This window comes from Myotis yumanensis, unplaced genomic scaffold (assembly GCF_028538775.1).
Source record: "Myotis yumanensis isolate MYYU_CA2020_CCGP unplaced genomic scaffold, mMyoYum1.0.hap1 SCAF_5, whole genome shotgun sequence".
NCBI lineage: Eukaryota > Metazoa > Chordata > Mammalia > Chiroptera > Vespertilionidae > Myotis > Myotis yumanensis.
The window spans coordinates 44396438-44540616 of NW_027223756.1; the positions used below are offsets into that span (position 1 = coordinate 44396438).

Genomic DNA, 144179 nt, shown 5'->3' on the forward strand with positions numbered 1-144179 from the left:
TTTCTTGAATTAATCAACCAAAACTTCTTGCCATTTTTTATTTAAAATTAAAGTTGCAGAGAACATTAACCAGTTCATAGTTTCTGGGGGCCCTATATTTAATAAATGTGAGTTCATAAAAGTAAAGGGTCTGAAATCTAGATTATCATATAGGTCCATTCATGCACGCACAACCTAAATAAATGATTTTTCCCTTAGGCCTAGCCAAATACGCAAAATAAGTCAAATGTTCAGGTTAAAACATACTCATTCTTAACTTGCTATTTGACTCAGAAGCTATGTAGGAGAGTAAATTATTCAAAAATAGGGAGGATATAACCTGGGGTTCATTGCATTATTCCAACCCAGAAAGGAGATTTGGGGTTAGTCTCCTATATTAACAGATTTTCATGTCTTCACTTTATTTTTAAAAGGAACTTGGCCCAATACTTTTAGCTAATGGCTTCTTCAGTTTGTACAGGTTTATGCCTGTTTTAAACTCCCAGTGCTTAAGAGTGTTCAGACTTCTGAATGCTGGAGAAATACAACATATCAAAAAACATTTTGTTGTTTTTTGATATGATGTACTTCTCCAGCATTCAGAAAAATGTATTGGAAAGTACTTAAGAAACATTCAAGTTTAGAGAACTAATCTTACTGACCTTGAAAAAGAGCAGAAAAAAAAAATCCAAAGAAATAGTTTCTATCTGAATTTCTTTGTCTGCTTATTTGCTTTTAGAATTAATAATGTTTATATATCAGCTTGAGTGAATCAAATGATCCCAAAAACAATTGGCCAGCATTAATGTGAGCATTTGCAAGCGAGCATATCTATTTGAAAATTATAAGCTACATATGGGCCAAGAATTGCAAAGTAATTGAGTGCATTAAAATGAATAAACAAATTATGGTGGCGAACAGGACAAGGAAAGCAGTCAAATAAAAAACCCACTCTGAAGAAAACAGAAATACAGAGTAAGGACTGCTTACTTAACAGTGATTGTATTCTGTAACGTCAGCCCCACCCTGATAATTATCTACTTGACTCTGGGAGAGTGTCAGTATCTACTCAGTTCTCAATTCTGCTCTACAGATGAAGAATTTGAGTCAGATAAAAGGATTTCCATTTAAAAGTTCAATATATAAAAGAAAGCAACAGGAAGGCTGCAGGGCACCAGAGATGGACCTGCTTGCCTCTTTGACTCTCACTTCCGCTCTCCCTGAACCACCTACCCCTGCTCCCCCATATGTCTCTGAGTAACCTTCAGAAAATCTTTGGATGCACTTTGTATAAGTCTCTGGAAGGAATGGTGTCATTGGACCACCATGATGCCTAATGCTCTTATTCTCCATGAGATGTCACAGTACGGTTATTGATCATCAACTTAAGGTTTATTCAGTTCTCTAGATCATTTATAATCTATTATCATGCATTCACGGTGGATATCAGGCCTAAAGAATAGCAATTTTGTACTTAGCATTCTTTAGGATAGATATCACCCCTCAGGATAGTAAATCAAGAAAGCATTGCATTTTTACCACCAGGCAACCAAAGCACATTTGCTTGTAACTTTTAAAACAGAAAATCTAAACAGACAGAATAAAAAATTCTCTGTCACTGGCTTGAGATGTAATTCTAAATTCCTTTCAGCTTTAAAATTCTGATTTTTATCAGCTGTTTAGTCAATATTATACTCTTTCCAATACATCTTTATTTAATAACATTTAAAAAACCCACTTTCAGAATATACATGATATTCAAAATACTTCCCAAGAGCAAGCTCTTACCTGAGGGAGTTTATTTGATGTTTTTAGTTTAAAAATAAAAAGGAGGGGTAGTTTAGAATGGGGGCTAGAATGACAAAAAGCTTAAATATGAAACTGTTAAACAACTGAAGTATCTTCTTTATACCTGCAATAAAACTTGGAATTCAGCTGTGTACACTGCCACCTATAATTCACTGAAATATAACACATTCTTCTCAGATATAAGAAAACAATTCACAAATATCCCCAAACACAGTAAAAATTCAGCAGAAACTTCACAAGCATCAACAATTTAAAATTGTCATACCATATTAAAAAAATGATCTTAAATTCCATAACCTTATTTTTTTTCTTTATCCATTTTATTTATAATTATTAGAGTTAAAATAAAACTAGAACATCAATAACATTTCTTCCCGTATATAGAAAACTCGGCTTCATGTGTAGGTAAAATGTAAGAGCACCAAAATAAAGAGGGGCTCATGTTACTGTCTCTGTTCTATGAATCAGATCTCATGCTCCCATGCATGTCCTTATTTTAAACATATAAATATTACATAAATTATGAGAGTACTAAGCTAAACCCAAACTACTAACTTTAAGGAGGAGGAAGAGGAGCATTTGCTTTAAAGGGACACTCATTTTAAAATTGCAAACAAATTTTCCCTTTCAACATTGCTTAATTCTGATGTTCTATTAAAAAGAATCATGATAAAGATCAAGAGATTTTTTAAGTAAATAAATTATGTGCTCTAGGCTGATACCTATTCATTCTTTGCCATTCAGAGGTAAACAAATCCTTCTACATTTTAATTGTAAAAAAAAAATGTAGTTAATCGGATAAGGAACAATATGCTAAAACATAAATAAGCGATGAAGCAAAAAACTTAAAAAAATTATACTGTATATTTTTGTAAGACGCAACCATGAAACAACCAGTAAGAGCGTTTTCCAACTATCTGTGCATGTTTGAAACAAATCTCACTGTTCCCAAAATCCCTTTCCAACTGGAATCTGAAAAATGGGTTACTATTTAAGGACTCTCCAACTAAAAGAAGCCTCTTCCTAGGGTTTCTGGGACCTCAACACCAAGAAAATGGATTTTTAAAAAATCCTGTTAGTGAGGAATATGTTGAAAGGCTATGGGTCTTAACTGCACCTCTTTCCACACCAGTGTCAGAGGGGACTCACATGGCAAAAACAGGCAGGTGGGAAACTTTCAGGCCTGCTTCCCCTTCCAGAGTCTCCATCCCATGACCAGCAGTTTCAGTTGCCAGGGGCTACCCAAGGAGCAGTCTCCGGAGCGGTACTTGTCTCATGGGAAGAGCTTCCCGTTTCTGCTGTCCCTCAAATATTTGCTTGGGAGCTGTTGTGGGGGTGGGTTTTTCCCCTTTGCTTTCGGAGTTGTGGTGGTGGTTGTCTTTATCTGCCTTTAGGAGTCGACCTGAACAGCGTGATGTTAAGCCCTTTTAAGAAATATATCTGGAGTGACAACATATTGGATACATGAAAGGATCTCAATCTAAATTGGAACTTGCGGATAGGAAATGAAGGATAGCGTGCATTTGCCCTCAAACAACTGAGAGAACGATTTCCCTCAATTGCCTGATTTAGGGAAAACTGGAAGTTTTCTCCTGTCCAATAAACATCGGCCAAGTACCTCCCTATCCTCAAGCCAATGAGCTTACTGCTAATTCTCTGGCTGGACTCCCCCCTCGTTGCACTCCTTGCCCATAGATATGGCCCACCCCAGGCCCTCAACAGACTCGCCTGAGCTTGCTACAGTTTGTATTCCCAAATTGCAATTCCTCTGCTATTCCCAAATAAACTCAATTTCTGGTCATCTGAGCTTGCCTCAGTTTATCTCTTTATTTAAGTTGCCAGATACTAGTATAGGTGTAGTTATCTTATAGTTTTATGTTTTTAAATAATGCTCAAGTCAGACATCCCACTCACAATCCAGGACCACTGGCTCCTAACCACTCACCTGCTTGCCTGCCTAATACCCCCAACTGCCTTCCCCTGCTGGCCTGGTCACCCGCAACTGCCCTCCCCTGCCAACCTGATTTCGCCCCTAACTGCCCTTCCCTGCCAGCCTGGTTGCCCCCAACAGCCCTCCCCTGCTGTCCTGGTCACCCCCAACTGCCCTCCCCTGCTGACCTGATCTCACCCCCAACTGCCCTCCCCTGCCAGCCTGATCGCCCCTAACCCCCTGCCAGCCTGATCTCACCCCTAACTGACTCTGCCTCGGCCCCCAACACCATGGCTTTGTCCGGAAGGAAGTCGGAGTCTGGAAGATGGCTGGTTGACCCGGTCTAGTAAGCATATTACCCTTTTATTAGTACAGAAGGGAGAGGGAGAGAGAGATAGAAACATCAATGATGAAAGAGAATCTGATCAGCTGCCTCCTGTCCACCCCATACTGGGGACTGAGCCCTCAACCGAGACATGTGCCCTGACCAGAATTGACCATGACCTCCTGGTTCATAGGTTGACATTCAACCACTGAGCCAGACAGGCCAGGCTCTTTTTAACATAACCCTCAAACATGCTTCCAAATTACATCTTCTGATTCTATCTAAGACAGCAGATGTCCTACCATTCGAGCCATATTTACTCATATCATCTAATTTTCTAATCACAGAGAAATTCTTAGCTTGTCACTGTGACCTAATCAATGGAAAAAAAAACAACACCACAATTCAGAATACCTGTCAAGGTGCAGTTGACCCTTGAACAACGTGGGTTTGAACTACAAGGATCCACTTATATTTTTCAATAAATATACAGTCTGCTTTCCGTCTCCCTGGGTTCACACCCATAGATTAAACCAACCTGGCACGTTGGGAATCCTTGGATGTGAAGGGACAACTGTTTGTATTGTTCTACACTAATTTATATGAGGAACTTGAGCATTGTGGATTTTGGTAACTGTGGGGGTCCTGGAACCAATCCCCCATGGATCCCGAGAGACTACTGTAAGCCCATTTTCATATTTATCCAGTCAACATAGTACATATGATATAAAATAAAAGTTAGAAAAAGTCATGAGACGATAGATCACTTTGGAGTACTTGTAGGGAGAAGGAATGCATTTCATTAGTTGTAAGAGAAAAAGTGTTTTTTACACACTTGTAATATACAGTGGATTTTCTATCTTAGGTAAGATTTCTTTGAAATAAGCAACTTTAAAAAAAACCTTTGTCAAATACAGATTACTAAAAATACATCTTCTGGAATTGAGTATAATAGAAATATATTTTAAGATGAATAATAATACCTATAGATATGGGGGGGGGGGAATATTATAACTTATGTAAAAATGCTTGGCGCACATTGGCTGTTTAAAAGACGTTAGTCACTTTTACCTAAAAAACAAACTAGAAATTTCAATAAAACAAATATTTTACAGTATAGCATTTTCAAGATATTTAAGTAAGGGATCATAAAAATCAAGTTTCTTTAATAAAGAGTTATATTAACCAGGCAGTTGAACTTAAAGAAAAACTTTTTTTTTATTGATGCATCTATTTATCTATTCTGTTTACTATTTAATTCTCAAGCTATGTTTGATATTCTTTTCATGATCTGTCTCCAATAACATTGTCAAACTCTTCATAAAATAACACGATGATTTGTAACCCTAATTACAATTTGGGTAATCTCATTCTGTATTTAGAAAGTCAAGGGGCTTCCCTTTAAGAATACAATTAATACTTCCCAGATAAACATTAGTACTATGCTGATACTAATAAGAAATGTACCCACTGTCAATAAAAAACAAACCCACTGAGGATGGAAAAAGAGAGTTCTAGACTCATTTTCTCTTACTCATATAAACTTACTGGGGCTTACAATTAATTTGTGAAGTTGTTCTACATCAACCTTAATGTTTAAAGCTTCATTTCTACCTCATCAGTAAACCTCACACATCACCTCTGTTAACAAAGCAGCTGGCTTTTTAAAGGTGATGTTTCGTAGTTCTTATTTACAATCCTAATCACATCATTGATTTCAGTAAACTTTCAGTAAGAGTGATTATTAATGCTGTCAAAAGCAGAAGCTGGAATTCAATATTTTTTCTTTTTTTTAATAAACCTGTATAATTAAGAGTAAGCCTAATAATGTGACTCCAGAGGCCTCTGGGTAATTAGAACTTTCCTGTGGTTGAGCATTAATATAGTAAAGACACTGTCTTCACTTAAAATTCTACACACACTCCAAAATGCTTAGTTATACAAGCCACAAATGGTTAAATAAAAATGATAGAAGTATTCACTCATCATAACACAGAGGTAACTAGATTTTTAAAAGTTTTTCAGACTGAAAAACAACCATATAAAATTTTATCTGATTGATTTTTCTTCTATAATTTAACAGTCATAAGATGTATTTTGTCTATAAAGGGGAAAAAAACAAACAACTAAGGCTATCACCTTTTTACTAACTCAAGTGTGTCTTTAATACACTATGGAATTGAACAATGTTCTGAAAAACAAAACAAAACAGGATAAAACAAATATGAAAAGGATAAAGACATTTTGGAGAAATGAGATTTTTCAATATCCAAAGCAATAAAAGAAAAGGGTAAGATGAGGTAATGCATTTTGATTTACAGAAAAAAAGGCCATGATGTAATAAAGATTGTCATTCTTAATAAGACCTATTTATTTGATTCTGAAGGAAGAATTGGAACAAAATATAAATCCAAAGGACTATTTATTTATCACTAAGAGAGATAACAGGAATGTTAGTATGTTCGATGTTCATCACTACCACCTACCCATACTCAAGAAAAAAATATATCTATTTGCAAACAGTATCAAACACCATTGCCTAATTTAAAAATATTCTTGGACCTCTTATTGATCAATATCTCTTATAGAAAGGGTGAAAGTATAGCATCTGAACTGAAACAGTACTATTAGAAAATGATACTGTGAGCATTAGGATGTATAATTCATGTTGCTTTCATTTGCTCAGACCATTGTAAAAATCCATAAATCATTTTCTTGTTCATGTATTGCTTAAGTGCAATTTGTCATTTTGCATTAGAGGGCTGCTTCAGCTCATCAGTGCTTTTAATTCACTGTCTAGAGTTTAACAAAATGCTGGCCCTGTCTGATCACTTGGAAAGACACTGAAGCGTGAAGCCACACCAATGTTAACTAGGTTAAACAAAACAGAGAACATTTCTACTTTGAATATCAAATAAAGCTTCATGGAATAGCTAGTATTCTCAGTCCCCCAAAACATGGATTGGTTTATTCTCTGTTGGGTTCAAAGCCTTAGAACACAGTCACTAAAGAATTACCTGAAAGCTTACAATAGCATAGGCTGAATTTTCTCCCCCAAGAATCTCTAGCCCACATTCACTCTTTAGAATAAAAGCTAACATAGTCTGTGGGATTGGCTCCAGAGCTTTGCCTTCCCACCTCTTGTTAGGTTACCCTGCTACAAACACACCTATTGCATGGCTACCCTTAAAGGATGCAATGCAGCCCAGGTCCTTTGCTTTTGCTCTCTGCACCCTCCTTGCTGGAAATGACAAGTGCCCAGAACCATCTGGTTCAATCCTGGGCGTGCCTGGAGTCTGAAATACTCTTTATTGACAATTTTAATTTTTTGTCTTCCATTTCTTAAAAAAAAAAAAAAAAAAAAAAAAAAAGTCTTCTCTCAAGGCTCTGGGCACACTGCAATAACAAGAGGATTTAGAAACAAATTGCTTTCAAGTCAAGTTAAGTCACTGCAAACACTCATTTATCCAAACGCTGGTTAACAAACGTGTCTCCCTCCCGCCTTTTCTAGAAAGGGTAGGGAAGACAGCAACCTGGTTACCTAGTTTCAGAGTTTGTAACTAGGAATGTAAAACGCATGTGTGGGATCCTTACTGCCCCCCTATTTCTGCTGCACTTAGAGCCCAATGAAAGAGAGGAAGGTGCCTTATCACTCTCATACACCAAGACTTTTATGAAAATTGATTTTGATATCCTCCCTCCAAATAATCACCACTTTCCCCTTCTGTTTTAGAACGCAATTTGTTTTGACCCAGATGGTTGGCCCTCCTGGAGGGGCCACGGAGGCCGGGGGCAGGGTTATGTTCGCTAGAGATTGCTTCTCTCTTTGCCGCCCAGGGATGGGGTGTCCAGGCACACAGTATTATATGAGATCCTGCTCTTCAAAGGTCCCCAACCCACCAGGAAGGCTAGTTCTATGCTCATGGCCAATTCTGGGTCCACCGAAGAGAGTGAAAAAGAAAAAGGTTGGGGGGGGGGGGGGGCGGGATCTGCTTGATTGACACAGCAAGGGAGAGAAGAAACCAGTTACATTTAAGAGGTGTTTTCAAAAGGCAAATTTAAAGTGTTGTTTTGTTTGGTGGGTGGCAGGGCGGGGCTGTTCAATGGTTTCGGGTTTCGGAGGTAAAGAAGGCTATCACTGCCCACTCTGTGAATCTTGGTCCCCAGCAAAATGCTCTTGCTATTGCCCTTGGCCGGAGTTACCCAGAGGGAGGCGGGCGACTCTGGCAGAAGACCCCGTCGTCACCCCGCCGGTTCCGAGGGTGCCTCAGAGACTACAGGTCAGAGAGGCTAGGCCCTCGCGGTCACAGGCCTTTGTGGCCCAAGAAATCCTGCAGAGCCCCCAACAGGCGAGCCCTTCGGGGAGAGAGAGAGAGAGAGAGAGAGAGAGAGAGAGAGAGAGCTCCAAGCAAATTTCTCTGGCTTGCCCTATGCTACTTTTGCCGCTAGGAGGCGCTTGTAACCCACGTTTGCAGAGAGAGTCCTGGTTCAAACACATCTGCTACCAGAAAATAAAAAAAATAAAAAGCGGTTCAAGCGTTACAGTGGATGTAGTGGTTATTTACAGGCAAATCTGACCATCTCTCCACATCCTCCTCTCCACCTCAGGAAGCCCTTTGGCTCTCAGCGAACGCCCCAAGTCTGCTCAAACTTCACCTGCATTTTGAAAACAAAAACCTCTTCCTTAAATTCTGGATCTGCATTGTCATTCAGCCGCAGGGCTCTCACACGCAAACACGCACGCACACGCGCGCACACATACAAGCGTTTCCACACGTACATAGGAAAACATGAGAAAATTACCGTCATTTAAAAAAAAAATGCTCCAGGATTCTGATGAGTCAGCTTGAAGAGCTCAAAACCTGTCATTTCAATCCTGCAGTTCTAAAGAAAGCGAAGGGGTGGGGGGGTAAAAGTACAGACGCAATGCCATATTCGTATTCAGATAAACTATAATCCCCTTTTCATTGATCCACAGGTCCTTTTGTAAAGCGCCGCTCCGTTCTCAGTTGCAAGACGTGACGCTAAAATCATTTTAACTGCAGCGGTTTCCACTTGGCTTTGGCCAGTCATCAATTTACTGCAGCTGAAAAAGGATTAGCCATTTTTGCTGGCATCCTTTCCTTCTAACCGCTCAAAGACAGGACCCAACACCACCAAAGAGCTGGGGCCGTGTGGGGGGTGAGGGGGGGGGCAGGGCAGTAGGCACGCACTCGCGGGACTGGTAGGGGCCTGGCTCCATCTGCAAGCAAGTCCATGGACAATCGCCGTCCTTAATTCCCTGCCTGGCGGGAACGGCCACGTAGCTTGAGGTCGGGGAAACGAATCTCCTTTTCTCGCAGGTCGTGGCGGTGTTACTCTAGGGTCATTCATTACGAGGAAGCCACCAGGGACCCTCCTATCTCGTGGCTTATGAAGGAAACGGAACAGGGGCTGCTTTGGTGAATCAAGACCCCCCCCCCCCCCGCGCCCCCACCGCCCCGCCGCCCGTTACTTCACATAGAACTATGTTTTTAAAATATATTTGCTGGAGAATTGGCATGCAGTCCTCTCTCCAGCACGGATGAGTTCGCGCTGTATTCTAACTTCACAGGAGCTGGGCGTGTGGACGCGCCGCTTGGCCCCCGCTCCTGGCGAGCGGGCACTCGGAGCTCGCCAAGCGCATCCTTTGGGACCCGAGAGTGGGGGTGGGGTTCCTCTGGGACTCACACAGAGCTGTGCTGTGCGCCGCGGCTGGGAAGGATGGATTAGAGCACCCGGAATGTGCCAGCGCGTCGGCCGATCCCCGCAGAAGCACACACACGGCCTCGCGTTTCAGCCGGTCTACCCGCCACCCCCACCCACTCCCAAGTTCTCAGCCGCCCCGCTGTCCTCATGCGGCGAGCGTGCAAGGATCGCTGGGCAAGCATTGGCGCCCCTGTCTAGCACGGGGGCGGGGGCGGGGGGCGAGGGAGGGGGGCGGGGGCACCTCCGATTGTCAGAAATAAAGCGGAAAAGAAATAGCCTGTGCGCGCCGCCGCGGCGGAGCAGTCGGCGGGGAGAGGCGCAGGGCTACCGCAGGCTCCTTGCAGCGCCTGATGGTGCTCGGTGCCCGAAGCCGGGAGGCGAGCGTTCGGTGGGCTGGAGGCAGAGCTCAAATGAAACAAGCCCCTTCGTCTTTGCTCAAAGCGCTCGCAGCTCAAACTAGGTCCCCAGACGAGTTCATCTATTTAGTAAGGACATGTGGGTCTGCCATGAAGACGGCAGGAGGCGAGTCTATAGCGTCTGCAGGTCCAGAGTATCGGCCAGCCCTGACCTCCTGGGCTGGATCCCACCTCCGACCCACACGCCTGTTCCAGGCGGCGCCTGCAGACCCTCACGCTCAGTCTGACACAGGCCATGTTATGTGCGGCTTTTAAATGCCCTGCCCGCCTCTGCCAGAGCTCCTTAACTTAGGTAACCCCTGCCGATTAATGGCCACGCTGCAACTTTTCCGCGTTCTCGGTGATTTATTTCCACGATCAGTAGCAAGGAAAATACCTTAAAGGAAAAAGAATGTTAGCGTCATCGGAAACCCCGCTCCTGAGAGAGGAGACCGCTCCTGCGGTTGCTATTATGATCTCGCAGTTGCTGATGCAAACGGGGGAACCTCTCTATTCCCTCTCCGTTACCTGCGGCTGGGGACTGGGAACTTTCCGCGCCAGAGTCCCCAGCCGGCGCCGCGGGACCTGCGGGGCGGTCCTCGCTCTCACACTCACACTCACTGCGACCGCCGGGGCGCGGGTTCTCTCTCGCCCCGCCCGGCTGCCAGGTGACGCGCCTACTTGACGGCCAGTTCCGCCAATTAGCAGTGGCTCGGGGGGAGGTGCTCCTCGGGGATTGGTTGGCAGAATGAGGGCGCTGCGCAAAAACAGAGAAGCGTTGCGCTCCGAGCTCAGAAACTGCCAGCCGAGATCGCAGGCTCTAGGGCTGAGCCGGAGGAGGGAAAGGCTGGAAGGAAGAGAGACAGCTTAGAGGGAAAGAGGCTTGGGAAGGAAACAGCAGGAAAGAAACTGCTCATCACACCTGCAGAGAGTCAAAGGACGGTGGGAATGAGGACGGAGAGAGACAAGACTGTGAAAGCCAAAAAATACAAATAGAGCGAAAGAGGAAGAAGAAAAAAAAATGCCTAGAACATTCATCCGGAGAAATGAAGAGAATGAAAGTTTTATGCTGCAGAGCCGTTATATGCTTTTCCGGCACAACATTCTCTCCCTGCTTTTAAGCCCTTTGGCATTTGCCCGCCGTTGACATTAAGAGGCATGTTCAGCGGTGCCGGCAGCATCTCCTCTTCCTTCTCCTCTTCCTCTTCATCCTCCTCCTCCTCCTCCTCCTTCCCCTCCTCCTTCGCCTCCCATCAGCAGGAAGACAAACCGAGGACAGTCTTGAAATATCGAAATTTCCTCCTTGGGATTTGCCAGCGTCGCGTTGCGCCAAGACTGTCGGAATAAAGGACGCTGACTATTGTATTATTATTTTATTAATTGGTCAGTGGGAAGATTACAGATGAGGAAAGGGGACGCCTGCCACTCTTCCTGCGCTAAGATTGAAAAATGAGGCTGACCTGGGGGAAGCCCTAAAATGAAGCAAAAAGAATAAGATTTTTAAGGACAGAAAGCCACAGGATCCCCCCCACGTAGAACACTTTTATTTGTATTTAATTTTTTTTTTCTCGTGCTGGTGGGGGAGGTGACTGGCGGGCTGCGGGAAGCTGCTTCCTTCCCCTTTGGAGATGATTGTGCTATTATTTTTTGCCTTGCTCTGGATGGTGGAAGGGGTGTTTTCCCAGCTTCACTACACGGTGCAGGAGGAGCAGGAGCATGGCACTTTCGTGGGTAATATCGCGGAAGATCTGGGCCTGGACATTACAAAACTTTCGGCTCGCAGGTTTCAGACGGTGCCCAACTCTCGGACCCCATACTTGGACCTCAACCTGGAGACCGGGGTGCTGTACGTGAACGAGAAGATCGACCGGGAGCAAATCTGCAAGCAGAGCCCCTCCTGCGTCCTGCACCTGGAGGTGTTCCTGGAGAACCCCTTGGAGCTGTTCCGGGTGGAGATCGAAGTGCTGGACATCAATGACAACCCCCCCTCCTTCCCGGAGCCGGACCTGACCGTGGAGATCTCCGAGAGCGCCACGCCGGGCACCCGCTTCCCCTTGGAGAGCGCCTTCGACCCAGACGTGGGCACCAACTCCCTGCGCGACTACGAGATCACCCCCAACAGCTACTTCTCCCTGGACGTGCAGACCCAGGGGGATGGCAACCGGTTCGCCGAGCTGGTGCTGGAGAAGCCGCTGGACCGAGAGCAGCAAGCGGTGCACCGCTACGTGCTGACCGCGGTGGACGGGGGAGGCGGGGGAGGAGGAGGAGGAGGCGGCGGCGAAGGAGGGGGAGGCGGCGGGGGAGGGGGCCTGCCCCCCCAGCAGCAGCGCACCGGCACGGCCCTACTCACCATCCGAGTACTAGACTCCAACGACAACGTGCCCGCCTTCGACCAGCCCGTCTACACGGTATCCCTGCCCGAGAACTCGCCGCCGGGCACGCTGGTGATCCAGCTCAACGCCACCGACCCAGACGAGGGCCAGAACGGCGAGGTCGTGTACTCCTTCAGCAGCCACATCTCCCCCCGGGCGCGGGAGCTCTTCGGGCTGTCCCCGCGCACGGGCCGGCTGGAGGTGAGCGGGGAGCTGGACTACGAGGAGAGCCCGGTGTACCAGGTGTACGTGCAAGCCAAGGACCTGGGCCCCAACGCCGTGCCCGCGCACTGCAAGGTGCTGGTGCGGGTGCTGGACGCGAACGACAACGCGCCGGAGATCAGCTTCAGCACCGTGAAGGAGGCGGTGAGCGAGGGCGCGGCGCCGGGCACCGTGGTGGCCCTGTTCAGCGTGACCGACCGCGACTCGGAGGAGAACGGGCAGGTGCAGTGCGAGCTGCTGGGGGACGTGCCGTTCCGCCTCAAGTCTTCCTTCAAGAATTACTACACCATCGTGACCGAGGCCCCTCTGGACCGCGAGGCGGGGGACTCCTACACCCTGACCGTGGTGGCCCGGGACCGGGGCGAGCCGTCGCTCTCCACCAGCAAGTCGATCCAGGTGCAGGTGTCCGATGTGAACGACAACGCGCCGCGGTTCCACCAGCCGGTCTACGACGTGTATGTGACCGAGAACAACGTGCCGGGCGCCTACATCTACGCCGTGAGCGCCACGGATCGCGACGAGGGCGCCAACGCCCAGCTCGCCTACTCGATCCTCGAGTGCCAGATCCAGGGCATGAGCGTCTTCACCTACGTGTCCATCAACTCCGAGAACGGCTACCTGTACGCCCTGCGCTCCTTCGACTACGAGCAGCTCAAGGACTTCAGCTTCCAGGTGGAAGCGCGGGACGCCGGCAGCCCCCAGGCGCTGGCGGGCAACGCCACCGTCAACATCCTCATCGTGGACCAGAACGACAACGCCCCGGCCATCGTGGCGCCCCTGCCCGGGCGCAACGGGACGCCGGCGCGCGAGGTGCTGCCCCGCTCGGCCGAGCCGGGCTACCTGCTGACTCGAGTGGCCGCGGTGGACGCTGACGACGGGGAGAACGCCCGGCTCACCTACAGCATCGTGCGGGGCAACGAAATGAACCTCTTCCGCATGGACTGGCGCACCGGGGAGCTCCGCACCGCTCGCCGGGTGCCGGCCAAGCGCGACCCCCAGCGGCCTTACGAGCTGGTGATCGAGGTGCGCGACCACGGGCAGCCACCCCTGTCCTCCACCGCCACCCTGGTGGTGCAGCTGGTGGATGGCGCTGTGGAGCCCCAGGGCGGGGGCGGGGGCGGGGGCGGGGGTTCGGGGGAGCACCAGCGCCCCAACCGCTCCGGCGGCGGGGAGACCTCGCTGGACCTCACCCTCATCCTCATCATTGCGCTGGGCTCGGTGTCCTTTATCTTCCTGCTGGCCATGATCGTGCTGGCCGTGCGCTGCCAAAAAGAGAAGAAGCTCAACATCTACACGTGTCTGGCCAGCGATTGCTGCCTGTGCTGCTGCTGTGGCAGCGGGGGCTCGACCTGCTGCGGCCGCCAAGCCCGGGCTCGCAAGAAGAAACTCAGCAAGTCGGACATCATGCTGGTGCAGAGCTCCAACGTGACCAGCACCCCGGCCCAGGTGCCCGTGGAGGAGTCCGGGGGCTTTGGCTCCCATCACCACAACCAGAATTACTGCTACCAGGTCTGCCTGACCCCTGAGTCCGCCAAGACCGACCTGATGTTCCTTAAGCCCTGCAGCCCTTCTAGGAGTACGGACACTGAGCACAACCCCTGCGGGGCCATCGTCACTGGCTACACTGACCAGCAGCCCGACATCATCTCCAACGGAAGCATTTTGTCCAACGAGGTAAGGCTGAAGCGCAAGGACCACCATCTCTCATCTCCTCCATCTGAAAGCCTCCTCTAGCCTGGTCCCTGTTATTCCTGGTGCACTGTGTATTTATTTTTAGGATATTAGCTTATTTGTATCTCTGTGGGAGGGTGACGGGGGGGGGGGGGGGGGGGTCACCCTCTTCCACCCCTTTGTGTGTAATCTAAACTACGTGTTGTCCCTTATTTTTTGCGCTCCACCCCCTCTCCACGTTTATTTTCATTTCCTACCCTCGGTGCATTGCCACCTTGGACTTGCTTTCTTCCCTCTGGCATCTTGGCTTTAACATTCCAACCCCCTCTCAGTCCTTTCCCGTCTTAGAAATCTGGGAGTGAAGGGGCAAGTGGGCGGGGACAGGGGGAAATGGGGTGGAGGAACTTACTGGCACTGGCAAAGGTCCTTTCCCTTTGCGTCTGTCTCAGGCGTTAATAAAGTTCATTGTTTTGCCCTGTTTATCGATGATGCTTTCAGTCGCGTGTAAAAGTAAGCTGTAGATTGTCTAACTTTGCACAGTTGTCTAAACTCGAATGCATGTTGTAGTGAACGAGTTATCAGATTCCTGTCCTCTGAACTCGGGTTGCAGAAAAGCCTTCAGTTCTGTTCTGGACAGCATTTACAGCCGCTCTTGAAGCCGAAGGCCCACACAGTGTGAATTTGAATGAAGTTGCTTTGGCACAAGCCCCTGTAAGCATAAACTAAACGGAAGGCTTAAACAATTGTTGTCTTAAATATATCTCTTAGCTAATAATCACCTTCTTGCCACTGTTTGTTTTTTTTTTTTTTTGATAAATCACTGCTGTTGGCTTTCTTCATCAAAGGATTTGGCTTGTCAATTCTGATTTATTCTTGAAAGATGGAGAAGTGGCAAAGTTAAAGGGAAGGAAGGAAAGAGGGAGGGAGGGAGAGGGAGAACAGAGTTGATTTATATAAAAGAAAGTTTGGACCAGAAGAGGTGTATGGGTGGTGGAGGTGGGAGGAGGATGCAGAGGGCCTTTGGAGGGGGAAAGATTTTGGTTGGGAGGGAAAGTTATGAACTCCTTTCTTGGCAGGTTATTTTATTTATTTGAGTCTTAGATATTATTAATTGACTTTCATGAATATTTGTACAGCTCATTTGTATCTTAAGCACATTTTGAAAATAAACAACAAAATAATTCCATAAAACATCCAAACTTTTGCTTATTGAGCGTGCTGTTTTTCTTGTGTCAACCAGTATACACCTAAACACTTTTTTAGGCCATTGAAAGAAAGACTACAGAGTATAACTAGGTTGACTCTATTGGAGACAATCGTTTATGAGCCCCAGCTATGAGGTCATTTGCATTCTCTCCTTAAAAACACCCACACATTTAACATTGGCCTTTTAGACCTGGATTTTTTTAACCTTTACTGAAAATCTAGACTGAGGTGTCTTTTCATATGTCCTTACCCAGCAATTGGGCTGAGATCTTAGGACAACATAGAAATTCATAAAAGTATCCACAATTACTTAAGTTAGAATTAGTTTTCAACCTCAAAAGCAGACTATTAGTTAACCCTTAGCATTCAAAGGCTCTTGATTTATTTATTTTTTTTCTAGACTAAACATCAGAGAGCAGAGCTCAGCTATCTAGTTGACAGACCTCGCCGAGTTAACAGGTATGGACTCATTTTTTACTTCCTAGCTTGGTGTATGGACAATCTACTACCTATTGCAAGTAAGAACTAGGTATATTATTCAATAATAGAATATAAAACATACAAAGTATTTCCAATTAAGGCAGGACATAAATACTAATTAAGTTGGGTTTCCTACTTAATACATTAAAATATGGGTATCTTATATACAAGTGTCTAAATATTTTTGAATATTTTGTCAATTTTCACCCCTACACTGTTTCTGATAGTCTTCCTAACTGTTCCAGGTATATATACACACCTGCTGTATAAAATGATATAAACATATGCTTAGCCCCAATCGTAGAATTTCTATTGCCTAAGCTTTACATGCCTTAAAGGGCTCAAACTGACTGCTAATGCTCAATTTTAAAGAATTAGGCTTCAGTTTATGAAAACAAGCTTTATGCAGAAATAAAGCCAACTCGGAGGTCTATGAATCTGCAGCGCCACCAGCGACCATGTGGTGGCAGAAGAATGTTTTGTGTGTAACTTCACCTTTTTTATTCTAATGTTCACATTTTTGTACTTCTAGTTCTGCATTCCAGGAAGCCGACATAGTAAGCTCTAAGGACAGTGGTCATGGAGACAGTGAGCAGGGAGATAGTGATCATGATGCCACCAACCGTGGCCAGTCAGCTGGTAAGTGTGATCAAAGAGCAATCTAAATGCTGGCGTTTATAGTTAAAAAAAAAAAAAAATCTAGAAAAGATGATGTCCTAAGTAATTTTTTTTTTTTTTGGTAAATTTAATGTTGCTACCTACCTCTACAGGAAAGGACTGCATCATCCTATGTTGATAACTGTATACTCAAAGAGGATTCTAAAAATGCAATGTTCCTTTGGAGAGTTAAAGTTAGAAATTCATTGTGGAATATATTAGAATTTGAAATATTTCCTCCTTATGTCATGTGCTTTAATGAAATTATAATGCATGCAAAAAAGCCATAGATCTCTCACCTGGGCCAGTCCCCAGTCTTCAGTCAATTAAGATATTATTAGACTTGTTTGTGGATGAGGTAAGTGAAGATGAATGAAATTGATTGACCTGTACAAGGTCACAAGAGGCTAAGTGGATAACTGGGACTCGAATCCACATTTCTTTCCATACAGTGCATTTTGCATGCCACCAAGCAGTGAGTGTGAGAACAGATGGTGATTGAAAGTCATAAATAGGTTGAAAGCAGGATTTCCAACCCTGGGTTCTTAGGCTTCAGGACATTAGCAAACATTTGGTAGTGTGTATTTCCTGACGTGTGTTAGGTTTCCTTGTATTTTCAACAGCGTCCATGACCTGTCAGAAAGGTGGGCGCCATGTATATTTATATGTGGGCTATTTAATGGTAGTCACTGATTGGGTCGCAATGGAATACAAATATTTTATTTTACTTTATTTTATTTTGCTTTAGTTTTTCCATATGAATTTATTCTTGACATTTTATAGGACCCTGATATCTCTAATTACTAATTCATAAAGGAAACACTTAAGAGAAATAACATGTGTACCTTAACATAATGAAAATAGTCTCATAAAGTTTGGATTTTCTTTCCCTTTCATTTGCACTTCATCTAAAAGGGTGCTTGTTAATTTTGTTTTCTTTTATTTTTTATTTTCTGATCAAGTTTTGTGTTTATCTGATACATAAGAAAATGGAAAGGCAAGTCAACTTTTGTAACTTCTAAAAACGTCCACCATTGGACTGTCTCTGGGTTCAACTTCTTTGGCTTGCGATTTGAGCTTTATTTTGATTAATGATGTAAGCATAGAGTGATAGGGTCCTTGTCTTCAAGGCAGCGTTGGTCCTCGAGAGCACCCATTCCTCAACACACTTGGTGGACCTCTGAATGGGGCTGAGGCAGTGTGTCAAAGGGCAGTACACGCCCCGCGGTCGCCTGGCAGCAGTGGCCGCTGCAAGCCTACGACTGGGCTAATGTGTGCTGTGTCTGAGGCTGCCTTAGGCTTGGGAAACACAGGCAGGAGGAGGGGGGAAAGGCTGCTCAAGGGTCTCTTTATTTTGCTGCAAGTCATTAATATGCAGACCTAATGAGACTTGAGAACTGCCAAGAATCCCCGGAGGTCCCTGCCCCTTGCAGGCCTTCACGCTAAGTGAACAGAGCATCTATTTAGTGTCTGGGAACCTGACAACAAACCAGATCTTGCCAGAAGTTTATATTGGAGTACAAAGTCCCTTTCATTTTTGGCCTATATATGGCATATGATTTATTGTTATCTTTAAGAAGCTGTACATTTAGAATCATGCATTCCTATTCTTTTCTCGGAGTGTCTAACTCAACAGTCAGCCTTTTAAAACTTTTAAAACAAAATCTTTAATATAAAAAACTGAGTATCTGCTGAATGCTCCCTGGGATGCATTTTATTCCTTTCCAACTCTACCACTTTGCTTGGTGTGTGTGTGTGTGTGTGTGTGTGTGTGTTTGCTTTTTTTTCCTGTGGCACTCCAACCTCAATAAACATTTCAATTAGTTTAGTCCCTCAGACATAATGAGCTATAATCACCTAACCAAAGAAAGAGAAATGAATAAACATCTGCAAAAAGCACTAAATTTGGAAGGTGGATGGGAATATATTCCTGCCCATGCACCTTCCAGTAGTTATTTTATTTCATAGGCACTCAGTGTTGCCATTTTGGGGATGTTTCTTTCCATTGTTTGAGATGTCAAAGCATTAAAAGGAAACGGAAAATAGTAAACTATGTTCTGAAAAACATTTTTTAAAAGTAAGGCAGTTTTTATTTTTCTTTATCAAAATGGCCAGTTCTCCCCTATTCTTATGTTTTTAAACATGTAAAAGTAGTACTGAATCTACAATCTGTGTATTTCATTAACAGTTTATAGGGCAGCCACTACATACTGGGCACAAGAATAGCTGTTTCAAAATTGGAACTGCACATTTTTATTAAGAAGTAATCGCACCTTTGTGTGCTGAATTGCAGTCCGTTTTAATATGTCTAGTTTCATTATAAGAATGATTTTGAATGTTTTCTTTTTAAGTATACAATCCTAAATGCAGAGAATTAAAATGCATTTACTTAATGCTTTTTTCCAGTCAAACTGATGTTGTGTATTATAAACCCACATGAAAAAGCTAAAATATTTTCTAAAAGTTAAACCCATTTCAGTATATCCATTTCATTTCATTGAAAAGCCAGGTATTAACGATCTTCCAATGTTGCAATATTTAGGAAATATTCAAAGCACATGCATTTTCAGGTTTAGGATATGAAAACATTTTATACTAATAAGCAAATCTCTCTCAGCTGGATTTTAAGGGGAAGAGGTTAGATTATCAAGGGAAAATAACTCTGGAAAGATATAGAAATCTGAATTTTCTCCTTTAGTTTGCACTGCATCCCATACTGCATTTCATACACTATTTGGCTTAGTGCTTCACCTGCTTAAACATCCTAACTTCTTCTTCATTCCCACATTCTTTTTCTATGTTAACGTTATTTATAGGCACTTATTTAGATATGCCTTCTATTTATTCTTCTATGAATAGTTTTCCTTTTTTGTTCTCCCCTCCCCCCACTGCTCCTCTTTCTAAGCCACTTGAAGTCACCAATTTTGTTCATAGAAGGGCTTTAAATACGGAGGCAGCTGCACAGAGAATCACATAAGCTTTTTCAGTTTCCCACTGCACCTGGATCCTGTGTAAAATTCGTCAGATTGACCACTGCTCTGTGGAACTTTTTTTCCTATAGCCTTGTCAAGGTGCTTTCCATGTCTTTTTCGGTGCGCTATTGATGTATTGGTCAGAGATGGCAAAAGTCCAAGGAGATGTGGTAAATGCATGCATAAATCATCACAAGAAGCAAAACTGATTAATCACAGCTGAAATAGCCAAAGAAAGTCAAGGTGGATTTTAAAAGATATATATTTTCAATTTTGTTTATTTTATTATTAGATTAAAAGATAGTTTTTTTTTTCTCATTTAGAATACTGGTACAACATTTTTTGTTGTATATCCTTAGACATTTTCATATTATTGGGAGTACAACTAAGCAGATCTATTAAGTTGTAAGAAGTTGCTTTTTAATTTAAAATACAATGTACATAATACTAGAATTAAGTATGAATTTATTTTTCATAATTGTGGCTTCTGAAAAAATATATTGAAGAGGAGAACCCTAATGAGTGATTCTGTTAATGTTACCTCAAAATGTCAAATTGCTCTTTTCAGTTACAAAGGAACTTAGCATCTAAATGTATTTATTTCTTAACTAATTATTATGAGATTGATACATAATACATGGTCAAATTTTGGCTATACATTTTTAAAAAATGATTTGAATTATCAATATAAACTAGTAGATAAATTATATTATGAACTGTGTTAATATCAATAAGAGAATTCTTGAATTACCATAAATGTAAATTTCCCTTTCCCAAAACTCCAAGAATTTAGAGACTGGCAAAGTTTTTGGCTTTATAAATAAATTGAATTACACCATTGTTTGCAAAAACTCACTAAGGTTTGTGGTGAACTTCTGAGCTACAAAGATTTGTAATTAGAAAAATACAATGCAAAATATTGAGAGAAAGTGGAAAAAAATATAAACATTTTGAAAAAATAGGTAGAGAAAAATTATGATAGACATGTTTTGAATTTTATGTTTGAATTCTGTTGATAAATATCTGCCTCCAAACCACATTATCCTAAAAATTATAGCAATTTTTATGGTTATAATTAATATCTCTCAGTTTCCAGTGTTATGTGGTCAAAGCAATACTAGATATTTCCTCAAAAAATTTAAGTGTTGATTTTCTTTAAAATTAACTTATCATGTTTGAAAATAATAAACATCTTTTATGAAGGTTTGGTGCATGAGAAATGTACACATAGTTTTATATTATTACATTCATCAGGAAACAGTACAAGTTAAATACAAATATAACATCTTTGAAATTATAATTTGTTCTCAGTGGTACTATCACTGTCTCCAACTGTAAAGGACAAATTATTTGCCAGTTATAAAAGACATATTTTAAAATTTGTCTAAATATATCTGTGCATAACAGGCAGTCTATCACATCAGCTGTTATGCCTTGTAGAACAGATTATTCCTGAGAAGTGAAGAAAATAAATAAGTAGGAGAAGATTTGCAAGTAAAAAAAAAAAAAAATATATATATATATATATATATATATATATATGGAAAGAGATTTCTTAGAAATTACCATACCTTCAAAACTGAGGCTTGTTCTGTACTTTTCTGCTATACAAATTCTATAGGTACTACAGTAAGACCATTTGAAGAGGACAAAAACAAAAAAAATCAAGTTAAATTTACTTTCCCATGGGACTTCAATTTGAGCCATTAAAAAATTCCCCAAGCAATGTGAATGTCAATATGTCATTTTACTATGTCACATGGTAAAATACTGGGCATTCCTGTGCATCATGTAGTCATTTATCCCAATAAACTTAAATATACCTCTGCCTGCTTGGTCATTAAAATAATATTTAATAGAGTTAGTGATAAATGAAAAAAGATAAAATAATGTTAGGCTTTCAATGGCTCCCTAAGATGCGGACTGGTTATGAAAAAATGTTGCTTTCAAACTATATATAAGAAATAAAGAAAAAACTCATTTTCAATAAATATTTTTATTCATTATTTTAAATTTATTGATGTACTATTTGTGTTATTAAAATTATGGCATTTTGCTTATAAGAAATGTGTACACTTGCTGTACCAGTAAAATTGGTAAAACATATTCGTGTATAATTTGTGACACCTTATCTTTCCGTCTAGTTATAGAAAGCTGTGTGTTATTACTATGGTAATTCTATTTGAAAGGATTAGTTCACAAATTTCTCAAGAACATTATCCACAAGTGTGTTTTTTTTTTCCTTCAGTCAAGTAAGATTCTTCCAACAAAAAACTTTATCTTATTCCACCACTGTTCTTTTTATTCATATGTTGTATTATCTGTACAGGTTCTCAACTCATGAAAACTTTATTAGATCATCTTAGGGACTTTTAACTAGCCTTTAATATTTACAAGAGGCAGAACAGCATACACTTCAAGAGAACAAAATGGGCACAGTTGAGTATAAACTACCCATAAAAACAAGTTCTACTAAAAGTACCTCCTAATATAATCATCTGCATAATGATGTTGAGAAACCAGTTTATTCAAATTTCTCTGTGTAAGATTATTACTAGTATATGCATAATTATAGGAAAACTTGGGTCCAGGCCCTCAAAATATGTGAAAGATTGTTAATAGTCTCGTCATATATTTAAAATGGTATTTTCAGTCATGTGATGAAAAATTGTATTAATTCTAAATTTTGCATTAGGTATTCATCTTGATCAGGATCCAATAATACAATTCTATCTTATATTTGAATAATTCCATCAACTTCGAATTCCATATACCCTGAATTTATTTTTAAAAATAAATAATTGCTGATAATAATTTTAGTCTTAATGTTAGTTCCATCTATTACAAATAAAGCCCCCCTCACCATGCACATTATTAATAGGGAGCATTTATATAAGTATAGTATGGCAAAATACAAATCTCTCTGCTTCTCTAGCTTCCACCTACCTGGTATATCAATGCATCAGAGACCTTCTTTTCCCTCTTCTCCTTTTTTCTCTACGTAGCTGATTTCAGAAATAGGATAAAAAAACTGACCTCTGATGTCTAGGGAAACACTGACATGCCTTACATGTGGACCTTATCCTGGCTTCAGCTCACGTTTTTGTTCCTCAACAGTTCACTGATCAGTAATTTATTTGCAGGCTTATGCACAATAACTGTCAATGGAATGTTATAATCGAAGTTAGACTTTGCATTATGTTTAATTTAAATTTAAAAGGTCATTGTAAAGTGAGATTCATATGTGATAAGAAGCTTGGTGTTATTTCCTTCAGCATAGTTTATGTAATCAATTAATTTTAATTCATGGATAACCTATAGGGTTAGTAATTTTGCAAAATTAATTCTCTTTATTTTATATATACAGATGTTAACATATACATGCAAACAAATAAATCAGTTTGTGACAGAATCCCATCAGGAATTTAAAACTTAAATTTGCTCAAGAACTCAAATCACTTATGATGTTTATGAAAGAAACAATCAAGTGTGTTCATTAAATAAATATTACTCTGTTGGTTAAACAAACAAGAAAAACCCCTTGCAGACCAGACATCCATTTGAGTTTCTTACATACAGGCCAATCCTACTTCGGTTATTTCAAATTGACCGTGTTTAAAGACATATTCAATAAATGTGTTACTATGTTTAGAAAAACATTAAAATGCTATCTTGGTTTATGACTTGTTTTTCTGCATTAGTGCTAATTATAAAAACGAATATCAAATAGTATTCTATAGTGCTCAAAATCGTTATGCTTTATTTAAGAAACTGAATGAGTTTTCTCGAGCCATAATCAGATAATATGTGATAGTCTTGTCAACCTATGGGAGACAGTGAAACTTGAAATTGACATTTGTAATCTTGATACAGCAAATCCTCACTTAACATCATTGATAGTTTCTGTGAAATGACTTATAATAAACCAGTTATAGCATAGGCCGATTGATAAGAAAAAAGAAAACGCTTAAGTTCCTATGACATCTCTTTGGCATTACAATGAAATGATGAGACATTATTGGAGGACCTGCTGTATTCTAGGATTAGTAAGCAAACTGTGCATTGACAAGGACCAGTTTTTTCCAATATAGAACAAGTAATAAGGTACTTGTCAATAGTATCTGCAGTTGACTCCCATTGCACTTGGTTACCTTGGTTTCACTAATTACAGTCATTTGTTCTGAATTTGTCTAAGTTGGTAAATGATAAGTGGTTTGTAGTAACATGGGCTACTAGGGTGTCATGGAGAATTACCTTTTAGGAAGTAATTTCCTGGGAACCTAGGGAAGCATGTTCTTGGCCACTCGTGAAATCTTATTTCATTCTTGTTATTTACTGCTTTATCAATATGCATGCCAGTTTTCTGTTGAATTTCACTTTTTGTTTCATGTTCAGATTTCAAAAGCTAAATATCAACTTTCGTGCTTTGCATATTTTTTTTTCCAATTTTACTTCTAAGAAAAAAAGTCAGATGATTTATCATCATGAGAGATTGTGGATTATGAAAACTTAACACAATTTTTTTTCTGTTATGAACTTCACCAGAGATTTTTTTAAAGTATTCCTTTTCTTTCTACTCACCATTTCCAAATTATTTTAAAAAATTTAGAGCCACTATATTTCCCCCAATACCGTGAGCAGTTTAGAAACATCTATCCCAGACACCTCTTTGCCCAAAGCTTTATCCTTAACAAAGTAACACAAAGAGATCGTGGGTCGTTCTTAGGTGAAGACAGGGACATTGTGGAGACCGGATATCACTCTGTGTGCTGCCTGTCATCTTTCAGAGCTGTGCCGCGGGCCACGTTGGTGCCGCCTACATCTGCAGTCTCTCTTTTTCCTGCCCCCAGGTATGGATCTCTTCTCCAACTGCACCGAGGAATGTAAAGCCCTGGGCCACTCGGATCGGTGCTGGATGCCTTCTTTCGTCCCTTCGGATGGGCGCCAGGCTGCCGATTACCGCAGCAATCTGCACGTCCCTGGCATGGACTCTGTTCCAGACACCGAGGTGTTTGAAACTCCGGAGGCGCAGCCGGCGGCAGAGCGGTCCTTCTCCACCTTCGGCAAAGAGAAGGCCCTTCACAGCACGCTGGAGAGGAAGGAGCTGGACGGACTGCTGTCTAGTACGCGAGCGCCTTACAAACCACCCTATTTGAGTAAGTATTCCGTAAAAGGCTGTATCAAGTTGTTCCCTTTGCGGGAAGAAAGTTCAACACGTCATGCTTCTTAGTAAACATAGAGGCGTTCAGATGGTCTTCAGAAACAAGGAGAACAGTGACTGCTGGACGCAGGCAGCACTTTACTGTGGAAAAACGAATTCCCGAACAGGCAGACAGGTTTCGGTGCTAGGACATGGTTGTTGACAACAATCAAAGGCAATACTTTGGATGTTGTTGGAAACATTTTTCAACTGCTCTTCGTAGTTCCTGGGACTAGTCCTCTCTTGCTTGCTTGGTTTCCATGCTGTTTGAAGGGCTTAATCCAGGTAGAAAGACATCTCTTAACACTTGAGGCTCTGAGGGATCTCATTTCTATGGATGCCAGCAGTATTGCTTAATCGCCCTTTACCACAGTAGCATCGAACACATCACCCTAAATTCAGAAACCAGTGCAGCCTTTACTTTGACCATTCAGCATGGGTGAGTAAGTAATATGTTGGTGTGGATTCAAGTCTGATTCAAACCAGAGGCACTATGTGATGAGAACATATCAATATAGCAATATTCGTCACTTATTTGAAATAATAGATTCTTCTAACATTGAAACTTAGATAATTTCACTCATCTCTTTCAATTTTGGGACCATATTCCCTAAGTGGGTTATTTTATACAACCACTGTGAAAAATAAAACTGCTTTGAGATTCTCTGTAGTTTATTTCCTTGGAGGATCTAAGAAATGAAATTATACTATTTATTGTCTACTACACAGGAATCTTTTAGTTAGTGGATAATTGCTACTGATAACTCAATATTTTGGTCAAACCATGTGAACTAATATTTCATGAGGATGCAATTCATAACAAGTCAATCAAAAGATGACGTTTATCTTGTATAGCAAATCCATCATACATGATGTTTTCTTACTTTCATTGTCTAGTACAAAAATAAATAAATAAATCCTGGAACCATAAGCTAAAAATGAAAGATGAGATAGGTTGCAGATGTAGCATTACTTTTATTACTTATGAAATGGGAGGAAAAAAGAAAAATTTCTTAAAGGTAGAAGAACACTTATGTTAGTCGTTATGAATATAAATGTGAAAGGCATGGATTGGATGCACCGAGGACCTGGCTATTATTCTGGCCGTTGATAATAAGAATACACAAGTGTCATATAACTAAAGACCTGCCATTGAATACATACATTGTGATTGCAACAAAGATCAAATGTTGTTTAATGAAGGATCATGTTCAGCTTTTCAAATTATTTAGAAATGCAATTACCCTAGTATGATATAGCGATTTATGATTTCAGAACCAAAGAATTGTGGCTCCCTATAAATAATTGATAACTGTTTTGATTTATTTTTTAAAGTTATAAAATACAAAGAAAACACAAATACTTAAATATTGAAACATCTAATCTAATAATGAAGATGCAATTTAAATGATAAAGTACTAAAGTTTAACTCACATATCTACACACACTAGTGATTTAAAGTAGCCTAAAATTAAATTTTAACAAGGGAGGACTATTATGCAGTCTTTGCCCCTCAAACTGAATTCTGGATTTTAAATTTTGTTACCAAAAAACAAGCTTTTCCAAATTTTAAACAATATATTCTCAATTTAAATTAATAATACACATTATAGAGATACATTATCAATGATTTCAACACAAAAGGTCAAAGAGCATATGATTCATAGTAATTCAAATTTGTATTTCTAAATAAATGCATATATTTACTGTTGCTATATATCAATTGGTAAGTCTGCATCAAATATAGTGAAAAAATTGAATCGTCTTCTTTTGTTCTTAGTGAGTACGGATTTTAAAGTTTTACATTCAGAAGTGAAAATTTAAGCATTTACAAATGTCTTTCTCCACTGACTAGTTTTTCTTTTTAAATTCAAGTTTCACAGTAACAATTTTATTAGTGCAAATGTTAATGCTGCTTATATTTTAATGAAAATTTCTCTAATTCCTAAGAATCTAGTGTTTTTGTTTAGAAATCTAATTTTAAGGATTATAAAATATGTTAACTGTTATGTGTGTTGCTAGAAATCAATGAATGTATCTATTATATTATCAAGAAAATTGCATTTGTTTGCTTATTATCCAAATATGTATTAGAATAAATTAGTTTTCAATAACAATTTATTTTTTTCTGTTTAGCCAGCTTACATTATTCAAAATTTAGGGGATAGGATGAATTGTGACCTCGATGAAAAATAAGTAGAACAATAGCTAGTTTGCTCTTACTTATATTGTCCTTAGTTCTTCATATAATTTTAATCATGTCTGAATATTTTTAAAACTTCTAGTGTTTCATGTCATCTTAGACTCACACAATTATCTTTAAAATTACATTATGGCTCTGATTTAACAGGCATAGTCAATTTTAACCTAATAATGCAAACTATAACCCAAAACCATTCCTGATCATTTTGCCCTCCAAATTCACATGATAATAGTTGTTAAAAGACATATCATTTATCATTGGCAATGGAAATACCCTGATCTTCTAAATTGAAAAGCACATCCCTTATGTAATTAAAGAATCTAAAAATTGACTCTAATTATTTGCTTTTAATGAGAATGTTTAAATAATTATTGAGGTAGCAGTTTTTCTTTTGCTAAACTTGCATTTAGTTTTATAATGAACATAATGTACATTTTGATGTTCAGAGCAATAGCTGTATACTTAGTTAAAGCTCTAAAAAAAGCTCAATGAGGCTACCGCTGTCATTTATGAAATGATGACAGGAAAATAGTGACATGCTTAATAATACAAATGAGATAATTGTTTATACCCAAGAACTTTCCATTTCTATACCTCTGATTGCTAAGGTTAAAATTGAAAATGGCAAGAAACCAATTTTTACACAAAGGTACGCGTTAAAAAATTGTATTTTGTGTTTATAACAGCATACCTAAATACAGTCTCATGTTTCCTTTTGTTTAAAGAAAAGATTCATGAGCGTATACACGATGCATTTAATGAAAAAGAATCTATTTTTTTTTAACCAGGAGTAATTTTGAAAACACATCTCTAAATACTTGCTCCTTAGTCATGAGCACTTTATGAACATGCTCTTATTTTTGTTACAATGTCGTCATTTGCTAATACTCTGAAAAGGACCAAAGTGACACACTTAAAAATTAAGAAAAGAAATTTAACCATGTAGAATATATTTATCATGAAATAAAGTCTACACAGTGTTTAGATTTATCTTAAAATGTTAATGAATTTTAGCTTAACCTCACCTTAAATTTTTATTAGGTGATAAAAATACTTAAAATCTTACTTTAGCTTGTTTTCAGAAGATATCTTTTTTTTAGCTTTCTCTTATGATACTTCATGATGTTCCTTCTACTTGACTGTATGCTTTTTTTTTTTTTTTACATCCTCAGCATTTAAAAAAAATTTATATTGTTGAAAGTATTATAGAAGTCCTTCTTTTTCCCCATTGATCCCTAACCAGCACCCATGGTTAGTCTCTGAGGTTTAAAAATAACCTATCTTTATGATGATGAATTGAAGAATTAGAATTATAGGCATCTTTAAAAAAATAACGTAGTCTTTCAAATGACTCAATAAGTTATACATAAAACAATCTGGATTGTCATAGCAAATAAGAACAAAAATAATTTAAGAATTTAATTGGTAAAAGTTATTAATATAACTTAGAAAAACCTAATAGTTAAAACATCTTTAATATTATTTTTCAATCATTCTTGCTTATAATTTTGTCTTCACATTTTGATCAGATCTTGTAAGATTTTTGTCAGTAAATGTCTTGTCTTTCAGTAAATAATCATCTTAAACAATACAGAAGTAATGGTATAAGTATTAGAAAAATTCTTGATTTTTTTGTCAATAAACATAGTCCCTAAGAATTGAAAAATTGAAGACAATCATAAGATAAATAATCAAAGAAATTTTATCTAAAATATATTTGTGAAAATCTTTCATTTATTAAAGTCATACAACAATAGATTATAAAGAATAAAGTGAGAAAAAATACATTGACATACTAATTTTCAAAATTCTAAATCCATGACATTTCCTGCCTTCAAAGCATACCACATTTAGACTAGTCCGTATGTGCTGAAATATCATGCTAGCTGCTTCCTGACCTTACTTTAGTTTTGCCTACTTTTGAGCCTTTTTGAAATTTCAATGCTACTCATCCATGTCATACCATAAGAAAAGATGTTGGAACTTCAAAACATTGCCTTTAAAATATTGCTGACATTTTACCTAGACTTTGTTTTTTTCGTAAACCTCCGATTGGGAAATTTATTTGGGGCATCTATATTAATTCCACAGAGCACTTGAAGTTTTTATTTGATTGGAATTGTAGAGCATGTTTTGTTTAGTCACATCTCTTCCGATCCCTTCATGACTTCAGGCTGCCTTCTGTACATTTTCATGATTTCTTGAACTCAATAGTGTGGCAAGAACATATATAGAATTGAAAATAAAATGTCGTATTGATACACATTATCCTCATATTTACATACTCTTTTGTAGTGTTTTCTCTGAGATTTGTATATTCCTCCAATGTCATAAAGATAATCCACTTCATCAAAAATTAAAGTCGACAAATGCATATTTTTATATATGGCCTTTTCAACATTTCTGTCTCATAGACCCATACATCGCTAAGTGGATGGACACCTTTTTTGGATTTTTGTCCTTTTCCAGCAGATATGTTTATTTCTGTTCACTTTTTTTTCAAGTTGTGATACTTTTTTTTATAATTACCTATTTCTGATATTTTTGTACTCTCTTCTTTATAAGTATATATCTAGATTCATAAACAACTGATTTTCCCACTTTTTTAGTGTATCTCATTGTGACAAATCTTTGGTCTTTGAATAACACCAGTCTTTCTATTCTTCCATTGAATTCCTTTTCTCATGAATTAACAATCTCTCATAATCAAAATCATTTGCTCTCCTCACCTCTGTGAGCAAGAATAAATGATAATTCAAGATAAAAAAGTACCCAATCCCAATTTATATTCTCTATGTATCTACTGTTTAATTTAATGATCACTGAATTTTATGATAGTTTACTTTTTGAAATAGTTCATCTATTCACATTTCATATAATTACTCCAGTTAACTGATTCAGCAGCTGACTGAACCTCCCTATAACTTTAGATAAATGAGATATAATGTTACCTCATTTCTTACTCATTAGGTGTTGGTTAATGGTTTATCTCAACTAGTATGATTTAAAGTGAAAGCTATAAAAGTCTTTTGTAAGGTACAAATGTGAAGCAGAGAACTTTGCCCTTCTGGCAATGTCTGTAGGCAACATGTTTTTTACTTATTCAGACATCAGAGCTTTTGTGACATCACTTCACTAAAAATGTGTACCTTTGGGTACATTAGAACTAGTAGTAACCAATACTCTTGGGGTATTGAGACTGATTACCCAGTTATATATATTATAAGTGCTAAATAATTATTGATGAGAAATGAATGAATGGATAAATAAATGAGTGTTTTTAAAGTACCCCTAATTTCTTTAATGCTGTCCTCACACTTTCCTTGACACACACACTTTTTGATATGTTAAGGGAAACTTTCTTTTTTTCTTCAAATTAAAACATGTTTTAAATTAGTTGTATTTCTCTCTAGCTAATACCTACATTTTTTTGTGAGAGGAAGTAGAATTTGAATTCATTCAAAATATTAAAATGCACCTAACTAGGGTATTTGGTAAAATATGAAGTTAATATGAAGTTTTTTAATACTTTGAGATTTAAAATTTCTTTTGATTGGTTCTGAGAACTTATTTTATATCCTAAGAAAGAGTTAAATTTATTTTGTATTTATTGACATTCTTAGAATTGTAACTAATTCCTTTCTTACAGGGTCTGTGAGACAATCTTTTTTTTTTTTAACATATTTTATTTACTAGGAGCTTTCCTATTTTAGCTCCCATCTTTCATTAAACCAATAATTATATACTTTCCCCTGAATTAGCCACTTGTTTTTTTATTTAATCCCCATGCAGGAGTTATTTATTTGCATATTCCTAGTTACATTATTGAGTTTTCATTGAGATACTTACAGTTAAACTATTGTACATTTTTTTAAGGGAATATAGAGAAGACCATTGATAAAGGTAATTTATATCTTTATTCACTAGTTTACACTCCTTGGTATGTGAGTCTTCACCTATTATTTAATGCAGTTTATTTATGCATACTTTGCATATTTTTGAGTTAACATTTCACATATTAATTATATACCTCATTTTATATTACAGATCATTTCCATCCTCTTTCTTATTTTGCACATTGGAAATAACTTCATTTAAGCATTTGTCCATCATGTGAGCCTAACAAAGGAAGATTAGCAAATATAATATAAATAGAATTATTCACTGAAAAGGAATATTTACTTGGGAATTTTTCCTGCCTCATCAAACTGAAGATTTATGAGTCTAAATTCATTAAGTTATAAAGACATTGTAAATAGTCCGGAATATAAAGATTCAATTGCTTATAAATATCATTAAACATCATTTAATACTCAATGTGCCAGACTTTTTTTGAATGAGTATGCGTCTTCTGAAATTATTTTAATAGAAATTAGGTGGTGTCATTTAGACAAGATAACTTGGAAACTGCTTTGGTCTGCGAGGTTCAAGATTGAATAATACCACTGAATAAAGACTAACCTCCGCATAATGAGTCAATTAAATGTTTCCCAAAGTATAATAAAAACCAGGGTAGTTTTATATGAATGTCCAATAAGAACCTCTAATTGGTGACCCCTAATTATCTACATCAGTTTACATGGGGAGAATAGAGGAAATTTGAAAAAAAAAATCCCCATGTAATTACATACACATGGATAAAGATACAAACAAATGGTAAACTAGAAATTTTGTGAATAAAAATCAGAAGTTTGTTTCTGATTCTATAATTGGTACATTACATTTGACATTATATCACTTTATATTTATATATTATGCCTAGACGCATAACTGTATGTTTTGTCCTAGAAATACATTTTTAAGTCCAAGAATTGAAGAGATTATATATGAACTTCATTTCAATGAAACTTCTATAATCTGTACAACAGACTTATCTAAATTACCAATGACAGCTTTTGAGTCATTGAGTTCAACAAGTGTTTCTAAATGTTTTCTGCATTCTATTTTTATGATTCCATCACATGCACATTTGCACATATTTGCATCCTGTATACAGGCATTCTATTTTTAATTTAATTTAATTATACTTATTCATTACCAGAGAAAGACAATGATTATGTTTACCACAAGAGTGAGTTTATTTAACTAATAGCTATTTAATTATCTGAAGCTGTTAACATGACAATATGGTGCTTGATGATAAACAGATAAGAGACAGAATTTTAGTCTGCTCCTTTAATTTTTAAGGTACTGGTTGAATATTTGAGGACCATTTAATAATGCATAGGTAGCAAAATTAGCCATGACACTTCCGAAGAAATAGAGGTTTAGTGCCAGTGTTTATGTATTATGAGGAAGACATTATTTTTACTACTTGTAAAAATGTTGGAATCATTAGGGCTTCTTTCTCCTTTCAATGTTGGTATTAGCCAAAATTCTGCACTAGATCCCAATATTATAGGTAATATTGTTGGATATATCGTGGTATATTATATACATACTAGAAATATGACTTCAGTTTGTTATCAAGTGTTTCAAGTCTACTAACTATATTGCAGCTGAAAATTAGATAATGACTACATTATTTAATAAAAAGCATATTTGCAAATGTTTTTGTCAAAAATTTTAAGCACATGTTTTAGAAAAGAAAAGACCTAAAAATAGAAGTAATACATTAATCAAATCAATATCAAACATATATTTCCTGGATTAAATTTTGAATCACCCCAATTAAAGAAATAGCCAAAGTTGAGGAGTTCTCATATCATATTAAACATATCATTGGGTTTTGACTCAAAGTGCAGCACATAGTAGAAAGAAAATATTGAGTCAACAATGGCAACAGTAGATAAAGTGAATATAATAGGTTGTTTTGATGATGTATACTTGATGATGTATGTAAGATAAAATATTTCACATGCAGGCTTAATCAAAATGGTGGTAGGAATAGGTAGGAGAGTAAATGTTACAGTTTGACAGTTGCTATTATTTTATTCTTAGAAAATGTATAGAAAACTTGGAGACTGACCTTTAAAATTGGTATAAAATTCTTGCCCTGGCCAGTGTGATTCGGTTAGTTGGGCATGATTCCGGGCACTGAAAGGTGAAAGGTGGCCAGTTGGATTCCAGGTCAGGGCACGTGCCCTGGTTTCAGGCTACATCCCCAGTAGGGAGCATGCATAAGGCAGCTCTCACATTCATCTTTCTCCCTGTCTTTTCCTCTCTCTCTGAAAGTGAATAAAAATATTTTTAAAAATAAAAAACAAAATAAAATTAGTATAAAATTCTTGTACCTTTTTTTCACCATTAATAAACCTAATACCAGAACTAATCCCTTTGGAAGTCACAAATAGTGCTGTTTTAAGGTTTATTTGCCCCAGAATTAATTACTCGTCAGATGATTATATTGACATCATGAAATCTAGATATGTTTTGGTAGATATATCTTGATTTATCTTAACTTTTTTATTAAAACAATGACAATAGAGAACAATATTAGAATGATATTTAGTTCTAAATTATACTTTTTAAAGATTTTGAAAATAATTGAAAAACTTAAGTATGTACAAAACACGGAGAATAAACTCTCCATTTTCTCCAGTTTAAACAATGATCAATTCTTTGCCAAATTTGATTCATCCAAACGCTAACACAACTCCCCCTTCACTGAGATTTTTAAAGTAAATTCAGAGATCCTACTGTTTAATTATTAATATTTCAGCATATGCTTATTAAAGATAAAGTTTATTTTAGCATAACCACAATAACAATACTCTTCTTGATTTTTTCTATCCTTGTTATCCACATTACCACAATTTTCTCATAAATATTATTTATATTTAGTTAAGTTGTTGACTCATGATTAAAATAAGGTTCATAGATAGCAATTAACTTTTATTTTTAAACTTTTTATTAAAGAATACTATATATGTAGAAAAAGACAAAAATCATAGATGCATAACTCAAGAAATTTTCGCAAAATGAGAATGCCTGAATAATCACTGACCAAAATATTAAAAGGCACTATGTTCAGTAGCCCCAACAGTACTAAGTATCTCATTAAGCCCAGAATTTCACCCCCTTCTACTTGGCTACTACTACCCAAGCAATTACCACTATTCTGGCCTCTAACCAGAAATAGTTTTGGGGAGGGGGGTTTAAAATTTATATAATTTGACTAAATGAAATAGTGAGTATATTTGAGTTTCATTAAATTTTATTAGCCATTTATTCTCTCTGGTAATATAAGGAAGCAGTTAGCAGAGCCCATATGTACCAGCATATAAATTAAAAAGACAGTTTAGTTCAGATGAGTTCTCCTTGGATCTAATTTTTCTTATTATCTTTGGAGTTCTCAAGTCTAGTCTTTTAGAAATGTCTGCTCCTCGTCTTTATATCTTTCTTACTGTTTGAAACATAATATGATATTTAGTGCTATTTTATAGAAACAAATATTTCAATATGTTAACTTGAATACCAGATTATAACAAAAGTGTAGAGAAATTCAAATGTCTGTATTTCACATTTCTTTCAGCCTAGATTAGAGGATTGTGAGAAATTGGAGACTATGATGCTTAAAAGAGACGGAATACAGTAAAGAGATTAACATTTTGGGAAAGAGCATATCTGAAGAGAGTTTAAAAGGATTGAGGAAGGGAAAATTGAGAAGAAAAGGGGAGGGGATATAACAAATGTTAAGTTGTTAAACAAATACTACACAAGAGAGAGAGAGATCAATCTGTCTTTATTGAGAGCAAAGAAAAGAGAAAATGGATCTATAGTGCATCCTGAGAGATTGAAAGTACACATTATAGAAAATGTACTGCCCCCAGCGTTGGCATTTGCTACTGAGAGATGAGGAACATACACCTGTGCCCTGTGATGTGGAGAAATAGCACTTATTAGCCCTGCGATGTATTTCCCGTAGGACGCTCTTCCCAAAACTGGGGCTGCTAACGGAGTGAGGCTTAATTTTACCGGAGGACGAAGGAAAGGCAATTAAGAAAGCCTTGTGGGATTTTTTAAATTAATTAATTATTTTAATAGTTTGCAATCAAACATTTTTGTATTAGTTTCAAGGTGTACATCACAGTGGACAGGCATCCATATAGGTTACAAATGATCCCTCCCATAATTTAAGAGCCCATCTGGCACCATAGATAGTTGTTACAGCATTGTTAACTATATTCCCTATGCTGTGGTTCACATTCTGCAAGCCTATTTTGTAACTAACAATTAGTATTTCTTAATCCCACCACCAAGAAAGCCTTGGTTTTTATATATTTCTTTTCCTTCCTGTTTTTTTTTTTTTTTTTTTTTCCTGCCGAAGCGAGCACTCCTTCCTGTTTCTATGTGGATGACTTATCTTTCCTACTTTGGAATTTTGAAAATTAAAAAATTTGGTTTATTAAACCCTTTTTTCCCTTCACACCTTGAATTGCTGAGGATGATAAATGTCCAGGAACAAAAATGAAGAAATCGTAGTTTTAGAAGAAACTTGGGGAAATGTATAGAGTGCAAAAGCTGGGTATGAAATTGCTTATTGCATGTATAAGTAACAGATTTTGTCTATTAAAAGCATAGATTACAACTTGAAGGTGTAAGACTTGTAATCCATGATAACATTTATAAAAGAAAGACAGATGATTATAGATTTAAAAAGTGTAATTTTATTTGTTAAGTATTGCATCGTCCTTTTACTGTGTTGGTTTATTTCTCTTATAACAAGAATTTTCTACTGTTATTATATAATCCTCTGTGGAATTTTAAGAAAAATTTTGGTTTTTCTCAGATACTGTGAAATGGCTCACAATTAAGCAAAAATGAAACAGCCATCATTAATAATTCAAGGTCAATCTGCTTACTCTCCTTAAGCCTAAAAGTAATACATGCTTTCTTAATTATTTTGGAGGATATAATAAGCAGGATATATGATTATTATGTTTTGGTTGAAATTTTGGAGAGTAAATTAAAATGTAGTTAGTGTTAGCTTGGTAATGTGGAACTTTAAATTAATCGCTCAGCTAAAAATATAACAAAAGGGAAAATAATTGTTAGCTGAACATTAATGCTAAATTTAATAATAATAGTATTATACTACTGAGTGCCCATTTTATAGGCATGAGAAGATGAAATAAGACATAACCAATTTCACAAATACATAACCAGTGTTACAAAGTGATAGTTATTCTCATCATTCAAGGACCATGAAATAAGCCCTATGAATTTCAGGCTATAGTAAATAATTTTAGAATTAGATACATTAATATTTTTATTATGTAAATATATCTAATTTTATATAGGCAAAGGGGTTGTTTAGTATTAGACAACATAGTGCATTCTAACTTTTTTGAACCTGAATTAAGCTAAGGGTTTGGAAAATTTATATTTTCAAGTTATGTTTAATTTATATTATGGAATGGTGTGGAGATAATTATTTCTTAAATTATAACAGCAAAATATTGTTTCTTTTTTTATTTTTTTGATTCCTAATTTGCACTCAGGAATGAGGTAGCATATTTTAATTCCACAAAAATCTATCATTATCGTGCATTTACAGTATTAATATAGAAGTATATTTTAAAATGTTTAAGTACAACTATATTGTTTAACGGACTCAAAAAATATGGTCTATGATTGAAATTACTAGGAAAGGTAATTTTTAAGAAATTCAGGCTTACATTAGAATTTTTTTTTTTAGGAAATACGTGACATTGAAAAATTTAATTTTCACCTCTCACTTAAGCTTGCGCTTGAGTTCTGGAACATAATCTTTGGGAGCTTAAATTGTTTGCTTTGTAGGAATTTTTCACGGAAATTATGTTTCTATAATACCTATCAAAGGTGTGCTAATATATCTATTATGAAGGAACATTATTTGGGATTTAAATAAAAACACATAAGGTAGTTTACAAAGGGCATATTTTATTGCTTAAAAGTTAATTTTAAGTTCTTTTTTAATCTTTAAAGGTAACATTTCAGTAACTTTCTAATTTCAGAGGGATATCAATAGGTTCTATTACTCGTAGTACTAATGTTTATTGCAAAGCAGTGACATAGTAATTCAGAACTGAAAGTTTTTAACCAGCTGCCTTCGGTTGTTAAAAACTACTGACAGTGTGATCCGTATTAAAGTATACTCATTGTTGAGCATGCACAGTGGTCTTCAGGGTTGTTTGCCCTAGAACTTGGTTATGTAATTGTTCTCAAGGCTTACTGTATAGGAAAATGATCATGGCTCATGAACTCATCACACAGACTGATGTGAAAATATGATCACTATCCCTCAGGAGCATTAAAAATGCTCCTAGAGATATCCACCAGAAAATGAGAAATACTGGTTGAGCATAAAAAGGGCATGAGATCAACTTCATTATTAGTGATCACAGGTAGCCTCACTCATCCTCATTTAATCGAAGGATATTGCACCTCCTGCACAGATCAAAATACTCATCAGGCCATTTCAGTGTAACCTGCCCTGGTCGTCATAGAAACACGCAAAAGCATTTTAAATTCTTGACATCCCCTGCCTCAAACCTCATGCAAACCACCAGCCCTCCTTTAAGGTAATTTTGAAAAATATGACTAAAGCGACCTCAGGCGTATTACAGTACTAGTGAAAAGTTTTCAACTCCTTTTATGATGTACATGAACCTGCTTCTCAGTTGGACTGTGATGTCCATAGTAAATATTTGGAAAACACTCTCGTCATTATTTTCAGGCTAAGTTTTCCTAAGCATCACTAATTTTACTTATTTTGACTTTATGATATTGGAACTTTTAATTTCAGAAGAAAATGTCATGTACTTCCTTTTGGACTTGTAGCCTACTACAGAAGTACAGGAATGGGCTTTACTACGGCCCTCATGTCAGAGAAGTGATGTGGTGCAGTTAGGACCTCCGGTTACGGGTTCCGTCTACCAGGGTTCCAACAACGATCCACTCAGTTACCAGCTGCGTGACCTCGGTCATTTCTTTAACCTTCCTGTAACTCATTTTCCTCATCGGCGACATACATCCTCAGAAGCTCATTGTGAAGATTAAATTATTTAACGTATTTAATTCCATGAGTATCTGGACCAAAGGAAGCACTCATTAAGTGTTCAAGGCAACCATCTACGTATTCAGTTAAAATTGGAACAATGACATCAGCCTGATATGGAGAAAATTAAAATTCTGGGCTAAAATAGAACTAATCACGCTCTCTTTTATACTCCCAGGGGAAAAAAAAATCATACTCCAAATGCTCTTTTCAAAATATATCACTATTTTACATCTGCAGTATATATTCTTTCACATAATGCATGTTTAAAAGAACAGTATCCATAGTCAGCCCCCTCCTTTTTTTTTTTTTTATCAGTGAAACCAATGGAATAGATAGAATACAACCAAAGGTGTAATGCCTAGAAAGATCGTTTTATTTGTTTTATGATGATGTTAGTCATAAAGCTCGGTGATACATTTTTAATTTTATATTCTCATTATTTTACTTCTGCATTTACAATGAGTGATGACACTTGCTTATGTACAATAAACAGTAAATGCAAGCTGACAAAAAATACTCTTTTTTGGAACAACAGGTTTTTATTTTAGTATTAGAAGCAGCACATTGTATAATGATTGTAGAAAAATTTAAAAAAATTATAACTTCAGATCAAAATTTTTAAAGTGATACAAATGGCCATATTCAATTTGACTTAATCTATATTTGTACAATTTTACTGGCCTATTAGTGGAAATTCTGGTCTATGTGAACAGAAGCTCAGATATCTTCTTCCTCCTTTTTCTTCAATAAAATTATATTATCTGATAAACCTGGTAGTCACAGTCAGCCTTATATTTATATTTTTTAAACTTTGTCTTTCAAAGTCAGATAAAACTAGCAAATGATGTCAAAAGCCCATTTAAGAAATGCCTAAAAAACTGCCCAAATATTACTTTCTGATAAAGTTTATCCACTAGACTCTGTGCAATTCTCATGATGTTTTGATTCTGCGTGTCTTCTATATTCTGCCTTTCATGTCAGTTTCTTCCAACTATGGAAGAAATAAAGTTTTAAATCAAACTTGTTGTTTTTTATTTGACATATCTGTGAATAAAGTGACAATGTCTTTTCTTCTTTTTTAGCTTTTCAAAAAGGTATTTTTACCGAGTGCTTCCCATGTCCCCAGCATATTCTTTACAGGCTCACATTTAATTTTGACAATAATTTCTTCAGGCAGTTATTGGTGTCCCCATTTTAGAAATGAGAAACCTGATTGAGGGAAGTTAGGATAAGCAGCTAGAAAATGGTGAAACTGAGATATAAACCCGTCTCTTATTCTCCGTCCCTGTCAGCCTGCCTATTGCAACATCACTATTAAAGTGGAGAATATGTTACTTTATATTCTGCTATTTTAAATTAACACTGTGTGATAGAATTATCATTTTTAAAAATTTTAATTATTATTACACTTATTGGGGTGACACTGGTTCATAAGATTATATAGGTTTCAAGTGCACATATTGCATTGTGTGCCCACCACCCAAAGTCAAGTCGTCTTCTGTCACCGTATGTCAACTGTATGAAGCATTTTCTCTGTTTATCAAAATATGCTTGTTTTCAATAATTCCATGTACTTTTAAGTTTTTCTATCTCATTCAATGAGTAAAATATTTACTTTACTAGAATAAGATGTCTCTGATTATCTTTGGGAAAGATCTATTAGAGGGCAGTCAAGGTAGAACTTACAAAAGTCTACTTTGAAGCCAAAATTGGAGCACTACCTCATGGTTTTAAGTGATGGAGAAGAAGGACCCTATGGGGTACAGAGTTGCCTGAACAGAAGTGTGGAATTAGAGAGAAAATTAACATGGTAAAGTGAAGATTCTAGATTGCCAAATCTATAAAACAAATATAAGGGGAATAGTAGAACTTAAAGTTTGAAAGTTATGTTTTGGATAGATTAAGACATGTTTTGAATAATAATACCAACAGTAAGTAGTTGGTATTACCAACTGTTAAGAACTTGTTATGAATCTGGCAATATTTAAGAACTTTTCATATACTAATCCATTTCAACCTTACAATAACCAAATGAAATAGGTATTGTTACTATCTGAATTTTACAGATTATTGAATTAAGAAAAGAGAGAAGTTGACCATGGTCTCATGGCCAGTAAGGGAGAGCCAGGCTTTCATTTGAGGCCATCGGATTCTAGAGTAAGCATTTGTAACCAATTCACTACTTGAATCCCAGGCTAAAGAAACTGAACACTATTCAGAAAGAAGTCAGTAAATACTAGTTGTATGGAGTTATATTTTTGTTTTTGTTTTATAGTAGAGTATTGCAGTTGGCAGACTTTGTGGTCATAAAGGCCTGGTACACAATGAAAATGAAAGGATTATTATTAAAGAAATTTTGAAAAAATATCTATAGTATTAGAAATCTAAGCGTAGCAAAAAAAAGGTGAAGAAAGCAGTTATCAAGAATGATTCTCAGACTGGATGATTGGGAGAAGATTGTATTCCCAATGCTATTACTATTACTTCTACTACCAACACTGCTACTACTGTTACTACTACTAACAACAATAATAAAGTTTATGTGCTGGGAAGGAATCAGTTTTGAAAGGAAAAAGTGTACTTTCTTTTTTAAATTAAGAACCTTGGCAGTAAAAGGAGGCATGAAGATAACTGAAAATACTAGTAGATTGACATAGATAATAGATGATAGATAGATAGATAGATTAGATAGATAGATAGATAGATAGCAGGGGTTATTTATTTTGGGATAGGAAAGTCTTGATCAAATATACCTGACCTTTAATCACTAGAAATATGTTATTTTGAATGCCATAATTAAAATCATCACCGTGTCTTAACCATTTCTGTGAGTTGCAGACCAGATGTTTCATAGGGTGAGATTTACTTGTGTGTCTCTCTGTGAAAGAATTAACAGGAAAGCAATATTTTATTTTTTAAGGAGTTTCAGTTTCACAGTTATAAAATGAATTTAACATAAGTTTATGATCAATAGCTGCCTAATTTTTTCTTTGTTAAAATTTTCGGGGAAAATCTTCCATATTTTTCTCTAGGTTTTTGTTTTTGTTTTTAATGCAGTTGTCACTACCCAGGGCTTGAGATAATGGGATAGAATCACTCAGTTCCCCGAGCAGCTCATTTTACCACTTTTTTTCCCCTTCACAATTATCCTTAGAATTGAATTATCAGCCACAAACACCCAGACAGTCATTTTGAGTGCCAAATGTTTTGCTAAATTTGGAAGGTTTAGGGTGTTGAAATGCAAACTATTTCCAGATATGTAAAGTATAAACCCTGGAACCACTTCTGGGCTCTGTGAGAAGACTCACGTATATTATCTCTTGTGTTCCCCTGCCTAGCTTATTACCAAAATCAGCAAGGATCCCAATCCTTTTGCATCGGGCTTTTCTGTCAAATAATTAGAGTATTTTTTTGTATCTATAGACACTTGACTTCCTTATTGCCTTTAAAATTTTCGAGAAGCATTCTCGAAATTATGTGCCACAATACTGTTTCCATTTTTACTTGTTTTAAAAGTTTTAATTTATTTTTAAATTTAAAATCTGCCTACAAGTTTTGCTTTATGTCATTCAGTAATTGTCAGCTTCTTGATACACCCATGTTCCAGGCCCTTGTACTTACACACATTCTAATCTCCCTGGGGAATGCTCCTCACCACTCTGCTTGGCCCTCTCTCACTCATCATTCAAGATTTTACCTTTTACCTTTGAGAATCCTCCCCACACAAAGAGAATATGCGTTCTTCTGGTAACTTCTTTTAGATTTTTTATACAGGATTGCTGTTTTAAAATATCTTGTAAAACAATTGTTTATCTGATGGACTGTTAAATCTTTTAGAGAGAATCCCTGTGTATTCATTTCAGAGTCTCAAGTCCCAGAACGCTGTCTGGAGCAAAATAAACACCCATAAACACTTACAGACAACATCAATGAATCCGTAAATGAAACATCCTGAAACTAAGGAAGCAAGTGCATTTTTTTTCTTTTTAGTAATCTAGGCATCTTCCTGACTTATACAAACTAGTGTAATTATAGTAATCTCTGAATGACACAACAAAACAAACAACACCCAAAACCTAACCATCTCTGCTCCTAACATACTCCACCCTGATTTCATCATCTTTCAACCTTCCGTGATTTCCATGTTCTTTTTATTCTGACCTTGGCCTTAGTTCTTTTATTTTTATTTTTTTGTAATTGATCACTTTCTCTTTAACAACTCCTTAAGCCTCATATTTCACCATCACTGACTGCTAATTTCACCAATCGATGTCTGTTCAATTGTCTGTCACATATAATTTACAAACATATATGTAAACATTAAGTAGGTATATGGTAATCTTAACCATGAACATAAAAGGGATCATTTGTAGATACTGATCATGGGCAGGAAGTTGTTGATAAGGGTAGCTATGGCTAGAGGCAGTTTATCTGATTTCCCTTTAGGTTCTTGGCTTTATATGTAACAGTTTTTAAGTGTAAGGTGTTTTTACTCATCATGATTATCCAATAAGTTATTTCAATGTTTTTTTCTTAGATATGTATGTTTTTTTTAAGGCTTCATGGTATCTAATGAGAATCTAAGATACTTTTCAAAAATAATGATACAAAATGTTGGTTATTTTGGTAATACCTTCATTATAATATATGTAGGTGGGTTTGTATTTTGTCATATTTTGATAATGATATAGATATTTTATATATAAAAAATACATTGCCAATACTATTTAACCAGAATCTTTTACTAGCCCCAACAAAGGTTGATTACTTAAAATTTTAACTTTTTCCTAGATTTATTATATTTTTCATAGATAGTTCATATATAACATAATGAATAATCTTATTTTATTATGTGATTAAATGTTTACAGTAATTAAGATGAAGCCAATCAAACACAAAGTTTAAAGTTCTGGAATGTAATAGAAATATTTAAGGATCTAAATCTCGTCATTTAATTAGAACATAACTAAAGTGATTTTAAACCTTAACAAGCATGATATAATCTTATTTCAACAATTCAGCACTTTTGTGATGGTTTTTAAAACTGAATTTGATTCACTGCCTATCCCTGTTCAAATCTCTAATTATCAGATGTTATGTTAACTTTAAAGCTAAGAAGTTTCTAGGATATTGCTAAAATTGAAATGTACATGTAGGGCTAGAGTTTAGAATAAATGATTTAAAATTATGTTTACTATGCAAAGAAGAGTGAACATTTTATCTAGCATGTTATATTTATCTCACAAAGCAAATAGTTCACTCCACACAAGGTTAAAATTTAAAAATAATTTAAGTAACAGTTAAAAATAAGACACTGGGGGGTAGGGGAGGCTGGAGGATTGTCAAGGGGGGGAGGAGACATATGTAATACTCTTTGTAATACTTTAAGCAATAAAAAAATATATATAAAAACAAAACAAAACAAAAAAACAAAAAAATGTATTCATGTATGATATTTAAGCAATAAGTCATTGAATATAAATTTACATTTTAGATAATTTTATTTCTTTATCTCCTTTCGAACTCTGACATTTTATTTTAAAATAGTTTTGGTAGAAATATGCATGAAATTTATTACAGGAACTATAGTGTTACAAAATAATTAGAAAATATAGTGCAACGTTTTCCTAGAAAACAGGTAACATTCGCCTCAGTGGCAACTAGCATGCCACCTGTGGTGTTGCCTTGAGGACAGGTGGCCAGTTTTAACAAATATTGTACATAACACCAAAATATTGTATGGGGCATACATATACTAACAAATTAGTCCTTATTTACCTGAAATTGAAATGCAACTGGCCACCCTGTATTTTATCTGGCAACCTTTCTCAAGGTGTTATTGAAGCCTGTATGGTCACGGTTTCTAACCTGCTTCAGTGTGGGAGTGTTTTTCTCAATACAGAAAAACAGTGGTCAGCTTTTACTTCTCAGTGTGTCAGCATGTCAGCATCCACTGAGCCAGCAATTCCTGTTTTAAATCTGTTTGTTTTGACATAGAAGTGACTGTAGTATGTTCGGGGAAATCAGATCAAGTATATGAAATAAAGAGCCACGCTTTTGCACACAGTTTCTAAGTCGTTTATGTTGCGTGTGTCTTTTTAGAAAATAAACGTATAAATTACAAGTATTTTATGTGCCAACCAAGAAGATTTTCCATTTGTTTTTGTGGCTTTACTGCCTAAGTTTTTGGTTAAATTATTTTGAAACATTATCCCTGTTTAAAAGGCTATTAGTAGTTAATAAATTAGATACATGGCTATGTCGTTTTCAAAGGAGGGTTTTACATACTTGTTTTTTATGGTTCAATGCTAGAATTCATGCTTGGTTTTCATACTAGTTAGTTAACTCGTAGTTGGTCTGATATTGTAATACAATGATGTCATTTGTTGCAAATAGATCAATATAGGTGCAACATCCCTATACTTATAGGAATAATCAATCCCATTCAGGAATCTTCCTTGCCTCCTGCTTTGAAAATTAATGTTAATTTCAATCTTACAGGAAGTAAATAATTTAATCTCCTTATAATGTTGTTTTGAAGTAAAATACTTGCAATACAAGTATCTAAATGTCAATAAATATTATCAGCTCCATAATTAACAAAGGAAAAAGTTAGGAGCAATTATAAGGAACATATGGCTATCATGTTAGAATCTTAGATACTAACTTAAATAAAAGTATCTTTGTCACTATTAAAGTAACATATAACTTTATTATACTTAGAATGAATTGTCTCCAAAAGAAATTACAAGGGTACACCTTTGCTATGTGAAAGATATGATTTCAGATGGTTCTGGAACAAATCAGAGCTTAGTAAATTATGGTGCAGAATCTCAGAAAATTTTTCTATGCTATTATAAAATGGAGAGCAATATATATTAAAGTTTTATTTCCTAGATATATGCCAAAGTAGGAGTGCAGCATCTACAAATTAATCCAGTTTCCAATTTTGATTTTAAGATACTATGAAGTAAGGAGGTTATGTTTAGCAAAGAGAATCTGGTATAGTGGCCAAAGTGTTCTAGATAGGGCTACATCCTATTATTTATTTTTCCCCTTAGGAAAAAAAAATGTTAAGCTTCTAAAGCACAATTTTTAACATTTCTAGAAATGTTTGGAATAGATCCCTTCAATATATAGAATTCTATACAAGTGAATTATCATAGTAAGTTTTGTAAACCAATAATTTAAGAGTTTAATATTTTTAGTGTTTAAGAAAGATATTGCCAATTCTCATGCCTCGATGGAAAAGTAATGCATGATTACTGTGTCTTTGGAAATCTTACTCAAATCAATTCAGATAATGATAATAATCAAAATGTATTGTCTCATTAAAGGAGTTGATACACTATCACTGGTTTTTGTGGCAGAGTTCAACGCACTCTTAATTAATATAATTATTTAGAGAGAAATAATTTTAAACTGAACAAAATTGAGTTACTATAATTACACGATCCTGTTAAAAGTACTGGTGGCGGTCGGCATGGCCACAGTAATTCAGAGTAGATATTTCCTTTTGAACCAGTTGTAAATGAAGCATTGCCTTTGTGGGTAGGTAGTTTTTTACATTACACACACAAACACACACACACACACACACACACACAGGAATTTATAAAAGCCTGTGGGTCCTCTATTTAGTAGGAACCCCGTGATGTTTCTGTCTTTCAGTTATGATCTGCTTTTTCACAGGGAACAGAGAGCAGATGTTTCTGACTTCTCCAAGGGGTAATGGGCTTAAACTCGTGTATGCCAGATTCGCCTCAGATATAAAGAAGTGTCCTGATGGGAGGCTCATTAAAATTTGGATGAGCTCCGGAGTCCGTTACTGATCTCAGCCCCTGAAGTGTTTCACTGTGGTGGAGAGTCTCAGTCACCTGGGATGTTTGAAGGCCGTTCTTTCTTTCAGTTGCAGAAATGGATTAGATCATCTCACAAGTTTTATTTATTGCTTTAGCTTCTAGTTTATACTGTCAAAAAGTATAAAGGCTCTTTGGCTTCCTGCTATGCAAGCATAGGAATGTGAATATTCAAATTATTAAATTGTCATCGCACTATATTGCACAGAATTATTTTCCCAGGCTATCATGTTACTATACATGATATAAAAAGGATATCAGAACTGAAAATCGTACAATTGTTTTGCAACATACATGTTTACACTCATTCTTCTTGTCATTCATCAGGATGTATAAAAGTTCCATAATTTAATATCATACTTTACAAATTATCAAAGGCAATAAGAGGATTCCACAATATAAAGCAACATATGCATCATGAAACTTTCATTAAAATTATATATAATGTTAGATGTATATGTAATATACATACTAAATATACACACATATATATGCTAAATTATAAGAAGGTATGCATTTGAATATCTCTTTTCCACAGAGTGATTTTTACCTGTAGTTCACATAGTAAGATAAATGTCTTAAAATGTAGCATTTCTTTGACTCACTATGAAGAATATATGCAGTGAATGAATAAACAGGTAAAAAGGAATACTAACAGTCTCTTTCTTATTACTTTGGATTCGACCAAAAAGAAAATCTTTCATCCACATCAAGTGACCAGTTCTCCACATATGTTGATGAATAGCCAGAGGAAAATGCATTTGTGAAATTCTCCTACTAGGCTTGGTTAATTCCAAAACATGTAGAATATATTAGAAAGCAGAGAAACTCAAAATAGTTGACCCACTCTTTGCAGCCTGAAATGTGTCAGCAAAGGCACAGTCATCATAGCTAACACTGTGGAATAACTGTCCGAGGCATGGACTCTAAAATATAATAACATTGATTTAAAAACAATAATATTTCTGTGTTACTTGTCCATTATGAACTCATACAGTCCCAAAACAATAATGGTTACTCAATATTCAAACCCACTCCTTAAAAACCTTGAAAGAAAATGTGTGTGAATGTTGCTTTAGTAATAATATCACATTTCATTTTCTCTAGTTTATCTGACAGTACTTCACCTTTGGCAAATCAGCTTCCGTAATGAAGGAAATCCCCTTCCCCATTCTAATTTGTACTGACCTGTTTAGATGTAGCTTCCTGAATTAACAAAGTGGTCGGAGGAGGTAAATTTAATAAAAGGTGATTATATTTTTCAGACAACTACTGGAATAAAAGCAGCACACAGTAACCCTAAGCAGTAATTAACATATGCCATTTAAGCTTATGTTTACTAGTATATTTAAGATATTGAGTATAATGCTAAACTTCTGTCTTCTTATAATTGTGAACCACTTTAATGACATAATTTCTTTTTGTATTCTAAGTCAAATGAACATAGGACACTGATGCTAGTAATTTTTCTCCTAAGTAATCTTTCTTTTTTTTAAATTTCTTTATTGGTTAAGGTATTACAAATATGTCCTCATCCCGCCCCCATTAAGTAATCTTTCCATCTAATTAGAAATATTTTACAGATTTAAAATTGTGTTTGGTTGATTCGTTTCAGCATTTATACCAAGATGTAGCTTTTCAGTATATTTATTTAGTTCCTTTTTCCTTGAACTACTAGAATGATTTTTCCTATAAAACAGTATTTTCTCACATACTATTTAAAGAAAAAACTTCAACCTGTAAGTAATAGCTCTAACTTATTTTGAAAAGAGCAATAGTCGTTCTAGGGTGATATTTCCTGGGTTGTCTGGGAAAGTATAAGATTATATCTTGTATAATTGTTAAGGTGTTCTCTTTCACTCACACAATTGTTCAGTTTGCAGTATAAGTTAATTGGTCACTGTAATTATTGGTTTCAGTTTATTTTATAAACCTGAATTTCTATGGTGGTTCACTATTCTAATCCACCAAATTATTTTCAATTCTGATTGGCATAAACAAAATATATTTGAATCATTTTATACTCATTTATCATGAAACAGGGAATTGAATTCAAGGTCGAGAAAAAATAGGATTTGATTCTTTTAAAAGATTCTTTTTTAAAAGTTCCCATTTGCTAGTAGAATATTCTCTGTATGTAGCATTATGACCAGGTAAGTTATAATAGCTACCATGTGGTCCCATGTTGCAGCTGACTCACTTCATAATTCATGATATTATATGATATGAAACAAAATATGTTCTGATTATTTTCAATACTGGTTATTACACAGGACATGCATCTATCTCTTCATTTGCACTTTAATTTCTGGCTAAGATGGTAACTGACTTCCACAATTTTAATTTCTATGATTCTGCTAAAAGGTGAACCGGTGAAGGAATGTTTGACAGTCTGTTTTGAAACTGAGTTTGTGAGTAAAAATAAATAAGAAAAGCAGGAGAAACAAATTAGGAAAAATATATAACTAGATAATCTACTTGAAATGAGTGGAAATTCCTTCACTGATTAGCATATTCTTACATTTTTAAAAAAGATAAAAGCCAACAATTCATCATATTAAAACAATTCAGTTATGCTATTTAGTTAAGTTCTTAATTTTTAATGATATACACATATGTGATTTTTATCACAATTGGACAAAATCTTGATTTTCAGCACATTTTTATCACACATCCATCATGAGCCAGATACTGACCTAAAGGATGCGAATTACTGTTCTCATTGTGCTCATGGTCAAATATGACAGAGTTTAAGGATAGATGGGAAAAATAGCCTTTATCATTATAAATGTATATAATACTTAATAGCATAAAATCTGGATGATCGAGTCTGAACATAACTTAATACATTTTGTAAGGCTGGATCAAATCTGATAATATCTTTTCCTCTCCTTTGCCTTTTCCTCATTATGAGAAAGCTCTTTTATTTCAGGGAATAAGTTTATGTATTTAAAAAAAATTGTAGGCCATAAAAAGATTTGGTTTTCATATATTTTTAAAATAATATAAAATAAACCAGAACATATGAATCATCCTTTACTTCTTTGACTACATAAACACTTTCTGGTACAGTATTTTCTATTATATATTGACTTACTATATATAACTTAGAGTTTATTAAATTATATATATATAACAAGTTGTTCATAGATAGTCTAATATAAGAGCCACACATTTTTTAATATTCTGATTGTGTGTGAATAGTGAAATAGGGGTTGATTTATACATGATTTTAAAAAGTTAATCTCACATAATTGGCGGCTGGTTTGTAAAGTATACATTCCCCATGCAAAACCAATTTGTGAAATGTGAAAACTGTCATCTGCAGAAAGCCCAACAACAGAACGACTGTGATCATTAGAAAACCAAGGTAACACTGAAATATTTTGACATCGGGGGGGGGGGGGGGTCTCTATGGGGATACAAGTCATTTCCATTGTATTTGCGTCTGTTACAGTAATGTTCAATTTTAAACACCCAAAGTCAGGCTCATTTTCTTAGAGTATTTTTTTTTCTTTTTCACAGCACGGAAAAGGATATGCTAGTCAATTCTACAGGACTTCCCTGAAGCAGCATGATTTGCACAAAGTCGACCAACAAAAGCATCAACTTTTCAACTTCATTATCTTGGCCATCCAGTTAGTTGTGTGTAACTGAGTATTAGATTGCCTCCGCAGTCATCCTGGCCAATCATAGGACCTCCTTGCTCTCAGCAGGCCTGAGAAATGAGTTGAAATGTGCAGAACTGTAGAAACTTTAGGCAACTGATTTTGCCTCTCCGATCAGTGTGTGCCTGTTTACAGCACTATATATCTTACTCTCTCCAAATGTCACTGAGCCCTTTAGATGTTTATATTCACCACGAGAAGCCAGTCATAAGGATAAAGGAAATTTGTGCATTATAAATGCAATATCACTGTTTTAAACTTGACTGTTTTATATTATTTTTGTGTGATCAAGTGTTCCCCAAACTATTCCAACTTTACAAGAAAGATTGTGATTATGTTCTTTTCACCTGTGGGTTACAAAAAAAATGTTGTATTCTGAAGACCCACAAGTTATCAAAGACATTCTGTAGTTTATACACCGTGTTGCAAAGTGTTTACTGTACTATTTCAAAGCTTCTAAATAAATATAAAATATATATATTATATTATATAATTTTCCTAAAATGTGGTACAACTCAGTTGGTTTTTAAATGGATTCATACAGTCCACATCATACAATAAAGTAAAAAGGTAATTCAGGGTCCCAAAGATGAACTTACTAATAAAAAAAAATAAGCATTAGTAGTTTCCTCCCAGTTTTCATCTTATTCAACCCTGTTTTTCCTTGTTTAAAAGAAAAAGAAGCTCTAAGCTACAAAAATTTTGTCTAGAACTTGTACTGAATTTTCAATGCCAAAGATATAGCTGTCGATGTTATCAGAGAACCACTGAACATGTACTATCAAAATACCTAACAATCTACATTATTTCGATTCTATTTCTATGGCTTTGAATTTAGAATCATTTAAAGCTTTTATAAAGACTCTATACATTCATCTGTATTTGTTGTTAGAAGAAAAACACTGGGTGTCTGTACATTTTGTGGTGTAAAATATGTTATTGAAGATGACTATTTTAAGAAGTCCTCAATCATAGAACTCACACAGAATTTTATTTTACTTAGTTTTGCATAGTTTTGTGACTTCAAATAACACATGCATATAAAATCTATTTATAACTCTATATGAACATATAGAGATATATAAATCTCTGAACTGGTAATGAATAACTATAACATATAAAGAACCTCTAAATTTAAAGCAAATTTAATAAATTTGGAGATAGAAACATGGTACATTATTGGTTCAGTATTATCCTATGTGTGAAAATTTTATAGCTTAAGTGTAGTCAGTGTTATATTAATGAGAAAATTCTTCATGTGTCAGCCTTGAAAACTGAAACTTGTCATTTACTTTATGTCAAAAAGGTTAATTACTAAATTCAGTAGGATTCATTTTTCCTCTACATATATCACGTTTTCTTCTGTTTATTGCTTATTGAAACACAATTGAGAGAGAGAAAAATTAGAGGATGTGAGATAACCTTCTAAACAAAAAACAGAATTGTCACAGATTCCCGTTAAACACACACACACACACACACACACACACACACACACACACAACCTTCAACATTATAGCTAAAGCTTTGCCCAATCTAAATTACAGGCCCACTTTGAAAGATTTCCCTTAATTTTTAACTGATCTTATTTTCAATAATAGTTTGAGATATGCTATGTTAATGTATACATAAATGTTTTCCAACTCATTTTATGTTATTTAAATGGGAATATTTTCCTTAGTTTAACATTAAAATGCATACATATCTTTATAGGTCCTTGATGTGAATAGTTGAGTGATATCTTAGTATCACTTATTTGTCTGTCATTGAATTAAATATTTATGTCATAATCACAATCAGTTTATATAACAAAATAATGTGTTCATTGTTCTAGTCTTTTAGGGACCCTTTAAAAATATAAAGTTATTTCATCAAATATGAAACAAAAAGCACATATATTCACTAAGTGCAGCCGTAAAAATTTATCAAAAATTTGGCATTACTACATTAATATTTGGAATGATGGGCTATTTTAGTAAGAATAGGTTTCTATATAATTTAGCTTAAAAAGTGTGTTTGTTACAATTGCTTTTTTAAAAAGAAAATTATTTTTTGTTGAATCACCCTGTTTTAATTAAAAACTTTCATTTATCATTTTACAATTATGGGAAAAACCCACATCCATCTGTCTTATTATGTGTGTTGAAAATAAGGTTATACCCACTTTATATATAATGGCTATATTAATTCATTTGACTTATTTTTTTCTTTAATTATTAAGCCCTTTATATCATTGTATGTAATCTCCTTTGAACCAGCTTCTTATATCATATATTTGTGCATTAGTTTTTAAATATATCGTATTAATCAGTAATACTAATTTTCATTTTATTATAAGGCTACAGAAACAAAAACAACAAAACTTTTACCTAATTGTGAGACAAATAGAATTATTTAAACATGACATTCTAACTGATTAGGTTATTAATCAACTACTACATCCGGAATAAATCAGAAATTACAACAGAATAAGGTATGATTTTAGTACATTGGCTAAAATGTCACATGTTAATGAAGGGGACTATTTAATAGAAAATGCAACCAACCAATAATTGAAGGTTTCCAAATAAGCATTTATTAGATTTACATGCAAAGAATTGTACAATAGTTTTTCTATTTACTTTAGTCATCCTAATATCAAATTTTCATAATTTTATATATATCAAATAAATAACATCCAAATTATAACACAGTATTTCATCAATAATTTATTTCAGAAAAGAATAATTATGATATTTACTCCTTGTTAACATAGTTTTAGAGTAGTAAAAAGTCAAAATATTTTCCTGTGGAAACAGTGTCTTAATGTTTCAATGGTATGTCAAATGACAATTTCTAGAAATATTTCAGCCACATGTAAAATTCTAATTTGTAACTGTGAATATAATTATGTGAAATCATTTTAAGTCAAATATTTAAATATCACAAAGGAATTACTTTACAGATATAGTGATGTCTGTTTCATTAAAAGTGAATCATCTCTTTGGGGGAGTATTAAGGAAATATGTATATTTTATTTTATGAAGATATTAAATGCAATGCCTTTATCAAACATTGCAAATTAAGTAATATAGAAGAGTTCAATATCCTAATTACTCGTTCTCCTGTTTTATTTCTTAGTAGTGTTATAATTTACTATCAGATCTTTTATAATGGAGACACCCTGTTGCTTCTCCAATAAGAAGATTAAAACAAAACAAAACACCTCCAAGTTCTCAACATAAACTTCAATAACTGTGCATTTTACTGAATCTTTTTATCTTGCAGAAGTTACTTACTGGAATAAAGTTCATCCTTAACACAATTACTCAGTCAAAATTTTTCAAATGTTAAGAAAGATATAAAAAAGTATTCAAGTTACTGACTACTTATAACACAGATATTGGTCACTGCCCATGATTTTTCTCTCCCCCTCACATTTCTACGTGTTCCTTTACTATCTGAGGAACTAAAAAAATACTTAAAACATTGGTATACTTGATGATTTTTCTGAAAATCTTATATATTTCATATTGCAATTTCTTTACCTTTTTCAACTCCAATTTTGTAGTGATAAAGGCTTTGCACTTAACATCCTTTTTATGTTCATTTTTAACAAGGAAAAACAGAAAATGACAAAATTCCATATTTTTATGCCATGGAGTAGTAAAATTATTTTATATATTGTTAACACTTCAAGGAATAGCCCTCTGCCAAGTCAAACAAAATGCTTAGACAGTAATTTGTGAAACTACTGTTCAGTAGAGTATTTTTTTTCTAAAAATTGGAGTAGATTTTAGATGATGGCATTCTGTGAGAATGCAGGTAGATGGGTGCCATCAGAGTATTGCAGGCAATAATATGACTAAAATTCTAATACCTTCAGTGTGCATGCGTGTATTTCTAATCACTGTTATTTTCAAGTATTTGTAAAGTTAGAAAACTGGCTTTTATTTCTTGAAAACTTGTCACATGTGTAGTTTGAAGTTTTACACTCCAGATGTTTTTGAGTTGCGTGAAAATATTGCATTAATGATGCAAAATGTTTCTAAATTTTCACATGAGACTCAAAAGCTTCTGAACAATAGAACTCAGACGTCCAATTCATCCATTCATCCTTGAGCTGAAAGTAAGCAGGGAATTTCTGCTCTAAACACATTTTTGAGACAGTTATCTGTGAGTGAAAACAGGGTATTATAACAAAAGATGAGTTTAAATCTTAACTATAGTGTTTGTTACTGTGAATGCTATAAAATACATAAGTAAAATGAGTGTAAATGTAATATATTATTTTATACTGCTGTATACATATGAAATAAATAAAACTAGGATACATATTATACCAATTTTCCATGCATGGATCTTCCACTGACGTCGGTGGGATCTTAGAATAAAAATCAGTGGCAAAATATAGCCTAACGTTTGAAAGCAACTTATGCTGATTTAGTAATTTTAGTTTTAATAAACAGGTCTAAAGGGACATCTGTTCAAAACTGAGTCTCATTTGAAGCAACATATGCTAGGTTTAAAGGATTTCACTATATTTATAGTTTTGAAAGTAGACATCTAGTTCCATATGGTTCTCATGATACCCACAATGAATATTTTAAACATATATATATATATATATATATATATATCATACTTGATGTTATATTTTCCTTTTAACTTTTTTGATTTGTAAGACAGAGGGTCTACAAGGATTAATGCAGAGGTTATACCTAGAATATGAGTGCCTTCAAAAAATAAAAGAAAAAACATTTTATGTAAAATTTTAGAAACAAATTATTTCATACTTAGTTGATGGGAACATAAGAAAAAATAAAATTTATTTGAGTATTATTTTCCTGAGAAAAAATACAAATTAAGGTATAGGTTTTTTAAATGTAAAAATAATCTGAGTGAACTTATATTAATTTACATTCTGAAATAGCTGAAAGGTAACAGAAGAAATATTGTGCTTTTCAATTCTATGTGTGGTTTGTAAAATTTTCTTAAGTTCAAACTACACATATCTGGATAGAGGTTAACTTTATGAAGCAACAAAGGAAAAGACTAGGTATTTCTCTTGCTTTGAACAACTAATAAAACCAACGTTAAGATGGAAAATAACTACTATCAGAAATGATTGTTCTCAATGACACATTAATGGTTATAATTATAAGTCACTTTGGTTCCCCTGTAGACGTGTACCGCCTGCCCCTTACATTTACTCTTCTTGGGAATCATCATGAACTCTTCTAATTAACCAAGATTTTGAATTTTCAAAGGTACAATTAAATTTTATCAGATTACAAATGTATTAAAGTCCAACAGCGATGGGATGTAATAATGCATTCTAGTTAGTTTTGGGAACTAAGGAAATTATAGAAAAATATTAAATAACACATTATAAAATAATTAAGTGATCAAAATTTGTGGTCAAAACCAACAGGAGAGTCATGAGAACAAATTAATATTTTAAGAAAATAACATAAAAGCAAAAGAAAAATGTAGAATAAAATAGTATTAAAAGATAATTTATGGTAGAAGCAAATAAAGCTTTTCTCAGATATATGTGTCAAATAGGTCACAACGTGAAATATATTTCTTACTGTGAATCATTTCCCCAAATGTTTGAAAAGCACGGCACCATGTGATCTCTATTTCAAATTAAACTTATTTAATGCTGTGGAAAGACAGGAAAGATCTTTTCAAAAAGTCACTTCTCATCTGAATCTGAATCTTTACCTTTTTAAAATATGGAGAAGTGCACTTGTAGAATGTTTGTGGGAATTAGGTGAACTGACTCGCATGAAATGCATAACACAGTGCTAACACACGATAAGTGGTATATTATATTATTAACATTATTTTCCATGACTTTACCACTATCCTTGGTTACCAGGAGTATGGAAAATGGTCTACAAATAGGAAAAATTCTTTTTCAAAATTGCAGACTGCCTTAGAGTAGTATGTAAGCAGTGCTGATCTGAAAATGATAGGCTTGACATTGGTATGCACTGCTCAGCTCAGTTCACCTTTGCCTCTCTACTTATTATTGGCGTGGAGTCCAGGAAATAAAACTCACAGTCACCGAGTTCTAGTCATCTCCCTCGTCTCCCCCCTTTCCCTACTATTGAAACATATACATGTATGATTGCACCAGGACATATTGATCTGAATTTTTCCTTTGACCCCAATGTGCTTTCCCATGCAAATAAATGTTTGCTGGACTTAGTGCATATGACTTATATTATAAAATTTAGTTTGGGCAGTATTCTGTATCTGCTCAATAGAATTGGATTTTAAAAAATGATTCTCATTGCAGAATTCTTGACGTTCTCATTTCTTAGCTCAGCAGATCAGACCTTGTTCTCTAGAGCCGTCCCTTTGGCTGTTCAAAAATTTAAAATGTTTTCTCTTTTCTCTTTAATTAATTGAAAGTTTTATTTCTTCGTCTTGAAATCTAGATTTTTAAATTCATTAGCTAAAATGAGTTAGTTCATATTAATCTGTGACTAAGTCAATGTTTCTCGGGAGCATTTATATTTTAAAGGACATGTATTAATTCATGTAAAAACTTCTATTGAGAATATTGGAAGGATAAAGATACTTTTTGTTTTATGTCTTTTTACTTCTGTCCTCTTTGACAGCTGTTGATAATCATTAGGTAACTCCTCAACCAATCTTCCTGGGAGTAAGGAACATTTAATTAGCTGCGCTATTCCCTGAACCGGAACACAATACCCAACCCTTTCGTCCTCTTATCAGTGAGACTAACTCCTCTCTTTAAAATGACAAAGGGGAAAAAACAATTGATATTTGAACTGCCTACACCTGAAATTCTGAATTTTATAATAAAATAGTTCTTTTATTCTTAGTTATGTTTCCTAATTAATAATGAAGTAAATAATCAATTCCAAAGTTTTCTGGTAATCCATTTCTCTCAAAATTGGTGAGAGAGAGAGAGAGAGAGAGAGAGAGGGAGATGGTGAAATGGAGACAGGTATTAATTGACACAAGGGAGACTCATGTGTAGAAATAATTGAAGAGAAAGAACAGTCTCATAGGTAAACACATTCTGTGGCTTTCTATTAATTAGTGTTTAGAATATCAAAGTGCCTGGATGGGAGGTAATAATATTTGATCAACAAGCTGGCTTGCTCTTAGACAATCAGCAATCATTTTCTTTTGACATGGTGTGAAAACTATCCTCATTTATTACTGGGCTGCATAAACTACAAAGAGACAACATAATTGCTATCATAAAATATTCCAAGTAAAGTCATATTAAAGAGAGTGGGGAATAAGAGAGAGAAAAGAATACAATTACTATCTTCCTTCATACTTCAATAAGTTTTAAAAGACTGAGAAGCAGTTTTTATTTTTTGAGGTCCATGAAGTTATAACCCTATGTAAGTTAAAACAAGGAGAAAATTAATAAAAATAAAAAAATTTAGGTAATTCTAATTAGAATATGAAGAATGAAGTAGTTGATACAGTATGCCCTAGGAAGGAGTAAAAAAGAAAAGAGATATGTGCATTTCATTTAAAAATATAGTAATACCAAATTCACTCATTGGGGTGCCTTCATAGAAATTTGCTTTGTTTCTAATATTTCTTTGACAAAGATGTATGAATTCATATGCTAGTGTTGGCAAATATTGCTCATTTCAAAAGTGTCCCAATGATCCTAAGATAATGTACTTGCAATTATAGGGACAAGAAAAGGGGGGAAATTGGCAATATCAGTAACAGATCCTGTGGAATTACCTGACATTAGCATCACATGTCATCAAGCTTTATGACAAGGTCCTAGTACTGTGATGACTGGTGAAGGGCATTGTTACTGAGGTGGGCAGCAAGGTCCCGAATGCAAATCAGTTACATGGAGTGAACAAGTTGTATTAGGTATTTTTAAAATTTAGATATTAGCACAGTTAGTGTAAATGTAATATTTATTTTAACAATCTTTCTAGAAGAATCTTTTCCAGTATTAGATATAACGATTAAAAGGTGAAAATACATGTTGCAAATATCTAAGCATTATCTAATATAGATTTAGTAAGATGACTCATAAACTCAAAAAAAGAAAGAAGAGAAATTGGCATAATGAAAGACACCAGGTTGCTGTGCACCTCTAGCTAGGCAGCAAAGGAGAACAATGAACTTACAGATTGGACTAGTAACAAGAAAGGAGGAGAGACAGAATGAAGAGACATTTCAGAAGACAAATAGGATATACTTCCTCTCCCCAGGGGTAGGGAACCTTTTTATTGCCAAAGGCCATTTGGATATTTATAATATCATTCGAAGGTCATACAAAATTGTCAACTTAAAAATTAGCCTGCTATATTTGGTCAAACGTTTCATTAAGTCACCCCTAATGCCTTGGCTGGGCCGGACCAAATGATTTTGGAGGCTTTACACGGGCCAGCGGGCCAGACGTTCCCCACCCCGGGATTGGACTGATGACAAAGACAAAAGCTACCATGACTGGAATTTTTGGTTTGTCTGAGTGGGTCCTGTTGCCTTTAATAAGATGACATAAAAAAGGGAAAAAGTTTGTGAGGAAGGTAACTTTATTTGTAGAAGGGCTTGCTAATTTTCTCTTTATCACTCACGTTTACTACGCTTGCTATCCAAGTGGGACATGAACTTCATTATACATATCTTAACATTTACAGAGAATTTTAGATTTTTTTCTTATGTTAATTGATGGTCTCTCCACTGTGTTCCACTTTATTCTCTGTAATAATTGACGATTACCATTTAATTTTTATTAATTGTTTATTTGGAAATAATTTTATAAATATCTATTATATAAATTATAAATATTTTAAAGGTGTTTTTTTTCGTGTGAAACTTTCACTAGTCTATATGCCAAAATTGGTCTTGACCAATTTAAAAAGAACACATTAAGTCAAACCCTCTGCCTTTTTTTGTGATACATACGTGATCTACATAATGAAGAGAAAGAAATGTAAATAAAAATAATTAAAAGATATAACAGTTGTAAAAATTTATTTGCCTTCCTTTTCCAACTGAATTCAAAATATGTTTCCAGCAAATAATTTTGAAAAAGTCCTAATGTTGTTAGACCTGTATTTATCAACTACCATCTAAACTCTATTAGCAATAAGTCATATTTCTATGTTGTTGCCTTTAAGGCTGACCCACAGAATAATAGAAATTTAGTATAGAACGGGGCTTTGAAAATATTCTGGTCCTAATCTTACCCATGAAGAATTAGACGAATACAGACAGACTAATGGAAGACCCTAAACATAAACCTAACATTTACCCAAACCCTTTCTCTTGACTCTGAATTTTCAACTTGTCCCTGGCTCACATTTCTAGTCTCTGTGTCTTATTTTAACTTGAAATCCTAGAAGTAACTGTACTTAAAAATATACAAATAAGTTATAGCATCTAGAACTTAACTTTATATTTTTAAACTTCAATGCTCTCTCTATGCCATGTGCTTGTCCGTAAGGATGATTCTCAGGTAGGGGCACCATGAAATTTGGCCTAAGATACTAATGACAGCTCTGAATGTCCTTCCACACTTTAAATTTAGAATGAAATGTTGTTGTATGCATTTTATCCCTCTTAACAACATTTTATGTTGGCAATGAATAAGCAAAACTAGAGCTAAACAAATATGAGTACATTTCTCAGAGAAATCATACTTAACCTACTGCTTCACCAAGAATAGGTCTGAGTTACCTGACTTCACAAAATCATCTTACCATCATCCCAGCTAATAAATTCACTGAATTTAGCTCAATTTACTTCAACCAATTTAGTCAAATACTGAAAGAAAAATAAGAACGTAAGAAAAACATAATTTTTATTGTTAACCATTCACTCTGTTGGTGAGGAAGAGATTTCCATCCTAAGTTTTGAATGGAGAACACACATCTGACACAAGACAGAGAGATGAAATCAACAATTTATAACTACATGCCTTCTTCCTGAATCTACCATTGTCTATTTTGAGAAGTGAAGTGAGTGCCTTGATCACTATGAATAGTCTCTGGAAATCTGCAGGGGTTAAGGACTGTGACCCTAGTAGTGACATCTGTTACCTGAATTTATATTTTAGGTTTATGTGTGGCCAGAGATTCACAGACTAAGGGTCAATCTTACACAGCACACCAAAAGTTATTAAAATGTACAAAATTCTAAGATGACTGTCTAATGTGTGCTGACCCTTAGTCCTGCCATTTATCAGAGATATCATAAGGAATGAAAAAAAAGCAACATTCTAGTGAGCTCCATCATACCTAATGGTGACAATCCATATGGTCCAGAAAGTGTATAAACTCACATTAATGTTCAAAGCTCAGTTGCTCCCAAGGGGCTCTCCAGATTGTCAAGGGACCTGAAAGATGGGTGACCTCCTCTTGCATTGTAGCATCTGGCAAGGGACGAAGGAAAGGAAAGGCAATATCCTCCTTGCAGGTGGGACATGTCAGAGGGTCCAGGTGTAACTCCAGCCTGCAGAAAGGGAGACTCGGCAACTGTGCTGAGCTCGTGGAGTGCTGCTTCTACGACCCAAGGTTCAGTGGCCAGCTTGGGAAACAGTTTCACAACTGGTCCACCCAGCTACCCTTGCCAGAACAACTCTTATTAGGTGGCTTGGGTGCCATGTTTAATTCTCTCTTGGGTTGTGATCTCCTTTTCTGCAAACCTCATAATGATTCATCCCCAGGCTCCTCCTAGGGTGTATAATTACAAATAACATCCGTGTGGCTGTCCCAAGCAGCTAGCAATGGTTGTCTGCTCATAATTAAGAACAGTACTCTAAATGCTGAAGGTAAGCTCTGTGCTTGCGTAAAGGGCTTAGTGAGTGTCTTTGTCTCTATAGTGATCTGGCTGGACCATTTCATTAAGGAATACCTAATGTCAATATGTTAGGTCTATTTTTCTTCTGGTGCTAATTAAATACCAAGAGAAATATTTTTGGATCTTCTTCCTGGAAATATAAGCCTGGGCATTTGCGTTTTGAGAGCTAACTGGGGAAAGATGGCTGGGTGACTCAGGATGAAAAGTTTTTTCTTGGTATGTTGATCTCAGATCAAACAGTACCTGCCATGTTCCAATCTAGGCATCTCTGTGTTAACATCTTCTAATTTCTGATCAACTACATGTCTAACTGATCACCTATATGCACACAGTTGAGCAACTTCCAAGTCTAATTGCTTCTTAATGACATTTTTGACCCTTCTTTTTACTTTTGTATTTCCTTCCACTTCAGAACTAAGTTTTATCTATTCCTGAACCTTTGGAATTTTCTGTGGGACAAATCAGGTTTCTTCTTCATATTCTTAACTCCTAACTAAGGGTTAAATATTAAGTCAATTACAGCTGATTGATCTACTTCCAAACTTCTAAAAAGTTGTCACGGTTGTTTCCTTACTTGTTTATTTGTCTTCCAAAGAGGTTTCCCTTTTTAATTTTGTTAATTTTAGTGAAATTTTAAGAAAAGTGAAGGTCAATTTATGAATTTACCTTCTCTTTCACTTTAACTGGAAGCTGAAAAGTGAGCTTTGGACATAATGAGCAAAGTCTTATAACAGAAAATGTTATGAAGAAATCTGTTCTTAGATTAATGAGAGTTTCTGAGATTATTGCTAGTGTGCATATCCTATCTAATAAAAGAGAAACATGGTAATTAGCCATACCTCCGCTACCCTTCCCATTGGCTAATCAGAGCGATATGCAAATTAACTGCCAGCCAAGATGGCGGCCAGCAGCCAGGCAGCTAGAAGCGAACATGAGGCTTGCTTGCTTCAGTGATGGAGGAAGCTTGCAGTTTGGAACATTGTTACAAATATAGAAGCTAAACAAAACCCCAGAAAACTGCTTTCAGCCAGCCGGGATCTCAGAGCTGGAGTTGAAACAGTGTTTTGATTATAGAACCCAAACAAACCAGATAGCTGCTTTCAGCAGCTGAGGACTCAGAGCTGGAGCTAAGCCTCAGAGCTAAAGCTGGCTCAGAATAAAAAAAAAGAAAAAAAGGAGCAGTTGAGAGCTTCAGTCACCCGCCAGCCTGAAAACAGCCCTCAGCCCCTCACCCAGACTGGCCAGGCACCCCAATGGGAACCTCCACCCTGAAGGGGGTGTGACCAGCTGCAAACAGCCATCAGCCCCTCACCCAGGCTGGCCAGGCACCCAAGCGGGACCCCCACCCTGATCCAGGACACCCTTCAGGGCAAACCAGCGGGCCCCCACCCGTGCACCAGGCCTCTATCCTATATAGTAAAAGGGTAATATGCCTCCTGGCACCTGGATCAGCGTGACAGGGGGTAGCGCCCAAACCCCCTGATTGCCCTGTGGCTCTGTGTAGGACAGGGGGTGGGGCCACAACCTCCCTATCCACCCTGCTCTGTTCGTGACAGGGGAAGGTGCCCCAAACCCCTGCTCTGTGCCTGATAGGGGGGAGCTCCCCAACTCCCTGATCGCCCTGCGGCTCTGTGTGTGACAGGGTGCGGTGCCCCAACCCCCTCTCCCCTCACGGGACCTGCTCTGTGTGTGATGGGGTAGAGCCATAACCTCCCCATAGGTCCTGCCCTGAGTGTGACACTGGCGGTGGCCCAACCCCCTGATCGGCCCTGCTCCTTGGGTGATAGAGGGCGGTGCCCCAACCCCCCCCCCCCCCCCCCCACGGGCCCTGCTCTGTGTGTGACGGGGTAGAGCCATAACCTCCCCATCGGCCCTGCCCTTAGTATGACAGGGTGCGGCGCCCCAAACCCCTGATCCACCCTGCTCTGTGTGTGACAGGGGGAGCTCCCCAACCCCCTGATGGGCCCTGCTCTGTGCATGACAGGGGGTGGCGCTGCAACCTCCCCATCAACCCTGCCTTGAGTGTGACAGGGGGCGGCGCCCCAACTCCCCAATCAGCCCTACTCTGAGCCTGACCAGGGGCTGCACCTAAGGGTTGGGCCTGCCCTCTGCCACCTGGGAGCAGGCCTAAGCCAGCAGGTCGTTATCTCCCGAGGGGTCCCCCAGACTGTGAGAGGGCACAGGCCGGGCTGAGGGACCCCCCCTCCCCCTCGAGTGCACAAATTTTTGTGCACCGGGCCTCTAGTCAATAAATATAATAGCCAAGAGACCAGAATGACCAGAACAACTGGTTGCTATGATGCACACTGCAGGGCCAGCCAGCCAGCCAACCTCCCACATCCCCTCCCCCTTGCCAGCCTGGCCCAATCGGCGCCCATCGGGGCAGGCTGGCCAGACCCCACCCATGCACAAAAATGTGCACCAGGCCTCTAGTTAGTAAAATCACAAAATATATGTAGTTCCAGTTTCCTCAAGTGCAACTATTACAATAATTTATTCACTTTTGTTTTGTAACAACTTCATCCTTATCTTGATAGTAACACAATTTTGTTTATTTATTTATTTATTTAATTATTTAATCCTCACCCAAGGATATGTTTATTGATTTTATAGAGAAAGGAAGGGAGAGAGTGAGAGAGAGAGAGAGAGAGAGAGAGAGAGAGAAATATCAATCAGTTGCTTCTCATATGCGCTCTGACCCTGGCATTAATCTTGCAACCTGGGTATTTTCCCTGGTCAGGAATCAAACCAGCAACCTTTTGGGGTGTAAGGGGCAACACTCCAACCAATTAAGCCACCTGGTCAGGGTGCGACTAATAAAATTTTAGACCAATGATGTTAAAATCAAATATGTGATATGAACTTTTGTATTTCATGTAGATTAGAATTTTGATTATTCAATTGTCTTTAATTTTATAATTATAAATGAAAATATAATTTAAAACCTGATAGAGCTATTGCATTGGTTTATTCATCATATTACTCTACTTTGAACAGTGCCTGAAATTAGTGTCCAAATAGTATCAGGCAACTTGCAAGCTTTAGTACTTGAGGTCAATTTAATTACACTGTGCATGACAGAAACTAGGCCATTTGGGTATTGCCTTTGCCACCAGCAATTGACACCTGAGTGTTAATGAGCTGGTAATTAAGAACTGGCACATACAGACACATTTTTCTGTTTGGGACTAGGATAACCATATGCTACATAACTTCAGTGCTAAGTATTTCATTAGCTCCAGAATTTACACAGTTATGTTTGTCAGGTTCCTTTTTTTTTAACCTCAATTTTTCCATGGCAAAAATGATAAAAATAGTTACTTTAAAGATTTAAGTAATTATATTATTTATTTTCAACTTAAGAAACTTTCTAAAGCTAGTAAGAATATATAGTTGAAGAACATATATTTGGAAAAGATAAAACTGCAGAACATGTGTGGTAGCCATTACTTTCAGTTTAAAACCATAATTAGATGACATATTTTGAAAGTCTTTTGTAATACAAAAAGTACCCAAAGCAACTTAACATGAATGCACATACCTGAGGTTAGGGATAGGGGTAGGTACCCTCTGGGATGGTCCATAATGATTCAATCTCCTGTTATTCACAACCTTGAGTAAACAGTTTCTATTGAAGGAAAGTGGGAGAGCAGCCCAGTGTCCAGAGCTTCCTTTCCACGTTACAGTCGGGAGTAATTTAGTATCCAAGCTAATTAAAGTCTAATAGTCCATGTGTGGAGGCCCGCATGGTCATAAGCCATGTGGGCGCAGGGATGTGCTCCCCTGACACAGCAATGAACACCAGGAACCCATTGTGTCAGGGAGAAGGGAGAGACCATGAGAGAACGTGTGTGCCTTTTAATTTGTGGGGTGGGTAGTCTCGCTAGCTCCTAATTGGTCTTTTCAAAGAGTCCTGCCTTAACAACATCCTTTGGATTGGTTTATATGCTTTCATGCCTTGCGGTTGGTTATCTGCACACTGCCTATCTTAGCAATATCCATACTTTTTTTTTTTTTGCTTGTTCAAGGAATTTTTTTGCATTTATTTTTTTATTATTGTTTAAGGTATTACAAATAGTAGTACATATGTGCAATATCCATACATTTTTAAGTTCATGCTTCTCTCTTGAGTGCGCTTTCTTCCCCACCCAGCTGTGGTGCCTTAGTAACTCTGCCTAGTTGCATTCCTGGTTCTATTTCCTTTCCTGTGGTCCCATCATACCTAGCTTCCTTCTGTCTCCTCATTTTCACAGACAATGGTTATAATGTACAGGCACTATTTCTTTCCTTTCCTTTTCAATCTTCAATTCATCTTTCTGTCGCTTCACCTCCCTACCTCTCAAAAAGAGTTCCCACTATTTTCTGGATTAATCTCCCATTGGCTTAAAACAAAAATAAAACTGTTCCCATCAGATGAAAAATGTATTAAATTCTGTGAGTTTTAGTTGTGGGAATTACTTCTAATTTCCTTATTTGAAAGAGTTTGCTTTTCCATGGAACCCTCTGTAGGACATACAGCCTTTTATATGCAGATTGGTATAATTACGCTTTGAAATAGCTCTGAATTCCCTGTAGCTTAAACCGAAACATAAAAGGCCAAATGTTATATCTAACCGAAGGAGATAAAAGTCCATCTACATCAATCTAAAATGAGATATAGAAATGAACAGCTTTTTACACAGAGATGTCAGTTTTGACACATTATGGAAGGATCTTTCTAACTGCAGACACTGCCCTGGGGAACAGGGGGCGGGGGGCAGGAAAACTCTGCCTGGGGATAACCTGATCAGTTGTATTTCTCATGCTTTCAATACCAAATGGCGAGTAAATGTTAAGTGAAACAAGAGAAATGCTCTCTGACAAAAGCTTTGACTGTCTTCCCCAAAGAGGATACCTGGCCCTGTACCGTAAAACAGTGAGATCCAATGATGGGGTCATGTGCCCAGTCTGGGCTAGAGGAAGCAGGCCTGGATGGGGAGGTTACATTTAAGGAAGTCAACAGAAAGTCCACTTGTCACTCTTCACCCCAAGGTCCCAGCGACAGACAAGGTCTCTCCTGCACAGGAGGGCACTTCACTGTGCCAGTGGCAGGTGCGTTCAGGGGACTTAAAGTGCCACATTCTTTCTCATCACCGGCAGAAAGAAGAAAGACACACAGTGGATTTTTGAATATTCAAGTCTTGAAATCCACACCATATTTATTTAAAAAGAGATTCTAAAAAAACTGAACTTTATGTTGAAAGAGTAAGTCCCGTTACCTTTTAGTATCCCAACTGCTTTGAGTTAAGTACATCTTAGAATTGTTCTTTTGTTTCAGCCCTGAATAATGAGTGTTGTTGTTTTCCACTTAAAGAGCATATCTTTTCCTGAAATTATAATTGAAACAACAGAATAATATATCCACCTTATCTGGATCTGTTAAGTAAAGGGAAATATGTCTTAAAATTGAAGACAACAACATCCTAAATTCTGGGGTTTTTAGAATGTGCATATATTAAGTACAATTGAAACCAGAACAAGGGGGGAGGGAAAACTTTTGGAAGAAAATATACATTTTGAAACTGTCACTGGTACAAGCAGAATTTAGTAGGCAAAGCATATAATACTTATGTATTTAATCTAGGCCAGGAAATGTTACTGTTTGGCACTTTGCAAAGCTTACCACTCATTAATCTTCAAAGCATATGAGGAAAAACAAACAAACAAAAAACAACAACAAAGAAAATAAATAAATAAATGAAAAAAGTATATGAGGAAGGACATGATAACTCAAGAAGGAGCTGAGAAACACATCATTGTTAATTGGCTCTGACACTGCATTTAAAAAAAATTCAAATGTTCTGCCTTTCTTCTGAAAGAATTTTCATGGAGTTGAAAACATTTGAAACGTGGGGTTCAGGGTGCAGACTTTTCTTCCTGTGGGTTCTTGTCCTCATGAAGTTTGAAGAATAAACTTGCAGACTGCCCTCGCTAGCTTGGCTCAGTGGATAGAGCATCGGCCTGTGGACTGAAGGGTCCCAGGTTCAATTCTGGTCAAGGGCACATGCCCAGGTTGTGGGCTCAATCCCCAGTAGGGGGCGTGCAGGAGGCAGCCGATCAATGATTCTCTTTCATCGTTGATATTTCTATGTCTCCCTCTCCCTTCCTCTCTGAAATCAATAAAAATATTTAAAAATAAATAAACTCATGGACAGAAAGGCTTCTATAATAATAAAAGCATAATATGCTAATTAGACCAGATGTTCTTCCAGACAACCTTTGGGACAAAACCACAGCAGTGGAGGCAGAGGCAGCCGAGCCTTTTGCACAGATTTCGTGCATCAGGCCTCTAGTCTTTAAAAAAAAAAAAAAAAAAAGTAGAAGTTTATTGGAAACAGATACAATAAACCCTCCCCCAATGGAAAAAGCCTGCTCTCTCTCTCTCTCTAATGGGAAAATCAAAAAATCCTGCCTCGTGTCCCTTTGTCTCTGGTTTATATATGCTGTATTTCTTTGTTTGAATCTGATCTTTTCAATTGGTCCCTTTCTTTAATTGGGAACCCTCATGTTTCCCTCATTGGTCATTTTGCTACATAGAATTAGTTTCAAAACTCAAAGTCCACATGGTGCCCCCCAGTTCCTCTCCCCCTTATCTTGCTGGTTGGAGTCACTTTTGATTTATCTTATGGTTTTCTCCCAGTTGTGCTGGCAGAGAAGACCTTATAGCCCTCCCAGCTACTCAGGTCAGGGCTGCTCTTGGTCTAACTCCGTGGTCGGCAAACTGCTGCTCGCTAGCCATATGCGGCTCTTTGGCCCCTTGAGTGTGGCTCTTCCTAAGCCTTAGGAGTACCCTAATTAAGTTAATAACAATGTACCTACCTATATAGTTTAAGTTTAAAAAATGTGGCTCTCAAAAGAAATTTCAATCGTTGTACTGTTGATATTTGGCTCTGTTGACTAATGAGTTTGCCAACCACTGCATTCTAACTTATGGTCACTTTAATTGCTCAGGCCAGCGATACCTTTGTCTGTCCTTGGTTAATGTCTATTTTAATTGCTTAAGCCAGAAATTTTGCCATCTGCCTGTGACACTTCTCTATCCTCTGTACAAGTAAGATAAACATAGTGGCATCTTCAAGTCTCCATCTATGCATTCCTCTCCCATGGACCCCCCCCCCCCCCCTTATTCCTAAAACTCCTTAAACCTGCCTATTTTGTCCCTAAAACTCATTTCACATTCAGTGGCTATAAACACAAAACTCAATGTATAAATTAGGTTAGTAGCAGTTTCTGTTAACATTGATATTATAGGAAATATATAGACAATGTGTGATGGATAGCATGGTGACTGTAATTCTAAACAGGATTCTCTTAAGCTCTACTAAAAATTGTGTGACCTTGATAAAGTTTTGTGTGACCTTGATAAAGTTTTGCAGTTATTGTGGAGACTCATATCAGCTCTCACATCTAATTTAGGGTCATGCATTACATTTTAGTTGAGAATGATGTTAGACAAAACACTCTCTACTTTATAGAGAGAATCTTGTGTGATCTGGAGTTGGAGAGGGGAACATAGGCCATACATTCACATGAAATCCCCTGTTAAGAGAAAGTTCTGGGTAGAAATAACAAACAAACCCAACACACCTAACCACCTATTAAAATGCTTCCAATTATTAATGATGGAAAATAGTAATTCTAGGTTATACTGGCAGGTGTTATAAGTAATATTTTCTTGATAAAGACAATAAAAGAGCATTTGTCATCTGTACTATGATTTCTTTCTGTGACACAATACAAAATAAGCATAGAGGACTCACCTTATCAAAACTAAGACATTTCTAATGTTATAGTGAAAGCTAATATATTTTTTAAAATCTTAATTATTGAAAGTATTAACATATGTCCCTTTTTTTCTCCAATTGATCCCTTATAGCCTACCCCAGCCTCCCACCCCAGGCCTCCACCACCCTATTGTCTGTGTTCATGGGTTATGCATATATGCATATAAGTTCTTTGGTTGATCTGTTCCCACCCACATCTAATACTTTTTTAAAATATATTTTTATTGATTTCAGAGAGGAAGGGAGAGGGAGATAGAAAGATCAATGAGAAGACAGAATCATTGATCGGCTATCTCCTACGTGTAATTCTGAGCATGTGCCTGACCAGGAATTGAACCGTGACCTCCTGGTTCATAGCTAGGCTCAACCACCGAGCTACACTGGCTGGACTACAACTCTTTATAATTGTGTCTTCACAGTGTATCTTAATTGCCTTTGATTAAATGATGTGTCTTAAATAATTGGCATATTCTATAGAGGAAATTGTATATACATAAAATAGTATTCAAAAAAGTACACTATTTTTATGTTATATTTTAATGTTTAAAAAAACAACATATATAAAATATTTGTCCTCTTTGCTAGTGATTCTGTATTATTGATTTAGATACATTCTACTCCTTTTGGCATTTCTTTGTATCTTTATACACTGTCATTTTTCTAAGAACAACTATTTAACATAATCACAGGGAGAAAATTTGCTTCAAGCAGGAAGTTCTTTTCTCTTTAAGTCAGGAGAAACTCAAACAGACACAACAGCTTTTGTTGTAGACGCATGAGGATCAGTAAATCCCCATTGTAGTCAGTTGATAAAAACGATATTTTAGAGGCAAATAGTGACAGCATCTCTGGAATGCCATAGTAGAAGCAATATTTCATACTAAAGTAAAAGTCAATTATTTATTCATTGACATTTTTTAGACAAACCAGTGTTCACTGCTTGGCTTTGCCACTTTTTATCTGTGTAATAGTGGGTAATCTCTCTGCGCCTCAGAGGCCTGATAGGTAAATTTGGGTGTGCTATACCTTTCACCCAAGCATTTTTATATGAACAAATTATAAAGTGACATTAATTGGTAGAATGTTGTTGTTGCTGTGATGTTGCTGTAATGAGAAGGATGGTGATTTTTTAGGTGAGATACCACAGAAAGCCCCGAGCTAAGATCAAGAAATATAATGATGCTCAACCAAAGGACTTGTATGCATGCATATAAGCAATGGACACAAGACACTTGCGGGGGGCGGGGTTGGGCAGGTCGGGGTAAGGTTAAGGGGGGAAAAAAGGGAGACATATGTACTACTCTTTGTAATAGTTTAAGCAATAAAACAAAATTTAAAAAAAGAAATATAATGACGAGTAAGACCTTCAGGTGGTTCAGAACCTCATATTCTAATGTTTCAATTTCTCATAATTGTGAAAAATACTGTGATGCAAACTAAGACTGAACTGTCTTCATGTGGTGGGAAGATTTCACTTTCTCCTTTTGGCAGATGGAGCAGAACAACATTCTTTTGCCTTGAAATAAATATTTAGATAAGTAATCTTGGATTAGATCCAAGAAAAGTTGTGTCCTTCATTCAACATCAAGTATATCTTATGTTCCAGATTCTGTGTAAAAGGTGAGTGATGAAAAACGAGTTTTATATAGTCTCTGACCTATAACCGAGGCAGAATGGCATTGGAATCTTTAGCTATGAAGGAAACAATAAGGTCGATATGCCCAAATTAAAGTAAAATGTAATTGACAATAAAGATAAATTATACATGACTGTCAGAAATTTACTTTTCACTTTGCGTAAAAGTACATTTCATCCACAATTGCTTAGTCACAGTTTCTACTCACATGGATTTGAGGACTTCTCTGCAATTGTAATCCCCACTAACATTTGTTGAACATTGACTCTATCCTAATGACTGTGATAAACAATTTATATTCCACTTAATTCTTACAACACACACTATTGGTCCAAGAACCATTATCAAGAAAAAAAATCCCTCTAGCAATTTTAAACAGGAAGGAATTTATTACAGATTATTAAACATCTCACATATTCATGGCGAGGGTTAAAGAAAGAGAGATCTTTGAGACTGTAGGAAGGCCTTCCCAAGCGATGCGGCAGGGCCAGGTTTCTGAGGGAAGTACCATCTTGTCTGTGACCAGCTGTTGTATCCCCACTGGCACTGTCACAGTCAGAAAACTGGCCCTGGTCAGGAAGGCACCACTTGGAACCAATTCTCTTGGTTACTCCCTTTTTGTGCATAGGATGAAATGTATTCCCACAACAAATTCGTCCAACAGACATTAAAACACACACACAACACAACAGAGCCAAATCATTGGAGCATGACATACATAGAAACTGGAGGCACAAATTCAGCTGTTCCCATGTAACTCTGAGTTAGAAATATCTCTCATTAAAGAGCAGGACATTCTCTCTTATATTGAGAGAATGATTTGTGTCTCTGCTCCAAACTCAATAGCATTCACTACTAGGTGTCATTTTAGATTTTTGAAATAACTGCAAATAGTAAGTTAAGAATGCATGGGTTGTTCATGATAAGTTATATGCATTGACAAGCTGTATTCTATTTATTTTCCACTAGGTAGTCCTGTTTAGATGTGCTGTTGGCTTGAATGTTGAAGGTATAATATGCTCCAGGGCAGGAGTGCCAGAAGCAGTACACTTCCCGATTTCCTAAATTAAATTGTATTTAGTGCTACTGTTATGCTTACCGGAATGGAGAGATGCCCAACTAAGGTGGCCCCTTGCTCTTTTCCTGTGGTTCTTCTCTAGGAAAAGCAGAGAGTTGTGCATGTATACTCTGTTTTCTAACTTGACTTATTGGTGGCATTTAAAGTAATTTCTCATTAGATGGTTACCTGTCCTTTTAATTGTATTCTGAAGAAATCTTTTCTGATTTTCTTAGGTCTTTAACTATAACTTCTCCACCATATATATATATATCCCCTCCCCCCATTCTTTCCAATTCAGTGTTAGTTTCCCCAAAGTTCCCTCCTGGATCTTTTTATTTCCCTCTATCTACATGCTCTGTCTGAAAGGTACCTATCCACCTCCATGTTTTTAATTAATACGTACATGTTTGCATCTTCAGACCTGACCGTTTATCTTACTTGACAGACAAGATTAACTACTGCCTAGTGACCATCATTACATATGACATCTTATTGTTCCATAGGCACTTCGCAAGCAAGAGGGAAAAACACACCTACTTTCCTTATTATACTAAAAGTGTTCCCCCTTCTGAAATACCTGTGTGACATTATAAATTCTTTCTTATAATTTGTCACTACGCAAGCAAGAGGGAAAAACACACCTACTTTCCTTATTATACTAAAAGTGTTCCCCCTTCTGAAATACCTGTGTGACATTATAAATTCTTTCTTATAATTTGTCACTACAACTTAGGTTCTAGCCCCAGATCTCTTCAATATGTCTGTCCTCTTCCATCCCAATCCATTTAACCTGATTGAAGCTATCCACTTTTTTGGCATAACTTACTGATATATAGCTATATAAATATACAGATATATATTTTTTTACTGGTTTACCACACCTTATCTCCTTCCCTTCTAATGCACAGGCATCAAACATCTTACAAAAGTGCATAGCTCTCACATTATTTGCTTGACTAAATTCACTCAGAGATTCCCAATGTTCTAGGAGTGAAGTGTGCACTCCCTCCAGTGACACACCATCCAGCCCCCTCCTGCACTACTTCCCACCAGACATTATGATCTTCTCAGGGAGAACTTCTGCCTCCTCTTCATGCCTCCTTGTCTTTTCCCGTACTAATGTTTCCAGCCTAGAATACCCCTCCCCCCATGGGTACATGGAGATTTTTCTCCTCTATCCTAGATGCAGGCAGTTATTACTTGCCCTGTGTTGCCTTTGAGAGATTTAAGTTCTGAGAAAAAGGGTGCACAAAAGGACAAAGCCCCTGTCCTCAGGGAGATTGCACACAGACAATAGACCAGTGAACAAACACATGAATAAGAAAAACACTCATCATTATACATGCTTGAGAGTAAATGGAAAGGTTGATGCACTTGAACATAACCGGTTGGGAAAGGAATTTTAGAGAACATGCTTTATATCTGAGCTGAGAAGGTGAGCTGGTGTTTTGTACCAGTCAGTAATGGCACTTAAGGACCGTGGCATAGAAATTGGAATTTTTCCCCAGGAGAATTCCAGAAGCAGGCTGTTGTTACAGGGGCTCAGCTATTCCACGATGAAAGCAGTGGCTTCTTCACCCTCAGCTGCTGGCTTTCTCCCTCAGGCTTGTTGCCTTATGTCACACCATGGTTGCTGTATCTCTCCTCATTGCTCCTCTGCTCAAAGGAGAAAGAAGTAAGGAATAGTCACATCTGCCCTCTGGTTTTAGGGAAGCAACAGATAACCCAGAAAAGTGTCCAACAGATACTTGCTTGCATTGGGTTGCCACACTGGGAAATTCATATGCACCCATAGCAAAGAGTTGAAGAAACTAAGGAATATTTTTGTTATATTTGCTTGGAATAAACATGATCTCTTCTTTCAGACAAAATTTTAAAGAAAGAGACAGGAGATAGACATATGAAGTGGGAAACTATTAGTAACTGCCAAATATTTTAAGGTTGAGAAATAGTTGGTTGCTTGGCCTGCTTGGCTCAGTGGTTGAGCGTCGACCTATGACCCAGGAGGTCAAGGTTCGATTCCCAGTCAGGGCACATGCCCAGTGGGGGGCGTGCTGGAGACAGTGGATCAGTGATCCTCCCTCATTATTGATGTTTCTATTTCTCCCTCTCCCTTCCTCTCTGAAATAATAAAAATATACTTCAAGTATAAGCACCGGAGGTAGAAAGCCTCTTGTGTCGCTGAGGACTAGAGATCGGTTACTGTGACCCGATGGGAGGGAAACAGAGAGGGCATGGTTGGTGACAGATTCAGAAGTACAAAGGCTAGAATACGGTGTCTATCTCTTGCATGGAATCCTCAATTACTCAAATCAAGGAACCACTTTTTATGCATTTCTCTATTCTAGCACTTTGCACAGTTCTAGACCAATATAAGCACCATTTTTTAAATGAGTGAATTTAGGGCAACACTTTATATAAATATATCAAAGAGCTCTGTGATTTCCTTTTTTTATAAATAGCTTAGACTGTATTCACAGGAACATATGTTAATAGGTCAAAATCATCTCATGACTAGTAGTCTTCATTTTTAGCATAGATTTTTCTAGCATTAATCATACTGTTTTTGAAACCATAAAGGCCTACTTTTAATTGGCAATTGCCTCAATGCCATAATTTCTCCTTAGATTTTTGTTTTGTTTGGAAAAAGAAGTCATCTGAAAAAATATAATTTCATAAAATGCTTATTTATGTTTATTTTTAATGGTGGGGTTCTGATAATATTTGATTTTTACAGCTGTGAAAAAATTCACAAATAACTTTGGTCTCTATACTTGATTAAAAAGTTATAGACTGATTTTAAAAATTGGGCATTGAAATTTGAGTAAATGGCTTATTTGAGCAGATGTTACATTGAACATATAATTCATTATCCCTAATTTAGGTGGTGTGCAAGTTTTAGCATATGAACTGAAAAAAAAGGATTGACCTTATTATTTTCAGAAGCAACATGCTAAATTGCAACTAGTGTTACACCTCACATCAAATAATACACATTTTTTTCTTTGCAATTGTTCTTTTAATTCTTTTTAAATAAGCATACATTCCCTTGAGGGACACATTAGCAGTAATTTTGCTTATAGTCATAAGAGAAAGCTTTTGTGTACAGGTTTATAATATGCTAGAGTCGATTAAATTCAGTACCACACTATGTGTTACAATATTCAGAAAGTTTTTGTGACTTTTTTTTTTTTTTACAAGATCTATAAAATTACTGAATGGTTTTCATTTTTGGTTTCACTTCATTGAGACCAAAATATGTTCCAGCATACAAACATTTTATTATGGCTTACATAAATTATATTATATTATATTTTAAAAATAAAGTATATAAATATATACATTTTTGTATAATTAATAACTATTTATAAAGCATGAATCTATTTTTTTTTCAGGTTCTAAACTATTTTGAGAACCTAATTATTTTGGGAACCTGATTTTTGTTTCTCATGTTTCCCAACTGGTCTTCTTCCATTATCATTCTATGATCTGTTTCCAAAATAATGCTGGGAAATGAATGCTGGGAAAAGAATAAATGATTTATTCTTTACTAAAATATATTTCAATATTTTTGAAGTAACGAAAACATTTCTGTTTTTGTTGAGTTAGCTGACAACACCTTTTTCCATTATTTTATTTTTAGCTGGCTAAGTTTAAACTTGACTGTGTGCCTTTTAAAATTCAAAGTGAAATAATCAGACCATTTTACTTCCATTTGCCATCAGCTGAAGGATTAGTTACTGCAACTAGAGGACAATATAATCAATAATGGCTAAATTTATGCCCACAATGACCATCTTTGAAGATATCCTTTTCCTTCTTGGAAGCATAGCAAAGTCCATCATAAATTTGGCCAGGAACAAGACCCTCAGTTCCTTTCATGTATCTGTCCCTCTCTTACAGCCCGTTTTTATGAAAGGGAGGTAAAACAATAAATCATAAACCATGCGTTATGAAAGGTCAATCACATCTTTCTAAAATATGCTATTTCACTACTTAAGGTGTAGAGGATTTTATGTATGACTAACAAGACTATTTTTTATTTTCATACTAATGGGATCAGGAAAAATTGCATAATAAAACTTTGAATTATCAGGATAATTTAGACTTACATCATTTTCTTGGATTGCAAAAGTAATTCAGCAGGCTTATACTTACTTTTAGTACTAAACTATAGTTTTAATTTAATGTGCTTCCAGAGTGTACAAATTACAGTACCTAATAAATATTCAATGGTATTTCTAATGCTTACAATACTTGCCAGGTTCAGAAGCAATTGAAGATGAAAAGCAAGAGTTTACTGTGCTTACCATACTCATTCGAGAAACATGAGATTGCATCAACAATTGATATTTAGAGGATATACAAGTGCTGTAATATTACTCTCATAACTGGGCGCAAAACCTGTGTAGACTCCATAATATGCTGCATTTAGGTAGTCTGCAAATAAAAGCATGGGTATTTATTTTTCTGAAAACCAAAATCTTTAAATACACATTTGTCTTCATTAATCACAAAATTGTTCTAGTCTTCCAAAATAGAATACAGCATTTCCCAGTGAAATATTATTCTGGTCTTAACTTCGTAACTCCCAAAGGTGTGTTCCAGAGGAGACTCTCTGTGTAAGAGTCCTTCATGTAAGTAAGGATTACTTGAAGTTGCATTAAATCATTTTGTCTATAGACTGAAGATCTCCACATTTTGTAATCTCCTGCTGCTGTGCCAAATCTTCAAGTATTTTAACTGTCTCTTAGACCTTCTCTAAAGAGCTTTCTCTTGAAATTGAATTCTTCAAAACTCCACATACTCTCCTAGCAAAATTCTGGCTGTTGCTCATGATGGCAAAAGAATTACTATGTTCCTTTCCTTCATCTTGCATCACTATGTCAAAACTTACTTAACTGTTATGCTTTTCCACTTACAATTGTCTCATCTGGCACTATTTCCTCCTCCCTTCAAAACACTCTCCTCTCTTGGCTTTCATGATATTGCATCCATTACTTCATATGTACATCTGTCCCTGTCTACTCAGTTTCATCTATATATATAAAAGCCTAAGCAACCTTATGACCGAATGACTGGAACAACCTGAACGACCAGTTGACCAGTGGCTATGATGCCCACTGACCACCAGGGGCAAACACTCAATGCAGGAGCTGCCCTCTGGTGGTCAGTGCACTCCCACAGCCAACCTCCTGAGGACCCCCCCACCCCCATTGGCCAGCCAACCTCCCAGGGTCCCTTCCCACCCCCAGCTGGCCCCCCTATAAGCCTTGATCACCGGCCAGGCGGAGGGACCCCACCGTGCATGAATTCATGCACCAGGCCTCTAGTATATATATAAATAAATAATTAATATGTATATTCTTTCTCCTCTATCTGTACACTTTCTATCTTGGGACTCCGCGTCTGGCCTTAGTCTCTCTTTTACTCTTGCTAGGTTATCATATGCACACTCATGGCTTAAACTATTATTGATATGCCTATATTTTATGGATTAAATTTCCACCTTTTTCCAGATTCTGCTGATCCTACTAGATATTCCCACATGGATGCCCTAATACCTATTCTATCTTTTGCTCAGTACCTCCAGGTGAGTGGTGTTACTTATCTACCATCAAGTTTCAAAGTCTGAAACTTGGAAGGTGATCTTCATCTCAGTGTCACTCCCTTAGTTCAGGGAGTTCACTCAAATTATTCAAATCGCTTCCTGATCCTTTTCTCTATATCCAGTTTCCTCACCTATTCAGTTTGTCTTTAAAGTTAGTGCCATAATATTTCTATGATATGCCAATTGGAGGGTGTGCTGTTCCCCTCGCCTGGACTACCCTTTCTAACTTGCTGTTATTAGTGTCATGTAAGATATTACAAGACATTTTCTGATTTCCAGGAAGCCTCTAGAGCAGTGGTTCTCAACCTTGGCTGCACATTAGAATCACCTGGAAATCTTTTTAAAATCCTGATTTCTGGGCCTCATCCTCCAGAAATTCTGTTTCTTTGGTACTAATGTTGTGGCCCCACCCCATAACAAAGAAACAGAATTTCCGGAGGATGGGGCCCAGAAATCAGGATTTTAAAAAGATTCCAGGTGATTCTAATGTGCAGCCAAGGTTGAGCACCACTGCTCTAGAGCATCCCACCTCATGTTTTCCTTAGACTTTGTGTAATTGACACTTTTGGAATGCAAAGTGGTGGTTATACTTTCTGGAATATGACTAGAGGTCAACATGGACACAGTGATCTTCCATATGACTACCTTTAATACCTAGTGGAGTACATGGGACATGATAAAGACTAAATAGGATTTTTAAAATATTCTTTATTTTTTAAAAATTTAAGTGTAGTCAGTTTATAATCTTATATGGGCTATATTAGTTTCAGGTGAAAAATAATATAGTGATTCAATATTTTTATGCCATACAATGTGATCACTGCACTCAATAGGTGTTTTAAAAAATGAATGAATGAATGAATGAGTGAATTAGTGAATGAAGATTTAAATGAATATATATGTTCTTTATAAGCGGAGGCTATTATGGTAAATAGCTATGATAGATATAGTATCAGAAACTTAAATTTTCTTGGCTCTGCCAAAGATTTTTATATGGCAGGTAAGTGATATGTCTAAATTTATAGAAATATTTCAATTTGAGAATCTATTTTAAAAGCTTTCCTTTCAGTAAGGGAAATGCTCAGATTTCCTGTTTATGTCATCACTCTTCCTCATATGAAGTAAGCTTGGAAGATAATTAATAATGAATGAATTAATTAGAAGACTCCACGAAGAATAAAAATTAAGAGTAAAGGAAGTAGATGCTGCATTCATTTCTTTACTCAGTGAGTATTTATTGAGTGTGTATAATCAGTCAGGCACTGTTAGGTTTCGGACACACAGCAGAGATAATACAGCACTCCAAGTTTCCCTACAAGCTACAAACTGCCTACTGAACATTTTTATTTGGATGTTTAACATGCAACTCAAACATAACATGTCCAAAAACAAGTCTTGACATTTCCCCCCCAACCCTTATCATTATCTGTAATTCTCTCTCATCTCAGTTAGTACAACCAACATCCACACAGTTTCTCAAGTTAAATACCTGGAGGCCATCTTTTGTTTTAATTTTTCTTCATATCACAAATGAAATACAGCAATCAATCTATCAGCTCTACTTTCAAAATATATTCTTTTGGATGACTTCTTTGTCAACTCAATTTACTCCTAGACTGCTGCAGTAGTCCACTAATTTTTCTCCTACTAAATTCCACCCTCCATACAGATACTGGAAACCTCTGAGTCATTTAACTTGGACCATACCACTACCTTCCAAACCTCCTTTTTTTCTGTCCCACTTAAAATTACCATTAGTTTCCCCTTGTATCCAAATTAAAATCAGTTTTTCAAAAATATAGTTTTATTGATTTCAGAGAGGAAGGGGAGAGGGGGAGAGAGAGAGAGATAGAAACATCCGTGATGAGAGAGAATCTTTGATTGGCTGCGTCCACCATGCCCCCCACTGGGGATCCAGCCTGCAACCCTGCATGTGCCCTGACCAGGAATGGAACTGTGACCTCCTGCTTCATAGGTTGACTCTCAACCACTGAGCCACGCCAGCCAGGCATTAAAATCAGTTTTTAAGTTGTATAAACACACTCATAATCCAGCCTTTGCTACTTTTCTGACAGGCTTCTGACCTCTCCGCTACTTCACAGAGCACCAGCTACCTGGTCTTTAAAACATTAAGCTCATCCCTTTTCAAGCCTTTGCCCTCGCTATGACCTTTGCTTTTTCATGAGTCTTTACAAGACTGGCTTCTTTTTGTCCTTCAAGTCTCAGTTCAAATTTCACCTCAAGGAGACCTTCCTTTACTCACTTAAATTCTAATGTACTTCTCACAAGCCCCTTTCTACTTATTTACTTATTTATTCATTCATTCATTTTTTCACAAAACATCACAATCTGAGCCCATTATGTCTATTTTGTTTACCTGCTTGGTCTCTGCATCCAACCAACAGTGTATAAACTCTACGAGAGTAGAAATCCTGAGTATCTTATTTATGCTCTGTCTTCCGTATACAGAGGAACATTCACTTGTAAAATTTGAAATTTGGAAGAGATTTCTCCTAAATCCTAGAAAAGACACTAAGATGTCCAGACTCTAAAACACATGTATATAGTATGCTTTTGGTTCTCTTGATTTTCTGATCTGGAGTGCCTCTCCCATGGAGAGTGCTCAGCTCATGCTGATAACCAATTTGCCTCTTTGCAAAAGTAGTTTAATGCTTATATAGAATTACATTTGGCTAAATGCATTATATCTATTTCTGTATTTATTTGTATATAGTACTGGTTCTCAAGCATTTTGGTCAGAAATTCTTGAATACTCCTCAAAATTTAGAGGACACTACTGAGCTTTTATTTATATGGGTTTTATCTATTGATATTTTCAGTGTTGAAAATTAAAACAGAAATGTTTTAAAATGTTCTATATTCACTTTTATGATAAAAATCAAAATCATTATATGTTGTCTTAAATAACATGCTTTTATACATAATAACTACATTTCCAAACCCCCGCAAATTGACTAGAGTGACCTTGTATTACTAATTTGTACATCTCTTTAACGTCTAGCTATAAGAAAACAGCCTAGAGTCTTATAACTGCTTCTGCACTTAATTTCTTGATATAGTTTTTGACTATAGAATATGAAGTAAATATCTGCATGTAGTTAGAAAAGGGAAGGGTATTTTATTGTTTAATCCTCACCAGAGGATATTTTCTCCATTGCTTTTCAGTGAGAGTGGGAGGGAGAGAGGCACACACACATACATTGACCAGTTGCCTCCCACATGTGCCTCAACAGGAGGCGGGAAGCAAACCTTTAACCCAGGTACATCCCCTTGACCTGGAATTGAACCTGCAACCCTTTGGTGTGGGCTGATGCTCCAACCATTGAACCACACTGGCTGGAGCAAAGGAAAGACATTTTAATATTCGTTTCAGATAACTGTGGATATATTTCTTTGATATTCCACTAAAACTTGACAAATGGTTGTTTCTAAAGGTTAGTGTCAATGCACAATCTGAAGCCATGTCAATAGACTTTTATGACCTCTGTATTATTATAAAAAGAGTGCGGACATTGTGGACCCTGTAAAAGTGTCTCAGGGACCCTGGGGTATCCTGTATCTTTTGAGAACCACTGGCATATAGAAGCATGTAAATTTAGAGTAGATTTCTGTGTAGAAGGCATGAGTTTAGGTGCTCTGGAAGATAACAAAGAGGAAGATTAGCCAGTTGAGAGACCACACACTAACTTAGAAAAATGTTGGTTACAATGGAGGGCTGAACAGAGGAGAGAAAATCATTGCTCAGCTGCCTCCTGCATGCCCCACACTGAGGACTAAACCCTCAACCCAGGCATGTTCCCCAACAGGGAATCAAACTAAGACCTCCTGGTTCATAGGTCAACTCTTAACCACTGAACCACACTGGCCAGGCTGACAGGGTGCATATTGGGTAGAATTTTTTTTAAGAAAGAAAAGAGTTCAGAGTTACTCTGAGTTCTCAAATTCTTTTTATGTATGTAGGTATGTATTACTTATTTATTATTAATTTTTTAATCCTCACCCTAGGACAGGTTTTCAGAAAGGGAGAGAGAGAGACAGAGACAGAGAAAATCGATCAGTTGCCTCCCATACCTGTCCCAACCTACAACCTGGATGCGTGCCGTGAACTGGAAGGGACCCCTCCACCTTTTGGAATACAGGACGACACTCCAACCCACGGAACCAAACTGGCCACGGTAGCATGTGCTACTAACTTTTAAAAGTAAATGTTTTGTCTAAATATTCTATACTTTTACTATGCAGTGATTTAAGTTTCAGAATGAACAGAATACTTTATGAAGCTAATTTATATTTGCATCCTAGGTTTTCGAATACAACATGGTTGTTAAATAATTTCATTTTGAAAAGTCATTAATTTAACGAGAAATTTTTAGAAACTGCTTCACTAATTCTGCAAGGAAAAATGAACTTCCTCTATTATATAGCATATAATGTAATCAACATTTTTACGTGTCACAGAATGGGAAAGCCTTATCTGTTAATACTTTGGTTATTACTACTTTCAATCCAATTTACAGTAACTGGCACCAAATTTCATAATAGCTATATATCAACAAAACACTTTATGCTATGTTTTACCTCATGTGAGTTTACATAGAAATGTTTAAGTTTTTTTTTCATTTATAGGCTGTTGGTTTTGTTTTATTCTTTTTATAAATGTTTGAGCTTATAATAAGTTTTAAAAGGAATATGTTCACTTTATAATATTTTAATTAAATTTATTAGGATGACATTAGTTAATAAGATTATGTAGGTCTCAAGTGTGCATTTCTATAATATATCATCTGTGTATTGCATTGTGTGCCCATAACTCACAGTGAAATCTTCTGCCACCATATATTTACCCTTTTCCAGCCCCCACCTCCCTTCCCTCTGGTGACCACCATACTATTAACTGCATGCAATGTACTAAGTTTTCCTCTGCCTTGTTTGTATAGCTTGCTTTGTACAGAAACGTTTTTAAAAAGTCTTTACATTAAAGGAACTTCTTTTTTTTAAAAAAAATATTTCTTTATTGGTTTTTTACAGAGAGGAAGGGAGAGAGATAGAGTTAGAAATATCGATGAGAGAGAAACATCGATAGCTGCCTCCTGCACATCTCCTACTGGGGATGTGCCCGCAACCCAGGTACATGCCCTTGACCGGAATCGAACCTGGGACCTTTCAGTCCGCAGGCCGACGCTCTATCCACTGAGCCAAACCGGTTTTGGCTAAAGGAACTTCTAAACTTTCTTTTTTTTCTTTGCTGGTTTTCTACAAATCAATGCTCTCATTCCTAAAGAAAAAAGAAGTTATAAAAAAATAAAGGTGACATTCTACATAATGTCAGGCATTGCAAAGCAGGATAGTACTTTAGATAGGAGCGTGAGAGGAAAGTTCTCTGAGAGTCATTGGAGCTGAAACCTGCTACAACCCACTCTCTGCACAAAGATCCAGTGGAGAATTCCAGAGAGATGAAAGCATAAGGAGAAAGAACCTAGAGACGGCAGAAAAGAAAAATGAGAGTGGATGAAGGTCATGAAGATAAGGGAGAAGTGGTAGGAAAGCGAAGAAAGACACCCCATCATGGAGCAAACTTGAAACCACAATAACTATTTTGGTATTTATTTTACATGCAATGGCCAGGCTTTGAGTTTCTTATGGTGAAAGCTATCGCACGGGTGGCTGCTTGGAAAAGGCGTTATAGGGGCATCGTGGTAGGAATTTGAATGGACTGTCTCAAGACTCTGTACGCTCTCTCTGCTGTCTGTTTACCAGGGTGAAAAGCTCCGCTCACTTTCTTCACAGACTCATTGGAAAGTAGCGTTCTGGAAAGAAAGAAGTTTCTGTCTATTAGACACGTGAACACTGATGTGGAAGGAGGAAGCGGAGTGAGCGCCGTCGCCTGTGACTCCTGGATTGGCTCATCCAACAAGCTGTGGAATTTTTGCAAACGGTTCTAAAGCTGCGGCCTCCTGGGTTTCAAGCAAAGTAAGAGCAGAGATAACCTCCAGATCCCACACCAAATCCCTGGATCGGAGGCCAGTGCCTGCTGCCGCTCTCAGGTGTCCAGGGCACCTCGGAGGCAGTGGCCATGCCAGACCTCCAAACGCATCGCAGCTCCCACTGCGGGGAGCTTGGTGTCAGCCCCGCGGAGCACGTGAGAAGCACAAGCTAATGCCTGCTAGCAACGTGAATACAGCGAAAGATTGGAACAAGTTGCAGCCTCAGATAAAGTTTAATCTTGGCTTGATCCACAGGCTAAGGCTCTCGTATAAATCAGTTCACAGCGTTTCCCTCCACTGAGATAAGGGGCCAGACAGTTTTGCCTGGTCTCCATCAGGCTTAGCTGTGGCTGCGCCTACCAGGGGGAGCGCGTTCTTTTACAGGCGCTGCTTTCGCTGTCAGACAAGAACTCTTTGGAGAAGTGGGAGATGATAGGAGGGGCTGTTGAATTGTCAGTAGCCAAAATTCACAGCAACGGAGGAATCAATGGCCAGCAAAGTAGAGTATCTGGGAGGAAACTGTTTCATCTACTATACACATCAGTGGGGAGTGAATGACAAAGGTCTAGAATTTAAACAGTATGTTTCCATTTATGTAAAGTTAAAAATAAGCATAATGGGACCACATCTGGATCAGCGATAATCCGTGACTCATATATCTGCACAGAAAGTAAGAGGCTCATTAACCCAACACTCACATTATTTATTAATTCTTGTTTGTTGCTGGTGAGGGAGGCCATTTCTGAAAATATTCACTTTCTTAACCTCTATTGGGGATACAGAGATATTTATTTTATCATAATCCTTTAAACTGTATAAATACTTCGCATACCAAAGCACATCCTTACTCTCTAGGACTGCAATTCAGTGTATGGCAGTGTCAGGAGGAACAAATCAACTCAGACTTTTTGGCAAATGTGGCTAAGATATGAGGAGAGTAGAACCCATTTAACTTTTAACAGAGACCTGAGGAGGTGTGTGTGTGGAAGGGGGGGGAGGGGGGGGCGGGGAGGAGGAGAGAGTCACTAAAACTCATTCCTAGGCAAGAATGCAAATTCCAAGGTAAGGAATTGAATAAACATACAAGATTTCATTTAGAGACTTAAAAGGCAACAACAGCAACACCAGCATCAAAAACTATAGCCCCAATTCCCCTCAATGAATTGGAAGCCAGAGTGCATGTAATATTTTTTAAAGCATAGATATGATATGTAAAATTTTATTTAAAACAATTTGTTAGGTAGCTATAATTGTAAGTGGTTTTTGAGTAAACTATATTATTTATGTGTATCTCTTGGTCAGGTATAAAAATTGCCTGTTGTAATAAGTGAACATTTATACTTTGAATGCCCATATAAGTAAGTGGCTTTAAATAACTTTATTTGTTGTTTTTCTCTTTTTCCCACAACTCCAATCACAACTCTACATTCTCTTTTCAAATCCACATCGATTTTTATATATCCAATTCAGTAAATGTTGAAGTTTCAACTTATCTTCAATATTTAGAGATGTGAAATTAATATGTATTTTTGAAAATCAGGCATTAATTCTGATTGATATTTTTAGACTGTTTCACTTAATATTGTAATTGATTGTCTTTCAAATAAAAAAATTTAAATGCAATTTACAGTGCAACCTAGAACATATAAATACATACATAGAAACACAAATAAGCATGTTTATTTAGCAATCAAGTTTCATAAAGCACTTCTTGGCTTTAATACATACAATAGACTGGTATTTATTGGTGCATTTTCTGTTCTATAATCTTTTATGCTGGGGAAAAACTAAATTATGTATGTCAACTTTACAGTTTCTAAAACATTAATTTAATAAACGCCAAAAATGAGAATACTTTTAATTAAAATGGATTTATAAACCGTGTTCACATTTTTTTTATTAACTGCAATTGTTCATCCAAAGGGTGAACAAATTGCTATTTCTTTGAAGTAAGAAGCCTTTCGTCTTTCTTCATAAAGCCTATCATTGCCCTTCTGAGTAGATTGGCATATTGGGCCTTAATTAATGAATGGGTGATAGTTACTCTAATACATATTCGTGGGCTTTAGTGAGATTCATATTTAACAATAAACAAAGATTATACAAAAAATATTTCTTATTCCCCTCAGAATAACAACAAGAAGTATCTTCTGGATCAACTTGCAGAACATAGAAGCAAATTCTGTGTCATTATTTTAGAATTGTATCCTTGTCCGCAGCTAGGAGCTCCTTTTACTAGTACTTACCATAGTCACCTTATTTTACATATCCAATTATATCTCCAAAGATAAATTTTAGCATTAATTTATAATTACTGTAAAGATGTTAAGAAAATAGACTATGGTTCCCAAATGAGTTAGGAAAAAATAGTTTTAAAAATGTTGGAACCGCCCTGGCCAGTTTGGCTCAGTGGATAGAGCGTCGGCCTGCGGACTGAAAGGTCCCAGGTTCGATTCCGGTCAAGGGCATGTACCTTAGTTGCGGGCACATCCCCAGCGGGGAGTGTGCAGGAGGCAGTTGATTGATGTTTCTCTCTCATCGATGTTTCTAACTCTCTATCCCTCTCCCTTCCTCTCTGTAAAAAATCAATAAAATATATTTTTAAAAAAATGTTGGAACCAATTACAGCTATATTAGAATAAGTGTATTATCTCTCAAAGGGTTTATGAGCTACTATATTGGCTTAAAAATTGCATGCTGATACACACCATACTAGACATTAACACACCTTACAACAAACATTCCTTCTTATCTATGACTTTTTTTACTTCCTTAGCATCTAGACCTGTGCTTAGCGCCTAGCATATACTATGTACCTGATAGTTTAAATTAACTAAATGGCCTTATATAATCATATTTTCATAAATTATGACATATGTTAAATGTTGTTTTGTCCAAGAGGCAATCGCCTTGCAAGAGAGCAAAATTTCAAGAAAGAAAGTGTACTACTTGAATCAGTTATTGATGAATTGTTCCAAGATAGCAAAAAAGCATTTATATTTGTAGCTAGTTTAAAGACAGGTGACCTTTTAAGAGGTTAGTTAACCTTTGAGCAATTTTGGAGTTACTGTTTTGAAAGATAAAGGTCAGAATAGAACTCAGAATGCAGTTATTGTCTTTTGTTTGTTGCTATGACTTTAATTTCCAATAAAATAATTCAAACTGTAGACTCTGTTCAGAAGTAGATTTCTTTTCAAATTAAAAGAATTATATTGGTTTAAAGTATTTTTCAGGTACTAGATATAAATAATCAAAATATTAAAACTCAAAATCATAACTTTTTGTAAATTTCACCTTTAATCTCATTCCGTGCTAAAAGTTATTAAGACAAAAATGTGTTTGATTAAAGAAAAATGTGTGAGGTTTATGATTTTTTTCTCTTAAGTATAGCTCACTTCATTTTTCTTTTCACATCCCCATTTTTTTAAAAAACTTAGTTATTCTAATTACCTTTCTCTAAGTCCCTGCAGTCATATACCCAGTGTTTACCTATTTCCTTAGATGTGTTAACACCAAAAGGAAAATTGCACTGTTTAGAAAACAGTAGTACAAAATAATATTTTGTCCCAAGCTTTCAAATACTTGAAATTTGTGCAGAGGAAATAACCTAAAAATACTTTAACATTTATAGATTTTGGTCAGGTTGTGATAAGCAAAGGATCATTAACCTGACCTACATGCTCTCTTTCTTCTTTGTAGCTGCCTGTATTCATTTTTTAAAATGCATGCAAATTGCTTTTTGACCTATTCATTTCAAAAGAAACTAGCCTCTAGTTTGGAAATAAAGAAAATGTGTATTTCTGCTAGATTTGATGATATTGACAAAGAGGTCAAGCCAGTTTTATATTACCTGGACATATAACTTAGTTTCTAATGTTTTATTCATATTCAGCCATGAAAAAGATATAGATAATACAGTGCCCAGACTTAGGAAAGCATAAAAAAATCGAAGGATAAAATCATATTGTAACAACTGTGTTCCTATTTGAATGAACTAGCACTATTTTGAAGATGGCGATGAACATAGTGATAGAATTTTCACTTATTTAAAAATCTGTCAGCATCGGTGTAGTCTTAAGAATGAAAAAAAAAAATTCCTTGACTGACATTTGAATGGTCTGGTCATTCATTAAGTAAGCACAGAGAGGAAAGGAGAAGTTGAAGTTAAGTAAAGGATATTTTAAAACATATGATAGGCAGTATTTTTTTCAGTGTAATGAAGCATTGATTGTACCACTTTGGATGGTGAAACGACACTAGAAATATCATGGGCATAATCCTCATTGGGATAAAATTCTTTGGGAGAATTTTGAGGGCAACCATCAGATACAAAGTATTTCATGGCAAAAGTCAGAAGAGAGCTTCTGGTTTGGCAACCAGATGCTCTCATCTCACGGTTCTCTTAGTTCTGAGTGAGCGCACTTCATGCTTCTGGGCCAGGACGACTGGCATAGTTTCTGCAATTACCTCACATTCCAGGCAGCTGAGACTGGACATAGGCAACATGGCAAGTGGAACCCACCATATACTGGGTGCATTGAACTTAATGTAGCTGTTTTGTGTATGTTTTTTTTTTAACATTTCTGTTTGTAATGTTTAATGTTTTTTTTTTTAATTTTCTTAGGAGTCTTACAAAGAACAGAGAAAAACCTTCTTTTTTAAAAAAGTTTAGTATAAAGTTCATTGTATCTTGTAATGACTTGAATGGGACCACTGAATCCTCTAACTTCAGATACATTATGAGTTCATAATTAAATTTTGCTGTCTGGAAGCATTTGCTATCGTCACTGAGAAAGTATTTCATCACTCATCAGTTATTCCAAACCATGCTAAGAAAAGACTATAGATAACAAAAAAGTGCTTACTAATATCAACAGCCTCCAGTGTTCTAATTCAATTGCTCTAGGTCTCCCGGCAAGAAGGTACAGAGGTAGCTGATAATCTGTTTTTAGCTTTCACTGAACACAACTGAGAATTCAAATTGGGGTTTTTCATTTTCTACCTTTAATGACAGAGAAGATTGGTAAGGTTAGATGTTTTGCAACTGCATATTAGAAGATAAATGCAAAGAGACATGTAATTGGTAATTGTCTACAGCTACATTATTGTCCAATGTGATAACCACTAACGGCCACATGTGGCAACTGAGCACCTGAAATGTTTTCAAATGAGGGCACGCTGTAAGCATAAACTCCACACCATATTTTGAAAACTTAGTATATAAAAGGAAGTAAAATATTGCTTTAGAATTTATATTTATTTCATGCTGGAATGATACTATTTTTGATGTATTGGATTAAATAAAATATATTACTACAATTAATTTCACCTATTTCTTTTTACATTTTCAATATGACTATAAGAAATACATTACGTATGTCGCTCATATAATTCTACTAGACAGCACTCTTCTAGGTTCTAACAATGACACTGAAACTGAGCCTACAAATAGAATCTCAGATTATGAGTCTACAGACTACATTATCCTAGTTTTCTCAGACACACAAAAATCAATATGTTTCTTAATAAATAAAATATATAGGGTACCCTCCCCCAGTCGGTAACTTAGCAGAATACAATGCTTTTTAAAAAGAAATGGAACCATTCCATTTTGCTATAAGGAAGAATGCTAGTGTCCTTTCAACCTTTATATTTGGCTCCAAAACTTACCTGGGACAAACAGGTATATTATGTTTATTTTTAATTAATTTTTTTAGAAATTATTTTTTCCTATCTTGATATTCTTATTTTTTAGTACATTATTTAAAAAAATGACTTTAAAATGTCAAAGGGACCATTGGATGGAGATGGTTACTAGTGATCAATTATTTTCTGGTATAATGACGGTTAAGGGTCTCTCTCTCTCTCATTTTTTTTCAGAAGATGTCACTCAAAAATTTACATGTTTCACTGTCTAGACGTAGTCACATATCCAGGTAAGAGGACTGCCAAGAATTGCAGTATTCATTTTGAACTACTGGGTGCTTAGCTAAAATACTTAAAGGATTTTAGTTTTTCTTCTTTTATTTTTACTTATTTATTTTTCCATCACCATTTATCCACTCTATGCCCTCTTCCCCTCCACCTACTGCCCTCCCTCCTGCTGTCACCACATTGCTGTTCAAGTCCTTTAGTTCTCTCTTTCTTTTTTTTCTTTTTCACTCAATCCCTCCACTCAGCCCCTCCAACAACCCCTCCCCCACCAGGGCTGTCTGCCTGCTCTTTATGAGTCTGTCTCTATTTTGCTTGGTTTTTTATTTCTAAAACAGGATAGAAGAGTAGATATTGGGGTAGGCATATGCCAATCTCTGCCAAAAGGGTCTATTCACATTTTTTTTCTTTAATTTTGGATTAGAACCTTTGACAAAAATTCTTCAATACTTATTTCTTATAGATACAATTTAAACTGCATCAGAATCTAAAATTTAGCACTCCTTGTTTATATGGGAAAGAACAAAATATTCTTTCGTTTTTATACAGTCTCTAAATTCTCTACTATTAATAATTCCTCTTCCTCCTGGTTATTGGAGTGTGGAGATTCTTAAACATAACGAGTTAAAGTATACTTTACAGTTTGAGGCAATTTGTCTCTATTTTAACCAGTCTCTTTATAATCACTTCCTTCTCTGTTACCTTGTCCCTGAAGGTACTTGAGTTGAAAGATTCTGCAACCCTGGATGGAGGAGTAGGCTCTACAACACAACACACTGTTTTTTCTTTGTCCTGAGGTGGTTGGACTCAGCTGCACGATTGCTACCTTCAGTGGTCTCCAAATCACTTAGATTTGTATCTGTCAAGAAGACCACTGATGAAATTTTCCATTCTTTTGTTGGATGAGCGCCCAGTGCTTCTCCCTGCCAACCTAGTTGTAATCACACGGACTCAGCAGATTCTTCTTGAGTTTCGGCCATGTTCCTTACCTGGAGCCTGGCTTAGGATGGCCATTACTCTCCAAGGCAAGGTCATCAGTCTCCTTGCATGACAAACCCATGGACCTCAACTTAGCCTTGAGGCGTGCTAGAAATTTGAGGATGATTTTCCTATGAATAGAATTTGCAAGAACCTCTGAAATACTAAGCTGGTCCACTCTCAGTTTGCCATGTCATGCTGTCATTTTTAGTTTATTTTAGCCCTTCTGTTCTAATATGGGACTCCCTGCTTAGTGGTCACCTGCAAAATTCCAAAAAAAAAGTGGATCAGGGCACAAAATCTTGCCTTTCTATTCAAATTATCTAACATCTCACTTTCTAAGGTTTTTGTGATGGAGGATGGGAGCCAGAAAATATTTGTTTTTATTATATGACTTCCCTACAACTCTCTCTCTGTTCTCTCCCTTTCCAACTAGGAATGAAAGTGTTCTAATTTACTTCTTCTTTAATCTAGTGCAGACATTCTCTATTCCATCAGAGCCTTCTGCTTCCCCCAGTTGAATTCATCTTTCTCATTCTTTGTAGTTAAAATATATATCTATTGAATAGGTATGTGGTAAAACCTTGACCAGAAAACAAAAAGAAAACTAAAATGATTAGTTGAGACTTTTTGAACCCCATTATGAAATTACCTATAATTTTAGCTATAAGCTCACAAACAACTAAGAGCAAATAAGATTTTTATTGGACGGCCTATATCCTAGGTATTGCTAGATGCTCTTCAGTACACAAAGAGCTTAAGACACAGTCCCTAACCTCAAGTCTCAAATACATGGCCAAACAGTCCCAGAAAGATAAACATGGCGATCTTAGATGGCATGTGGAATGTTGAGTGAATTTCACAGAAACTGAGAAGAGCTAATGAGTTCTGACTCAAAAGGAATCTCAAATAAGTGCTCATTTAGTTAAATATAGAGTAGAATTGAGGGCTCATTGGATTTGATTGTGATTGCAATTAACAACCAGCATTTATCCTGTTAAAGGTTACCCTGGATACTTATCTCTCATTAAGAATTTATACTAAAATGGTATGTAAACTATCTCATCTGGTCCTGAAGGTCTTTGAGAATGGGTGACACTCTATAGCAGTGGTTCTCAACCTTCCTAATGCCGAGACCCTTTAATACAGTTCCTCATGTTGTGGTGACCCCCAATTTCATTGTTACAAATTGAACATAATTAAAGCATAGTGATTAATCACAAAAACAATATGTAATTATATATGTTTTTTTCCGATGGTCTTAGGCGACCCCTGTGAAAGGGTCGTTTGACCCCTAAAGGGGTCGCGACCCACAGGTTGAGAACCGCTGCTCTATAGTGATCTCAAAGCGCACTGTTAAGGCAGAGAGAGCTCTGAGGGATAGTCTGCAGTAAGGAGAGATGTGAGATACACACTTAAAGGAATATATAAACATTAGGTAACAAGAACGTGAATTAGAGCAGTGGTTGGTACAGGACACTAGCAATGTATTTCGGAAGTATTTAAATGCTGTAGCTGATGAACACAAAGAAAAGAGTCATAACATCACTCATAGCTGTAAGTGAAACTCTTACACATTTCCTAGTTATGCTACTCTGGGGAATTGCTTTCACCTTTCCTCCTTGTTTTCTTCAAAAAAAATGAGAATCAAAATAACTGGTCCATTGTAATGATTAAGAAAAATGTAATGAATCAATGTAAGCACAATATCTAGAAAATTACAGAACCCCAAAATATTTAAAGTATTGATAATACTATGGGATTCAATGGAAATAGAAAGAGGAAATGAATTTATGGATCTAAAATTAAGGCACTACAAGAATATTGATATTATCATGAATCATGAATAGTAAACAAACTTTTGAGATGGAAGTGAGCAAACAGACAGTCCAAATACCCATTTCTCTATCTGGGCTGAATCCCAGACCAGAGATGGATCTTGAGGCATGATGCCCTGGCAAACCTTTTCACTGGCTCTCATTCTCCTCTGGAACATGGAGAGACTTCTGCTCTCGACTGTGTGGAACTCCCCTGCGAATGCCAGAAAGTAAATTTGCCAAAGTGTAATAGTTTGCTGTCAGACAAAGGGAGTTTGGACAGTGGAAAGAGAACAAGACGAAAGTAGCTGTTATTGAAAGCTTTACGTGGATACATTGACTAATTCTAGTTAACTTTAGATCCCTTCACAGTGAATTAGCCTCAGTTCCTCCCTTGCTATAATGACATTGCTATGTACCTTTTCAAAATATCCCTTGGAAAAATGTCATAAGTTTATCTTTGTCTCCTTCAGTTCCGATATAAACCAGAACACCTTGTGAACTGTCATCTGTAGTTTTTATTTGACAAAAACGACCCCCCCCACCCCCGAATCTGCAAAATTCCCCCAAATGTGTGGATCAAATAGGAGTTTTCCTTTCTTAGATTTCTCTGTCTTGGGAGTAAGCACTTGATATAAACTGAGGGAGTCATTATCAACCACACCTGACTCACTGGGCAAATCAGCTCCCTTTCTCGGGACAGTGGCCTTTACTTCCTTTCTGGGAGTAGAGGTACCAGGGGGTAGAGCTTTGGGTAGTCTGGCCCCTGTCTTGTTGAAGAAGTTGTTCTGCATTAAAAAAAAGGAGCTCCCAGAAATGACAGATAAAGGAGAGTAGCCAGAGAAAAGGTGATGGGAGACAGATGAGGAAGAGGAAGAAAATTGACCAGCGGGAAGGAGGGAGAAAAGGAGAGAGGGAGGGAGGGAGGGAGGGAGGGAGGGAGGGAGGCAGGGAGGGAGGGAGGGAGGGAAAAGATGGGAGATGATTCTGTGAAATTCACGATTTGCTTAAGAACACATTGAGTTAGTTTTATCCTACTTGTAGTTGAATAAGGCATTTATCACAACTACATCTGTTTTTTTGGAGTTAGATTGATATTCCCAGAGTGCCTGTGAAGATTTTTGCATGACAGTTTAGCTAACATGCTTATTTGTGATAGATTTATATACTACTTTTTCTTTACAAATTAAATTCTCACTTCAGTCACGAAGTATTACTAAGTAGCACTGATATTACATATTTTTAGTTTTACACAACTTCAATATTTATTGTGTGAATAATGAGCTATTCACTTCAACTCACTAACCTGGGATCTGCATTTGAAAACAAATTGGAATAAGGATATTGCTGCAATTTTTCTCTCTCCTTTTATAAATCACAATCTATGTTAGTGTTTTCTAACTATAGCTTTCCCATGTTCTGTGTCTTATGCTCTAACTTCTAAATTGCACATTAGCAAGGTAATTTAGCTTATATGTTTATACAGACTATCATCACTTTATTTCTAAGACTTTCAAATTAAAGAGTGTTCTGTTGTAATGAATCATGCAGTAAAATAAATTACTAACCTGCATGTCAACCACATTGAATTAGTAAATGTATTGAACCTATTAGCAAACATATTGCATGTTTTAATATTTTGTCAGCTCTGTTCAATTAAATACTTGATTACAACACCTAATATAACAAAGATTTAAAGTGGTAAAAAGTTGTGTTAACAAGGAAAAAATATCAAATAGGTTGCTTTACATTTTTCTAATATAATTGTAATTTTTTACTTGAGATATCTTTTGCTTCTTCCAGTAACTTGTGTCTAGTTTAACACATATTAAGAATGAAGAATAGACAAAAAGAAAAGACCTTTTTATAACTTTCACATATCAAAAAGTGTCATTGGTGGTGATTCCTAGCATGGGGAAGATGAAAATGTTTATTTTATTAAAGGTGATACTCTTGTTATTAAGGATGGATTAATCTTACAGATGAAGGGTAAGTTGATAGCTCAGCTAAGTACTTCTTGTTTGATTAAAACCTCACTTTCTTACATCTTGCTATAGACATTTTTTATTCCCCTTTTTCCTTTCCTCCCTTCCTCACCACCCCCTGCTTTCTCCAGTCCCTCTTTCCTCTCCTGAATGGTATTGAGTGTGTCCACTGGGTGTTAAAGGCTCTGCTAGGAGAAGGGGAAGAGTAAATAAAAAACTGCTAAACAAGGCAAGTTCTCAATGGGAATATGGGTTTGATTCTGAAATTGCCTAAATGTACATATAAAATGTTGTACTGGAAGTCAGCAAGGGTGATCCCAAGTAATAAACACTTAAACTGCTGGGTGGTTATTGCATATCAAAGAAAAGGAGGTGAGTGTGATGAGAAAATATTTCCAGGAAAGCATATAGCCTTCTCAAGAGAAAGAGGTAAGCTAGAACATGATAAATATGGCACTTTATTTTTTAAAAATGTTTTATTGATTTCAGAGAGGAAGGGAGAGGGAGAGATAGAAACATCAATGATGAGAGAGAATTACTGACTGGCTCCCTCAGGCACACCGTCAATGGTGATGGAGCCTGAAACCCGGGCATGTGCCCTGACCAAGAATCAAACCCTGACCTCCTGGTTCATAGGTTAAGGGTCAACCACTGAACCATGCCAGCTGGGCAAACATGGCACTTTAATAATAACAAAAATAATTCAGAAATGTTCATAAACTGGTTCTTGATCATGAAAAACTTATGAATCCATGTTAAGAAATTTTTATTTAAATCAGAACAGCTTAAGGGTTTAAACAGGAGAATGGTATTGTCAGACGGGCAGTTTGTAATAATTTTGATAACTAAGTAAAGGATGGATTGAATGGTGGGCTTGAGATAATTACTAGGTCCAGGGAGACCAGTGTGAGGCTGTTGGTATAATGTAGGTAGATAGCGACAGTAACAGGATAGTGATAACAGACACTGAAAAAAAAATAAATAACATTAGGAGAAATTTGGGAGACAAAATTTATATAAATTAATAACACTGTTAGGAGTTAAGGGCATAGAGACAAGCCATCCAAAATTTATACCTTAAGTAGATGTGCCTTTTTCTGCCGTAAGGAACATAAGTTTTGAAGGTAGGATGATTCATAAATGAAATATATATGAGGACTGATAGTAGACATTTAAAAATGTAGACAGAAGATAAACATTTTGCAGAGTGTAGAGATAATTGAACATCCAATTGATGTCTAAATACATAGTGTGCATATCACATGATCTCACTCATATGTGGGATATAATGATCAACATAATTTGATGAACAAGAATAGATCCAGAGACAAATGCAGGTGAGATGAGGGGTGGTTAGAGAGCAACCAAAGGACTTGTTTGCATTCATATTGGCATAACCAATGGACACAGACACTGGGGTGTCTGTGTGGAGGATGGGTGGGGCTTGCCAGGGCTGAGAATAGCTGGGGTGGGGGGGTGTCAAGCGGGGAAAAAGGAGACATATGTAAAACTTTAGACAATAAAAATAAAATAAACAAACAAACAAACAAATAAATAAATAGTGTGCATAATACCATAAGGCCAATACCAAGACAAAGTAGGAGGGGTCAGATATGTCCTCACTAAAGATTTCATCACATATTTTGTTTTTCGCCATATGACAAAATTTACATTGGTTTGATTCTAGAGTTAAGTTTGAAGTTCAGTGCCTATTATTAATTTGTGTCAAGTCAACAAGTGGAATTCAAACCCACATTAGGACATGAGTAGGAAAAGAGAGAAATTGTAGAGCTAAGCACTCAAATTGAAGTCGCATCATTGAACAGTGGCACAGTCACTGCTGGTCTGTCCTAGTACACAATAAATCCAACAAATAGCACTGAAAAGGAATGTGGTCAGAAAATGTTGGAGTTAAAGGAGGTCACACTGGGGAATCAATTGATCTTTCTATCCACTCCCAGAATCCCCACAGAATCCTGACAAATGGCTCGCCAGTTTGTCTTCTATTTTTAGAAAACAGCATCTACTGCAAGGAACACTTCCTCCTGATTACAAAGTAGAAACCCCACCAAATTTGATGACACTTGTTTTTGAGAAGCTCATGTTTACTACTGAATCAACTATGGAAGTACTAAAATTACTACAAAACAGGGAAGAGAGAAATATACATTTCCAACACTTAATATAGACAAAATTTGGGAGACAAAATTCTCTCTCTGGAGAATGCAAATGTGGTACCAGCAAAATTTCCTAAGATGAAGAATGCAATATTAGATTTCATGATTACATTTAACCTAGTCCATGTAGAATATTGACTATATGTTATATATAATATAATATAGAATGATAAATATTTGATCATTACAGAACTCAACATAATAATTAAGAAGTCTATAATATGCCTAAATATTTTGTTAATATATGCACACTTAAGTGAATTCACAAATTCAAAATTTTTAGTAAACTATTTTGACAATAAACTAATGTAATATAAGATTATATCATTGGGCAACATTCAAGGGGATTTGCTTATTATACTACAAAATCATGATAAAATATGCCTTCCTTAGAATATAGCCATTGGATAGTTTTGGAATAAATATCCAGTACCAGTACACAAATATATTTTAGTGTAACTATTTAAAGAACAAATGTTTTCAACTTGTTTCCTGCTGCCAGATTTTATACACATCTGGCCTTTGGGGGTTGGGAATATACAGTCATGTGCCACATACTGACATTTTGATCAATGCACTGCACAGCATACATTTGGTGGTCCCATAAGATTATAATGGAGTTGAAAAATTCCTATCATCTTGTGACCTCAGAGATGACATGAAGTCATAACTGTTGTGAAGTCATAGCTGCCTGAATTCATAGCGGGCCTGACATGGTAGACATTGTGATGCTGTAGCCCTTGTCAAGTCATAGCCATTGTGAAGTCCTAGCTGTCCTGACATTGCAGCCAACCCGAAGTCAGAGCTGCCATGAAGTTGTAGCCATTGTGATGTCATAGCCATCATGATGTCATAGCCATTGTGATGTCATAGCCATCGTGATGCCGTAACCCTCGTGAAGTCAGAGTGGTTGTGAAGGTGGAGCTGCCCTGATGTTGCAGGTGTTTTAACATCACAATACATTGTATTACTCATGTGACTGTGTAAACAAACCTACTGCACTGCCACTTGTGTGAAAGCATAGCTCACACAAATATGGTAGTCATGGTAGTTGTTTATATCATCCAGGTTTATGTAAGTGCACTCTGTGATGTTTAAATGGTGACGGAGTCGCCTGATGTCAGATTTCTCAGAAGGTCTCCCTGTTAAACAGTGCATTGCCATACAACTAAAGTCTTGAAATCCATAATGTTACATATTTTATAATGTCTTGCCCATAAACCTCAAGTTTTAAAAGTCTTGCATATTTATATTAAATTTTTTCAATTGTGTAAAAAAGAAAAATTGTTTATTTAATAAAAAACATATATACTTCAATTTGTTCATAGTTTGCAGTTTAATTGGATATACACTATAATTTGTTGGTCACTTTAAACAATACTGTATATTAAAAAAAGGTACTTCAAAAGTTTTCGCTTATTTCACAATGCCTTCTTAGCTTTCTGGCATCATTATTTCAATATCACTTCTCATATCTAGATAACAAAATATACTTTTTGGGGTGAAAAGCAGGGAAATGTATGGGTTCAGTATATAAATTAAGTGATAATAGTGAATAATTAAGGCATTTTGCTCAGCCAATCCTGGAAATGTCAAATATTAAAAAATTTAAACCAAAATAACTTCTCATTTTGATAGAGAGCCATACTTCATGGCCACTTTGGCAATGACTGTGAACATGTCTTTAATTAGCATTTAAAAGTTGGATCAGCAATATGTAATTAAAAATTTATGGCATATGGATGTTGCTAGAATAAATTAATTACATTTATATATTATATATACTTCATATTCAATAGAAATGAGAGCAATAATCTTAACTGGAGTCTGTCCTGTGTTTACCTTCTATATGGCTGGAATCTTGCTAATTCAATGGTTTTTAAGTTTTCCAGTTTTTATATACTCAGAGGTTACAAGATTTTCACTTAACACGTATTTATTTCCAGGCCTAAGTCAATCTACCTAGTTGAGCCTTATGAAATAGATGCTACTTTTGTATCTTCATTTTACACGTGTAGAAACTAGAGACAGGAGAGCTTAAGTATTTTGTCCAAGGCCACAGAGCTGCAAAATGGAACACAAGACTACAAGCATAGCTGCTTTAAATTTATATCCAGTACTATTTCCATAATAATTCAACTCCGTTGGTGAAGTAATTAATTTCTGTGAAAGTCAAATTAAAATAAGAATGCCAAATTATTACTTTTATAAATCACTACATTATCAAATTAAAAAATATTGGTAGCTAATAAATTATTTCTTTCCACAGTAAAGGTTCACATTTTTTTAATAAACACTCTGGAGTATTCAGTTTCAAGAGATGTTTCATGAGACTGTTAGTGATATAAATGTTCATTTATTTATTGCAGAGTTCTAAGTACTAATTCAGGCCCATGGATTGTGCGCTAACATAAATAAATTGCTACACTGTTTTAGGTGGCTTGAATTCCTTTTCAAATTATTATTTTTAGAGTGATAATTGCATATTGGTCAAAATTCATTATTCTCTCAGCCTCTGTAGAACTCTAAAATATATGGTTTAAAGGTTAAGAACATTTCCCAGCTGTGATGGTTAATTTCATGTCAACTTGATAGGCTAAGAGATGTCCTGATAGCTGTGATCACTATTTCTGGGTGTGTTTGTGAAGGTGTTTTCAGAGACATTATTATTTGAATCAATAGACTGAGTAAACTATATCACCTTAACCAGTGCAGGTTGACATTATCCAATTCCTTGATGGCCTGAACAGAACAAAAAATGGAGGAAGGGCAAATTTTCTCTCTGGTTGACCTGCTACATTCTTCTTCTCCTGCCCTTGGACATATATGCTCCTGACTCCCAAGCCTTCTGATTCAGACTGAATTTACAACACTGGTTTTTCTGGTTGTCCAGTTTGCAGACAGTAAATCATGGAAGTTCTCGGCTTTCATAAATGTGAATCAATTTCTATAGTAAATTTCTGTATCTATCTATCTATCTATCTATCTATCTATCATCTATCTATCTATCTATCATCTATCTATCCTATTGGTTATGTTTCTCTGGAGAACTCTGGTGAATATTCTAGCTCTTACAACTGCTTTTTAAAAAATTATTTTAAACATTTTTATTGTTCACAGAATTATGTATTGGTGGTTAATAATATTTGGGTTGTTAATCTTTCATGAATTAGATTTGCTGATTAGCTCTCCATTTTAGATTTAAAGACAATTAAAATCTTCCAAATACATAAAATATCTATTAGCAGTTCTTTACCAAGACAGTTCAAAACGTTGTTTAAAAAAGTTTGTATCCCACTTGTAGAAACTAAAAACAACCTTCATCATCCTATATAATAAACCCTAATATGCAAATCGGCCAAACAGTGGAATGACCGGTCGCTATGACGCACTGACCACCATGGGCAGAGATGCTCAACGCAGGAGCTGCCTCCTGGTGGTCAGTGCACTCCCACAATGGAAGCGCCACTCAGCCAGAAGCCCAGCTCACGGTTGGTGAATGCAGTGGCAGTGGCGGGAGCCTCTCCTGCCTCCACAGCCCTGTGCTAAGGACCTTGCGAGGGGAGTGGGCCTAAACCTGCAGTCAGGCAGAGGCCGGGCTGAGGAACACCCTCCCCTCCCCGCCCCCCCCCCCCCCCCAGTGCATGAATGTCATTCACCAGGCCTCTAGTAATATATATTAAAATAGGGCTCAAGAATATTGAGGTTCCCTTCCTTTTTTAAAGTATACAATGTTTTATAAATTTTAATAGTTTGCAGTTAAACATTGCAGAACAAAAATGTCACAGTGTTTTAAAATATTTTTCTTTTAAGATGTGTTAAGTATTTTGTATAGTATTCATTATTGCAAACAGTAACCTTTTAATCTTGATTGATTGATTCATGAGTATGAGAGAAGGAGAGAGAGAGAGAGAGAGAGAGAGAGAGAGAGAGAGAGAGAGAGAAAGAGAGAGAGAACAATTTGTTGTTCCATTTATTTGTGCATTCATTGGTTGATTCTTGCATGTGCCCTGACAGGGTTTGAACCAAGTGAGCTATCTAGCCATAGCTCAGTAACTCTTTTAATTAGTAAAATTTATATAGAAATTATAACGAAATTGCTAAAATATTTCATAAATGTACATTACCTTAACATATTTTGTTTGAATATTCTAAATTGATCTTCTGCAAAATTATATAAAATTTCTAATTAACCAGAAGTTAGATTTATTACCATTTTAAAATCCCATCATGTACTCATTAAAATTTATTCTAAATCTTATCTTTGGATCAAACACATTCCCTGAAATCTAGACAAGAAAAAGATTAAGCAAATACCAGTGAAAAATCTAATTAGTGTATTTCACCTTCATCATCAAACATAAGTAGAGAAGTGATCAAAACCTTTCAATGGTCAGAAGTGGGCAAGTTTGTGGGCATTATTTTTCATCTAAAATAACTCTTTTCTGCATTATTTCTTGAAGGTCAGTTTTTTGGCCTTGTTTGGAAGAGCTTCAAAAATGTTAGATTTAAAAGGAAAATATGGAATGATATTTTAAAGCCTTATTTCATGCATATATTTTTTATAATTTGAAGTATATGAAAGAAATTCAAAAGTGGGAGAAATTGTATAAAATTATTAAAAAGAAATCTTCTGAACTTAATTGCAAAACTATTCATGAATGTCTATATAATTAATTTTATATTAACACATTGTTTTAAAAAGTTTTTTGAAGTAGGATAATTTAAATTAATACTGATTAAAAGAGAATTCAGGCACTATGTGCTTCGACTGGTGATCAAACCCAAGACCTAGGTATGTGTCCTGACCGGGAATCAAACCCGTAACCTTCTGGTGCATGGGACAATGCTCCAACCAACTGAGCCACACCAGCCAGGACCCATGCTTTTGTTTTTTATTTTGTTTTGTTTTGTCTATCAATTCTGGGTCATACTCAGTTACTATATATTTTTTAACATAGCCTGCCTCAATTTTCTCTTTTTTCTTTTTTTTTTTAAATTTAATAAGGGAAATTTAGAATCCTCTCATTTTATCATCTATTATTTTGGTTACCTATTATTTTTGCTTCTTGTAAAAATATGTTGCAAATCCGAGGACTATCTTCAGGTCTACATTCAGTATAATTCATTCTCTCTTCATTCATATCCACTTGACTGTTTAACTTAGATCTGGAGCCTTATTACCAATGATTCTATTTGTCAAAAATAGTGCATTTGATTCATTATCAAATATACTTAGGCTTGTTTGACAATATCTTATTCCTAAATCATGGGTGTGACCTTACCTTTCTTTTAAAGAAACACACATATATACCTATTTGTATTTTATATCTGGTTACTAATACTTTAATTCTTTGAGAAGATTGTGTTGTGTATTGTTTCTAGTGATTCTCACTCACAGTTGCTTCCCTGTGGGCTTGATAATTTAGCATTATGAGCCTTACTGACAAGATGCTATCTGTAGAAGTCCAGTGTAGTCTTTAAAGTTTTAATGTTGTACCTCTTCTAAGAAAAGTTATAGTTTTAGGTAAATTGAGATGCTACTATTTTAATTCCATTTTAGGTTAATTTCTTACTTTGGGATTTCCTGTAATATAGTCACACTTGAAACTCAAACTCCAAAGCCACATAAAGTTAGGGTTGAGTTTTCAGGTTTCATGGGCTGTATTTTTCTATCCAGTGCCAGTACACACAGAATTTCTAGTCATACCCTGTACGTGGGAATATTTTTCCATAACCCTGTGGCTCACATCTTTGTTGCACGTGAGTCTTACTTTTAACCTCATAATTTTTGTAGACCCAAGGCATTGTTTCCGGTTCTTGGAAAAGTAGTTAAACTCTAAGCCTCTTGGTCCTGATATCAGAAAAGATTCCCAAGGTAGCTGTAGTTCAGTTCAGCTACACTTTACTACTCTGTTTTCCACTAGTCTCTCCATTCAGAGGCCCAAATGTCATTTGGATTTTTGTTGTTGTTCTGTATTTTGCATCAGGATAATTTTTAAGATGTCAAAAAAAAGTAGAAATCCATGTTTTTCTGAACACTTTATAACCATACAATTTATATGCATTATATATGTGGGATAAAGGCTGCCTAATATTTTAAAAATATTTTAAAATTGATTTTAGAGAGGAAGAGAGAGGGAGAAGGAGATAGAAACATCATTGATGCAAGAGAAGCATTGATCAGCTGCCTCCAGCACGCCCCCTAGCGGAGATTGAGCCTGCAACTTGGGCAGGTGCCCTTGACCAAAATTGAACCTGGAACCCTTCAGTCCACAGGCTAATAATACTCTCTCCACTGAACTAAACCAGCAAGGGCAAGGCTTAATGATTTAATAAATGCTATTCAAACCTCAGTATACCAAGATTTTCTCTGAAATGCAGTTTTGTATGTAACCTTTAATCATTAATTTAAGCATTTTGAGATTAAAAACTCTTAAAAATATGAGCATGAATTTCTCTGAGGACTGTTTAAATTACTCCAATGAGGCATTATGTAGTTAATTATACGTTATTTATTAAGAAAGATGGAATTCCATTTTAATGACCCCATGGCTCTTCTGTAACTGGAAGAGCTGGCGCTGCTTTCTGACCATGTGTGCTGGGCCTCCGGCAGTCTACGGCAGCACCTTCCCAGCGATGATGGCTTGTACCGCAATACCCTAGCCGTGACCTTTTCATAAATGATTTATAAATATTGTCTTGTGAGCAGCCTGCGGATTTGGGTTTCTGAGAACCAGAGAGGGCATTTTGGATAGTGGAGAGTTGCTTCAAAAATCTTTCACCCTCCTTTTCTAATAGACTCATTGACCTTTAGACCTGGAACAGCACTCATCCTTTCAGTCTGATATTTCTTAGCAGGAGTTCACTGGAATTTCTTCTTTCTGTAAAATTTTAGTAGATAAAATGAACAGAAATGCTGAACTTGTATTTTGTATGTGTATGCAAAAGCCACAGAAGTATGATTACCTAAAAAAAAAAAATCTAACAGTTTGCACCTCATATGTGTGAGAGGATGTTCTATTAGGAGAGTTACCTTTTCTCACATAAAGAATTAGGAAAAATAAGTGAAAATTATGCTATCTACTTTTCAACAGAAGTATAATATTTCGAATAACTAGGACTTTTAAAAATGGAATAAAAATTGAGAGAATAAGATCCCTGAAATTCAATGTATTAAACATATTTAATAATAACAGTTTGTTTGTTTTTGCATTGATTTTCAGAGAGGGTAGAAGGGAAGAAGGGTGTGTGTGGAGAGAGAAAGAGAGAGAGAGAGAGAGAGGGAGAGAGAGAGAGAGAGAGAGAGAGAGAGAGATCTATGCATGAGAGACACATCAATTGGTTGCCTCCCGAGCATATCCCAACCAGCACCAGGGATCAAACCTGCAACCCAGGCATGTGCCCCTGACCAGGAAACAAACCCACCCCACCCAACCTCCAATCCCCAGCATGGGATGGTGATCCAACCACTGAGCCACACCAGGCAGAGTTAGACTTAAAAATAATTCCATTCAGAGTCAGGGCCTAACCTCATAACATGTGGCGAGTCAGCTATCTATTATTGTGTAACGAAATACCATAATCCTTAGCAGCTTAAAACAATAAGCATGCATTATCTCACACAAAAGTGGTTTGCCTTCTCACTCTCACACTGCAAAAAGTAAACACCTTATGACTTTTCAGTTTACTTGTTGTTGTTGATATTATTGAAATGGAATCATATAGCCGATACCGGTTTGGCTCAGTGGATAGAGCGTCGGCCTGTGGACTGAAAGGTCCCAGGTTCGATTCCGGTCAAGGGCATGTACCTTGGTTGCGGGCACATTCCCAGTGGGAGATGTGCAGGAGGCAGCTGATCGATGTTTCTCTCTCATTGATGTTTCTAACTCTATCTCTCTCCCTTCCTCTCTGTAAAAAATCAATAAAATATATTTTAAAAAAAAGAAATGGAATCATATAGTACATACTCTTTTATGTGTGTCTCTAAACATTTTAGTTATTTATTCCCAGATTCTGTCATGTTTTATATGTAATATTAATTCATTCATTTCTATTCTAAGTAACATGAATGTGGGATATATACTGCAATTTATTTATCAATTCTGGAGCTGATAAATATTTGGGTTATTTCCCATTTTACACTATTAGATTTGTGCTGCTTCAAACATTCTTGGACTTTGGTTGTGATACACAGATGTATATGCATAGTTTTTGAGTGTGCTCAGTTTTAGTACATACCATTAAATGACGTTCATTATAACTGGTAATGTTTATAATCATAAACTGTATCATGTCTAATATTAGTATAATGCACCACCTTTTTCACTCTATTTGATTAATGTTGGCATAATATATATTTTAAACTTCAAGTTTTTGCATATATGTATATAATTTGATATATGTCCAAGTACAGTCATCCCTGGGTATCTTTGAGCTTTGGTTCCAGGATTTTTAAGGATACCAAAATCCACTGATGCTCAAGTCTCTTATATACAATAGCATAGTATTTGCATGTAATTTATGCACACCTTTCCATATAATTTATAATCATCTATAGATTACTTATAATACCTAATGCAAATGATTTAAAGATTAAAAATCCTAAATGATCGAATATAGATATACATGAATTTCAAATTAAGGGTTAAAGCAGACTTGCCTCTCTCTAAAACTCCTTAATTTCCAGGTGAAGGAAGTTTTCCAAATGAGACCTAGTAAATGGCTTATCTTGTATGGTATTTATCATTGGTATACACAATACAATATCAGCTCATTTTTATATAAATAGTTGAATTTTTATAGCATAAAAAAGTCAAAATTCACCTAAGTTGTTTTTGTGCCTTAGTTGAACCCTAGGTTTCTCTGTTATTTATCCCATTGTGTTGTTTTAAGTTAATATATGTAAAGGTACCTAGTAAAAATTGAAAATGTCTAGTTAGCAGTATTATTATAGACTAGAGGCCCAATGTACAAAATTCATGCAAGAGTAGGCCTTCCTTTCTCCAGCTGCCAGCACTGGTTTCCCTCTGGCACCCGGGACTCTGGCTTCCCTCACAGCCCCAATTAGCATATTATACTTTTATTATTATAGATATTATCATTAAAATGTGTATAGATATATTTATAAAATAGAAATATAACTATAGCTTTATAGAAATACTAGAGGCCCAGTGCACGAAATTCATGCGTGAGTAGGGTCCCTAGTGGCTGCTGGCAGCTGGCCGGGGCCTCCCTTCATTCTGCACCACCCCCTAGTGGTCAGTGCATGTCATAGCAAGTGATCGAACTCCTGGTCGGTCAAACTCCTGAGGGGACACTTTGCATATTAGGCTTTTACATATATAGATGACTATATAGAAATACAATTTTACATAAATATAATATGAACTTTGTGGAACATAAATTCCCCAGAAGTTATATAGAAACTTCTGGAGGCTCTCTTTCAATTTTTTTTTTTTTTATTTGAGACCTAAGTGTAGCCCTCATGTAACCTAATAGAATACTACTTTCTAATCACCAGTATAACACTTGCCTTAGAAAAGCATGGCTATAAAGTACTTTTGGAAGTGCAATAAAATATGCTACAACAACAACAAAAAATATCTAGTACAAACCCAAAATTATATTTGGCAGATACCACAACCAAATCCACAAATAGAGCTCTCTGGAAGATCAAAGGTAACAATTAATGTATATTCTATTGCCTGGGTCATGTACAAGGATTTTGCAGTTAATTTGAGGTTGTGAATATATTTCAAAGGGGGAGAATTAGAGCTTAGTTGTTTTCTTTGTGAGAGTTTGGCTTTCTTATGTATTCTATTATAAGGGAGGGGAACCTCTCTTTTAAAAGATGTTATAATTTATGCTCATTTCCATTGCAGACTCAAAAGCAATATTTTTCATGACTAAGATTTAAAAAATCTAAGCTCTGTGATATACTTTAGTATAATAGTTTATCTGGTGAGTATACTTAATGTTTATAAAGGGTAATTTACCTGTCAATCCACCACTACACTGGCATTCAAATTAGTGCCTTTAAAGAAAATATTTAAGTGCAGAAACAGCAGGAAAACTAAGGAAAAGTAGGCAGTTTTTAGAAACGGTGCTATTACATTTTCTTATTAAGTGGACATGTTTTTTTCAGAGTCAAAAGATGTCATAATACATTATATTCCTAGTTCTTGAAATATTTACTAAAATATTTTTAGCCCATAGATGTTGATTTCAGTGATGTGGTGCAGAATGCTTTCCAAATGATTAAATCTAAAACAATAATCTTTTACTTCATGGACATAACTGTATTATATAAATGTTGATGATTCATCTGGCCCTCAATTTGGCCAAGTTAACTAGCTTCAAAATATAAACAGCAGGATAATTGTATCTATTCAATTCTGGAACAAGGTGCTCCTCTTTTTTATACTAATATTATATATGTACCCCAGTGGTCTAGTTATCACACAAGTAGAAAATCAGGATAAATAGAAGATCATAGCTTTCAGGCCCCATTTAATAATTAAAAGTGCTAAGCTTTCACTCAGCTGTAAGATATCGGGTAAAACTTAAGTGAGGTTTGATTAAGAAGAAAATCCTAATTTAAATGAGGTTGCTCGTTTCTTTTGTTGAGAATTCAAATAAAGTTATAAAATTTCAAATATATATATATTTGTGATATATTAAGGCATTGGAAGCTGGTGGTGGACATATCTATGCATATTATCCACATGAAGTAGTGGAGGGAAAGGACCAACATCTAAATGTCTGACACCAAAATATCAAGCAGTATTTCTTTTTATCTATTCAGACCATATGTGTTCATGGTGTATGTAATCAATCATCCCTTTGCATTATATAGTCCATTTTACTGAAGACAAATGTTCTTTACTATATTGTATGAACTTCACAGTAGCGACCATGACCATTTGACCTATTACTTTTGGCAACAACATCAGTGCTTTCACATGTCAACACAAAAACAACACACTGTAGCCTTAATGCCTCTGAAAGGACCTCCTTCCCCCGCTGTATAATCACTCTCCTTTGAGAAGGTTGAGCAGACACTCAGCCAGTGTGCAGTCCTGAGCATTTCAGGAGTTTACTTGCAGCTGAAACAATTATGCAGTACCACGGGGAGATGCGACAATAGAAATAATCGGTCTCTCAGGGCTATAATGCGTTCTTTGTATGCATGGTTACAAGTCAGGGCGCCAGAGGAGGACACTGGGGCTAACTCACAGGGCACCTGCCATTACAAACACATAAAAGGATGTGGAAATGTTTCAACATGATCTAGTAAATGGATGGTACAGCTACGTCATCAGTTTAAATCTAATTGCTCCAGCCCTGGTCACACTAATGGCAACACTGTTCCTGTTGCTGCTGATTCAGAAACAATGCTGCTGTGTCCCTCATGGAAGACCTTCCATCTAAAATGAAACACTGTAAGATGGGTATGCAAAGTGCAGCCGGTTTTTAGAAAACGCTTGGGAGTCTTCCTCTCCATTTTAAAGCATATTTGAAGCACTCATAAGCCTCGAAACTCAATGAAACACACATAACATATATTGAATCAGGAAGGGAGCAAACATGTCAAAGGAAATGACACTCAACATGTAGCATTATTTTGGAAAATGTTTATGACTTTTTACTTTTGGTTGTTAATGCATACAGCGTTCTCTGTGGTCCTTTATTTTTAAGTATTTTTTTTTTATTGATTTCAGAGAGAAAGGGAGAGGGAGAGAGAGATAGAAACATCTATGAGAGAGAACCATTGATCCGCTTGCCTCCTGCATGCCCCCTACTGGGGATGGAGCCCGCAACCCAGGCATGTGCCCTTGACCGGAATAGAACCTGGGACCCTTCAGTCCGCAGGCCGAGGCTCTATCCACTGAGCCAATCAAAGGCTCTTGACAAAGGTATTGACTTAAGGAAACTAAAAAATGAGTTTCTGATTTAACCATAGTCAACTATCTGGTTCAGGTATAGAGGGGGCAGGAAAACCTAACCCAGTGGGTCTCAAAGCACAATGCCCATAGGTTTATGTGGAATCCGTGTTAAACATTCTCAGGCTGTCCTCCAGCTGTCGGCTCTGAAGCCCATGGTTCCTGGGTCTCATATGACTGAATATGCGGAACTCGGCCTCCTGATTGCAGCTGAAGCTCAGTCCTGCACCATCCCAGAGAGTTTTCACCTGCACCCATGCCTTTGCTTTCCAAGGTTCAGGTACTTTCACTGAAAGGTGTCAGGGTTTTCTCTTGGAGTCTAAAGCATTGTTAACGTGTGTGTGTGTGTGTGTGTGTGTGTGTGTGTGTATGTTGAACATGTTCACAGCTATTCCTCAAAGCACCACGCAGCTGGGCTGCGAGGGGCACCCAACCATGTCCTTTTGTAGACTTGACCCTCCTGTGTAGCCTGAGATATTCCTCGTGAATGTTTTTTCAGGGACCTGTCTGACGCATGGGATTGTTTTGTCCTTTTACCCAGCGACCTGTTCTGTATCTGAAAGTAGTGAGGAGGGTTTGGGTAAATAATAGAAAATAACAATTAAATTCTAAAACGACTGTTAACAATCGTAACCACAGCCACAGAGTTCGTCTGACCACCTTCAGGATTCCAAATGCCTACTGTGCGGTGTTACCGAATGAATAAGGCCATTCAAGTAGCTGTAGGACCAGGAACATCAGCTGGAGACTTTTAAAACTTGTACCACATAGTGTGTGTGTGTGTGTGTGTGTGTGTGTGTGTGTGTGTGTGTGTTAGAAACTATTTCTCATTAGGCTCATTTATTCTGGGAAGAAAAACAGTAGTAGAAAAATAAGTAATAGAGAACCTTCTTCCTTATCTCAATATTGGTTTTCCCGGATAGAATTTTATTATAGGTATTTATGGTGAGTTAGGAAAAGGATAAGCTTGACATATAATTTCTAGATATAAGGTTTATTTTGTTTCTGATCATTACCAGTTTTTTTATATATAATTAGAAATTGTGATAGAGTCAGATGATCGAGCCAGGCCCTAGCAATCCTTTATAGCATTTATGAGGAGGGAGCCAGGATCCAGATGCCACAAGAGATGAGTTTCTTCAAGCTACTGTGTAGAGCTGTGCCCTGAAATAAAGTCTCTATTACATAAAATGTAATTTTTAAGTTATAATGCTTATCTCATGCTGAGGAGAAATGATTTTATTCCTGAAATACTGTGGTTGCTAGATTGTAGTTTAGCTTTATAGTGTGTAGTTCAAATGAAAATTTTGATATAAAATTTTCAAAACATTTCGGGAGTGTTGTAGTCCTTAAGGGAAAAGCTTATGGATATTTTGGGGGGGAGGGTATATTTGGGATTCACTTCTCAAATATAGTTCTTTATATAACTTGTTCCCTAGTAAGTGAACAAGGGATTACATTTCTGAAAAGGCTTTTAAGGCAATTTCATGACAGTTTTATGATTTTCAATAAATAAAACACCAACTTTGGCTTTTACATGCTATAAGTGATGTGTTCATTTGTGGACATATCCCATGGCTACCCTTTAGAGAAAGGTAAGTTATTTAAGAATTCAGTTACCTTCTCAGAAAAAGACATTCTAAAGTCCCAGTGCATTGTTGTTTTTTTTTAAGAAAGCACTTTTATTAGTCTCTAAAACAGCATCTTAGGATTTATGTAGAATGTATAAAAATATATGGCTTCAAACACCAGTTGAATCAGACTCTTTTCTTTTGTCCTCGAGGAGTTTCTCTACCTTAACATGGTAGCTGTGATTTTAAAGAAAGTAGTAAAAATAGTCCTTATCTCACTTTATTATTTCAACATTCAGCCCTTTATTGCATTCCAGAATTGAAAACATTCTAGACCACAAGATTTTTCATTTTTTGAGGAATTATTACAACCCATAGGGAAGCAAGAACAATCTACATTTCAAAAAACATATTTTGGAAGTTTGCAAAGTAAACAAACATTAAAATATATTTTTCATTTTCCTAGGAATTTAAAAGTTAAACCAAATAAATGATACTTTTTATGAAATATCTTTACCACTTTCATTCATGATTAGCATGATTAACTAATGTATTGCAAGTCGGGCAAAAACACCTTGTATTCCAGAAATACTACGTATTCAAAATAAAATAATTACAGAAGAAAGACAGTTGCAGGAGTCCATCACCTGCTCCAGTAACTATGGGACTCTGAAGGATTTGTGACAGATACACCAACATATGTCAGCATCCCTGACAAAGCTTGTTCAGTTTCCCCCTGAAATGTCTATGGGTAAAAACAAAGATCTATGAATAAAAAATATAATCCTGCAAGGAGTTTTAAGAATAAAATTAATTCCCCTGCAAAAACAGGCAGCTCAGCCCCATCCTCAGAAATTGTGATTCAGTGGGTCTGGAGGATGGGGCCCAGGAAACAGCAATTTAACACGTTTCCCATTGTGGCTAGTGACGCTGCTTCTCGGGAACCACACTTTTGATAACCGCTGTTCTGCAGCTCATTGACCCTCCCACTAATAGTAAAAAAGAAAAAAAGAAGAAAGAAAGTGCAAAGCAACCAGTCCTCCAGCATTAAGCATGATAAGCAATTTGCTTTGGTTTATTTTGTATCATTATTTTCTCAACACTTTCACAAAAAGAAGAGAGCCCAAGGAAAAAAAATCTGTCTGCTGTCTGTTAGCAAACATGGGGTCAGAAATGTTTTCTCTGAGTGAAAGGAAGACAATCATCATGGGCATGAAATGCTTTCTTTCAGCATCATCAGGGAAGGTAAAGCGATATGAAGTACTGAAAAACACGGAAACCAAATTATACAAGCAATACGCTGAGAAGAAAAATGAACTGTAAAGGTAGAAAAAGGAAGAACTGCACTTACATTGAAATTTATATCTACGATAGAATTAGAAAAGAGTATAAATAATTCAGATAAATTACATTAACCATGAGGTAAAAAGAAAAGAGAAATTTTCCTACAATGTATATGAGAAAATAAAAAGGTATGGACATGATAATAGTGGACTCTACATATTGAAGTAAGCAACAAGTCAAATCTAGGGCAAGTAGAAGAGAATGGTTGAATGAAGCCAATATAATGTGTCCAGCCCTGTTTTAGTGCCTTTTCGCAAATGAATTTAATGCTCACAAAACTCTGTGAGGTGGTTACTGAAGGCATGCAAAGAACCCAAAGAGGTTAAGTAATGCAAAACTAATTCATAGAGACAAGATTGTACCCAAGTTCAAACACCACCTACTTCAGGAACATTCTGTAGGTAAAGATGTTTTTAGAATCTTGTAGATGAACAAAGATTAGGGTAATAATTGTGAAGACCTGAAGAGTGTACAGTGAAATCAGTGCAATGGGACAACTATTAAAACTCTCTCTTTGAAGTTTTCTGAGGTTTTCCATTTTCCAGGTATTATTCTTAGCCAGGTGCACATACATGTGTATGTATACATATGTGTGTGTATATATATACACATGTACCACATCCTATATAGGCTTAATACCACATTATATGTTGTGGCTGTACTCTTGTGGACATATAAATTGTAAATAAGTCTGATTGCTCCAACTTTTAACTATGTTTCTGATTTCTTGAGGCTCAGAGCAGGGCTTATTTTTATTTACTGTAGTGTATAATTTTTTAGCATATTATAGTATTTTTAGTATTATTTATGGGATTTCTTATTTAGCCTCTTAGATATTTTTTGTCACTGAACAAGTTTGGCATACATTCTCATATATCTTCAGCCTAGCCTCTGATAAAACAAAGCAGGGTCAGTGACCAATGCAGACTAACATAAATACACTAATTAAAAACTGTAGGGTCAGGTTTTAAATCATTAATAAGTCCATGTGGTTAAACTGCAATCATTCTTTCCTCTACTTGTCTCAAATATTATGCAAGCTTGCTAAATTTTACATTGAATTAAAATATTTCATTGGTCAAATTAGTACCTTATTTTTACCATAATTTGAAAATAAATTGGATTTGTTTTTCTGTGTTAGTTTCTAATTATGAAAATGGTGGCAATCGGAGTCTCAGACTTTAAATGCTTTTTATACCAACTTTATTAAGATTTAGTTCATATCTCATACAATTCACCTATTTAAAGGTAGAAGGTGGTGGTTTTCAGTGTATTCACAGAGTTTTGTAACTATCACCACAATGAATTTGAGCATATTTTTATTACCTCAACAAATAAAAATCCTATTCCCATGCGCACTCCGCTACCCATTCATTGCCAATCGCCCAGCCCTAGGCAACCACTAATTTCCATTCTGTCTCTATTGATTTGCGTTTTTTAGCCATTTTATAGAAATGGAATCACATTACAGATGGTCTTTTTTGACTGACTTTTTTTACTTAGCATGCTATTTTTAAGGTTCATCCATGCTGTAGCATTTAAAAGAAATGGATCCAATCCTATATAATAAAAGTGTAATATGCAAATAGACCGACTGGCTGAACAGTGAACGACCATCTGGACAACCATCCAGACGACCATCCGGGACCACGCTATGACACCCACTGGTGCCAGGCCAGCCAAATCGATGCGATTGGTGGGCCCAGCCACCGCCCCATGATCTCTCTGCACAGGGAGGCCCAGGCCACCGACCAGCAGGCTGAGGGGTGGATGGGGCCTCCTTCTGCAAGGGAAGCTGGTGCTGGCAGCTGGGGGAAGGAAGGCCTGCTCTTGCATGAATTTCATGCATCGGGCCTCTAGTATTACATAAAGGGTGAATTTGGGTCAATACCCAAATTCTTGTAACTTAACTTTGTCTTCAGTAGGAAAGGGTGTCGTGTTTATCATGGATTGCACATGGGATTTCTGTTTGCATATCAATGAAATAATTCATGTGTTACATACATGTAAGGAAATACAGTGATTATTACTGAAAACCCAGGTATAAAAGATAAGGCATTTGTCCTCAGTAAGATATTGAAATGAATTTGCCCTTTTGTAGGTGGTAAGGAAATGTCAAAACATTTCATTTCATCCTTCATCTTTTTTTTTCTGCTTCTACCTCCTTTAGAAATACATTTTTATATACAGAGCAATATTAAAGTCACTGTGATGTCTGCATAGAAGACAAAAATAAGATACAGAAATAAAATGCAATTAAGTTCTAAGGGGGGAAAAGGAACATGATAACTATGGTTCTTAAAACTTTCTCTTTCATTGTATGTTAACAACACACTATATAAATGTCAAATATGCTGTTATGAAAAAAGTAGAACAGATTCACCAGTGCTGATCAATAATAATTTAAGGGCAGAAAAGATCAATACAGTATAATAAAGCAATTATATAGTAAAATAAAGCAACATATGAATACTTCCTTCAGTAGAGAGAGTCCTGAAGATACACTATTGGGAAAATAGCATTAATAACACCTGGAAAGCAAGAGGAAGGCTATTTCTTCCTTATATGGGGATAATGGTCATGAAGCAATTTATGATCGTCATTGGCAACAGAGAGTTCAAGGTTTAAAATTCTCTATGTTACAAATTATTTTTTATGGAAACCTTCATAAATTAAATGTTTTATTTTTTAAAATATGTGTTGGGGTGACATTGGTTAAGAAGATTATATAGGTTTTAAGTGTATAATTCTATGATACATGACCTATATATTGCATTGTGAACCCACCACCCAGTCAAATCATCTTCTGTCACCATATATTTGGGCCCCTTTACTATTTCCTACCTCTCCACCCTCCTTCCCTCTGGTAACCACAATTGTACTGTATCTATGAGTTTTTATTTGCAAATTCTTGAAATTCATGCAAAGGAGGAAACAAAGGGAAACATATGCATACCTTCATTTTGAAAAAAAAAAAAAAGTGAGGTGATTAGAATTTACCAGGTCACAGGCGCTATAAGGAAGTGTAAGTAAGAATAGATCATGCTTAATAGTCCAGGTCACGTTGTCTCAGTCCAAAAGCATGGTAAGCAAAGTGTCTGCCACGTCATAATGCTCTTTAAGGGAAAAGCTATCTTATTTTGACACTGATATCTAACATGATGTTTAAGGCAGACAGTCTGAAGTCAGAATAGATTTGCATTTTTCTTCTACAGTTACATGCTTGATGATATCAGCCAAGATTTTTTGTGTTTGATTTTCCTCCACTATATCTAAGAGGGCTGTAGATACATTTACTTAAGATTGGGTATGTAAAATGTTAGGCATAATATCAGTATATACTGAATTTTCATTAAAGAACATGTTATTGCTATTGGTTTTCTTTATATTTTCAATATCCCTTTAATGATTATTTCCTTTAAATATGTTCATCTATGTTTTTAGAAGGTGCTTAAAAATATTTGTTGAATGAATAAACAAATGAATGAGTAGATAGAATTTATTTTAAAACATATTGCATCCTGGCCGGCGTGTCTCAGTGGTTGAGCGACAACGTAGGAACAAGAGGGTCACGGTTCAATTCCCGGTAACAGGGCACATGCCTGGGTTGCTGGCTCCATCCCCAGCATGGGGCCTGCAGGAAGCAGAAAATTGATCATTCTCTCTCATCATTTATGTTTCTTTTTTTTAAATATATATTTTTATTGATTTTTTACAGAGAGGAAGGGAGAGGGATAGAGAACCAGAAACATCAATGAGAGAGAAACATCGATCAGCCGCCTCCTGCACACTCCCCACTGGGGATGTGCCCGCAACCAAGGTACATGCCCTTGACCAGAATCGAACCCGGGACCCCTCAGTCCGCAGGCCGACATTCTATCCACTGAGCCAAACCGGCCAGGGCATCATTTATGTTTCTTATCTCTCTCTCCCTCTCCCTTCCTCTCTGCAATCAATAAAAATATATTGTAAAAAAAACATATTACAAGAGAAAAAGTTGTGTAACATCATATGTAAAACTGGAGTTCTCATTTGTTGTTGTTTTTTAGAAGTTTTATCTCTGTTTAGAACTCCAGAAATGTACTGTTTATTTTGTTCAGATCTTTGTTTGCTACATAGAACCCCAAACAGTTCAGGAATTGATAAGGTTGAAATTTCACAGATAGAAGGATGCCTTCCATGGGATGATTCTGACTCAATATTTGGCCCTTTATATACACTAGAGGCCCAATGCATCAAATTCATGCAAGAGTAGGCCTTCCTTCCCCCGGCGGCCAGCACTGGTTTCCCTCTGGCACCCGGGACCTGGGCTTCCCTCACAGCCCTGGCTTTGTCTGGAAGGTCGTCCGGAAGGACTTCTGGTCTAATTAGCATATTACCTTTTTATTATTATAGATGTTATTAAATCTGTATTTATCTTCCTTTTCAAGTTCAGATTCCTATGGTTTCCCCAAACATGTGTCATTGTTTGTATAATCTTCAGAATTTTTTCCCAAGCAATAAAAAAAAAAAAGATTTTTTTGTGTTAGTTATATGAACAGTGTATTTGGAAGAACAGATATCAACACATGTAAATCCAGATGCTCCTCCTTCCAAACTGGCTGTTAAATGAAAGAAATTAATAAAAAAAACTGAAATAGCATGTTTTCATATATATGTTCTTTTCAGCAGTAAAATTTGATATAATGCACCAACTTCCACATTGCATTTTCTTTTGGCATCTTATAACCTAGACTAATGTTCATTTGAATAAATTTAGAAAGCTAATGCCTCATTTTATGCAAGAGAGGTGTAAGATTAAATAGAATAGTAACCTTGTTAATTATCACTTCTCTGATCTACACACCTGATATTTCTTGCAAGAAGTTTTTAGCAAATATTAAAGAGGTCATATATCAAGGATTATTTTTATATATCACAATTAAGTAGAAATTTGAAAATATATATGTGCATTAGCATTTTAGAAAATTTTTTGATATATGTTATATAATGTTACTAATTAAATATAATGTCAAGAAATGAATTGCTAGGAAGCATTTTATATGAGCTCATTTACTTTTAACATAGTTACCCTTTTGCTTTCTACTTCTCTCTCTTTTCTCACATTATTTTTAGTGGTTGACTTATCATCTTGATCCCCCTTCTCTCAGCCTGGTAGTTATATCCTCTTTCACTCTTAAGTGATTGCAGAAGTGCCAAAAACATGAATTATTAAACCATCAACATCTAAGTTACTGGCATTTTGCCCCTTTCATGCAATGCAAGGATACTCCTTACTTAGTATAATCTAGTGTTAACATATCTATATATATAAAAGCCTAAGCCACCATTCGACCATTAGACTGATAGCTATGACGCACACTGATCACCAGGGGCAGATGCTTCGACCAGTAGCTTGCTTCTGGGGTCCAGCTGATTGGGACTGGGCAAGATAAGCCGGGCATGCCCTAGAGCCCTCCCACGGTCCCTCCCCAACCCCGATCATGCACTGGTGGGGTCCCTCAGCCTGGCCTGTGCCCTCTTGCAATCTGGGACTCCTTGGGTGATGTCGAAGAGCTGGTTTCAGCCCAATCCCCGCAGGTCAGGCCCAGGGACCCACCAGGCCTCTAGTATATACATATTATTAAAGTTAATGGGTGTACATCTACATATGTACCCATCCCTTTCGTCTTTATCCCTTCAAATTTGGAACTTTTATTTGGGAATATTTTCTTTGCTGTATATGATAAGACATTTTCTCAGATATTGTTTGTCTGAAAAAAATATCCTATACCATAATTTTTGAAGTACATTTAGTAGGAATAGAATTCTAATGTAGTCATTTTTGTAAACTTTGAAGATATTCTAATATTTATTTCTGGTGTCCACTATTTAAATTGAGATCAGCTGTAAATCTACTTGCTGTTCTTTTGAAAGAAATCTGTCTACTTTTTCCTTGTTTTTCAGCAATTTGCTTTTATCTTTGGCATTTAGCTATCTTAACTTGATATGCTGTTTTATATTTTTGCTTGAGGAACAATGAGAATATGAACTATTCCCCAATTTATAAAATAGTAATTTAAAAATTTTTGTATAACATAAATGAATAAAATTTTGTATAACATCATTATAATTCAAATGATAATAAAACATAGAGTCAATAATTGAGATTCTAACATTTCATTCTCCTTTTGTAATTATTCCCTCTCATAAAGTATTCAAGGTGAACAATTTGACATTTGTACTCCCTGGATATTTTTTAATTTGTTTTTGTTGACTCTATGATTATGAAAATATTCCCAATAGTTATTTTCAAACTTTATACTACATTATTTTTTATTTTACTTTTATAAAAGAAAAATTTAGAATTGTGTGTACTTTATGAGTTTAACTTTGTTTCCCCAAATTAAATAGATCATTTATTTATTGAGTAAGTCAGACTGATTTTCACTGATCTAAAATATACCCTAAAATTCAATACCTAAAAATTATACAATTTTGCTGTGATCTTTATGGTTATTCCAGTAAAGATATTATGTGTTGAGTCCCTGTCACTGGGTAGAATAATTTCTTGTTTGTTATGTGGCACAACAAGTTCTCTCTGATGGTTTTAATTTAAATACGAGGAGATGTTATTAGTGAACATTTTTTTCCCTTATGACATTTAAACTCATTTTATCTAGTTCTCCTAAAAACTTGGTTTGTTTTGTTTTTAGTGTATAAACAATTAGTCTATAATTAAGATATTGGAAAGATTTTAAATTCATCATACGAAATTTAGTATGTATCTCACATAGTCAGTTCTTGGTATGTATTCTTTATAAAGTTTCTATGTTCATTTGCAAGTGACTTGCTAAAGTTAATCCAAGATATTTTACTGTTATTATTGCCCTTGTAAATGTGTTCTTTTATACTGTTTACTTCCATGTTACTTTTGACATTTGAAGAGTGAAAACATTTTGGTATATTCATCTCAAATATTTCCTTAGTGGATCCGGTTCTTAAATTTAAGAGTTTCTTAATTATCTATTTTATTGACCTTTCCACAGAAAGAGCTTTGAATGTCAGTGATCAAATATGTGGTTTCTCTGATCATCTTTTTCATTTCTCTATTTTTATTAATTCACTTCTGTGCTTTTCAATATCTTCTTTCTTTAAAAGAACTTGAATTGAATATTAAGTTTATTTATTTTCAATCATTCTTATTTTTTAAATAATCAAAAGCTAGGGAGACATATGTGTTTTAAGGACTCAATGAATCAGGCACCACAAATTTGTTTCAATTTTTAGTGTCTGAGAATGATAGCCGTTGAGTGTGCCCTGCAGTTATGAGAAGTGAAATATTTGTTTTGTTGTTTGTTTTTGTTGCTATACTAGACAATGTTTATTGAAAGATATTCATCCAGCAGCATTTCAATACACACTCCCAACCCTTGATAAAGTAGTAAATCAATGGAAGAGGGTTCATATCACAATTATTCCACTCTGTGAAGATCCTAATCAAAGTAGCTAGGCATGTGTTCTAAGAACATGGGAATTAATTATGGATCTTGGTATGTGTTAGAAGAACATGGGGTGACCCATATGTGCCTTCACACATACACCTTGTATAGGTAAAATCTTGTATATATATATCACAATGTAAAAGGTTAAAACTTAATTACAAATAAAGTGTGCTCAGACCTAGCTTACTTTTCAAGTGGAATGAAATCTGGTTGTATCACAATTTTGATGTTAAACTGCTTTTCCTTCCTGTTTACATTTTGCAAGAACAAGAAGCCTCAGCTGGAAAATTGGCCCATAATCACAGCCTATTAAGCTTTTACTGATATTGCAATGGAAGTAATGGGTTTTTAATGAGCTTATCCATTTTAACATTTATATAATTTATTCAGTTTTTCTTTTCCATATTGTGTATATTAACTAAAATCTTGGGTTTAATAATTTTCTTACTGAATTTTTGAATCCTCAGAATTTACTAATAGCAGTATTTCAAGTTGGCATTGATAATTTTATTAAATACAAGCAATAATTTGGGTGTGATTGCAGGGCGAGATATAGTATGAAGGATGAATCACTCATATCGAAGATTGATTATTACTTATGGCATGTTACCCACCTTATCCATATCTTGCATAGGAGGTATATCAACTTTCATAACAACAGGGGTAGTATTATTGTTTCAGTAAAGTAAATTTAAAATATTGCATGTTGCACGGATTTGCCCTTGAATCCTCTGGATAAATTGTCAGGCTAAGAATCTCCATTAGGGCATAAAATCCTGACACTTTTATTAACCAATATAGTCCAAATAAATTCAATAAAAAGACTGCATAGATGTTTTGACTGCGTTGGTGATAAGGGAAATAGCATTGTGTGGAGTTGGGACTTCACACAGTGGAGGCGGATGTCTTGAAGATGAATGAGAAGAGGGTGGGGACCATGACAAAGGCAGGCAAACATAATATTTTTCTGCAATATATTTTATGCCAGTGGGTGTAACTTTCCAAACTTAAATAGACATTAGATAACTTTTAGTATTAGTTTTGCCTAGTCATTTAAGAAATAAATGATTGAGCTTCCAGATATTATTTTAAAAGAGTGGTAAATAAATAATAATGAGCATACTTGCAAATTGCTTTTACTAGTGTCTTTATAAATTGCTGATTTTCTTAAAAGAAATACCAATCATGAAACTAGTTTTCTATATACCTATATAAATATACATAATTTTCTTCTACTGTTTTTATGTACATGACAACCATACCATTGCCTTGGTGAAAAGATGTTTAAAATTGCCAATAGTAAATGGTGGAAAATATGTGGAACTAATAAATTAACCCATTTTCAGAGTAGTGCTTCCTTGAAAACACTTTTTATTTTAAATCATCACCTGGAACATTGAAATCAGCATTCAAATCAGACCTACGGTAACCCCAAGAATTAGAACTAGGGCACTTCAGAAAGATGTCTATCTTCAAATGGAATATTTTATGTCCTTTACCCTCAGTGCCCACCCCTGTACACAAGCATGGATTCAATAAGGTTTCTATTAGAATAAATGTAAAACAACAGGTAATGTTTGGGGTGATCCAGACTTTTCAAAATGACATTTGAGAAAATTTTCAGCTTTTTCTTAAGCAGAAAAAAAAATGTGATCCCCTTTAATGAACTGAATGAAATTTTCTAATAACTTGTTCATGTTATAAAAGAATTGTGGCCGGTTCCAGAGTGCAAGAGTAAACCAATGTGGTCAGACTGCCGATTTTACGTGGAGAGCTATGATCCAGGTGCCCAAAGGCTAGGGGCAGAACTACAAGCGGCAGCTCGCCCTTCTATTCATTAGGTCTCTTACACCATTTCTTGGCGGCTGCACTGCAGCGGCCGAGTCATTAGCATGAGTCCGAAATTGTGTGAAGAGACAATTACGCTTTTGTGCTGTAGGAAGCTTTTCAGTACGATCACATTTGCTTCCCAGTGTAACTTCATAGCTTGTACGGCAGTCCCTGACAGCTCACAGCACTGTTGTTATTCAAGGCTAAGCAGATGAGAGAGACGTAAATGACTAATAACATGCAGGAAGTTATGTCTTCAGAGTAGCAGCCTAATTGTGCATCTTCATTTAGTGAATGGTTCAAAACAAATTAAAATTTCCTGACCACTGGAGGCAAAAGCAATGCCAAACGCATCCATCATATCAAATCCTTGTAGGGTGGAAATGTTCTTAATAAAATGCCACAGAAACAAAGAAATCAGTGAGAATAATAAATATGGGCTAGAATATACTAGTAAAATCAAATGTTAAGCTTAGTAGTAAGCAAATGATTATAAATTTAAACAACAATAATAATACAGTTTGGCTTTGCCTAAATATGGCAAAAATGAAAGACTACTATTTAGTATTGGTAGGAATATAGGGAATGGACAATCTCGTGTACTTTAAGTGTGTATTTCCAAGTAAACAGGTATTTATTAAAAATTATAGTGTCTTTGGCTCACAGACTCCAATTATCCAAAGGAAATAGGCAATAATAAAAGGTGCACATACACCTTTTAACGTGATGCAAAACTGTTTTAGAGCCATAGTAATTATATTGTGACTTAAACATTTTTCATATTCAAGAACAGAATAACTTTTTTTCCCTATAAAGGCTAACATATGCATAACACCTGTAACCACCACCATAGTTAGGTTACAGAATAATTTTATCACCCCAAAAAGCTCCTCCATGGTATTGTTTTATATTCATTCCCTCCCTCCTTCCATAACCTCTGGCAACAACTAACGAGCTCTCCATCACCCCTTCACTTTGTCTTTTCCAGAATGGCATATAACTGGAACACTAAGAAATCTTTTGAGACACTGTTCTTTTCACTCAGCATAATGACGGAATTTATCCAAGTTATTGTGTGTATCAGAAGTTTGTTCCTTTTCATTGCTGAGTATTATTAAATTGTTTGGAAATACTACTTTTTGAAGAGCATTTGTGCTATTTCCAGTGTATTGTAGGTTTTTGTGTAGACATAAGTTTTTACATCCATACAGTAGATACTCAAGACAGAGAGTCCTGGGTCTAAAGTAGGTACGGGTTTAATTTTTGACTATATGAGAGAGCCACTTCCTCATATTCTTAGCACTCGAGTATTTTGTCAGAATGTTTTCTATTCAGTCATTCTAACAGGTGTGTAGTGGAAGCTTATCATGGTTTGTATTTTTATGTGTCTAATACCTCTCAACATGTTGAACATATTTTCAAAGTCTTTTTTTGATATCTTGCTCTACTCTTGATAATGTGTTTATTCTTATCTTTTACCCACTGCTCTGATGGGTTATTTGTTTCCTTATTGTGGCTTTTAAGAGTGCTTTTTATATTATACCTACTCAGATATGTGATTTGCAAATGTTTTCCCAATCTGTAGCTTGCCCATTTTATTGTATTAGCAGTGCCTTTCCCTGATTTTTAGAGGGAATAGAAGGGAGGGAAGGTGGGAGGGTGAAGAGAAAGAGAGAGAGAAATAGAGAGAGAAAGAGAGAGAAACATCAATGTGAGAAAGACATATTGGATGGTTGGCTCCTGCACGTGCCCTTGAACCAAAATCAAACCCATGACTCTTCAGGAGCCCAAGTTAATGCTCTAACCACTGCACCCACCAATCAGGGCTTAATTTTATTTATTTATTTTTTTAAAGGGAATATGGTTGTTAAAATCAGCAAGTAGATTTGCTTTTATATAAAATGAATATTTTATGAATCCATATTTGTACTTCAAGAAATCCATACTTTAAAATGTATTTGAATCCACATTCATTCTAGTCATTACAATTATTTTAAACTACATGATTTATTTGACACATTTTGAGTGTTTTCTGTAGGTGATGCATATGTGATACAATCATTTAAATATGGAACAGGAATGGTTTGCCCGTTTTTCTTTATTATTTATATTTCCAATATTCTTAGGTTTGATATAGCACATGCTTTTTAATTTTATAGTGAAAAAAAAGTCTTGATCTTGTATATATATAAATATTCCTGAAAATATGTTTTCCCATGTAGAGCAAAATACATAATTCATGAAAAAAAAAACATAATTTAAAAACAAAATTTTAATTAGTAAGTTAAGGATCATATCACATTTTTACCTAATATACATATTAGCCTTATATTACTTTTTCTACAATCTCACTAGGGGTTCCAGAGTTTAGAAAAACATTTTTATAAATGCTGCAGGTAAAATGAAGTTATATGTAACAAATATATTCCTATTCTTAAATCTCTCATTTTGTTTGTGAAATATATACCACAGTTATTTAAAATTAATTCTTACTTTCTTCCTTAATATTCTACATTGATTTTAGCGGTTGTTTTAGTCCAAATGCACTTATGTTCTGCTTCTAAAACAATACAGGTTCAGATCACAGTCTCAGCCCCAAGAAAACTACCAGGTAACGGGACCCTCAATTGCACAGGTCACACCAACCATGTTATTATCATGGCAACCACTAGGGGGAAGCAGACAAAATGCAGCAGCTGAGATACCCTGAAGTGCCTGCCTTATTGTAGATGAGGCTATGGCCTGCAATGATTTCTGTGTCCTGTTGCCTTCAAAATATAACTCATCAACATCCTTGGAGTGAACCTCTTTTACAGAACTGCCTTAAACTACTTAAGTGAATCTGTTTCATTCCATCTAAATACTATATCAGGGCTTCTCTATTGCAGTTTGGAAGCTAGATATACAAAAAAAAATGCCCTTGTATATTCCCCAAATTTCCATGTGCTGAAATTATCACCTATAGGTTTCAGACAGACACTTTTGGCTAACTTCAAATGTAAAACATGTTTGATCTGTTTTTTAATTTCTTAAGCATTTGTGAAAAGTAAGATGCTGTATTCAGAGGCTAAAATTAATTGAGAAACAGACAAGTAGAGTATAGGAATTAATAAAAATGGATTGAGTATTAGTTGCATGCATGATAATTTACATGCATAACTTAAGTTAAATTCTTATAAAGTAGCTATAATTTCTTTGATTTAAATTATAAGTGCAAAATTTGCCTAAGCTTACAACACAGATGTTGAAAATATTGAGCAATAACATCCTTTGTTTAAAGATATGACAGTTGGATTGGAATAAAGACTGGCTAGTTATATATTACACTAGAGGCCAGGTGATGGAATTCCGGCACGGGTGCAGGAGGAGGGTCCCTTAGCCCAGCCTGCACCTTCTCACAATCTGGGACTGCAGGCTCCAAAATGCTCACCTGCCTGCCTACCTGATCACCTCTAACCACTCTGCCTGCCTGCCTCATTGCCCCTAACCACTTGCCTGCCTGCCTGATCGCCCCTAACCACTCATCTGCCTACCTGATTGCCCCTAACTGCTCACCTGCCTGCCTGATCACACCTAACCACATCTGCCTCAGCCCCTGCTGCCGTGGTTTCATCCAGAAGGACGTCCAGAACTACATCCAGAAGGTCGTTCGGCTATCCGGTTTAATTAACATATTATGCTTTTATTATTATAGATAATAGATTCTCACAAAATCTCTACTAAGTCGATGTATTTAGTCAAATTGTCAAAGTACACTAATTATCTCTTAAGACAAAATTTGGAACATTGTTGGACTTTCTAGGTTGGTAGACATTCTTTGTTAAAAGACTACCTATTGATGGTCTGTTCCATGCTTCTCTGTCTCTGGATCTATTTTTGTTCATCAGAACAGACTGTCAAACTTCAGAGGGAAGGCAGGGGAGGGTGTGTGTGGGAGGGAGTGTAAGAGATCAACCAAAGGGTTTGTATGCATGCATATAAGCATAACCAATGGACACAGACAGTAGGGGGGGGGGGGCAGTGAGAGCATGTGCTGGGGGATGGGGGTGGCCAGAGAGAGGTCAATGGGGGAAAAAGAGACATATTTAATACTATATGTAATACTTTAAACAATAAAGAATTAAAAAAAGAGATAGTATTTTCTATTGATATATTATTTATTTAATTGATGCTTCTAGAAATCCTGCATGTACTTATATAAAGCAGGAATAAATCACAATAAAACAAGGAGAAATTAGAAGATGATTTAGGAAAACAGATTATAAAACAAGATTCTAGATGAAGGAGGAGAGGGAGAATCTGAATGAATTAAAAAGATAAGGCCCCAGAACCACTTGTTATGTGGAGAGTAGCTGAGGTTGTGTAATCTCATGTGAGAATAATAAGCAGCTTCTCCCTCAGAGTGTGATTTTGAATTGGGGTGGCTGTGAGTGGTGGCAATTGTGTTAAGAAATGTTTTACAATTGAGAAGGCCATGGAAAAAATGGCATTGTTTGCTAATAAATATCTGGTGTTGGTATTCAATTATTTATTGAATATTTATTGAGGACATTTCATGGGTAAACACTGGTGAATTATACACACACATACTCTCCTGGTCGCCTAGGCTTTTATTATATAGAATATATATATCCTAGAGGCCCGGTGCAGGGATTTATGCACCTGTAAGGTCCCTTGGTCTGACCTGAGGGATTGGGCCTAAAACCGGCTCTCCAACATCCCCAGAGTAGTCCTGGATTGCGAGAGGGTGGTTCTCGGGGTGACACACCCTGGAATCCGGCTCCCTCCTCTCTGGAGGGAGCATCACTGGAGAACTGCAGCTGCCAAGTCACCGCAGCTCAGCAGCTCCTGCATTGAGCATCTGCCTCCTGGTGGTCAGTGCACATCATAGCTACTGGTCGGAGTGTCTACTCCCTGGTGGTCATTGCACTTCATAGCTACCAGTTATGGTTGGATGGTCACTTAGGCTTTTATATATAGAGATTATTGTTTATGTTATATTATTTGTTCATGTAGGTTACATATATTATGTATTTATGTAAAATATAAAAACATTATATATGAAGAGAGCCTACATTAACAAGTTAGAAAATATATGAGTCTGTGCATTTCAAAATACACACACTGAACTTTTTCATGAGAAAAGTTTTTCTTTAAGGCATGTACTTAAATGACTCACAGCCAGAGCTAAATATATTCATATTTCTACCACATGTTATGAATACATCCATTCTATTTTTTCACATGAGTATTTTTTATATGACTCTTTACCATGACAATGAGGAGCATATACTTCAGAAAACGGAATGGTCCTCTGAGACTGCTACGGAGGATGCAGACCTGCAATAAAGCCCTTAACTATGTCACTCGGGGGAGATTTTGCTTTTGGAAGGCTGTGGTAATGGCATGCCAATTTCACTGCCACTGGCATTTTTCACTTGAGAATTAACGTGCATAATACTAAAAATGTTTTGTTATGTGAAATAAGTAATCTTCTCTATCTCCTAATATCATACCAGCTTTCCATCATGGCTTTACCGTTTTCATTAATGTTGAGTATATATTGCATTTTACCAAGATAAGAAGTATTTTTGAAATAACTTTTATACAGGTATAATAGGCATGCAGAATCGTGCACACACCTTAAATATGTTGAATTGTTCAGATGTTCGATATGTGAATGTGTATATCTTTAAATATTGTGCAGCTTTTGAAGTTGGTGAGAGTACTTTTAAAGTATGAGAAAAATTATAGGAACACTCAAAAAAAAGATATTATAAAATAAACATGTTAATCAGGAAAGCCACACCCCGCATCACAAGGCTACCACATAGTCTTATTTCAGTTGCTGTGAAGAAGTAAAGAATATTTTTATAGACGAGAGGGTAAATTCTTCCTTGAGATGAACAGAATTATCATTTCTGTAAGTTGTGAGAGTGAATTAAAACCTCTTTTACAAACGGTATGGAGGTTCCTCAAAAAATTAAAAATAGAAGTACCGAACTACCATGTGATTCAGCAATCCCACTTCTGGGTATATATCCAAAGTACGTGAAAAACAGAATATCAAAGAGTTATCTGCAATCTCATGTTCATTGCAGCATTACTCACAATTGCCGAGATATGCAAACAACCTAAGTGCCTATGAATAGATGAATGTGAAACAATAATCAAATGTATGTATACATACAATGGGACATTATCCAGCCACGAGAAATAAGGAAGTCCTTCCTTTTGAGACAATGGAGGTGGACCTGATATGCATTATTCTAGGTGAGACACTTGAGAGAGAAGCAAATACTGCATGGTATTACTTATATGTGGAATCTTTTAAAAAATTAAAAAGGCCGAACTTATAGAAAAAGAGAGTAGAAAAGTGCTGGCCAGAATTGTGGGGCAGGAGAAATGCAGAGAGGCTGGTAAAAGGGTATATAGATAGACTCTCAGCTATAAGATGAATAAAGTCTGAGGATCTAATGTAAAACATGATGGCTATAATTGATAACACTCTAGTATATAATTGAAATTTGCTAAGAGAGTAGAACTTAAGTATTCTCACAAAAACAGGAAGGGTAAATAGGTGAGGTGATGGATGTGTAGTAAGTGCATTTGTAAGGGGGATAATAATAAAAATATTTAGCATTTAATTCAGAATCAACTATTCAACATGGGAAAGTCTTTAGAGAAGAAACTGAACACAAATACAGGTATTGCTGTAATGATGTGGTCTGGCTGAATATTGAGTATTAATTTATAAATATTTATACTTATGGACTTAAAAATAGGTTATGAAAGTGAAACATTGGCATTGTCTAAGAACTATTGTTTCTAACCAGCAGTGTTCCAAAGTAAGGGGATAATTTCAAAGCAGGCATTTAGTTCTCTCTTTAGAAGTTGGTACAAAGCCAAGGCAATTCTAAGTAAAAAAGACAAGCCAGAATTCAATTTCTTTTAATTAGACCACATGGGCAAAATTTATGTATAAAACCAAGCAAAACAGAAGGAAAACAATGGTCTCACAAAGAGAAAGTTGCTGCTTTAAAAGTTATTCTTGTCTGAGTTGAATGTAGAACTACTATTCTCCTTAAAAATCAATCACAATTCCACTCTATATCATAAAGTAAACTGTTTTGAAGAATTTAATAGGATTATGCTATTGATTCCATCTCTACACTGTTAGCTGGTGTTGCATACGTATGAACTATGGCCTATTATGTTACTGAGCACAAGAGAAAAGGGATTAGCCTGTGAAAGAACAAGCAGAATTCATGGCTCCGCACAATGTCCACATACCTGTTAACTCAATAGTCATTTTATGTTAGTAATTGCCAACCAATAAAAGAAAGCAAAGTGAAAAAGTGGTCTCTTCTAATTCTGGAAGCATCTGGCTGAGCCTATTTGAAAAACCCAGTTTGGGTACCTGTTCAAAATCCAGACTCTGGATATGCAGCTACAGATTTTTTCTGTCTGTTTGCTTTTCTTGACTGGGATGAAAATGCCATTGGTTTTAAGTGCAGGTGATTTCAGTAACTTCTATAGTGTCATCTTGCTAATCGTTTAATCAGAGCAGGATGCTAATAGCTAGTTATTTTTGCTTATTTTCAGTTTAAATCAGGGATATGATGATGTTAGGGAATGAGAGGGGGTAGACTGTAATTATCACTACAAATGCCCTCTGCTTTCAACAGTTCACTGTAAGAGGAGGTAATTTACTGGAGACTTATTTTTATATATTTAAATTATCTGCTGAACAAGGTAAATTTTAAATCGTTCACACCTAAAACCATTTGTTTCTGAAGTGCTTCTTCTCTGAATTCTCAAGGTCATGGACTTTCATCTGCTTGACTTTTATTTTGTAGACACTGCCAGTCATGAGAGACCTGTCTTCCATAGAATTTCAGTTAAAGTACATGTATTTGTAAAAATGCTAAAATAGCCTTGCGTAAGTGGCAAAGAATGTCATAATTGCTTTTAATGGCATTTTGCATATTTTTTAATTAACAGTATATCTCCAAAATAATCAGAAGTAACAGCCACTTATACTGGTAGTCAATACTTTACACATTATAGTTGTTATAATATTGTCCAAACGTGAACGACATCGGCATTTCTTGCCTCTGAATGGCTTTTGTTCTTCCGTTTGGAGACCTTGGCAGTGAGGCTGTGCTTCAGTTTCCCTGTCTCATCCATGGAAGCCATAGTCCCAAGCAAGGGCTTCTGAGGTGTAAGTTATCTTCCATCTGGGTCTAATCCAGAGTCTTCAAATTTTCCAAACTAGATTTCCTTAGGAAGACAACACATTTGGCAGAATAAGATGAGTGACGCTCCCCATCCACCCCCATCTATTAACATCCTAATCCTGGAAACTCTTGACTTATCCCTTAAATGGCTAAAGAGACGTCAGAGATGTGAGTGAGGAATCTGAGATGGGGAAATGATGCTGGACTGTCCGGGTGGGCTCTGAATGTAATCGCAGGTGTGCTTGTGGGACGGAGGCAGAGGGAGATTCAAGTACAGTGGGAAAGGCAGTAAGTTGCAGAAACAGACACCCGAGTTCTGTGCTTTGGAGATGCAGGAGCACCGCTCTTAGGAGCTGAATAAAAAATTCAGCCTCCATGAGATTGTTCTTCAAGGCGAGCTCTTACCTTGTTGTGTAATTCTCTAAGCTTTGCGCAGTGACAGGAGTCCTCTCCTCACTCTCTTGAGTAGATTTATGATTTTTTCCATTCTTTTCAGTATTAAGTAAGGTTTTGTTTGGTTACGGACAATAGAAATATTTATAATAAGTATCGTATAAATAAAAAATTTATTTCTCTCAGAAAAACATCCAAAGGCATAATATGTAAGTCTGATAGACAAATTCCTTAGGGAAGCAGGCTCCTTCAAGGTTACTAATTCATTCTCACCCTCTTAGTTCAAGGTAGAATCTAGGTTCCAGGGCGACTGAAGGGGAAACAAAAATAAGAGAAAGTGGCAACGTGAAGTGTATGTAACTTGTATGCATGCATATAAGCATAACCAATGGACACAAGACACTGCGGGGTAGGGGAGGCCGGAGGAAGGTCAAGGGGAAAAAAAAGGAGACATATGTAATACTCTTTGTAATACTTTAAGCAATAAAACAAAATTAAAAAAAAAAAGAAACGTCCACGGAAGCTTCTGTAAACACTTGTTTGTATCTGTTTGACCAGAAGGTACTAATGCGGGCATGTCTAGAGCTACAGGAAAAGCTGGCCAATCTGTCAGCCTCATACTGGATACCAGGCTGAGTCAAACCTTCCATTTCTATGATAGAAGGGGAGAACTGACTTGAGGACTCTCCTTACTTAAATGAGGAGGCCTAATGATGATATATAGACAGTTACTCGGGTGACAAAGTCAGTATAACAGATACAAGCATGTTTAGTTGTGTTATTTAACTTTCATTAAGCTGTCAGTATATTTTAATAATTGAGTTGACTCATCATCAGAAATGTTCCTTTGTGAGAAAAAACTCACATAAAACTAGATTTCTTTGAGAAATATCTATATACCACAAAGCATAACTAATTAAATATATACTTTTTTCTGGTGATATACTCAATATTAATACTTAAATGATCTTATTAATGAGTATTAATATACCACATTGTGGAAGATATTTTTGTAACTTGCTAATTTATCACATTCTGTCATGATACATAGAGAAATATATGTAAAAAAATAAATTTATAAGAGGAATATTTTAAAATAGTTAGTTGGTCTAAAGGAGAATTTCTAATGATATATTTTCCTAGAATAATCTCTCAAGATAATGACTTTACTAATCATCACTTTAACTGCAACAATAAAAGACATAACAGGAACATAAGTTTTCCCATCTGCATGTATAAGTAAGTGAAGGCTAGTTGCCAAGGAGAAGTTGGGATGTGAATTATGGAATGTCTATGTACCTCTATGCTGTACCTCTCTACTGTACCTCTAGTATCATTTAAAATTTCCATATCTAACATTTTCCATACACAAAACAAAACTATTTACAATAGTTTTTCTACCTACCTGGGAAATATACATTAATTTAAATACATGTCTATATGAATTTCTGTGTGATCAAAAAATAAGCTAACAAAGAATCCTATATAATAAAAGGGGAACACGCTAATTGACCCTCATGCCATTGCAAAGATGGCAACACCCACAGCCAATAAGGAGGGAATATGCTAATTGCCACGCCCTCAAAGATGGTGGCACCCACAACCACAAGATGGTGGCACCCAGTCCCCTCAGCCCCACTGGGGCGGCAAGTCCACTCTGCACGCCTGCCTCCGGAGACCCCCAGTCCCCTCAGCCCTCCAGCCTCCCAGGGCCGGCCCGAGGTACAGGCAAGCCTCGGATGGCCAGTCACTATGAGGCACACTGACCATCTCTTAGTCTCTTTCCCTGGTCGGCAGGCTCCGATTGCCCACTGGCAAATGGGGAACTGGGGTGGGGGGCAGGGCCAGGGAGCAGGCGGAATGGTCGACCTCTTGGTCTCTCCCCCTAGCCAGCAGGCTCCGATCACCTGATGGCGAACAGGGAACTGGGGATGGGTGGCAAAGGGGGTCGTGGCAAAGGAGGGGTGGGGCCAGCTCTGGGCAGCAGGGGAAGATGTCCTTGATCACAGGCCAGGCCTAGAGACCATATCTGCACACCAATTTGTGTGCTGGGCCTCCAGTAAAATAAATAAAAGAATTAAAATTATTAACTTTGAAAATAGATATTGTCATAAGCTCATAAACAGGTGGAAATTATCTTAGAATCACTTACAATAAGACTATTCTGGCCCAGCCAGTGTGGTTCAGTGGTTGAGTGTCAACCCAGGAACCAAAGGTCACGGGTTTGATTCCCAGTCAGAGCATATGGCTAGGTTGTGGATTGCAGCTCAATCCCCAGTAGGGGGTATGTAGGAGGCAGCTGATCAATGATGTTTCTCTCATCGAAGTTTCTATCTCTCTAATCCTCTCTTCTTCTCTCTCTGAAAAAATCAATAAAACATATTTTTAAAAAAGAATAATCTGTAGTATACTATATTCAATAAAGAATTTATATGGTGATTCTTCTCAGCTGTATTACCTGGGTATTTCCTTTGCATACAACACAAGCACAACTGGTAGAGACATACTTTTTTCTATTATTTCTAGATATTTATTAAATTACTCTGTTATACTGAGTTTTATTTCAGTTTATTGAAAATAAATTACATATAATAACCTTTCCATCAAAATTACATCTAATGACAAAATTAGCATTTATCTAATTGGAAAATGCTTACATAAAGGCTTAAATAACTTAATTGACCTATTTGGCAGTCTTTAAATGTGATTATTTCAAATGCATAGAAGTTAAGCTATATAGCTGTCCCTTCTTTTTCGTAAGTTATTCTATTTCATGAGCAAGTTAATAAGCAATGATTCTGTCCATATTAAAAATAATTCAGAAGTTTAAGGCAGAGTAGAATGGTAAGTAATATATGAATATTTAGCTTACTGTTCTATACAGGCAAAACCAAAGCTTGTCAGTCCCAAATGACATATTACTCACTTATTTTGTTAATTATGCATTTAAGTTTGATTAACCTTGTGAACTGCTTGTGTATGAAGAAGCCATCAAACTCAGCACAGATAGGGGAAATCCTAATGATTTGTATTTCTAGATAAACCAATGTTTCCAAATATTTTTGAAAAATGGAAAAAGAGAGCGTGTAGCTGATCAATTTGCCTAAATCTTTGGTTCTTTGTGATATATCCCTTATGAATATTATCTGATTGTTCCATTATGGCTTTTGCTGCCAACTAAAAACTATTTGTCTCGGATGTGCTATAAATATTATTATGGTACCTATTACAAGTGTTCATTTATATTTTAAAGTGACATCTTCTTGAATTTAGCATGTAGAGATACTAACATAACTATTCCCCTGTAGAATTCTTAGAAATACCTGAAGCAATTTTATTTTACTTTCTTATCAACAAAATAAGATGTAACTTTTTTAAAGTGACTAAGTACTTTTCAATTTGTATCAAGGTAATGTTAAATACTTTGAAGTAACCTCTCCAATGCACACAATTATTTTTAAAAACACAAACATATAGTTTAATATAATATGATAGTATAATTAACACCAAAGAAAATGAAATATTATTTGGTTATAGTCTGTTAGCCACAGCCAGGAATCCATTCATACATTTTTACAGAGGGTCTCAAGTAATTGCTATTTAAGATAAAGGAATTCTCATGTATTTTATTTCTCTAACTGGCATCAAATAGCTGTCACTTATGGAATACTCTGACTCTCACCAAATATTGGGTAAACATGATACCCCAATTACAAGTGTAATATTTGAAAAATAGTATTTGTTGCTCCAGGGTCTGATGTGAGACACTACTTTATAAGCCATCATGAAATATGCTGCTTCATACTTGATTTCTTACTGCAAGCTGTTCGCTACAGTAAGAGGCTTTCACAAGATTTGTAGCAGAGATCTTCATAGTGGCTATTCACTGCATTGTATTATTAGAAGAGGTTTTGTTGAGCTCATGGCATCCTTTGATTAACTGCCATTGGAGACATAGTTTGCAACGGGGCTGTGTCATGGCTCTATGTCACCATGTTTCATGAAGTTACTGGTAGGCCTTTAGGGAGGGTAAGTGTATAAACATTCACTTAACAAGAGATGTATGGACAAGCTGTGAAAGTAATGACTAATTGACTGCCATTCAGGATTTATTTGGAAATCTTTTGACTCCAGCTCTACCTCACGTAATGATGAATGATGTTTCTTTCTCTAATAGAGGAAAACAGCAGGCCTGGGCTAAGTGCCGGCACTCTGAGATGTGACTAGAAGTCATAGTGTTTCTGTCAGAGGAAATGTAGAGATAAAGACAATCTGTAAGGTTTCCCACTTACATTTTTGGCAGTGAAATTAATAAATTAGGTATACAAAAAAATTATTTCTTTGCAGGACTAAAAGAGCAAATCAAATCAAAGCAAATGTGGTTGAATTTCAAACATTGTAATTGTAGATGTGCTTCTTATTATTGGTTGTAGAAAGAAAGTATAGTTTCTGTTTTTTGTGAAGTATAGGTTATATTTTACTAGAGGCCTGGTGCACAGGGGCCCGGTGCACTGGGGCAGGGGTTGTCCCTCAGCCCAGACTGCACCCCTCGGAGGACATCCCTCTCACAATCCGGGACTGCTGACTCCCAACCGCTCACCTGCCTGCCAGCCTGATCACCCCCTAACCACTCCCCTGCCAGACTGATCAATGCCTAACTGTTCCCTTGCCGGCCCAATCGCCCTTAACTGCCCTCCCCTGCTGGCCTGGTCGCCCCCCAATTGCCCTCCCCTGCTGGCCCAGTCACCTCTAACTGCCCTCCCCTGCCGGCCATCTTGTGATTACATGGGCACGGCCATCTTGCGCAAGGGTGTGATGGTCAATTTGCATGTTACCTCTTTATTATATAGGATTCTATCTGTTGAAATATGGAATGGCCAAATGTTTACATTTTCTTGTTCATAATCATAATCTTGTTAAAGGAACTAAATTTTACTACAGTTAATTTTTTTTAAATTTTATTTTATTGTTGTCATATGTTTTACCACTAAATGTCAATGAGATTATTCTTTTAAAAAGCAAATATTTTCAGAATGGCTTGCCATGAAAAATCCTTCCATATGGTTATAGAAGGCATATACCTAAAAGAAAAACAATGTTGAAATGAATGAGGAACAAAGTATACTAAATATAAAGCAAAGAGAAATAGGGATTAATATTGGCATTGCTCAGTGGTTGAGCATTGACCTATTAACCAGGAGTTCACAATTCAATTCCTGGTCAGGGCACATGACTGGGTTGAGGGCTCGATCCCCAGTGTGAGGCTTTCAGGAGGCAGCTAATCAATAATTCTCTTTCATCATTGATGTTTCTATCTCTCTCTTCCTCTCCCTTCCTCTCTGTAATCAATAAAAAATATATTTATTTTTTAATATATTTTATTTTTTAAATATATTTTATTGATTTTTTATAGAGAGGAAGGGAGAGAGATAGATAGCCAGAAACATCGATGGGAGAGAAACATCGACAAGCTGCCTCCTGCACATCTCCTACTGGGGATGTGCCCGCAACCCAGGTACATGCCCTTGACCGGAATCGAACCTGGGACCCTTCAGTCAGCAGGCCGACGCTCTATCCACTGAGCCAAACCATTTTTGGCTTTTTAATATATTTTATTGATTTTTTAACAGAGAGGAAGGGAGAGGGATAGAGAGTTAGAAACATCGATGAGAGAGAAACATTAATCAGCTGCCTCCTGCACACCCCCTACTGGGGATGTGCCCACAACCAAGGTACATGCCCTTGACCGGAATCGAACCTGGGACCCTTCAGTCCACAGGCTGACGCTCTATTCACTGAATCAAACCGGTCAGGGCAATAAAAAATATATTTAAAAAAACAATACAGGTGACTTGAACATATTACTCTTGGCCTAAGATAAGTCAAATGGTTAAACTATAAGTATAAATTTACAATCTTCTAATACATAAAGATATAATCAATAAGGTAAATTCTATAGATGTATAATGAACTTTACATCCTTTCAAATGCACATCAAAAATCGAAAGAGGTAGTGAAGTAGGGATATAATTAATTTATTCATGTTTATTAATTAAAATAAAATATTTTATTAAAATGAAATGCTTAAAAACAAAAAACCTAACTTTGTAACAAATTTTAATAATGCACCTTTTTCCTATCAATGTTATAGGCACTGCTGTGGACATATTACCAAGTCCCTGTATCTTCTATTTCACTTTATATAGACCTTATATTTATATATTTCACTTTATATAGACCCTATATTATTTATGTATTATTTCTTGCTCTAACCCTCCATATTCATTAACATAATAATTTATATAGTTTTGATTCAGTTGCTAGATCCAAGATATATATATAAAACACACACATGCACACATGTGGAAAAGAGAGCAACCATATTAAAGAGTATTTAATAATTTTTTTCACTTATAACTGTCAAAGCAAAAAATAGATTGCTGAAAGACTGCTTCATATACTTTCATGATTGCTTATAACTTCAGAAAAATTGAGCATGTGAAATAAAAGGTAAATGAAAAGTACTAAGGTGAGATTTTGGTTACAACTGAAATAAATGGCAGAATAAATAAAAGAAAAGGAAAGCACTATTGATTGTGCATAAAAGAGAAAAATGAGAAGGTAATGAAAGTTGATTGTCGATTGCTCTGGTTCCTGTTGTTGCCTTCTGTAATGCATCTGCATGTCTTTTTCTGCTTTATGATTTTAATTTCATTTCTATGCAGCATTGCTGAAGCAGAAGCTATATCAATATCAATGAACTATTAGTATGCCTCTTTTGAATTATGTTTTTTCATCAAGCCTTTTCAGAACAGGAACAAGCTGAGTCCTTTGAAAATTTCAAAAGAAATCTTAAGCACTTACCAGAAAGCTGTATTTGTGCAGACTTTCAAAATTAAAGAACAAACTACATTCTAATTTAGTTAAATAAACATCTATTCAATTAGGATAATTTATAGGATAAAGAAGTAGCAAGGCTAAAAGCAATTGAAGGACATTCAGAATCAAGGCTATATTAATAAAGATTTTATGTATTTGGGAGAGAAGAAAATAAGTTATCTGTTAATTATACAATTTATATATTATTAAAAATATAGATATAGCCAATCAAACAATATAAATATCCAATTAGTTCCAATGCAATACTGAAACAAACTTTGGAATCAATATGATCATATGAAGCAACAGATATTAACTGAGGGCAAATAGGAGTGAAGTATAAGTTACCTACCTCCTCAGAACTTTAGCTTTAATTTTTCATTTTAACTAATTCAGATTAAGGGTTTTACCCACTGACATAAACATGTGGATCTTATACTTCTATTTCTTTAAATAAATGTATTTATCCAAAAGAAATATAAAAAATATAACTTAATTCCATACAACACAAGATGACATCATATTCATTGGAATTTGATTATCAAAAATACAGAGGTTTGGCTGATCAGATTAATGTGTATTTGCCATGTGTTACCAGTAGATTGATTCAAATTATATAGCTTACGTTTCCCATTCTGCTCATGATCTTTTCTGTTTATCCTATTTCCTTGGTGGAAGACTAGTGACCTTTTCTCTATTTTAAATAAAATAGAGAAAAAAGATCAAGATACAGGTAAACCCATCTCCTCATAGAAATAGTAGTATGTTAGTGGTTTCCTAGGGCTGAGGTGTGGATGTGGGGAATGACTGCTAATGGGCATGAGGTATTTTTTTGGGGGGGAGGTGATAAAACATTTTAAACTTATATTGTGGTGTGGATACACAGCACTGTGATGCAATGAAAAACATTGAGTTGCATACTTTTATTTGTGAATTTTATGGTATGTGATTTATAGATGTTTAAAGGGGTTTAAAAATATATATAGTTAATAATATCACCTAGTGTTTTGTAACAAGAAAAGCAAACTACTTGGGGACATAGTCTTATTCTTTAGCAATTGCCGTGTTTACTTAAAATAAATTTTGAGTTAAAAGAGGCCTTAGAAATAATTTACTGTAATTCCCTCCTTCTATACTAAGGAAGCTGAGGCCCAGAGGACTTATGTAGCTTGAACAAACTATTAAAGTCAATTTAATAGCAAAGCCTATCCCACATTGTTGTGGGTAGATCAAATTTGGTAAAGACTTTTTCAATTATAAAGTGCTATGTCAATATATATATTACTTGTTTAATAAAGAGCAGAAAAAATATGACATAAGAATTGATAAAATTTCTTTTAATATGTTTCTTATCCCCTACTGTTCTCTTTCTACCTCTACTCTAAACTTTTTGCTAGTATTTGGAGAGTATCTTGGAAGCAACTTCAGATATAGAGTATTATTTGACTATTTTCAACTAAATTCCCTCTAGGTTTATGATAATACAAAAATCAAAATCAATAGAGAGTATATTAGTCTGGGATTGGTTTGAAAGTTCTAATTTGGATCAAGGGGCCAGAGCTATGAACTGATGGGCTTCCCTTATATTATTTAAAGTATCTAAGAGAATTAATCATTGTTGTGGAGAACATTAAAGGAATGGATCAATTTTTTCCTCAAAGGAGTTTTCAAATAACTCATATAACCTTTGCCTTTTTGATTGTTCAAAACCCAAAGATATTTTAGTGTCTCTTGACATTTCTTTTTCTTCTTCCTTTTCAATATTTGTGTTAGGTGTTGTTTTCTGCCCGGGGCAAGGGCCTATAGAGGAAAAATAATAATGCTTCCAAAGCACAAGAATCTAATGTGCATTTTTAAAATTCTAACATTTAAAGGATTATTTTGTTGTGTTTTTTTTTTCTAAATTAAAGATGAATCTAGAAAGAAAACATGGAGAACTGAAAGTTGCAAAAATTAAACTTCTATAAATATTTCAAAAAATATTCCTCTATATTCATGGATGTTTTGTCCATAGTAATCACTTTTCCTGTTTCCCTAAAGAATTGTTTCCTCAATTTTGCTTTAACCATGGAAACATATGGGCAATCTTACAGATATTGACATTCTCCTTCCCATATCACCTTTCTAGCACTCATAAAAAGATACATTATTCCTATTAATCACCTGTCTAGGTGATTTTTTCACATAAAATAATTGTCTAGTTGACAGAAAATTAGCCAGACCTATCTATCCTACTTTTAGAAAAATCACTAAGGCATTTATGTTTAGATTTTATTCCTAATCATAATTGAAGAGGTCATTTCAGTTAGATTGGGGTCTAAAATATTATCTCTTCTTTTTTTACTTCTAATACTGGGCCAAAATCAAGAGTTTTGAGATTATCAAGTACAATTTGAAAAATAATAAGTCACAGGGGTTAACAGAGATTTTGACCACATTTTTGAGTTATTACTTTTTTTGTTGCTAGAGACAACCTTTAAAAAGAGATAAACTTATTAAAATAATATAGCTCTTCTTTTCAAAATTTACTTTTGAAATACTATATTTTTAAACTTCCTACTTTTAATAAATCATTCAAAATATGTTCAAAGAGAAATAGCAAATTTCTGTATATATTTTTACTTAATCTCTATTTTTTATTGTTTAAAGTATTACCTATGTCTTCTTTTACCCCTGATTGTCGACCCCCCCCCCCCCACAACTCCTACCTCCCAGGGCAAGCCCCCACTGTCCCAGTGTCTGTGTCCATTAGTTATGCTAATATGCATGCATACAAGTCCTTTGGTTGATCTTTCCCCTGCCTTCTCCCTGAGGTTGTATGGTCTGTTCAGTGCTAACTTGTCTCTGGATCTATTTTTGTTCATCAGTTTATGTTGATCATTATATTCCACATATGAGTGAGATCATGTGATACTTCTCTTTCTCCGACTGGCTTATTTCACTTAGCATAATTCTCTCCAGGCCCATCCATGCTGCTGCAAATGGTAAAAGTTCCTTCTTTTTTATAGCAGCATAGTATTCCATTGTGTAGATGTACCACGGTTTTTTAATCCACTCATCTGCTGATGGACACTTAGGCTGTTTCCAAATCTTAGCTATGGTGAATTGTGCTGCTATGAAAATAGGGGTGCATATATCCTTTCTGATTGGTGTTTCCTGTTTCTTGGGATATAGTCCTAGAAGTGGGATTACTGGGTCAAGTGGGAGTTTCATTTTTAACTTTTTGAGGAAACTCCATACTGTCTTCCATAGTGGCTGCACCAGTCTGCATTCCCACCAGCAGTGCACGAGTGTTCCTTTTTCTCCACATCCTTGCCAGCACTTGCCGTTTGTTGATTTGTTGATGATAGCCATTTGGACAGGTATGAGATGGTACCTCGTTGTTTTGATTTGCATCTCTTGGATGATTAGTGATTTTAAGCATGTTTTCATATGTCTCTCGTCCTTCTGTATCTCCTCTTTCAAAAACTTAATCTCTAATTCTTTAGTCCCTCTTTTATTACCACATCTATGCCACAATACTGAAGGACTGCCTGGCTCAAAAGTCAGATCAGACTTTTCTAAGCCTTTTCTATTTCTTGGAAAAACATACATAATATTCTATTACTATCCTTTTTAAGTCTTTAAGATCTGTATTGATGTCTACTCTCATTTCTGATATTGGCCACTTGTGTCTTCTTGTATTTTCTTGAAGTGTTTGTCCAGAGGCTAATCAATAACATTGATTGTGTCGGTTTGGGTCATCCTAAAAGCAAAAAAGAAGATGAAGAAGGGATTTGTTGTACAAAGGATTTACCATGCAATTGTTGTGAAGGATAAAAGGTGAGGAGAGAGCAGAAGTTAGCTAGGAAAACCTCCAGACCACAGTGAAGCTTTGAAAAGAAAAAGAGGAGAGATTGGGTACAAAGACTCTCTAACAAGCACAGTTCTGAGTATGTTTTGACTGTGACAATGGGTTCCCCCATTAGGCAAGTCTTGTGTAAGGTGGGAAAGGGACAGGACTGGTGTCCTGGCTGTCGCTACCTTTGACTGAGAGTGTCCCTGAGTGAATACCAGGGGCGTTAAGGCCATTAGTCAATTCTATTCTCCACATCAGTTTCTCTTGAGGGGGATTTGAGCAGAACACCTCCATGGGCACCACAGTCTACAGCTTGCACCCAAGCAATACTTCTCCATGCAGGTTCTGGGAGTAGTTCTACCATGGATCCTGTGAGTCTCTTCCTGAGGAGAAACTGGCCAAAGTGAAGTTAGTAGGATAAATTACAGTTCCCACAGCAGTTGGTGACTCATTCTCTTCTTCCGACTGTCTTTGAATCTTCCCTCACCTTCATCTATCACATTGGCAGGTCTTTGTGGCTTCCCTGATGGCATGACTCAGATCCCCATTCTCAGGTAATCTGAGTCCTTGACCATCTTACTACCTTCTCCAGTCATGTTGCTGTACCTGTCCATTCACCATTACAAACAGGCAAGGAAAAATCAACCCAAGTAGATAACTTTTGTCCCATATCTCTGCTAATCTCCATTGTGCAAACCCAGTGCAACGAACCTTCTTCTATTGATCAGGACCAATTACCCCTTCTAAGATGGTGAGTCTTTTCTCACCTGCTCTTCTCTGAACATTAGAAGTCCAAACTGTCCTGCAACAGAGATATCTTTTAGTTCAATGACATCTTTGCAATATTCTCTGGAAAGAGTGTGTCCTCTTTGTGGATTTAAACTTCTAACCTACAGAGATTTTGATCATGAAACAAAAAGTCCCCAATGGATCACTAAGAGATGACAAGTGGGGCCACTCTTATTTCCACTGATTGGCACTTGATCCCATATATTCTTCCTATTGGGGATGAAGTTCCATATAGAAGTCTCTGATTAAATGTATATATACTACATCCTGAAAATTATACACATTGTCTCAGAGCATTGTTTCTAATTGATGCTTCAGCTGTGCCTTCACTAGACTATTCCAGCATTCAGAGAGGTTGACTTCCTCTGTGGAGCCCATGGTCATGGGCCAGCTTCCATGCCTCCTTACCTATGAATTAGGTTCCTTGTTGGATGTTATATTATATGGGATTTTATGTCTATGGAGCAGGTATTTTGTAAACACCTGTATATTGGTGCTTGCTGAGGTTCTGCAAACAGATTGGAAAACCCATACCCAGAGTAAGTATCTTTCCTTGTGAGGAAAACACTGGGCCTTCTAGAATGAGAGTGTCCTAATTCATTTAACTTATCACCAACGGGCTCATTGGTATCTACCACAGGAGAGAAGGCCCACTTAATAAGCTGCTAGAAAGGCCCTCTGGCTCTCACACTTACTTAGTCTTTTATTATTTGTGTAGGCCACTCGATATGGAGGCTGTCTATTATGACCTTACTGTTCTCATTAGCAACATTTTCCTTGTATCTTTTAAACTTCTGAATCACTGACCAATCAAGGGATTCCCTCCCACCAGTGCATTTTCCCAAGTCAAAAGCAGTGAAATCTTCAGCAATTGGGCTATTACTATCAATATCACACATAAAATTCCATACAGGGTCCTCCTTGTGAGCAAGACAGAGAGAGAGTCAGTCCCAAATTTTTATCTTACTTCTTGTTTTCTTGCAGGACTTGGGGCATTGACTGTGCTAGATGGGGTTAGCTATGAAAAGATTTATTGAGAGAAATGATAGTGAAAGATAAAGGGTGAAGGAGCAAGAGAACATAGAAAAAGTCTTCACTGTGAGCAATCTGAGACCTACTAAAGGAGAGAATTTTCAAAAGATTGGTTTTGAAAACCCTCAGAAAAAAGACAATTCTGAAAAAGTTTGAGCTAGTCTGGTGGGAGCCATAACAAAGGACTCATATAAAGAGTTCTTTGTTGGCTGGATGGTTCAACACTTGTACCCATGATCTACCCAGATACTTTATTGGCCAAAAGCAGCCCAGGGAAAACGTGGAACTGTGGGAAGTCAACAAAGGATGCAGGAGAGTGGAAGTCAAGTAGGCTACACACTTTAAATGTGAGTGGTTCACATCTATCGCTGCAGTATTGTTCCTGAAATACACACACTTTGGGCATTCTTGACTTTCTTAAACAGATTTTTACATTTTTATTTCATTGATTTTTAAATAATTTATCTTGATTATGTTCATCTTCTACTTACTTTGCATTTAATTTGTTCTTTTTTAAATTTCTGAAGATTGCAACTTATATAATTGATTTTAGATCCCATTCTTTTCTAACTTAAGCATTTAAATCTATAAGTTTCCCTCTAAGTGCTGCCTTAGCTCCATCCCACAAACTTTAAAAAATACATATATATAATCATTTGGCTTAAGAAATTTTATAATTCCTCTTGTAATTTATTCTTTGACCCATGGATATTGTTAGAAGTGGGAATTTTGATATCCAGGTATTAGTGTCCAAATATTTCCAAATGTTGTTTTTGACTTCCAATTGAAAGAAATTATGGTCAGATAAATACTATGTGTTATTTTTATATTTTAAAATTTAATCTAATAAAAGAGAAACATGCAAATTGACCGCACCTCTGCTATGCTCCAAGCCACTCCCACCAGCCAATCAGAGTGACTATATGCAAATTAACCCAACAAAGATGGCGGTGGGCAGCCACGGAGCTGGAGCAAGCAGGAGGTTTGGTTGCCCCAGTGATGGAGGAAGCCAAGCTTCCTGCCTGCCCTGGCCTGCAGTGGCCTCCACTCAAGGCAACAAAGTTTCAATTATAAAAGATAAATAAATCCCAGATACCTGCTTCCAGCCAGCCTCCACTGGGAGCGTGGGTGGCTGGGGGCCGTGGCCAGCCTGCAAACAGCCATCAGCCCCTCACCCAGGATGGCCACAACCTCATGGGGTGAGGGTCCCTGCTGGGGGGCTTGGCCAGCCTGCAAACAGCCATCAGCCCTTCACCCAGGCTGGCCAGGCACCCCAGCGGGACCCCCACCCTGATCCGGGACACCCTTCAGGGCAAACCAGCTGGCCCCCACCTGTGCACCAGGCCTCTATCCTATATAGTAAAAGGGTAATATGCAAACTGACCCTAACAGCAGAAAGACTGAGAATGACTGGTCACTATGACACACACTGACCACCAGGGGGCAGATGCTTAATGCAGGAGCTGCCCTCTGGTGGTCAGTGTGCTCCCACAGGGGGAGCTCTGCTCAGCCACAAGCCAGGCCGACAGCTGCCGACACAGCAGTGGTGGTGGGAGCCTCTCCCGCCTCCTCAACAGCGCTAAGGATATCCAACTTCAGCTTAGGCCTGGTCCCCGCTGGCAAGTGGACATCCCCCGAGGGCTCCTGGGCTGCCAGAGGGGTGTCTGACTGCCAGCTTAGGCCCGATCCCCCTGGGAGTGGGCCTAAGCCAGCAGGTGGTCATCCCCCGAGGGGTCCCAGATTGCAAGAGGGCACAGGCCGGGCTGAGGGACCCCCCCCCCCAAGTGCAGAAATTCTTGTGCACCAGGCCTCTAGTATATTATAACCAAATATATGGCCCATATTTAAACTACATTGTAATATAATATTTGCTCTTTAAAGAATAATTATTATATCCTTGTTAGATAGAATATACTTCTATTAAAAAAATGTTTTCTTATTACTGCATTATAAATTATCACCTTTTAAGAAGGTGCCTTATTTAAAATTATTTTAAAAGCATATACAAATATTCTCATAAAGAAAAATTGGCATAAACATTTCCTCTAACAGAAAACATCATTATGAAACTAAAAATACTTTTAAGAAAAAGAAAAGTCTTGGAGTTATAGTTTCTTAATATGCAAAAATAATTTTAGTGGTTTTATATTCCCATTTTCAAAACAGATGTTGACTTATTTTATTAGTTTTAGGAAGGGGACATTTTCTATCTAGAGCACAATGTCTGATATATAATATACCTTTTCTGTGAACTCTCAGTTTTAGTGTTGTAACATTTACAAATCTTATAATTTTGACCTTATAAGACAATCTATATTTTTGTCTAGAGACTTATACCATAAATGTTAAGTATAGGATTATGCAAATATACACATTAGTTGGCAAGTTAAATGTTAAAATGATGTTTTGAGAGCAGAAAAAGACAGTTAAGAAAAAATGAGAAAAATTGATCAAGCTTATAAAGCTGAACATATTTACTTTCGTTTTATTATATTTATGGTTAACCTAATAATTATCATCATGTAAATAAAGATAAGTAACTAATTAATATCAGCAAATGCTAAGACTTCAGTACACTTGATTTTTATTAAATTTGTGCTTAGATTTTAAATGAAGGACGTCTATCCTTCAGTAACCACATTATCTTCTGTTTAATGTCCAAAGATATATAGCAATAAGATAATCTTTCATAATATTTACTTCCTTGCAGTAATTCAGTACATCAAGCAAATACCAAAGCTAAAGACTTTTTTTTCATATTTATAACATTCTACAATGTAAGTTGGTAGAGTGAACAATGCTCACAAAATTATATATACTTTCTCATTGGTTTCACATAAAAAAGATTAATATGAAATCATTGATACAATAAAAATCAGAGAAAAATAAAATTTTGGACATGTTTTGCATTCCTAAGTACATTTTAGAATTATGAGTATCAACAACTATGTGATGATACCAATAACAGTATTTATTCCATTTTAGTGTTTGAGTTTTTCTCTGCAGAAAATCCATAGATGTTTGTATGTTTTCTTATAGGGCACCTCCAAACAGAAGACAAAGGAGAACAGTATTTGACTGTATTGGAGACATATTTTAGGTCAGCAGAAACGAAATCTCTCACATGCCATTGACACCACCTCCCTCTGAAAAACTTAAAGTCCAGATTTTTAAAAAAGCATCATGGGTCTGAATATAATTAGTAGGCAATGAGACGTTTATTGTATTATAATGGAAGCTAAAAACAACAATATCATCGATAGGGATATGGGAAATAACATTTTATCACAATATATCAACTTCAGTGTTTGTTTTTGCATCAGAGAGAGTAAAATACATG

General features: G+C 36.2%; 1 protein-coding gene across 2 annotated transcripts; it reads left to right on the forward strand.

The window, feature by feature from the left end:
- Positions 1–10974: 10974 nt before the first annotated feature.
- PCDH10 (protocadherin 10) lies at positions 10975–50280 on the forward strand. Of its 2 annotated transcripts, none has more exons than XM_070415178.1 (5): positions 10975–14433; positions 16037–16095; positions 16649–16755; positions 24596–24901; positions 49517–50280. In XM_070415178.1, the coding sequence occupies exons 1-5, from the start codon at positions 11794–11796 to the stop codon at positions 49534–49536; spliced, it is 3132 nt and encodes a 1043-aa protein (XP_070271279.1). In that variant the 5' UTR covers positions 10975–11793; the 3' UTR covers positions 49537–50280. The 2 variants fall into 2 exon arrangements, with proteins under 2 accessions (XP_070271279.1, XP_070271278.1); XM_070415177.1 differs by lacking the exon at positions 49517–50280 and adding an exon at positions 31196–31419.
- Positions 50281–144179: the final 93899 nt, after the last annotated feature.

Coding starts and splice junctions, on each gene's coding strand:
- PCDH10 (XM_070415177.1), top strand. CDS start 11,794: ATGATTGTGCTATTATTTTTTGCCTTGCTCTGGATGGTGGAAGGGGTG. Junction 16,756..24,595: donor CAACCGTGGCCAGTCAGCTG/GTAAGTGTGATC, acceptor TCCTGCCCCCAG/GTATGGATCTCTTCTCCAAC. Junction 24,902..31,195: donor TTACAAACCACCCTATTTGA/GTAAGTATTCCG, acceptor TTTATATTACAG/ATCATTTCCATCCTCTTTCT.